This window comes from Coregonus clupeaformis, chromosome 27 (assembly GCF_020615455.1).
Source record: "Coregonus clupeaformis isolate EN_2021a chromosome 27, ASM2061545v1, whole genome shotgun sequence".
Classification (NCBI taxonomy): Eukaryota; Metazoa; Chordata; class Actinopteri; order Salmoniformes; family Salmonidae; genus Coregonus; species Coregonus clupeaformis.
The window spans coordinates 1,302,094-1,445,783 of record NC_059218.1 but is presented as its reverse complement, the minus strand read 5'-3'; the positions used below and the strand labels follow the sequence as shown (position 1 = coordinate 1,445,783).

At 44.5% G+C, this 143,690-nt stretch overlaps 5 protein-coding genes and 1 long non-coding RNA gene across 8 annotated transcripts; 3 read left to right on the top strand and 3 right to left on the bottom strand.

Annotated features, from left to right (window-relative positions):
- Nucleotides 1-33,913: 33,913 nt before the first annotated feature.
- LOC121541518 lies at nt 33,914-66,023 on the bottom strand. 2 transcript variants are annotated; one of them, XR_005995761.2, is made up of 4 exons: nt 65,938-66,023; nt 47,566-47,675; nt 36,101-36,188; nt 33,914-34,263 (listed from the first exon to the last, which is right to left on the bottom strand). It is a non-coding gene; the product is annotated as an uncharacterized LOC121541518 (long non-coding RNA). The 2 variants fall into 2 exon arrangements; XR_005995762.1 differs by lacking the exon at nt 47,566-47,675 and having other exon boundaries at nt 33,916-34,263.
- A 48-nt stretch (nt 66,024-66,071) lies between these two features.
- LOC121541516 (pentraxin fusion protein) lies at nt 66,072-68,375 on the top strand. Its single transcript, XM_041850585.2, has 3 exons — nt 66,072-66,457; nt 66,623-67,263; nt 67,518-68,375. Exons 1-3 carry the CDS (start codon nt 66,370-66,372, stop codon nt 67,848-67,850), a joined length of 1,062 nt encoding a protein of 353 aa, XP_041706519.2. The 5' UTR covers nt 66,072-66,369; the 3' UTR covers nt 67,851-68,375.
- A 9,233-nt stretch (nt 68,376-77,608) lies between these two features.
- Nucleotides 77,609-81,622, bottom strand: LOC121541515 (short-chain specific acyl-CoA dehydrogenase, mitochondrial). The gene is made up of 10 exons (XM_041850584.1): nt 81,548-81,622; nt 80,883-81,043; nt 80,097-80,246; nt 79,885-79,996; nt 79,538-79,689; nt 79,160-79,330; nt 78,901-79,038; nt 78,714-78,809; nt 78,564-78,620; nt 77,609-78,418 (listed from the first exon to the last, which is right to left on the bottom strand). The coding sequence occupies exons 1-10, from the start codon at nt 81,573-81,575 to the stop codon at nt 78,266-78,268; spliced, it is 1,218 nt and encodes a 405-aa protein (XP_041706518.1). The 5' UTR covers nt 81,576-81,622; the 3' UTR covers nt 77,609-78,265.
- A 1,662-nt stretch (nt 81,623-83,284) lies between these two features.
- LOC121541514 (beta-crystallin B1-like) lies at nt 83,285-86,568 on the bottom strand. Its single transcript, XM_041850583.1, has 6 exons — nt 86,465-86,568; nt 85,657-85,799; nt 84,973-85,091; nt 84,556-84,688; nt 84,184-84,326; nt 83,285-83,690 (listed from the first exon to the last, which is right to left on the bottom strand). The coding sequence occupies exons 2-6, from the start codon at nt 85,777-85,779 to the stop codon at nt 83,513-83,515; spliced, it is 696 nt and encodes a 231-aa protein (XP_041706517.1). The 5' UTR covers nt 85,780-85,799; nt 86,465-86,568; the 3' UTR covers nt 83,285-83,512.
- A 5,215-nt stretch (nt 86,569-91,783) lies between these two features.
- On the top strand, nt 91,784-95,000 carry LOC121541124 (beta-crystallin A4-like). Its single transcript, XM_041850102.1, has 6 exons — nt 91,784-91,847; nt 92,914-92,960; nt 93,885-94,003; nt 94,165-94,306; nt 94,435-94,577; nt 94,781-95,000. The coding sequence occupies exons 2-6, from the start codon at nt 92,922-92,924 to the stop codon at nt 94,926-94,928; spliced, it is 591 nt and encodes a 196-aa protein (XP_041706036.1). The 5' UTR covers nt 91,784-91,847; nt 92,914-92,921; the 3' UTR covers nt 94,929-95,000.
- Nucleotides 95,001-95,811: 811 nt separating this feature from the next.
- LOC121541513 (beta-adrenergic receptor kinase 2) lies at nt 95,812-142,569 on the top strand. 2 transcript variants are annotated; one of them, XM_041850581.2, is made up of 22 exons: nt 95,812-96,101; nt 97,815-97,952; nt 112,448-112,524; nt 125,893-125,966; nt 127,389-127,490; nt 127,792-127,866; nt 128,557-128,618; nt 128,850-128,901; nt 129,076-129,167; nt 129,340-129,439; nt 133,074-133,152; nt 133,867-133,997; nt 134,811-134,905; nt 134,983-135,090; nt 136,123-136,189; nt 137,370-137,470; nt 137,905-137,971; nt 138,312-138,407; nt 139,066-139,228; nt 139,493-139,629; nt 140,159-140,272; nt 140,780-142,569. In XM_041850581.2, the coding sequence occupies exons 2-22, from the start codon at nt 97,840-97,842 to the stop codon at nt 140,939-140,941; spliced, it is 2,067 nt and encodes a 688-aa protein (XP_041706515.1). In that variant the 5' UTR covers nt 95,812-96,101; nt 97,815-97,839; the 3' UTR covers nt 140,942-142,569. The 2 variants fall into 2 exon arrangements, with proteins under 2 accessions (XP_041706515.1, XP_041706516.1); XM_041850582.1 differs by lacking the exons at nt 95,812-96,101; nt 97,815-97,952; nt 112,448-112,524 and adding an exon at nt 114,072-114,090.
- Nucleotides 142,570-143,690: the final 1,121 nt, after the last annotated feature.

The window sequence follows — 143,690 nt, the reverse complement described above, 5'->3', positions numbered from 1 at the left end:
GTTACTCTAAATTTCTTCCCTTCACTCCGTGATAACTCTATAAAATCAATTTCCAATTGCTGGAAAGGGTACTTAGCCGGAGGATACTCACCCTGAGGTGCCCTTTGTCTGCCCTGGTGATTATTTTGAGCACAGATAACACATCTTGAACATTTTTTATTTTATATATATTTTTTTTATAATGAGTAATCCCATATGCCACAAAGTGTTGTCTAATTTTTTTATAATGAGTAATCCCATATGCCACAAAGTGTTGTCTAATCTGTTCTACCATCCATCCCTCCTTTTGACACATGTCACTGCCCATGTGTCAATATTATCACCTACCTAACAATCACTTAGGTAATATTGGTAATTTATCATCCAATTGCCATCCCTTATTTTTATTTATTGGTACAATAAACTATCTTAAAGTCCTCCTCTCATGCCTTTAGAATTTACCAGTGTGGATGATTAATAGGCCCTTTTCACGTGACGTCAGACAACTTCCGTTCTGCCGCGATGCAGGTTATGTTTACATCCGGTGTCGCTTAGGAACGCTTAGCTAGTAGCACATCATTATGGAGTTCACCCAGTCCCTTTCACATCTGCCACCAATACGACTTAACGACGTAGAACGACTTGCTGACAAGTGGTCCCTTACTTCAAGATCGAAGCTTGATAAAGGCTACAAGTTCTTCGTTGAAGGTTACCTGTTTGATTATGAAGGTACGTGTTTATCTTTATTTAGCTTAAATTAGCCCTATGCTAGCGAAGGTTATGAGCTGACGAAGTTTCTGTTTTGCAGCCTCTTTTTAATATTACTGCTGTTTGTATCGACCGTAAAATAAGAGTCAGTAATGTATTAATGGCTAATGCTGCGCCTTTCTCCCAATCACTGTATTGAAACAGTCTCAAGTGTAGTTAACGGTGAGGTGACAGTGAGAGGGCGATGTTACAGGTCCATGAAGAAAATGAGGAGGCTCATCGGCTTCAGGTTTCTCAGATAAACAGTTCTCTAACATTATGATAAGATAGGTTAAGATAGATAAGTTTTCTTTTTGTTGTGTTTTGCTGCGGTTGCAGATTTAATAAGAATGATTCCACAAAGTTCCACTGTGGATCAGTTTGTTTCTCAGTCTGAGCTCTGATTTTGTATCATTAAACTTAATACACAACGAAATTCTTACAAACCGATGTGGGTTGTTGACGGCAATAAAGACTGGGAAAGATTCTGTGATAACTCAAAATGTTCAAATTTTCGATAAGTGTTGGCACTACTTGTCAAAGGTTTCAGAACAGCCAATTTTTCTTAATTAAAAAAAGAAATTGGGTTTTGAAAATTGTGTACAGTAGTTTATAATGAAACGCAGAAAAAATGTTTTGTAAGTACAGCACTAATTGTTATGTCTCTATGAACAGGTTACACTAGACTCTGCAGAGGTTCCTGTGGTACTCAATCACATGTCATGTTCCTGCTCTGCTGGGAAAGCACTATGTAATCACATAGTAGCACTTCTTTTTCAAAGTGCTCACTATGTTACCATGGGCTTTAAGACAGTGCCATTGCCTCTGTCATGCACCAGCGCACTGCAGACCTGGCACCGGCCTAGGACACAGGTCAGACATTATTTGTTACACTGATGCAGAACTTTGCAGTTTGTATTGACTTTTGACAATGTATTGTTCATCATTATTATATCACAGGGAATTGTACCAGAGGCCACCAATGATATGGCGGTGTGTAAACCAGCGGCTAAGAAAAAAACAAGTGTCAGAGCTGGTGTGAAGTGCACACTGTACCGAGCCTATGATGGTGAGTCTGAATGAGCCCCCGCCTGTACTAGAGCACAAAGACTTTAGTGCATTTCTAAAATAATACAAACATAAAAGTGATTATTATTTGTTACTTTTTATATAGACTTTCAGTGGATATTTTTTTATTTGTATTAGAAGCATGTACGAGACTGGATGAGTGTGGTTGTCTTTTTTTAGTGAAAAAGATAAGGTGGCATTTAATGAAATCTAAACTTGACATATCTCACTTTCATGCCAGGGCCTATTCCGGATCCTCACGTCATGGCCAGTGCTGAGAAACTGAAAGACATCCGTCCACAACCAGGGATTTGCAAATTGCTGCACGGGCTTGAGGGCCTTAATTTGGTGGACTCTAAATTTGGCCCTGTGCCATTTGGGTCTGTGCTTTCTTACCAGTGCCCTCTAGAATTAAGTAGAGATATTATTAAACACCCTGGTGCCAGTGAGTTTCCTCAGTTGCCTATTGAAGGTTACAACTTTAAATTTCCCATTGATTTTGAGCCCAACTACATACAACAATGTCATTTGGACAGCCTGATTGTGTCAGAGGAGATGTCTGCTGCTATTGAAGCAGAAACAAGAATGCAGTCAGAATGCCAGCTGTGGAGCCAGGTACGCAAACCCCGACTGACAGCCAGCAGATTCCGTGAAATATGCCATGTTCGTGGGGGAGTTGTCTGCCAAGGCTTTGGCAACCCGCATTCTGAGAGGAACTCCTCAGACAGCTGCTATGAGAAGAGGGTTGGATCTGGAACCTGAGATACTGAGGCAATATTCTGATTTTTGTGATGTCTCTCTGAAACAATGCGGGGTCATCATCCACCCTGATTCACTCACCTTGCAGCCAGCCCGGATGCTAAAGTCTTCTGCCCAACAGAAGCACCACCATTTGGTCTTGCTGAGGTTAAGAGTTGCGATGTTGAAAATGTTACCCAAGTTAAACACCTGATCACAGTTAAAGGCCAGGCCTGCCTTAAGAAGAGCCACAAATACTACTATCAGGTTCAAGGCCAACTCGCCTTAAGCGGACTTCAGTGGTGTGACTTCATTACAGATACCCGCACTGACTTCACAGTTGAGAGAATCTTTAGGGATGAGGAGATTATCCACTCAATGCGACAGAAGCTTGATCATTTCTATTATAACATCTACATGGATGTCTTCTTAAGTTATAAAACATAAGGCAGAATTTTATGTGTAAATAGTGTTAAGGTAAATGTGGAAGGTGAACCTTTGACATTTTTTTCTTTAACTGCAAATTAACTTGTCATATACTGTATATCTCCTATGTACTGAAACACACATTTTGAAAAGGATTGTGATGTAAATGTCGACATGTTTTTCTTTAACTGCAAATGAACTTCATTGTGTTATATACTGTATATCTATGTATTGAAATACAAATTTTGAAAAGGATTGCGATGTTGTAAATGCTCTTACCAAAATCAAAAAGGATTGGAAGCAGTTGCTTGCAAACATATATTTAATAGTTCCATCAGTGCCATGACACATAAGCACATAACATGGTTAATAGTTGGATATTTTTACAATATATCACATTAGGTTCATTAATAGCTATGAAAAAGTTATTACCCTTAACAAAAACATACAGTATAACATTAGATCAATTAAATTACCAACAAAGTTAATTCATATTTACATTTTTTTGTACATACAATACAGTAATATAAAAGTACTTCTATTTACAGCCCATCTAGCTTACTCAGGAAATATACAACTTCCAGTTGACAAAAACATCAGACTGGTTTGTCTCCTTTAATGTCAAGAGGTCCCTGATAGTTCGACATGAGGCAACAGATGGCCCACAGCTGATTCACTGAACCCACTGTGGAAAGAGGAACAAGCCCATCCCAGATATGGTACTCCTTCACCCTCCGTATGGCCCTCTCGACTAAAATCCTCAGCCGGGCGATGGCCTGGGTCTTAAGAGTGTCCTCCCTGCTGAGCTGAGGAGATTTTTTCAGTGGAGGGATGACGAGTGTTGCCCCCACTTCTGACAACATCCTCTCGATCAGGAAACCCTTGTCCGCCATTAATTCATCTCCGGGCTGAAGTAAATGCAAGATCTGACATTTCCGTGTTATTTCCATGTCGGAGATGGAGCCTGTGTAGAGCTTTGATACAAATGTGATAACACCACATGGAGCTACACCAATCAGCCCTTTAAAGGTGGTGTGATTTTTGTAGCTCGAAAAGGTTTCTGACTGTAGTGAGAGGGAGGATGGTGTTTCACAGCGGATCTCGGTGCAGTCTACTATAACTCTCACCTGAGGGCAGTAGAGCTTGAACTTATCAGGCATTGTGGCCTGCACCTGCTCTCTTGTCATCCACACCGGCAGTGAGCCAAGAACCTGGTAAAGGTAGCTAGTCCATGTTAAAATGATGCGGCTAACTGTGGACAGGCTGACCTCAAAGATGGTAGACAAGGTTTTCTCCTGAAGCCCAGCTGCAACACGACACAGAAACATAAATAGTTCATCAATAAGTGGAAGTTTTCGGTGAGGGCTAGGTGTCACATGTGCCGTTTGCTGTGCCTTAGACCAGTATACAAGCCGTGAAGCAGAGGGATAAACAGAATCCCAAAACACGGTGAAGACCTCCTTTGAGCTGAATCGTGTGTAGTAGCGATAGTCCTCATCTGTGACACAAAAAATTAAAAAGGAGTGGATGCTGCTTCTTAACTGTCAGGTGCTGGATCTCAATTTCTAGGGACAACACTTGCAGCTCCAACTCTCGAATTCTTTGAGTAGCACTGTCCAGTTTACCTTAAGGGGAAGAAAAAGCATACATGTTGGTAGGTTAGTTATTACTCATCTATCCCATCCCATTTTCAATAAATAAAACTGAAGAAGCTTCTAAGATGGATGAGGTTTAAAACGCCAAGTCTTTTCACAGAGAGACCAGTTACTCCAAATCGTAGTATAAAATAGTATTTTTACTTAACTGCCATATACTTTTACTTTTTTTGCCAAACAGATACATGGTTACTCTTATTTGTAATACTAACCAGGAGAAGGACGGCAGGCATAGTCGTGATCGTTTGTCACTGCAGGCAAAGCACCCTCTGTGCTGTCAGGCATCTCATGATCAGAATCATCCAGGACAGCAACACCAAGACGCTTTCTTGCTCGCTGGTAAACTGACTCCCGAGCTTGTGAGCCGCCTCCTATATGTGTGAAATTAACCATATGCTTGTCATGATACATTTTGGTAATCACTTTTCAGTCCCTAAAATGACAAAATGTAGCAGCTATATTGCATCAGGATTAAATTATTAAACATTTTGTACAAGTAATATATTATTGGATTACAGTAGTATTACGTTTAACGCTGTCTACCTATCCTTACCCCAATCATTCCAGTGGAATCTAGACGGCACTGATCCCTGTTTAATACGGATCCGTCCACTGGCCGATGTGTATCTATCCTCAGGGGGAAGTGCTGACTGCAAACAAAGGTGCTCCCACGAAGAATCTTAAAACTTGGTCCCTCATCTCTCCTGATCGCCCTCACCCAACGGGCACGTATTTCTCCATCAACAGGGAAATCGTGAAAACTCAGATACGGGAATTTCTGTTTGTTGTTTGAACAAAATGGTACACTGCAATAGCATCTTCTCGAAGATTGTGCCATGCTTCGGTGTTGGATGGGATACTGTTGCGATACAGACACCGAGAGAAAAGAAACAGCTAAATTAACATTCAGCTTTGACCAGGAATCAATATTTATCTAGCTATCATGCACAACAGTATTTGAATAGGTGAGTTACTATACATTCATGAATAAACTAACTGCCTAACAAAGGGTTAGATAGCTAGCTAAGTAAACTTGTTACATTACAGCCAGGCAGCAATGTAACGCTACCTTTTAACGTTATCGGTATCTGGTACTAAGTTGTTGTTAGCTAACGTTAGCCCACTTTTTAAGTAACTAAGGCAGTGAACAATTATGAATTAACAATAACGTTAGCAAGTTACAAACCATTGCATATACGTAAACATTATTACTCTTAACTTTACTAATTTAACTTAAACGTACCTTTTGGAATTTCTTCAAGTAGCTAGCTTGCTAGTTAGTGGTCAACAGTTGTATTTTCGTTGAGAAGTCTCAGGTTACGGGCGAACGGAAGTGAAGTTAACCTGCTACGCGGAAAGGCGGAAGTTAGATGACGTCATCGTGAAAAGGGCCTATTAACACCAGAAAGTTAAAACAGAGTTCAGAGGCAATTGAAATTCCATCCCATAGTATACCAAACATTACCATTATTCTAAATATTTAATAAATGTTACTTATCCCAAGTGTTCATTAATCCTCATGACATTCATTCTCATAAGAAATCATATATACCCCAAACTTAGCCAAAACCTAAAAAACTCCATAAAATTCACTGTGTGCTCCTCTAAGACCTATCACCCTTGACCTGCTGAAACCCCCCCAAAATTGAAACAACAAGGCTTTATAAACATCATACTAGGTGTGTTGTTTTTTATTTGAAAACCCCAATTAAAAAACAACAACCAAACAGCCAGGTCATGAGGACTCCTGATTTCTCTCTTCCCCTTCTGCCTACAGTTTCTTAACTGGTGCCCTTTCCTTGCACAGTAACTACACGGTTCCTCACATTCTCTAGCAAAATGTCCAGTTTTGTCACAATTGTAACACTTCCACTCACTCCTGTCTCCACTATTACTATTTCCTTCTTGTCTGTCTTTGCTACCGTAACCTCTCTTCTCTCCTAGGTATTGACTAATAGTCTCACTGTCTCTAATTCAACACAAAACCCCATCATCCAATGTACTCCCAGCAGAACTGAAAAAAACCCAAAACAGACTGTGATTTCCAGGACACTGCACCTTTGTTTCTGGCCTCACTATCTCCCCGGGAATTGGCCCTCCCTCAAGGTCCCTCCCAATCTGCTCTTGGTAAACTGCAAACCTTTTATTGCTTCTGGTTTCATAGGGTATTGCTTCTGATATGGCCTATGATTAGATTTGGGTATCACCTGTACTGGAATTACCCCTTTTATTAATCCTACGTCTGCTGGACCCCGGGACCTCAAATGCTCTGGAACTTCTTTTAAGTCTGACTCCTGTTGTTCTGTCAACAGGTATTCCTCTCCCTCAGCATCTGCTATTCTCATCTAAATGTACTATCTGTGGATGGGCTGTGTTGATCGCCACTCACAATATTGACCCAATCAGTGATCCTCTTACCCTTGGATATCCACTGGCCCATGTCTTTCCAGTCCTCTGCTGGCTCCTTTGCTAGGGACACGTGGGCTCCATATTTCCCTGAACAGTCTCTGACTTTGGGGCCCTAGTTCCACCTCCACTACTGCGTGGGTGTTGTCATAGTGAAACCATTTCAAGGCTATAGTCCTTTCTGTGGTTTTAAATAATGCTTTCTCATAGATTGCATCTGGACCTGGGTGTTTGTTATACCAGAGAGTACAGTGTAGGTCATCGGGGGACATTTTAGTGGGGCCTGGTACTACATCATCAGCAAGTTCCATCAAGGTTCGGGGAATATCAGTTATTCCCCCCCTAAACAAATCTTGCCTATACCAATAACATGGCTCCCCTTCCCCACAGACCACCATATTGTCTCTGACTATGTGTACTTTCATTCCCCTCTCAGCGGAAATGACAGCCACATTCAATTTAGTCATTACATCACGTCCTAGTAAATTTACCCGACACAGTTTAGATATCAGGATGGGTATGGTTGCCTCTCATCCTGATTGGTCATGTTTTAGGGTTATTGGGGCTGATAACCTTTCAATAAATTGATGACCAGAGGCAGATCGCACTACGATTTTCTCCCCATCAATCCTGACTCCATCTGGCTTGTCTGTTGCAGAGGTTGCTGTCCTGCAGGCTCCCGTATCACAAAGGAATTTAATTTTCATACCCATTACTGTCAATGTCAAATAAGGTTTCTGTTCCTGTTGAAGTGCTAAGTCAATAGTAGCCAATTCAAACACCTCACAATTTGGATCAAAGGGTTCCTTAGTCTTCCCCCCACTAGAGTCTACTATTTCTCCCTCAAGGACTAGTCACGCCTTATCTTCCTCTTCCTCACGCTCAAAGCTGGGAGATGGACTTCTCTCTCTCTCTCTTCTCTCTTTTCTCTCTTTTCTCTCCTGTCTGACTTTCTCTGCCCTTGTCCTGTACTCCTCTACCTCTGGCTCTTCCTCACCTTCATCTTCCCTTCCTCCTCCAGCCCCTTCTTCCTCATAGGGAGGTGGGGCCGGTGGGGGGCAACATTATTCCCCTGCACTCTCCTTCTCCTCCCTACGTATTCATCATCTGGATTTTCTCTCCATGCCTGGTCTGCCAAGTTTGGATATAACCTTTCTGCCCTCTGCTCTGGGGGAGGCACGGAGACCTCAACCTTCACTTCTCTTTCCCTCTCACTCACTTCTCTTTTCTTCCTGCCTTATCTCCTCTCTCTCCTAAGTTTCTAGTTCTACCCGCCATCTCTCCCAGAGTGGCAATTAGTTACTCTGCATCTTCCTCTTCTTTCTTGGCTCTGTCCTGTCTGTTATTCTGCTCATGATGGATTGCATGTCTCTCTGAGGCTATTACACAATTCAGTTATTTTCCCAACATACTCTCCGTAATCGGCCCATGGCAAAAGTGTCCTCTGGGCATCCCCTGAAACCCACTGCCCTCTAACGGCAGCCCAAACCTTACTATTCCTGTTTTGGGGTGGGTCATTCCTTCTACCGCTCTGGCCACGTCCTCTGTGTTCATGGCCTGTCTGCTAAATGGCAATATTATTATTATTACTGTATACATCTAAGGTTGCTGGGGCCCTTTCATTCCCCGCCAATAGATTAGGTAAGGCTATCAGTGGGTACTGGCCCCCCTCCTACTCTCTCTCACTGCTTATTTCTCCTTTACACACCTTATGTATCTGTTTAAGCATGGATTCGAGTTTATCTGCGTCTAGACGTCCCTCAAAACCATACCTCTCCCTCCACCTGGTTACATAATGGAGATTTATTCTATCCCTGGATTCTATTTTAATTACATCAAGCATTTCTCGTCCCCAGTAAATTCTGGGACCTCTTGTGAGGATTTCCCCCCCCCATGGTTGGTACTGTTAAAAATCCCTTAGCCACCTCTTCTATATAACAAGTCAATTTAACAAGTAATTCAAAATAGCTTCACACAACAACACCTTGAATCACCCCTTCCTGTATATGTAATCTTGACTAGTCCCCCAGAATTATCTCATACTTTTACAGAGGGATTGATCCCCACAATGTAATCTTGATAATTCCTGACAGTCTCATACAACAGGAATGGGTTCTCCCTCCTCTATACAACCACCTCTCCCTGTATATGTAGTCTTGACTAGTCCCCCAGAATTATCTCATACTTTTACAGAGGGATTGATCCCCACAATGTAATCTTGATAATTCCTGACAGTCTCATACAAAAGGAATTGGTTCTCCCTCCTCTATACAACCACCTGGAATTATTCATGTGACTTTTGAGCAAACATTAGGTCTCACACGCATACAACCTTACATGATTATTGGTGTTGTATCGGTAACCTGGAGTTTATAAGGCTCCAGAACGGATAGAGTTACAGCAAAATCTACAGTTGTTTGTGACTTTTGACTTTACTAATATTATATTTCTCACACATGCTACTTTAATTCCTTCTGGTGTACTTTTTGTATTTGTTTAACCCCGGATTATTTGTTGACTGTTCAATAATCTCTTACAGGTTACATCCCATAGGTGTACTTTTAATAGTTCCTTCTATTTCAACAGCGGGTAGTTTCTTTTGGTAATGGCCTATTACCGTGAATCATTACGGACCCACCACCAGGTTGACTAGTCCCCAGAATTATCTCCTACTCTACGGAGGAGTCTATCCTCACAATGTAATCTTGATAATTCCTGACAGTCAACCCCACATTTCACTTAAAATGGCTACGCATTGATCAATTTGCTACTTTTCAATATTTTAGCAAGTCCTCAAATCAATTTCACCAAGTTAATGAATAAAGACTACTGACCTGATCCTTGCAGCCGAGATTCAATCAAATCAAATCAAATCAAATTTTATTGGTCACATGCGCCGAATACAACAGGTGCAGACATTACAGTGAAATGCTTACTTACAGCCCTTAACCAACAGTGCATTTATTTTAAACAAAAAAAAGTAAGAATAAAACAACAACAAAAAAAGTGTTGAGAAAAAAAGAGCAGAAGTAAAATAAAGTGACAGTAGGGAGGCTATATATACAGGGGGGTACCGTTGCAGAGTCAATGTGCGGGGGCACCGGCTAGTTGAGGTAGTTGAGGTAATATGTACATGTGGGTAGAGTTAAAGTGACTATGCATAAATACTTAACAGAGTAGCAGCAGCGTAAAAAGGATGGGGTGGGGGGCAGTGCAAATAGTCCGGGTAGCCATGATTAGCTGTTCAGGAGTCTTATGGCTTGGGGGTAGAAGCTGTTGAGAAGTCTTTTGGACCTAGACTTGGCACTCGGGTACCGCTTGCCGTGCGGTAGCAGAGAGAACAGTCTATGACTAGGGTGGCTGGAGTCTTTGACAATTTTGAGGGCCTTCCTCTGACACCGCCTGGTATAGAGGTCCTGGATGGCAGGAAGCTTGGCCCCAGTGATGTACTGGGCCGTACGCACTACCCTCTGTAGTGCCTTGCGGTCAGAGGCCAAGCAGTTGCCATACCAGGCGGTGATGCAACCAGTCAGGATGCTCTCGATGGTGCAGCTGTAGAATTTTTTGAGGATCTGAGGACCCATGCCAAATCTTTTTAGTCTCCTGAGGGGGAATAGGCTTTGTCGTGCCCTCTTCACGACTGTCTTGGTGTGTTTGGACCATGATAGTTCGTTGGTGATGTGGACACCAAGGAACTTGAAGCTCTCAACCTGTTCCACTACAGCCCCGTCGATGAGAATGGGGGCGTGCTCAGTCCTCTTTTTTTTCCTGTAGTCCACAATCATCTCCTTTGTCTTGGTCACGTTGAGGGAGAGGTTGTTGTCCTGGCACCACACGGCCAGATCTCTGACCTCCTCCCTATAGGCTGTCTCATCGTTGTCGGTGATCAGGCCTACCACTGTTGTGTCGTCGGCAAACTTAATGATGGTGTTGGAGTCGTGCCTGGCCATGCAGTCATGGGTGAACAGAGAGTACAGGAGGGGACTGAGCACGCACCCCTGAGGGGCCCCCGTGTTGAGGATCAGTGTGGCAGATGTGTTGTTACCTACCCTTACCACCTGGGGGCGGCCCGTCAGGAAGTCCAGGATCCAGTTGCAGAGGGAGGTGTTTAGTCCCAGGATCCTTAGCTTAGTGATGAGCTTAGAGGGCACTATGGTGTTGAATGCTGAGCTGTAGTCAATGAATAGCATTCTCACGTAGGTGTTCCTCTTGTCCAGGTGGGAAAGGGCAGTGTGGAGTGCGATAGAGATTGCATCACCAGTGGATCTGTTGGGGCGGTATGCAAATTGGAGTGGGTCTAGGGTTTCTGGGATTATGCTGTTGATGTGAGCCATGACCAGTCTTTCAAAGCACTTCATGGCTACAGACGTCAGTGCTACGGGTCGGTAGTCATTTAGGCAGGTTATCTTAGAGTTCTTGGGCACGGGGACTATGGTGGTCTGCTTGAAACATGTTGGTATTACAGACTCAGTCAGGGACATGTTGAAAATGTCAGTGAAGACACTTTCCAGTTGGTCAGCACATGCTCGGAGTACACGTCCTGGTAATCCGTCTGGCCCTGCGGCCTTGTGAATGTTGACCTGCTTAAAAGTCTTACTCACATCGGCTACGGAGAGCGTGATCACATAGTCATCCGGAACAGCTGGTGCTCTCATGCATGCTTCAGTGTTGCTTGCCTCGAAGCGAGCATAGAAGTGGTTTAGCCTCGTCTGGTAGGCTTGTGTCACTGGGCAGCTCGCGGCTGTGCTTCCCTTTGTAGTCTGTAATAGTTTTCAAGCCCTGCCACATCCGACGAGCGTCAGAGCCAGTGTAGTATGATTCAATCTTAGACCTGTATTGACTCTTTGCCTGTTTGATGGTTCGTCGGAGGTCATAGCGGGATTTCTTATAAGCGTCCGGGTTAGAGTCCCGTTCCTTGAAAGCGGCAGCTCTACCCTTTAGCTCAGTGCGGATGTTTCCTGTAATCCATGGCTTCTGGTTGGGGTATGTACGTACGGTCACTGTGGGGGACGACATCATCGATGCACTTATTGATGAAGCCAGTGACTGATGTGGTGTACTCCTCAATGCTGTCTGAAGAATCCCGAACATGTTCCAGTCTGTGCTAGCAAAACAGTCCTGTAGCTTAGCATCTGCGTCATCTGACCACTTTTTTATTAACCGAATCACTGGTGCTTCCTGCTTCAGTTTTTGCTTATAAGCAGGAATCAGGAGGATAGAGTTATGGTCAGATTTGCCAAATGGAGGGCGAGGGAGAGCTTTGTATGCGTCTCCGTGTGTGGAGTAAAGGTGGTCTAGAGTTTTTTTCCCTCTGGTTGCACATTTAACATGCTGGTAGAAATTAGGTAGAACAGATTTAAGTTTCCCTGCATTAAAGTCCCGGCCACTAGGAGCGCTGCATCTGGATGAGCGTTTTCAATGTAGGTTTGGATTCCGTCACCGTCTCTGTCATTAATCAGGTGTCCTCTGGCCTGTTTTAACCCCTTAATGTCAAAGGGCAGGACTTTCTATTTACGAATGTATCATTCAGCCCGTCGACGGTTTTCAGAGTTACCTGGAATGACAGAAACAGGGTATTGGAGTCCGGCTCAGAAGGACCAAGCTGTTATGTGAATTATTTAACAAACTATTTCAGTTTCTCTGTGCGTCTCCCAAAAGGTTGTAAGTCTTTTGGGATTTAAGTAACGGCCAGAGTCCCGGTCTGCATAGTCAGAGATATTTATTCATTGAGAATTCTGCCATCACAATTTCAGAGTCCATCTTTTATACTCATACGTCATACAAAAAGAAATCCCTTCCCTCTGTAGGCGGGCTGTAGTTTTCCACTCTAAAACTGCTCTACTGACCTTCAGTTCACACACACACACACATATACACACATGCATACACACATACATACACATATCATACTCCCTGCTTTACTCAGTTATTGCCGTTCTCACAATATTCTGCACCATGTTTTCATAACAGTTTCTCCCCTCCCTAAATTGGGAGGCCTCTTTATCTTAGTTTCTCAGTTGTCTTTGTTGTCTGGCCTAACTCTTACTCACATTGCTAAATAGTGGCTCAATGCCATAGCCTTTACTGGTCCTACACTCACACATTTCTAACACATTATACACAGTTTCAGGGTGTAATAATTAGTCATTAATAATTAATCTATCAACAGATTAGTATGGTCCGTATTCTGGTGATCTGCCCACTAGTCATTGGTGTTGCCATTGGACTAGGTGGGGCGGGTTTTAACCGATGACGCAGTATATTGTGACACTTGTATTGTGATACAGTGGTTGCAGTACTGCGGGACTTGGTTGCAGCCATTGCTAGGCCTGACCTTTTCATTTTGATGGGAAGTGTTGGGCTCGGCAGGGAGTACTTTTTGGAGCTTTTCGCTCCGCCTTAAACCAATAGGAGCAGAGCTCCCCTATGAGGGCGGAGCTCCACGATATAGAACGATAGTTACCGGAGTGTAACTCCAGTTCTATGAGTGGAGCGGAGCCCCATAGGACTTACGGCCCTGCCGACCCTCTCTAGTCTCGCTGAAGATAAATATCTCGGGAGGCTGATTGAGGGGAAGCGTCCCCTCTTATAGGGACACCTGTACTCCTATTGGCTGCAGGTGTGTGCATAATTTTGTCTCAGGCTGATGCTGCCTTAGGGCAGTGGGTAAACCAATAGGAGCAGAGCTCCCCTATGGGGCTCCGCTCCATTCATAGAACTGGAGTTACACTCCGGTAACTATCGTTTCGCGCACTTGATCCTAGTCCAGTCTCCCCATTTCTTGATGGACATTTCTCCCTCTATCAAGCATAGGGAACCCAACCATCTCTGATAAAACAATTTCCAGCAGACTGTCTTAATGTACTGTGAGATGTGAACAGTGTTCTCCCACTTATCCAAAGATTGGATGTACAATTGTATTTTTATGAGACGCCATGTGGATGGATGATCCAAATCATTGCACAATTATAGGCATAAGCTTGAGGGTGTTTTCCACCATATTGAATAACTCGTTACAAATCCATGAAGGGAAAGAATAAATGCACACTTCAGGAGAAAGGACAGATTAATGGGACAAAGGCAGAGGCGTTTTGGAGACAACCGGGACTCATGACTATCAAATTTCATGAAGTATTTTTTTTATTTTTTATCCCAGGGTTAGAATGCTGTAGCTGGTGTATTTGTGATCTTGGATATGCTGCCACTAATTATTTCTCTCTCTCGTAACTATTACCTAAGGGACAGAGATGTGCTCGGGCCCACCTGGTGACAGGTGTAAGCAATTTGGTAATAATTCCAATTAGCCCTCTGGCTAGGTGGAAATGTCACCGTATTGTTTAGACCCATCAAATAATCTCAGATCTCCACAAGTGCATAGGGGTCCATTTGGGATTGGGCCTATGACAACAAAATTGTAACGATCCCGGCAGTCTGAGTCGGGTCCTGTCTGTGGACTAGTTTTTCTGCTCGGGATCTCCAGTTTCCCGTGGGTTCTGGAACGCTCCGGGGAGCTCTCTTGATTTCCGCACCTGCATCCCATCAGCAATCTGCACACCTGGTCCTGATCATCACCCTTCTTAGGCTCTGGCCTAACATCCATTCCCTGCCGGATCGTTAGCCATGAACAGTATGTTTGTCAGTGTATCAGCCTTGGAGTTTCTAGCGTTAGTTTTGTTGTTTTGCACCTTGTTGGCTTGCCGTGTACTTACCTCCGTTTTGTTTCTATCTGCAGTCAATCTCCCGGAACCTTCACCCAACCCCTGCCTGGTTGTCGGCGGCTGCCGAGCCATTCTTGGATCTACCACTGCACCTCCACCAACTCATCTCCGCCGTCCGCTCTGTCCCCTGGATTATTCTACATCGTTTTTGGAATCTGTTAAATAAATACTCACCTTCGTTTCAACTCACCTTGTCCTGGTCTGCTTCTGGGTTCTGGCTTAGTAAACCGTGACAGAACGATCCGGCCTGGATCTAAGAACGGCAAGGCGGACGCCTTGTCTCGGATGTTCTCCAAGACGGAGGAGAGTGGGTCCAAGACCGAGACAATTCTCCCCCGGAACTGCGTCGTGGGAGCTGTTAGGTGGAAGATTGAGGAGGAGGTGATGGCGGCTCTTCGGACGCAGCCCGGTCCCGGTAACGGTCCACCCGGTCGGTTGTTTGTGCCTGAGTCGGTTCGTCCTGCGGTCCTCAAATGGTCCCACGCCAGCAAGATGGCTTGTCACCCTGGCGTGGCTCGGACGATGGCGTTTCTTCGCAGACGCTTTTGGTGGCCTGCCATGGCCGAGGATACTCGGGGTTATGTTGCTGCCTGTCCAGTGTGTGCGCAGAATAAGAGTACCAATCGGCCCAGCTCTGGACTACTTCACCCCCTTCCTATTCCCCGGCGACCATGGTCGCATCTGGCCCTGGACTTTGTCACTGGGTTGCCCGCTTCTGAGGGGAACACGGTCGTTCTGACTATCGTGGACAGATTCAGCAAGTTCGCCCACTTTGTGCCAATTGCCAAGCTTCCCTCTGCCTCGGAGACGTCCGAGATCCTGGTTAGGGGAGGTTTTCAGGGTCCACGGGTTGCCCAGTGATATCGTTTCCGACCGTGGCCCTCAGTTTACCTCTGCTGTCTGGAAGTCCTTCTGTTTGGCCATTGGAGCTACAGTCAGTCTCACATCTGGTTTTCACCCCCAATCTAATGGTCAGGCGGAGAGAGCCAACCAGAAGATGGAATCCACGCTACGCTGCCTGGCCTCTTCCAACCCCACCTCCTGGGTCTCTCAGCTGCCTTGGGTTGAGTATGCCCACAATACTCTCCCCTACATCTGCCACTGGGATGTCTCCCTTCCAGTGCCTGTATGGCTACCAACCTCCCTTGTTCCCTTCTCAGGAGAAGGAGCTCTCAGTGCCTTCTGTTCAGGCCCATATTCGTCGTTGCCACCGGACCTGGCATCGGGCCAGAAAGGCACTCTTAGAGTTTCGGACCGGTATCAGCTCCAGGCGAATCGTCGCCGGATCCCCGCTCCCACCTACACCATCGGAGATAGGGTCTGGTTGGCCACACGGGATCTTCCTTTACGGACTGAGTCTAGGAAGTTGTTACCGAAGTTCATTGGTCCGTTTGTGGTGGAGAAGGTGATCAATCCGGTGGCAGTTCGACTCAAACTCCCGAGGACGCTCAGAGTCCATCCCACCTTTCATGTCTCCTGCCTCAAGCCTGTTTTCCTCAGTCCTCTGTTGCCTCCCTCCGCCTCCTCCTCCTCCTCCTCGGATGATCGGAGGTGGTCCTGCCTACACGGTGCGACGCATCATGGATTCCAGACGGCGGGGCCGGGGTTTCCAGTATCTCGTGGACTGGGAGGGGTATGGTCCTGAAGAGAGGAGTTGGATTCCGCGGCGACAGATCCTAGATGCTGACCTCATCCGTGACTTCTACCGCCTCCATCCTGGCGCTCCGGGGAGTCCGCCCGGTGGCGTTCGTCGGAGGGGGGTACTGTAACGATCCCGGCAGTCTGAGTCGGGTCCTGTCTGTGGACTAGTTTTTCTGCTCGGGATCTCCAGTTTCCCGTGGGTTCTGGAACGCTCCGGGAGCTCTCTTGATTTCCGCACCTGCATCCCATCAGCAATCTGCACACCTGGTCCTGATCATCACCCTTCTTAGGCTCTGGCCTAACATCCATTCCCTGCCGGATCGTTAGCCATGAACAGTATGTTTGTCAGTGTATCAGCCTTGGAGTTTCTAGCGTTAGTTTTGTTGTTTTGCACCTTGTTGGCTTGCCGTGTACTTACCTCCGTTTTGTTTCTATCTGCAGTCAATCTCCCGGAACCTTCACCCAACCCCTGCCTGGTTGTCGGCGGCTGCCGAGCCATTCTTGGATCTACCACTGCACCTCCACCAACTCATCTCCGCCGTCCGCTCTGTCCCCTGGATTATTCTACATCGTTTTTGGAATCTGTTAAATAAATACTCACCTTCGTTTCAACTCACCTTGTCCTGGTCTGCTTCTGGGTTCTGGCTTAGTAAACCGTGACAAAAATAAGGTCCATTGTTTCGATGTGAATGCTTCAATGCTGACAAGTTACTGTAAGCCATTTACCTTAGAGGTTGAGTATGTGTTCACAAGTGCTCCATCTGTAAAAAAGGAAAAACAGTAGCCAAGAGATTAGATAAGCGGACTAGTAGCTGTAGGAGCGATCCATTTTCGTCAACATTAAACGCATAAGACTAATAACTGACGGCCATAGAGACAAAAACATGTCAATGGAATACAGCCCCAACTGATTTGGCCTTGTTTTTTGTCTCACTCCTCAGGAAACATGACAGAAGCCAAACAAACCTGAGTTGGCTTGGGGGTGTGGTTTGATGTGGATGTTTCTTGGGTGTGTCCTTGCCACCACCAAGACACACCCATCTGTCAGAACCTTGCCCACAGCATTTTCCCCCCACTCACAATAAAAAAACCTCCTGCTGGTTGAGTTCAATAACAACCCTTTACATAATACCATAGAAAGAGTGTTCTGCTAAAATAACAATGTGCACCTTTCGTTGTCATTCCCAGCGGATCCTATGGAAAAGTATTAGGGCGAAGTGAAGAAAGAAAACACACTGCAATGGGTGTTGGTACTTGGATTATACATATGTTTTTGCACAATAGTACTTTTAAAAAAAGTAGCAATATTTTGAGAATAAAGTGGCAATATTTAGAGAATAAACTCTAAATTAATACACTTGTTCAAACAGGCGGCACACACACATACACACACACACGGTATCCCCAAAGCAATACCATTCTAACCAGCAGTGGAAAAAGTACCCAATTGTCATACTTGAGTAAAATTAAAGCTACACTACATGACCAAAAGTATGTGCACACCTGCTCAACAAACATCTCGTTCCAAAATCATGGGCATTAATATGGAGTTGGTCCCCCCTTTGCTGCTATAACAGCCTCCACTCTTCTGGGAAGGCTTTTCACTAGATGTTGGAACATTGCTGCGGGGACTTGATTCCATTCAGCCACAAGAGCATTAGTGAGGTCAGGCACTGATGTTGGGCGATTAGTCCTGGCTCGCAGTCAGCGTTCCAATAGTTTTGACAACTTTTACTTTGAATTCACTACATTCCTAAAGAAAATAATGTACTTTTTACTCCATACATTTTCCTTGACAGCCAAAAGTACTTGTTACATTTTGAATGCTTAGCAGGGCAGGAAAATGGTCCAATTCACACACTTATCAAGAGAACATCCCTGGTCATCCCCATTGCCTCTGATCTGGCGGACTCACTAAACACAAATGCTTTGTATGTAAATTATGTCTGAGTGTTGGAGTGTGCCCCTGGCTATCCGTATAAAAAAATATAAAAGAAAATGGTTCCGTCTGATTTGCATAATATAATATATTACTTTCGATACTTATGTATTTACAATTACAATTACATCTACTTTTGATACTTTAGTATATTTAAACCAAATACTTTGTCTTTTACTAGGCGACTTTTACTTGAGTAATTTTCTATTAAGGTATCTTTCCTTTTACTCAAGTATGAAAATTGGTTACTTTTTCCACCACTGCATATTGTACGTTTTGCTAATTTTTTTACATATAATACAAATTATAATTCATAACATATCATGGGTGACGGACATCACAAATTAATACATACCATACGAAACGTAACATATCATAATAAATGACTTTCTCGGATTTACATACAGAATAATACGAAATGCTCTGAGACCAGGTTGCAACTCCAGTTTTTTTTTGCATTCAGTGACAGTGCCAATAAAGTTTTTTGTTTTTGTTCATAACGCACCATGACTATTAGAAGAGCGTATGCCTATAGTCTGAAATTGCCAGGGGGAATCTTGGTGTGTGTGTGCGCGAGTTATTAGATCGTTAGATTGATAACCGTGAGTGCACAGTGACGCCTATTTGAATGAGTGTATTAGATCATTAGATTGATGGCCATTTGTTTGCCCCAACTTTTTTACCGCCCACACACACACACCTGCGTACACACACAACCCGCCCATCTCTACCTACAGTATGTTTGTAACCTGTCACGTCTACTCCCGCTCCCCCTCTCCGGCGCTCGAGGTCGCCAGATGACTGTTCATTACGCGCACCTGCGCGGTATTATGAGACTCACCTGGACTCAATCACCTTCCTGATTTCCTCCCCTTATATGTCACTCCCTTTGGTTCCTTCCCTAGGTGGTATTGATTCTGTTCCTGTGTTGCATGTCTGTACACTACTCTTGTTTTGTTTCATTTATTATTACATTCACTCCCAGGACTTGCTTCCCGACTCCCAGTGTACACGTTACATAACCACGATTCCTCCTTCTGAAAATAATCTGTGGCACAACCTCTTCCTGGTCCTAATACTTACAATAATATGGTTATTATGTGCTAAAACAGCAAGTATTTCCTTGTTACTAAAGACAATTCTAAAGTATAGTTTCACCAGGTCATCTAACAGGCATTTCAACACGGCAACAGGGAGCCAAGGAGACATGCAATTAACCAAATCCCTTATGTTATTAATCTTGAAATTTAACTGCGACTATTCTCAAAATTAAATTTTGAGTTTATTCTTGAAATTTGCCACTTAATTCTCAAAATATTGCCACTTTATTCTCGAAATATTGGCACTTTATTTTAAGTACTATCATGCAAAAAAAAGTAATGTCTAAGTACCACCACCCGTCGCGGTTTATTTATTTGTTCTATTCACTTGGTCCCAATACTCTTCCATACAATACAGATATTGTGCCTATCTGCATTTTGTCAGGTGGTAATGGGGTTACCTTGGCAAACATGTCCGAGTGGTCATACCTTCCTATGTGGTGTCCCGTATACAACAGGAGTTCCCTGATCCTGGTGCAGAATACACAGGGTTTCTCCCTCCCACATTGACTGATACCATTTAATTCAATAAAAATAAAAAAAGGCAATACAAGTTTAAAAGTTGTGTCTAGTAAAATGTTAATGCTGAGTATCAAGCCAGTCTGTCAGTCTGGAATTCATCACATCATCTGGCATGTGCTGGCTCCATACATCTTTCAGTGAACACATGTACACACAGTCATTGTTCTATTACCAATAGAAGTTAGGATAGGTAATAATATATGATGCACAAACAGGTACTATGTTGAAGTTTGAACAGGTCAGATAAAACCTACCCAATTATGGTCTCCCCATAAAACGACTGAGGCTGCCATCTGGCAAAAGCATCCCCAGTCCATCTGTAGTTGAGGCAGAGTTCGTCAGTGACACATGGAATGAAAAGGATGTTGATATAACTGGATATTTGTACTGTACTGTATTATTAGTAATCACATCATTGTGGATGGTCTCTCTGCAGCTCATACATCTGTGAACACATGCACACGGGCACTGTTCTATTACCAATGGCAGTTAGGGATAGGTGATATCTGACACACAAACGTATACTATGTTGAAGTTTGAACAAGTCAGACTAAACATGTCTAATTCTGTTCTCTCCATCGACGACCATTGGTGAGCAGGCAAGAGGTGAGGCTGGAGGTGAGGTCTTTGCCAAAGCCCCATTGATGGGCATAGCAGCGGAGATCAGCTCCTGGCCTCTCATCAAAGATGTTGTTCGGTCACACACAAAAACACACACACACACACAGAGCACTGATTAAATTATCAATGGTGGTTATGATTAACCTGATTGCTGCGTTCACCTTTCTATTTCACTTCAGATATCATAAAATGTGAAGTGAAATAGAATGGTGAACTACAGCGATTAGGCTAGTAGGGCCCTATAAAATCTGTTGTATATTTAGCCTGATTCTGTTTTTTTAGTTTTATTATTCTATTTTCTCCAGGTTTTTTTTCCAGGTTTCCATTTCCCCCTGTTTTTTCAGGTTTTCGCTTTCAAATCACACTTTTTAAATAGAAAAACAACTAAATTGGATGTTCTAATTCCACAACAATGCTTGAAATATATCAGGAGGCCACTTTTGAGGTCTGGGAAAATATTTGGGAATTTAGATTTTTGGGTATAGTTACCCTTTAATTCCATTTGGCACCTAGCAAGAGACTGTTATTTAGCAATGTTTTTGTAGCGCACTTGATGGTAGCGTTTGCAAAACAAATACCCATTGGATTGATGGAAATAATCATGATATCATTCTGCCTGGTAAGCATAGGCTCCTTTGTAGTTACATTTTAATTGAGAAGGTTTTTAGGAAAGCCTTTCCATCTACCAGAAGATTTTTCATTAGCATCATCGCTAACGGCTACACAAAGTGGTAGCTGCGCGCACCGCACATCACAGACAGAGGCAATTCTCGTTGCCTCTACAGAAACTTGCAGGAAATACAAATCACTGATGCATTCTGTTCATGTCTTATGATAAACTTGGGCAATTAATTCATTTTCAATACATTTAGCTGATTCCCTACTAAGTTTAATACATTTATGAATATTGTTGAATTCTGTTTTATTGTCTGGATTCCGTGATTCCGTCCACGTTCTCCATACCGCAGATTTTAGAGGGCCCTAGGCTAGGTTATCCCTTAGACATTACAGTGAGGAAAACAAGTATTTAGTCAGCCACCAATTGTGCATGTTCTCCCACTTAAAAAGATGAGAGAGGCCTGTAATTTTCATCATAGGTACACGTCAACTATGACAGACAAAATGAGAAAAAAAAATCCAGAAAATCACATTGTAGGATTTTTTATGAATTTATTTGCAAATTATGGTGGAAAATAACTATTTGGTCAATAACAAAAGTTTCTCAATACTTTGTTATATACCCTTTGTTGGCAATGACACAGGTCAAACATTTTCTGTAAGTCTTCACAAGGTTTTCACACACTGTTGCTGGTATTTTGGCCCATTCCTCTATGCAGATCTAGAGCAGTGATGTTTTGGGGCTGTCGCTGGGCAACACGGACTTTCAACTCCCTCCAAAGATTTTCTATGGGGTTGAGATCGGGAGACTGGCTAGGCCACTCCAGGACCTTGAAATGCTTCTTACGAAGCCACTCCTTCGTTGCCCGGGCGGTGTGTTTGGGATCATTGTCATGCTGAAAGACCCAGCCACGTTTCATCTTCAATGCCCTTGCTGATGGAAGGAGGTTTTCACTCAAACTCTCACGATACATGGCCCCATTCATTCTTTCCTTTACACGGATCAGTCGTCCTGGTCCCTTTGCAGAAAAACAGCCCCAAAGCATGATGTTTCCACCCCCATGCTTCACAGTAGGTATGGTGTTCTTTGGATGCAAATCAGCATTCTTTGTCCTCCAAACACGACAAGTTGAGTTTTTACCAAAAAGTTATATTTTGGTTTCATCTGACCATATGACATTCTCCCAATCCTCTTCTGGATCATCCAAATGCACTCTAGCAAACTTCAGACGGGCCTGGTCATGTACTGGCTTAAGCAGGGGGGACACGTCTGGCACTGCAGGATTTGAGTCCCTGGCGGCGTAGTGTGTTACTGATGGTAGGCTTTGTTACTTTGGTCCCAGCTCTCTGCAGGTCATTCACTAGGTCCCCCCGTGTGGTTCTGGGATTTTTGCTCACCGTTCTTGTGATCATTTTGACCCCACGGGGTGAGATCTTGCGTGGAGCCCCAGATCGAGGGGAGATTATCAGTGGTCTTGTATGTCTTCCATTTCCTAATAATTGCTCCCACAGTTGATTTCTTCAAACCAAGCTGCTTACCTATTGCAGATTCAGTCTTCCCAGCCTGGTGCAGGTCTACAATTCTGTTTCTGGTGTCCTTTGACAGTGTGGTGTATTAACATTATGACTGTTTTAGAGGAACAGAAGAGGGAATGTTTATGATCTTATTTCAAATGTAGCGTTTGGAGGGTGACGCTCCAGGGGAGACTGGTGATTGGCCAGAAGAGGGAGCCACCCATCTTTTTGCATTGTTTATAAATAGGGACTAGACAAAGAGAGGTCAGAGCAGCCATTAGAATTGGAGGTCACTGCTCTCCAGACCTCGCGAGTCTGTAAACTTATGCTGTAAGCTTGTGATAATGAATAAAGACTTCTAATCAAGGTACAGCTTAAGCGGACTCCTTTGTTTATCAGCAATAATTGCTGTTGACTAGGAGGCTGAAGTAAAATATTCTAAATTTGGTTGATGTGTAAACGGTAAAGTCTAGAACAAATGGATTGGTAGAGAATAAAGGCTGGAATACGTATGCATATTTAGGGCACCGTGAATCTGGTAAAGACCTCGAAGCAGGCGATTCTTTAGGAATGGGCCATAAAATCCTTGCAACGCGTTCGGTGGGGGTAAGGTTGATTCTGGGAATTATAAACTGGACGGATTATATGTATGTTATGCTCATCTTATAGTTGACGAAGTATATGTGTGGGATAACCTCTCTATGATTATCCAGAACTTACGGCAGCATAAACTTAGACGGGGATAATTGGACAATGATTTGGCCACGGTGAAGGTTACTTAGGGCGTGGTAGGCCGCAGTTAGCTAAAGGCTAAGGCTAATGTTAATGCTAAATGGGAGTGTGTTTCATGCTACATGGTACATGGCGGCTAATGCTAAATGCTAATTGTGTTGTGTGCTACATGCTAATGTATCCTTAGAGGTCCCATTGCGATGGACTAAGCCTCTTAAAATATGTATGTGTGTGTAGAATTTAAAGTTCTACGCAAATGTGAGCTCTGTTATGTGTAATTGTGTGAGTATAAGGTATAAAATAGTGAAGCTGTAGCGTAATGCTATCGTTCTATTGTCCGGGAATCGTATCATTGAATGCATTTGCGCATGCGTTTAATTTTATGACACTACACTACAAAACGTGGGATTTGGAGTTTATGGCACGAGATTAGGAGACGTTGGGTTCCGGTACTAAACCTACACCACGAGGGTATGCTAAAACTACAACAAAGGGGATTGTGGGTAACGTGTCATATTTCTGTGGGCCTGCGTGTCGCAGGGGGAGACAGAGAAATAGACAGACAGAGGAGAGATTTTAACACGAATCTTCTAGTTGTTACATCGGCGGATGGTTAAAGATGAAACTGTTTTTGTGACCTATTGAATTGATAAATGAGAGAGAGATATGTTGACGGATTATACTAAATAATTAAATGACGGATTAAAATAAAATAAATGTTTTTGAGCGATCTATTTAGTTCTGAATTTAGTCTTAGAGTGAATAATGTAGAACGAATGAATATTGAATGGTTGGAAATACTCAGTGATTGCATTAACTACTAAAATCTGTTTCTGTGTCTTTGTTCCCTTGTCATATGAGAGAGACAGGAGAGGAGAGAGAGGAGATACAGGAAATGCTGACGTGACATCACGTGACGCGGCAGAGGCAGAGGATCAGATATCAGGCTAGTTCACAAAATCATCCCTTACAAAATATTTGATGTTATGACCATTTCACATAGGCTTGGCAAATACTATTTCATTAAAATTGCATTTTGGAGGCTCTGTGCATCACTGGGGTTTGATTGGAATTGTGTTGGGAATCAAGGACTGACATTATTCTGCAATTAAGATACTTGGGTGCATATTAAACAATGGAATTTATAAAAATCAAAGGGTTGTAAGGTTAGAAGGCTTTGTTTTTGGGATTGCTTTGAAGTTGACTAACTTACATTTACTTTCCTGATGGGTTGTGGTAAGATAGCCACTAATTGATAAATTGGTGACATAGGGTATAGAAATAAAAATTGGTTTTAAATTATTCATAATTTTTAATTGATTTTTTAATTGATTTTTTATTTTAATTAGAAATGGTTTTTGAATAAAACATTTAATTGAATTTTTTAATATTCATATTTTAGTTGATTTGATTTTGGGAGAAAAAAAAAAAAACATTTTGGGGTTCTTTAGGTTTATATTAATAATTAGAGGGGGAAGCCATAGGCTATACAGTCTAAAATAAAATAGTTCACAATAAAGGAATATAAAAGGGTTGTTACAATGGGGAGAAAGGACAGCAAGGCTATATGAAGGTGATTACACCCGATTGATATAGGGAAAAAATAGTAATCCTTTAACTAAAGTAGTGTTAGAAAGTAGTGTTAGAAAAACTAATGGCAGAAGTTAGTACACCTTTCTCACGTACGGATTCAGCAAAATGACACCCACCTTATGAGAAGGGAAGGAGAGCTTAGGGATGTTTATCCTCAGCTTTCAGTGATCATCCAGGAGGGTGATTGTTGCATCAGAGATGGAGATGAACGAATAATAGATAGAGGACAAGCAGAAACGACGATAAAGATGAATCCAAAACTCCAGAAGGAACGAAATGAGATGTCTGGAAGAGAAGAGTGAGGTTAAAGAGGATGAGGATGATGAAGATGAGTGATTGAGAAGAGGTCATGGGTGGATATGACTCTGTGATCAGAAGGAAGTTGGCAAGAGAGGAAAGAAGAAGGATACTAGAGATTTGATCTCTGATGGAAGTTGAAGGAAGAAGGATACACGAGATTTGATCTCTGATGAAAGCAAAGATGAAGAAAGCGATGAAGATTTGGAGATTAAAGGTGCTTTATGTTCAAGAGGATTTTATCCTACAATGACTAGCAAAGAAGAAATAGAGATATAGACCGATGTTTATCATGCCTGGATAAAGCAAATAGTTTAGAAGAAGTAACACAGCTGAAGATACAGAAGAGGAGAAACTGCTGAGAAAAGGATCCCAAGAATTGGAGAAGAAGAAGGAGAAGAGAAGCTTTGGTTATGAAGAATCAGAGTGAACCAAATCAACAATCACTGTTACAGCTTCAACTGAACAATATCAAATGCAATTGTACCAGCCAAGGGGGGTACCAAATGTTCCATATCCACAGCCAGTTTCTGGACAGACACAGAATTGGAGAGGAAGAGGACGAGAAGAAATAGAAGGAGGAGGAAGATTTCAGCTACACTTCCAGCAACTTTCAGAAGACTGTTATAATTGTGGACAGATTGGGTACTTTACCTGTGAGTGCAACAAGTCAGGAGGAAAAACAGAGAACATTTTTAAGGAAGATACAGGGGCAATTCAAGATCACCTGTTCTCCAGGTGAACCCTAAAGATTCTAGAGTGCCTAGAAGATACGAGGGGGGTGTCAGCTGATAGCATCGATTAGAGAAGAAGAGAAAATAGCTAACAATTGAAGTAAAAACAACCGACCATTAGAAGTGATGGTGAATAGTGGAAAAACTTATGTGTTCAGCCTAAAGAGGTTAAACATCTCACTATGTAAAATTAACTAATTAGGATAGGGATTTGAGGTAATAAAACAGTTAATTACTCTTAGGGAACCAATGGAGCTCTGCTATAAAAATCTAAGAGAAATTAAAATAGACATACTAATATTAGGACATATACCTATTGCATTATTGGGAAGAGATGCATTGTGTAAATTGAACTGTACAATAGGATGTACACTAAACGGCTGTCTGGTAGAAGATGTTAAAAGAATAGGGTTTTTGGGAATCATATTGGCTTAAAAAGATAATATCATAGGAAGGATGATAATATATTAGACTGCCTATTAGACAATCTGTCTGAAAAGTTAAAAGGGGTGACTGTTATTCTGGGTTACATTCTTACACCAAGAGATTTCAGGCTAGGCTAAAAGGTGTTTAGTCGTTTGCCAAGTCTGTGTAAAGAAGTCAGAAACCGGTGGGGACTTTCCCTATCACATATTCAAAAAATTTGGTGGTAAAGGGATTTTGTGAATAAATCAGTGGAAAAGGTTTTTAAAGGTTAGGAGGAAAACATTAGATTAAAATAAGTTAGGAGAACTAGGTTGAAGGAACTCTAAGACAGTAAGCTAAGTTTCAAAGTTAGTAGTAAGAGAGAGAGAACAGTAGTGAAGGACATTTTAAAGTTTAGTGGGAAGATATGGTAGGAGTTTAGATCTGTTAGGAGCAGATGCATTGAGAAAGTATGTGTTGCTGAATGATAAGAGAAGATTGAGGGTGATTGAGTATCTATAGTTACAGTTCCCAGCAGGGAGATCAAGGTAATTATAGGTGTATTTTTTATAATCAAAAGTTTGAAAGTCAGGGATTAGAGATAGGACTGAGAGTTGGGAAAAAGTGACACTAGTGGTGATAGATGGAAGTACAAGCAAAGACAACTTTTCTTTGGAGAATGGATGAAGTAACTAAGGACATTAACACTTCAGTCTATTAAAACAACAGTGAGAAGCAATTTAACTCTTTCAACATTGATAGTTATTAAAGCCATAAATATATCGCATTTGATTATAAGGGAACCAATAGCTCCAGCACCCATTTTAGGGGAACGCTGTTTTTAGGGTTAGGATGGGGACGTTCCTCCCACATGGAGAGATAATTATGGAGAAGAAGTATACTTATCTAGTGCAAGCATTAGAATTTGTTCAGGTTAAGAATTATTGGTTAAAAGGCTATGTAATTCATAAAGTAACGCTTATAATGGAAGAGTTGAGGTCTGTTGTAGCCTCCACAGTCATTGAGGGAGTTCAGGAGGAGTAGATTACAGTAGTCACTCCAACAGTAGATAATACACAGAGGATATTGGTAACTGTGACACTAGAAATAATTAAGGTTAATACATACTTTAATGGTAACTTTGGAAGGGATTAATGATACGATGGCAATGGCAAATGTAGGAAGTATGACACCGACAACAACTTTTCTGAAATTAAAGGGGGTAGCAAGACGAATAGGGTTAAAATAGGAGAACAGATAGTAGTAGAGAGAATATAGATTCATCATGGAGGTACAGGATGAGGTCTTTGATTTTAATGACAGACAAGGAGAGGTATCTGCAGTACCGCTCGTTAGGGGAGAGAGAAACTAAAGGGAGTGGTTTGATTCTTCTGTTGTGAAAGTTAAAGATAAATGGGCAGGTAGGAATCTTTGGTTCCAGCGGTTAACTCATTCTGTAAGATCAGTGAGGAATCTTGAGGGTCCATGTCTGTTGAGAATTCCAGCACCAAACATGTTAGAGACGGTCGCTCGACCTCTATCAAGTATATGCTTTGTCATGACTGTGGTATCAGCAACAGTCAGTAACAGATAAAATAATGTCGTTGTCAAAACATTTGTTTAAGCCTAGGGTTAGGTGTTATTGGGTTAAGTGAATTAACTTGTGTGAATTTGTTGGATGGTAAAGAAAAATCAGGTAACAGCGTGACTGAAGTATTGGAGGTGAAACCATTGAGGGCTAAAAGTTGTTTTTGTTCTAATAAAACATATGAGGTAAGGGGTATGTTTATGGGAATATCAGATTGTGATGTTATATGATAACTTTGGGTATGCATGACCTTAAGGGTAGTAATGAGAAATATGTTACTTTTTATGTACCAGTTAGTAGGAACAGCAGGACTTTGATGGTTAAAAGATTAGCTTTTGCCTGACAATGTGACTATGGAGAATTTTAGAGATATTTGGAGGGTTTGTGGTGATAAAGTATATATTCTTACCCTATGGATAGACAGGATGTTGTTACATGTCAACGTTGAAGCTTCCATATGAGGTTTCTACCATTATAAGAGGGGTAGCACCGGACACAGAAATCTGAAGCTAGGTTTGAAATTGGATGAAAAGAGACATGGCTACATGTCATAGTCTTCAAGCCTATCATTGAAGGATAAATCTAAGGGAGAAGGGGGGACTTTTTCCATGGTATGGTATAACATTTGGGAAGATCATATTGATAATATTAGGTATACTTTGAGTTCAGATAGTTCAGATAGTTATATATGCATTGAAGAATATAAGGGATGCGTTTGGGAGATCTGAGAAGTCTTGGTTGCAAGATCAGGTAGGCCAGTAGGGGCAGTGATGGGTTACATTTAATGGCAGCTTTGATAGCACTGTGTGATGTTTGTAATTTGTTACTGACCTTTGAGAAAGCTATGATATTGAGATAGGTTGGAGAGTGATGCCTGGAGACAACACTCAGATGCCGGTGTTGACTGTTCCTGATCTGGATGAAGATGGACAAGTAGAACTGAATGGATAAATATCATTTTTGATGTTTTGATCATTTTCCACAATTTTTTCCAATATTGGTGTGATTTGTAGTATGATTTATTAATCAAAGGGGGGAATGGGTTTATGTGATTCATACATCATTTATATATCATTTTATATTCTTAGTTGATATTGATGGTCAATTTGAAAGTGTTGTTTTGCAAAAGATACTGTTTGGTCTTTCCTTTTCTTTCAGAAGCATTTGGGGGAACATATGGAGATTGAAATACTCAAACAACGACAATAGGAAGGGACAATATGACTGGAGGAGATGAAACAAGGAGGGTGTGGCCGATTCCATCATCAACAAATCCATTGGAAGTCGAGACTACGGGGAGATGAAGTGTAGTGGACTACATTCCAGTGTCTGCAATGAAATATAGACATGTGTAATACATAATTGTGTCATATTCTTAGGTATTAATTTTTGTAGAATGATGTTTGATGTTATTGAATACATGTGAGGATCTTAGATGTTTTTGTTTATTTCGTGAATGATTAGGGACAGGGAATTTAGGCAGGGAGAGGTTCACTGTAGGGTCCAATGGGTTGACCAGCCTTACAAGTGGATGTTTTTGGATAGGATTTTGTTTGCCGGGGCTTACATGTGTATTTAATTGCATCATAGTTTCAAATGCATTTACATGGTTTATGTGTTTATCTGGAGTACCGAAGGTGGTTGCCTGGGGCAGAGGGACCGTGAGAGAATTTTACTGTCTTGATTGGAAGGTTGCCGGACAGTTTTTCGCTCTTACACTCCATAAAGATTTGTTCATATTTCATAGTAATGTATTCACACTTCATAAAGATAGTAATGTATTCACACTTCATAAAGATTTGTTCATATTTCATAGAAAGGTATTTACACTCTAGAGGAGAATGTTTTTGGTTTAATGTTAAAGATACTCAATAAGATAAATTGTTACTAGTCATAATCCTATTCTGTTTGTTGTCGAGACTTTTAATTTGTCTCGAAGGGGGGAATATGTGGTGTATTAACATTATGACTGTTTTAGAGGAACAGAAGAGGGAATGTTTATGATCTTATTTCAAATGTAGCGTTTGGAGGGTGACGCTCCAGGGGAGACTGGTGATTGGCCAGAAGAGGGAGCCACCCATCTTTTTGCATTGTTTATAAATAGGGACTAGACAAAGAGAGGTCAGAGCAGCCATTAGAATTGGAGGACACTGCTCTCCAGACCTCGCGAGTCTGTAAACTTATGCTGTAAGCTTGTGATAATGAATAAAGACTTCTAATCAAGGTACAGCTTAAGCGGACTCCTTTGTTTATCAGCAATAATTACCACCACTCACTCGATACGACAACAGCTCTTTGGTCTTGGCCATAGTGGAGTTTGGAGTGTGACTGTTTGAGGTTGTGGACAGGTGTCTTTTATACTGATAACAAGTTCAAACAGGTGCCATTAATACAGGTAACGAGTGGAGGACAGAGGTGCCTCTTAAAGAAGAAGTTACAGGTCTGTGAGAGCCAGAAATCTTGCTTGTTTGTAGGTGACCAAATACTTATTTTCCACCATAATTTGTAAATAAATTCATAAAAAATCCTACAATGTGATTTTCTGGAGAAAAAAAATCTCAATTTGTCTGTCATAGTTGACGTGTACCTATGATGAAAATGACAGGCCTCTCTCATCTTTTTAAGTGGGAGAACTTGCACAATTGGTGGCTGACTAAATACTTTTTCCCCCACTGTATATGCATATATGAAGTAGAAAATAAGCAACAAATAATGTCAATTTACATAAATTATGGTTCACAATTGGGTTATCAAATGTATCTAAGTAATGAAGTGGGTTACCTTCTGTATTTGTACAAATGATGAGCCTGTGAAAGCTGTTGCCAGTGACAGGTCAAGGTTGCTGGCCGGATACTTGCCAACATGTGGCTCACTGTTCCAATCATAGGAATGCTCACAAGGAGGGCGTGTCTGCATGATGCTGATGAGGGCCGCCTTGCTGGTCTTCTCTATGCTGCATTTTTGGTTGCAAACTGGACATTTACATTTTACATTTTTAGTCATTTAGCAGACGCTCTTATCCAGAGCGACTTACAGTTAGTGAATACATATATTTTTATACTGGCCCCCCGTGGGAATCGAACCCACAACCCTGGCGTTGCAAACGCCATGCTCTATCAACTGAGCTACATCCCTGCCGGCCATTCCCTCCCCTACCCTGGACGACGCTGGGCCAATTGTGCGCCGCCCATGAGTCTCCCGGTCGCGGCCGGCTGCGACAGAGCCTGGATTCGAACCAGGATCTCTAGTGGCACAGTTAGCACTGCGATGCAGTGCCTTAGACCACTGCACATCTGTCGAACACCTGCAGCAGGCAATCTTATGAGGTGGTGTTGACTGGGAGGGCCTGTGACAGGGTGATACAGGCTGGATATAGACAGCCGAGTCGTAAATTGCATTTTCTTCTAAAGAAAGGACAAAGCCTTTTGCAAGCTTTACAGATGTAGACTGACTGGCTCCAGATTGGATTAGATTCAGGCCGGTGACCCTGTTGCACTATGCAACTATGACATGTTTTGCTATGGCCCTGGGTTGGTTTGAGTTTGTTGCTGCTAGTTAGTACACTGTTGTAGTCAGACATGAGTTAGCTAGTACCACCATAGCTGGATCCAATATCTATTTGTGCCCTATACATGGGTTGCACCTCGGAGGCTAATGTGGGAGATGCAGTAGACTATACTGAGTAGAGGAATGCAGTGCTGAGGCAGAGGGCTTATAATGAGGAGGACTGGCTACTACTCTGAACGGTTTGTGGTGAGCTTTCTGGCGTCCAGAGCTGCTGAGGCATCACCCAAGTGGGTGCCATACATTGTGAAGGAGAAGTCCAGTGGCTACATGACTCAGGCTGGTTTCCAGAGTAGCTAGCCTTCTACAAGATCGTTACCAGAACAACTTCATCAACCATCTCCCTGACCAAGCCATGAACTGTCCCGCTCCATTTCTGGCCTCTATTGGTTGACCTAGCCAACAATAGCTAGGCTACTCATAATGATGTATTGCTTGTTTTTTGCTTTTGATGCACTTTGAGATTGTTATGAAAAGCGCTATAGAAATTAATTCAAGGATTATTATACCAAAGATGGTTTATTTATACTGAACAAAAATATAAATGCAACATGTAAAGTGTTGATTCCATGTTTCATGAGCTGAACTAAAAGATCTCAGAAATGTTCCATACGCACAAAAAGTGCATTTCTCTAAAATATTGTGCACAAATTTGTTTATATCCCTGTTAGTGAACATCTCTCCTTTGCCAAGATAATCCACCCACCTGACAGGTGTGGCATATCAAAAAGCTGATTAAACAGCATGATCATTACACAGGTCCACCTTGTGCTGGAGACAATAAAAGGCCACTCTAAAATGTGCAGTTTTGTCACACAACACAATTCCACAGATGTCTCAAGTTTTGAGGGAGCGTGCAATTGGCATGCTGACTGCAGGAATGTCCACCAGAGCTGTTGCCAATGAATTTAATGTTCATTTCTCTACCATAAGCCGCCGCCAACATCATTTTAGAGAATTTGGCAGTACGTCCAACTGCCCTCACAACCGCAGACCACGTGTGACCACGCCAGCCCAGGACCTCCACATCCGGCTTCTTCACCTGCATGATTGTCTGAGACCAGCCACCTGGAGAGCTGATGAAACTGTGGGTTTGCACAACCAAAACATTTCTGCACAAACTATCAGAAACCGTCTCAGGGAAGATCATCTGCATGCTCGTCGTCCTCACCAGGGTTTTGACATGACTGCAGTTCGGCGTCGAAACCGACTTTAGTGGGCAAATGCTCACCTTTGATGGCCACTGGCACGCTGGAGAAGTGTGCTCTTCACGGATTAATCTGTGAATTCAACAGTACCAGGGAGATGGCATCGTGTGGGCGAGCGGTTTGCTGATGTCAACGTTGTGAACAGAGTGCCCCATGGTGGCGGTGGGGTTATCGTATGGGCAGGCATAACCTATGGACAACGAACACAATTGCATTTTATTGATGGCAATTTGAATGCACAGAGATACCGTGACGAGATCCTGAGGCCCATTGTCGTGCCATTCATCCGCCGCCATCACCTCATGTTTCAGCATAATGGAAGCTGAAAATGTCCCAGTTCTTCCATGGCCTGCATACTCACCAGATGTGTCACCCATTCAGCATGTTTGGGATGCTGTGGATAGACGTGCGTGTTCCAGTTCCCGCCAATATCCAGCAACTTCGCACAGCCATTAAAGAGGAGTGGGACAACATTCCACAGGCCACAATCAACAGCCTGATCAACTCTATGCGAATGAGATGTGTCGCACTACATGAGGCAAATGGTGGTCACACCAGATGCTGACTGGTTTTCTGATCCACGCCCCTACTTAAAAAAAAAAAAGTATCTGTGAGCAACAGATGCATATCTATATTCACAGTCATGTGAAATCCATAGATTAGGGCCTTATGAATTTATTTCAATTGACAGATTTTCTTGTATGAACTGTAACTCTGTAAACTCTTTGTGGTCCTCTGTAGCTCAGCTGGTAGAGCACGGCGCTTGTAACGCCAAGGTAGTGGGTTCGATCCCCGGGACCACCCATACACAAAAAAAAAATAATATGCACGCATGACTGTAAGTCGCTTTGGATAAAAGCGTCTGCTAAATGGCATATTATAAATTGTTACATGTTGCCGACACATAAGCTTTAATGAAAAAACTAGGGTAGTGTGCGTTTTTTTTCTTCAACTTATCTAATTGTTACCATGCACCTACAACATGATAGCTCAGATGTGCAAATGTTTCAAATAAAACACACCAAACAGTAGATGTACCCATATCAAATATTTGTTTATATTACAAGCAAGAAACACTTTTCAATGAGAACAGAAATCCACTTTGGGTTTAAAAAAAGGACTTCACCAAAAACATAAAATGAGTCAATTAAAAGCTATAAATAAAATACATACAAAATACATAAAACTACTTCCTAATCATGGCCTCTAAACTGGCCATAAGGCGTGCCTCCCTGGCAGTCACCACCTTCTCCCGCTCCTTCTCCAGCATCCACATCTGGATCCTTCTGGGAAGGACAGGAGCCCACAGCTGCACCTATGGAGGATGACTGGTGTGGTGATGGATAGCAGCCCCCCCAGCACTTCATCCATCACCACATACCACTTCCAGGATGCGGCTGTGGCCTCCCCTCCCTCCGTGCTGACTCCGGTGGGTGGAGCTTTCAACTCCTGAAAAAAATGGAAAAGGATAGCTTTCAGCACCAAACATGCTACATGTAAAGCCCTGTAAAATATATTATGCCAATTACATTACTCTGGAATACTTGCACCTTTCTAACATGTACAGTGGGGGAAAAAGTATTTAGTCAGCCACCAATTGTGCATGTTCTCCCACTTAAAAAAGATGAGAGAGGCCTGTAATTTTCATCATAGGTACACGTCAACTATGACAGACAAAATGAGGAAAAAAATCCAGAAAATCACATTGTAGGATTTTTTATGAATTTATTTGCAAATTATGGTGGAAAATAAGTATTTGGTCAATAACAAAAGTTTCTCAATACTTTTTTATATACCCTTTGTTGGCAATGACACAGGTCAAACGTTTTCTGTAAGTCTTCACAAGGTTTTCACACACTGTTGCTGGTATTTTGGCCCATTCCTCTATGCAGATCTCCTCTAGAGCAGTGATGTTTTGGGGCTGTCGCTGGGCAACACAGACTTTCAACTCCCTTCAAAGATTTTCTATGGGGTTGAGATCTGGAGACTGGCTAGGCCACTCCAGGACCATGAAATGCTTCTTATGAAGCCACTCCTTCGTTGCCCGGGCGGTGTGTTTGGGATCATTGTCATGCTGAAAGACCCAGCCACGTTTCATCTTCAATGCCCTTGCTGATGGAAGGAGGTTTTCACTCAAACTCTCACGATACATGGCCCCATTCATTCTTTCCTTTACACGGATCAGTCGTCCTGGTCCCTTTGCAGAAAAACAGCCCCAAAGCATGATGTTTCCACCCCCATGCTTCACAGTAGGTATGGTGTTCTTTGGATGCAACTCAGCATTCTTTGTCCTCCAAACACGACAAGTTGAGTTTTTACCAAAAAGTTCTATTTTGGTTTCATCTGACCATGTGACATTCTCCCAATCCTCTTCTGGATCATCCAAATGCACTCTAGCAAACTTCAGACGGGCCTGGTCATGTACTGGCTTAAGCAGGGGGACACGTCTGGCACTGCAGGATTTGAGTCCCTGGCGGCGTAGTGTGTTACTGATGGTAGGCTTTGTTACTTTGGTCCCAGCTCTCTGCAGGTCATTCACTAGGTCCCCCCGTGTGGTTCTGGGATTTTTGCTCACCGTTCTTGTGATCATTTTGACCCCACGGGGTGAGATCTTGCGTGGAGCCCCAGATCGAGGGAGATTATCAGTGGTCTTGTATGTCTTCCATTTCCTAATAATTGCTCCCACAGTTGATTTCTTCAAACCAAGCTGCTTACCTATTGCAGATTCAGTCTTCCCAGCCTGGTGCAGGTCTACAATTTTGTTTCTGGTGTCCTTTGACAGCTCTTTGGTCTTGGCCATAGTGGAGTTTGGAGTGTGACTGGAGTGTGAGGTTGTGGACAGGTGTCTTTTATACTGATAACAAGTTCAAACAGGTGCCATTAATACAGGTAACGAGTGGAGGACAGAGGAGCCTCTTAAAGAAGAAGTTACAGGTCTGTGAGAGCCAGAAATCTTGCTTGTTTGTAGGTGACCAAATACTTATTTTCCACCATAATTTGCAAATAAATTCATTAAAAATCCTACAATGTGATTTTCTGGAAAACATTTTCTCAATTTGAAAATTGAAAATTACAGGCCTCTCTCATCTTTTTAAGTGGGAGAACTTGCACAATTGGTGGCTGACTAAATACTTTTTTTCCCCACTGTATATCTTCACACTTACATGAATGTGCCGGTGAAGCATAGGAAATAGATGGAAAGGGTTGTTGCTTACAGAGAACAGGGGTACTTTATTAGCCAAGTACAGCACAGCAATAAATGTCAAGACAACATACAGTAGTGTACCATGTATTTTTGCTTATGGTTCTCCCACTTATGTTTCACCCACACAGGTGACAGCTGCCCCTCCAGCTCACACTCCTTCACGTAGATCCTGAAAAGACATAAGATGTAACATCAACCAAAACATGAGCAAAGTAAAGTTGCGTGAACTTAATGTAGACAGCGAAAGTGCCAACGTGAAACACTAATGGGTGCAGCTTACTATAAAACATTCTATTTTCGCATACTGAGAATGCCTCATGCGCGATTGCGTCGTTTCCTGCTATTCGTTGATTTTTGGTAGCACATCCCCATATCTAATTGATCAGCTGTTTTCAAAGCCGAAATGAGTATGATATCAGGGCATGTAAAGTATACTTTTTTTTTTGAATACTCAAAGGGCCTACTATTTAGGACGCAAGAATGGGTATTCAGAACCGGCCAATAACTTTTGATAAATAGACCAATGTCAAAACACCGTTTTGAAGTGTCCAAATCAATAATTAATATGCAGAAACAGTTTGCAATATATTGAAAACCTAAACATAAAATGTACTACCTACACATACCTGTACATGTGCCACAATAGTAATCATATTACTTGTATTTCTTTTAACAAGCACCTTATAAACTGCATATGCACCAAAAAACCCTGTGGCAATAAATCACTCATATCGATTAGGGGGGAAATCAGGTTCTATGCACTGTTGAAGCTAACACAACCAAAAAAACACACGGAAACTGGTAATATTGTTGACATCACTGGTTAGAGGACAACCTGCTGAAGACAGTCAGCTACATTTTGGAGTGATGCTTTTGATTTGGGGGTCACCAAAAAGGAAAGAGAAACGCAACAGTTATTTGGCAATCACTCATATCGATATCACGGTCAGGTTGCACGTCCTGTTCAAAGTTACACTCTTGAAAAACCACACAGAATCTGGGAATAATATGTACAGCATATCACTATATAATATAACAATATATTCCTATCTGTGTGCTCCAGTGACCCAGTCACATGGATTGGGAGGGCATTATGGCGGCTGTTCTCCTGAAGTAGTCCTGATACAGTCGTAACAGGACAGGACAGGTGTAACACAGTTTCTCTGGACCCCCCGCAAGGACGGAGACTACCGATCGCTGACCATGGTGCTTAAATTGCGACATGTCTATGCTGCTGAATGCCTATCGAATCGATGATAGGCTTTCTGTGGTGCCAGGGCCTAGCTTTGCTTTAGCTTATGGATACATTTTTATTGGTAGGCCTATTTGGTCTATTTGGTCATGTTAAGCCTAACATTTCACGAAGCTATACACAGTGTCGCAATGCTGCCATTGTTCAGTAATTAAAGTTGGACCTTTAAACATTACAGATTGTAAAATAAATGTTTGATGCAACAGCATACTAATCAGCTACCAATTGATTGATTTTTGAATATACAATTGTCCTGTTTAGGCTATCTGAACCTGCATGACATGAGCCGTCCTCGCGCTCTCTCCTTGCTTGGATAGAAAGTTGTGCGTAAAACCAGTCTATTAATGACAAATAATACAATCATGTCCACCCTCAAAACACTAGCTTACTAGGGATTGTTTCACTATGCAGAGTGTACTATATATAGCTACAGTGCATTCGGAAAGTATTCAGACCCTTTGACTTTTTCAAAATTTTGTTACGTTACAACCTTATTCTAAAATGGATTAAATTGTTTTTTTTCCCTCATCAATCTACACACAATATCCCATAATGACAAAGCAAAAACAGTTTTTAGACATTTTTGCAAATGTATTACAAATAAAAAAAATGAAATCACATTTACAAAAGTATTCAGACCCTTTACTCAGTACTTTGTTGAAGCACCTTTGGCAGCGATTACAGCCTCGAGTCTTCTTGGGTATGACGCACACCTGTATTTGGGGAGTTTCTCCCATTAATCTCTGCAGATGTTCTCAAGCTCTGTCAGGTTGGATGGGGAGCATGGCTGCACAGCTATTTTCAGGTTTCTCCAGAGATGTTCGATCGGGTTCAAGTCCGGGCTCTGGCTGGGCCACTCAAGGACATTCAAAAACTTGTCCCGAAGCCACTCCTGCGTTGTCTTGCCTGTGTGCTTAGGGTCGTTGTCCTGTTGGAAGGTGAACCGTCGCCCCAGTCTGAGGTCCTGAGCACTCTGGAGCAGGTTTTCATCAAGGATCACTCTGTACTTTGCTCTGTTCATCTTTCCCTCGATCCTGACTAGTCTCCCAGTCCCTGCCGCTGAAAAACATCCCCACAGCATGATGCTGCCACCACCATGCTTCACCGTAGGGATGGTGCCAGGTTTCCTCCAGACATGACGCTTGGCATTCAGGCCAAAGAGTTCAATCTTGGTTTCATCAGACCAGATAATCTTGTTTCTCATGGTCTGAGAGTCCTCTAGGTGCCTTTTGGCAAACTCCAAGCGGGCTGTCATGTGCCTTTTACTGAGGAGTGGCTTCTGTCTGGCCACTCTACCATAAAGGCCTGATTGGTGGAGTGCTACAGAGATGGTTGTCCTTCTGGAAGGTTATCCCATCTCCACAGAGGAACTCTGGAGCTCTGTCAAAGTGACCATCAGGTTCTTGGTCACCTCCCTGACCTATGCCCTTCTTCCCCCGATTGCTCAGTTTCGCCGGGCGGCCAGCTCTTAGGAAGAGTCTTGGTGGTTCCAAACTTCTTCCATTTAAGAAGGATGGAGGCCACTGTGTTCTTGGGGACATTCAATGCGGCAGACATTTTTAGTACCCTTCCCTAGATCTGTGCCTCGACCACAATCCTGTGTCGGAGCTCTACGGACATTTCCTTCGACCTCATGGCTTGGTATTTGCTCTGACATGCACTGTCAACTGTGGGACCTTATATAGACAGGTGTGTGCCTTTCCAAATCATGTCCAATCAATTGAATTTACCACAGGTGGACTCCAATGAAGTTGTAGAAACATCTCAAGGACGATCAATGGAAACAGGATGCAACTGAGCTCAATTTCGAGTCTCATAGCAAAGGGTCTGAATACTTATGTAAATGAAGGTATTTTATTATTTTTATTTTTGCTAACATTCTAAAAATCTGCTTTCGCTTTGTCATCATGGGGTATTGTGTGTAGATTGATGAGGATTTTTTTTATTTAATCCATTATAGAATAGGGCTGTAACGTAACAAAATGTGGAAACTGTCAAGGGGTCTGAATACTTTCCGAATGGACTGTATATACCATATTTAGCTGCTATTTATAAACTTTTTATCAAAATTACACATCAAATAGCCCAACAATGAGGAAAAATTTAGTTGGCTTGAGGATAAATTCAGCCACTATTTATTTTACAACTCAGCAGGTTGTCTGGCTAATAGCCTACACAAATGTGCTGAAATATTCAAGGTAAATTAAATCAAATTAAATCCAACTTGAGAGACTCCGCTGGTGTCGTGAAGTCCTCCTTTTTTTGTGTACAAATGTTTTCACCACGGCCTGTAGGTCCAGGTTGCGGGTCCAACTGTTTTCTATACTGAGTATTGCCAACCCAGACAGTCTTTCCTGAGACCTGTCCATTGCGCTGCACACAATTAACACTTAGTCTTGAATGATGCATGCCAAAATATACCAGAGATAAGGAACTGTTGATATTGCAACCACACAACTGAAATGCCGGTTCACCAGTATGAAAGAAATCGCAAACAGCTTTTTTTGTTCAAGTCCTCAAGAACTGTTGTCTACTAAAGATGATAATCTGTTTGCATCTGCCAATTTATTGGGTGTCCAGTTTCAGATTACCTGTCCCCTGCGCTTCCTATACAGTTAATCTCTTTCCGTAATGTGTTGAGGCCGGCAATTAATGAGAATGAGAGTCTCAGAAGTGCTTGTGGAGCCCTTCTTTTATTATGTTACTTATAATATTGTTTTATCGCTATCCTGATATTTTATTCTAATTACTAATAATTCCTCTTCATTCTGTACTTTCAGAAACCACACACACACACAATATTGAACATAACTTGCCAACATCATACCTGGAACTGGACATGTTTTGTGCCAAAGATTGAGGACAGCTTTTGTGTGCTAGCAACATACTGTTTGGAGAGGGAGTAGGGAGGATGAGGGAGAGGAGAGGAGGATGAGAAAGTGGGGAGGTGGGTGAGATATTGTCAATATAATTTCATAACGGAACTGTATTTAATTTGTATGTGAACTGTATGTCCAATTACAAAAAACATTGTTCAGGAATCAGCTCACTTGTTAGCTGGCAGTGAACTATGTGGCCATTGAGGACAGCAGTGTCGATCAGATGGAAAAATATCTTCTTATACCACTTGGTGGTTTTCCGAGCGCATTCCACAAAACTGTTTATCATGTCCGCCTTATCCACTGCCCCCATTTTGCGATTATAGTCAAGCACACTGTCTGGTTTGATCTTTCTCTCTCCCGTCAGGTGGTCCACCTTCCCTGTGGCTCTCTCTTCTCCTGTAGCTCTAAGGCTTAGCGATTGGTCTCCTCCACTATGTCTCCCACCAGCTCCTCTGTCAGAAACAGCTTGAAGCACTCTGAATCAGAGGGAGATGGCAAGGGGCTTTGCACTCCAGACTGGGACTCATCAAAGCCAACAGCAGGGCCAGGAGGGGTGAAATGGCTGGAGGCCTTCCAGCTACCGCAGACCTCCTGTACTTCATCCCACTGTTGGTGTGCCTCCATCACCACCAGCATCTTCAGAGGGACCTAGGACTTGGTCGGTGGGCAAGGGGTCCTCAGCTTCAGGGTTCTCAATGGCCATAAGGTTGGGGGGCAGCTCCTCACTGTCACTGTCAGAATCGGATTCCTCATTGTCATACTAGAATCATTGTCAGAATGTACAAAAATCTCCAGAATTTCCGCATTTGTGAGTTGTCTCCTTTTGAAAGACATTGCTAATGCTACAGCTTAGCCCACTAGCTAAGCTACATACATAAACAACAACACTGAATGGCTCCAAGTGATTGTCAGGGGTGACATGATTGGCTGCCGGTGTGGTGATACTGATGATTTGTCTCCACAGATGGATTGTTTACATGGCAGGTTAGGATAATTAACGTGGCAGGTTAGGAGAACTAACACAGCAGGTTAGGTGAATTAAAGTAGGCGGTTAAGAGAATAAGGTTAAGGTTAGGAAAAGGGTTAGGGTTAGGCTTTGATACAATGCTACAGTTGTCAACAACTGTTATCCCCGAATCGACCACTAGATAGAACTGTTGTAGGCCTAGCTACTCCATCTAGCCACAACAGTAAAAACTTAAACAAACCATCTGTGGCGACAATTGATCTGTCACGAGTTACAAAGCCAGAACCCAGAAGCAGACCAGGACAAGGTAAGTTGAAACGAAGGTGAGTGTTTATTTACAAATTCAAGAGTGATGCTGAATAATCCAGGGAACAGAGCGGGCGGCGTTGATTAGTTGTTGGGGGTGCAGGGGTTGATCCCATCATGGCTCGGCAGCCGCCGACCACCAGGCAGAGGTTGGATGAAGGTTCCGGACGAGTGACTGCAGATGGAACAAAACGGAGGTAAGTAAACAACAAACCAACAAGGTGCAAAAACAACAAAACTAACGCTAGGAGCTCTAAGACTGATACTCTGGTAACCTACTGTTCATGGCTAACGATCCGGCAGGGAATGGATGTTAGGCCAGAGCCTAAGAAGGGTGATGATCAGGACCAGGTGTGCAGATTGCTGATGGGATGCAGGTGCGGAAATCAAGAGAGCTCCCCGGAGCGTTCCAGAACCCTCGGGAAACTGGAGATCCCGAGCAGAAAAACTAGTCCACAGACAGGACCCGACTCAGACTGCCGGGATCGTTACAGTACCCCCCTCCGACGAACGCCACCGGGCGGACTCCCCGGAGCGCCAGGATGGAGGCGGTAGAAGTCACGGATGAGGTCAGCATCTAGGATCTGTCGCCGCGGAATCCAACTCCTCTCTTCAGGACCATACCCCTCCCAGTCCACGAGATACTGGAAACCCCGGCCCCGCCGTCTGGAATCCATGATGCGTCGCACCGTGTAGGCAGGACCACCTCCGATCATCCGAGGAGGAGGAGGAGGAGGCGGAGGAGGCAACAGAGGACTGAGGAAAACAGGCTTGAGGCAGGAGACATGAAAGGTGGGATGGACTCTGAGCGTCCTCGGGAGTTTGAGTCGAACTGCCACCGGATTGATCACCTTCTCCACCACAAACGGACCAATGAACTTCGGTAACAACTTCCTAGACTCAGTCCGTAAAGGAAGATCCCGTGTGGCCAACCAGACCCTATCTCCGATGGTGTAGGTGGGAAGCGGGGATCCGGCGACGATTCGCCTGGAGCTGATACCTGTCCGAAACTCTAAGGAGTGCCTTTCTGGCCCGATGCCAGGTCCGGTGGCAACGCAATATGGGCCTGAACAGAAGGCACTGAGAGCTCCTTCTCCTGAGAAGGGAACAAGGGAGGTTGGTAGCCATACAGGCACTGGAAGGGAGACATCCCAGTGGCAGATGTAGGGAGAGTATTGTGGGCATACTCAACCCAAGGCAACTGAGAGACCCAGGAGGTGGGGTTGGAAGAGGCCAGGCAGCGTAGCGTGGATTCCATCTTCTGGTTGGCTCTCTCCGCCTGACCATTAGATTGGGGGTGAAAACCAGATGTGAGACTGACTGTAGCTCCAATGGCCAAACAGAAGGACTTCCAGACAGCAGAGGTAAACTGAGGACCACGGTCGGAAACGATATCACTGGGCAACCCGTGGACCCTGAAAACCTCCTAACCAGGATCTCGGACGTCTCCGAGGCAGAGGGAAGCTTGGCAATAGGCACAAAGTGGGCGAACTTGCTGAATCTGTCCACGATAGTCAGAACGACCGTGTTCCCCTCAGAAGCGGGCAACCCAGTGACAAAGTCCAGGGCCAGATGCAACCATGGTCGCCGGGGAATAGGAAGGGGGTGAAGTAGTCCAGAGCTGGGCCGATTGGTACCCTTATTCTGCGCACACACTGGACAGGCAGCAACATAACCCCGAGTATCCTCGGCCATGGCAGGCCACCAAAAACGTCTGCGAAGAAACGCCATCGTCCGAGCCACGCCAGGGTGACAAGCCATCTTGCTGGCGTGGGACCATTTGAGGACCGCAGGGACGAACCGACTCAGGCACAAACAACCGACCGGGTGGACCGTTACCGGGACCGGGCTGCGTCCGAAGAGCCGCCATCACCTCCTCCTCAATCTTCCACCTAACAGCTCCCACGACGCAGTTCCGGGGAGAATTGTCTCGGTCTTGGACCCACTCTCCTCCGTCTTGGAGAACATCCGAGACAAGGCGTCCGCCTTGCCGTTCTTAGATCCAGGTCGGAACGTCAGGGAAAAAATTGAATCGTCCGAAAAACAACGACCACCTGGCCTGACGGGAGTTGAGACGTCTAGCTCGATTGCACGTAAGCAAGATTCTTGTGGTCAGTCCAGACAATAAACGGTTGCTCCGCCCCCTCCAACCAGTGGCGCCACTCCTCCAAGGCAAGTTTCACCGCGAGAAGCTCCCGGTTACCCACATCGTAATTCCTCTCCGCAGGCGAAAGGCGACGAGTAGTAGGCGCAGGGATGGAGTTTACTGTCCGTGGAGCATCGCTGCGACAGGATGGCGCCAACTCCCACATCAGAGCGCGTCCACTTCAACGGCAGAACTGACGGGCCGTGTCCGGTTGAGAGAGAATCGGTGCGTTGGTGAATCGCCTCTTCAAATCCAGAAACGCTCGATCCGCCTCCGGATTCCACTTGAAGCTCCTGATACTGGAAGTCAAGGCAGTTAACGGAGCGGCCACACGGCTGTAATCCCGGATGAATCTGCGGTAGAAATTCGCAAACCCCAAAAAATCTCTGGAGCTGCAATCTCGTACCGGGCTGGGCCCATTCCAGAACCGCTCTAACCTTCTCCTGGTCCATCCTAATCTCTCCCCTGGAGATGATGTACCCGAGAAAGGATGTCGTGTGGGCGTGAAACTCGCACTTCTCGGCCTTCACGAACAGGCGATTCTCCAACAATCGCTGCAGAACCTGCCGGACATGCTGGACGTGGTCGGAAGGTTCCTTCGAGAAGATCAGAATGTCATCCAGGTAAACAAACACAAAGAGACCGATCATATCTCTCAGGACGTCGTTCACCATACTCTGGAATACCGCTGGAGCATTGGTCAGTCCAAACGGCATCACCTGATACTCGAAGTGACCCATCGGTGTATTGAAACCCCGTCAACCACTCGTCTCCTCTCTGATCCGGACCATGTGATACGCATTGCGTAGGTCTAACTTGGTGAACACCGTAGCACCCTGTAAGGAGTCGAAGGCAGAACTCATCAAGGGCAGGGGATACTTGTTCTTGACCGTGATGTCATTCAACCCCCGATAATCAATACACGGTCGAAGAGAGCCATCCTTCTTTCCCACAAAGAAGAATCCTGCCCCCAGGGTGATGACGAGGGACGAACGACCAGCAGCTAGGGACTCCTTGATGTAGGTCTCCAAAGCCTCACGTTCAGGGCGGGAGATACTGTATAACCTTCCCTTGGGGTAGACAGCTCCAGGGAACAGGTTGATGGCACAATCATATGGTCGGTGGGGAGGGGAGTGACAGAGCCTTCTGCTTACTGAACACTTCCCCAAATCGTGATATGTCTCGGGAACCAGGGACAAATCTGGGGGTTTAGCCTCAATCACCTGACTGGGAACCGAATGGGGACAGGCAGTCTTGAGACAGTTAGCATGACAATCAAGGCTCCAACTCGTTACCTTGCCCGTCACCCAATCGAACGTGGGATTGTGTTCCTTCAGCCAGGGGTATCCAAGGACCAGAGGAACATGGGAAGACGGCAGAATGAAGAATGAAATCATCTCCGAATGATTCCCCGACAACAGCATCTTAACCGGTTCAGTCCTCATCGTGATACGTGCCAGACTACTGCCGTTCAGAGTGGTCGCTTCAATGGCTTCCGGCAATTGCTCCTTGGAAAGCCCCAGCTGTTCCACCAACTCGGCATCAAGAAAGCTTCCATCGGCACCTGAATCGATAAAAGCGTTAATCGCTAAGCTCTGATTCCTGTTCACAAGGGTAGCCGGAAACGGGGTCTGACAGAGGTACTGAGAGGTTGAAACTGGCTCGCTAAAAGTCCTCCCAACTTTAGCGAGCCGGGCAGTTTGACGACCGCCGGGAACAAGTGGAGATGTAATGTCCCGAGCTACCACAGTAGAGGCAGCAGTTGGTCTTACGTCTATGTTGACGCTCCTCCTTGGTTAACCCGTGCCGCCCCACTTGCATGGGTTCAGAATCGGGAGAGAGGACCTCTCCACTAATCCTTTGTGGTGGAGAATGATCGACGTGTTCTGGTCCACCACCCGACCCGACTGGGAACTGAGAAGCTGATCGATTGGGACGGACCCCATTGCTTCTCCCTCCTTCGCTCTCGGACTCGATTATCCACCCGAATAGACAAGGCTACCAAGCTGTCCAGGTCACTAGGCTCGGATAGGAGATCAACTCATCCTTGAGCTGCTCCGACAGACCCTGGTAAAGGCCGCTTGCAGAGACTCCTCATTCCACCCACTCTCCACAGCCAACGTCTTGAACTCGATCACGAAGTCGGCCACGCTACGAGTTCCTTGGTGAAGCGAAAACAGGCGCCTAGCTGCGTCCCTCCCTCGGACGGAATGGTCGAAGAGCTTCCTCATCTCGGCCGTGAACCCCTGGTATGAAGCCATGCAGGGGTCTTGTCGTTCCCAAACGGCTGAAGCCCACTCCAGCGCTCAGACCACGCAGCAACTCAATCACAAAGGCTATCCTAGCCTTGTCTGTGGCATAAGAGTAGGGGCTGTAGATCGAACACTAATCCACACTGCATAAGGAAGGAACGGCATCTTCCCAGCTCCCCCTCATATTTATCCAGCGTCGGAACCTTGGGCTCACGGAAGGACACAGCTCCAGAAGCGGCAGGCGGGATGGGTGAAACCGGTAGTGGATCCTCCACCGGAAACTTGCGTTGGTTCTGGACCTCCGTCAGACCGGTAGAAAGGTTCCGAACTGACAACGCGATCTCCTGTAGTACCGTGCTATGATGGCCCAACATCTTCTCCTGATGGGTAATGGCATGGCGAACAGAGTCCAGGTCCGCTGGGTTCATTACTGGCCGGATCGTTCTGTCACGAGTTACAAAGCCAGAACCCAGAAGCAGACCAGGACAAGGTAAGTTGAAACGAAGGTGAGTGTTTATTTACAAATTCAAGAGTGATGCTGAATAATCCAGGGAACAGAGCGGGCGGCGTTGATTAGTTGTTGGGGGTGCAGGGGTTGATCCCATCATGGCTCGGCAGCCGCCGACCACCCAGGCAGAGGTTGGATGAAGGTTCCGGACGAGTGACTGCAGATGGAACAAAACGGAGGTAAGTAAACAACAAACCAACAAGGTGCAAAAACAACAAAACTAACGCTAGGAGCTCTAAGACTGATACTCTGGTAACCTACTGTTCATGGCTAACGATCCGGCAGGAATGGATGTTAGGCCAGAGCCTAAGAAGGGTGATGATCAGGACCAGGTGTGCAGATTGCTGATGGGATGCAGGTGCGGAAATCAAGAGAGCTCCCGGAGCGTTCCAGAACCCTCGGGAAACTGGAGATCCCGAGCAGAAAAACTAGTCCACAGACAGGACCCGACTCAGACTGCCGGGATCGTTACATGATCAGTATCAATGATCAGTATCATAACACCGGCACGGGCTACTTGTATCAATAAATCACTATCAGAGAATGGTTTATATGGTAATAATTTATTTATTTACTGTTAATTTTTAATGTTTTCAAGTACTGGTAACAAATCATCCATTCCGATTCTTGCATATATTGTAATGGACACAAATTATGTGTGTAAAATACTTTTTTGAAGGTTGTACTGATTATGATGAGCTAATGCTAAGCTATTTGCCGGTTATGCGTGGAGCCATGTTTGTTGACATCATTCAATGCATTCTGGGTTTCAGGTAAACGTCTGTCAGACCAAATATGTCAAAGCAAAACGAGGTGAAGGGATGGTTCACTCGTCTTTCGAGTAAACTTCCGGAAGTGAATGATAGGAAGTGAATGATGGTAGACGACACACCCCCCTCGCCTACATTTTCCGGTTTGGATGGGAATTGTGTTATGCTGTTGCTACTTCTGTGAATGTCTGAACATTGCATCCAAAAATAAACTGTTCACATTGAGGACATAAAGTTGTAATGACTGTGTTTGTGCAAAACGTTTCTGTGAAAAAACTGTGTGGCCAGCTCAAACACTGACTGTTGTGTCAATCGTAACTAGGACTTCTAAAGAAATGTTCAAATCACACCCTTTTGAGCATTCACTGCAGGGACCACTGTAGAATGATCACACCCGTGTGCTCGTACGTGTCAAAGGGTTAACAGAAAAAAAAAGTTGCACACCCTCAATACCCCTGCCTACCCTGTTTGTTATTATGGACGATGTGATGGGTGCAGATGGTCGTCAGCGGTGGTCCCTCGCAGTCCAAACCCAACGTGGTGGTAGAGTGTTGGTCTGTGATTCACTGCAAACTGTCAATGCATAAATCATTAATCAAAATTGAGTCGATATTGCAAGAAAATATGATAATTTCACATTACGCCTAAACGTTTTAAAACCTTAGCTGTCACCTTGAGGTTTTAAAACGTTAGCTAGGCTACAAGTTAGCTTTTACCCCCTATCAAGCCTAGCTAGGTAGCTAGCCCTACTGGCTACAGGCCAAATTAGCTAAAGTTCTTGATTTTAGTTACTAAGACAAATACAACATATCTGAAATTAGCTACTCACTTTAGCATTAACCTCTGAAGTATTTTCTGAACAGCTTCTCACTTCTTTATTTCAACAGTTGTCAGCTTGACCACACCATTTACACATTTTGTGGCGACTCCGCAGCAGAAAATACGTTATTCTTGTTGCTAGGCAACACAACAGCTTGTGTTTTGCGTGCGCTTTTATCCAGAGAGAATACAAACATAGTGTCTGAAAAAATTATATGGATTTAATTAACCCTAGAGCACCTGTGCATCAATCTAATTAACATAATACAAAAATCCCCATTGACCTCCTGAGTGGCGCAGCAGTCAAAGGCACTGCATTGCAGTGCTAGAGGCATCACTACAGACCCGGGTTCAATCCCGGGCTGTATCACAACCGGACGTGATCGGGAGTCCCATAGGGCGGCGCACAATTGGCTCATCGTGCTCTAGCGACTCCTTGTGGTGGGCCGGGCACCTGCAGGCTGACCTCGGTCATCAGGTGAAGGGTGTTTCCTCCGACACATTGGTGTGGCTGGCTTCTGGGTTAAGCGGGCGGGTGTTAAGAAGCGCGGTTTGGCGGTTCATGTTTCGGAGGACGCATGACTCGACCTTCGCCTCCCGAGTCCATTGGGGAGTTGCAGCGATGAGACAAGATCGAAAAAGGGGGTAAAAACAACAACAACAAAAAAAAAACATCAAAATCAGTCTGTTGAAGATAGAGGTACAGTATCAATTTTTTTGTATGGGCTGCGTCTCAATCTACCGCATCCGCCTATGTTGGCTTTCTGCATCTGCGGTGGAAAGTGGCAAGGAAAATTGGTCTTCTCATGAAAACGTCTGTACTGTCCGAACTAATATGACAACTCTATGGAAATATGAGACTCTCGGTTTTGTTCTTCAACCCTCACAAGTGTCATGGGACTCGTCTGGTACCACCGATGTGTCAACTTCCATCTGTAGCGTCCGAACCGTTTAGGCTACAAACTAATATGACCCCATTATGGAAAGGGGAGACTTTCACGAACACGATGGTGTTCTCCGTTTTGAAACCAAGTACTGGTTTAAAAAATGAATGGAAGTATGGAAGTAGTTTGTGCCCCCCAATAAAGGGGTTAAATATGTGCCCCAAAAATTATAAAAATTCCTGAACTTTCTTATATCTCCTAGATATAGGACAGACCTCAAAACTTTATTCTTTATTCTTTATTTTTGGACTGTCTCTTTTGAAATGTATGAATGTGTTATTCAATGCGTTTCTATGGGCTATAGCAGTAAAGGCCTAATTAAATATTTTATCAAATAAAGGATTAGACTTTTAGAGGTTAATATTTGTGAAATTATTGTGCATGTGCTGAATTGTCCTTATTTTCAGCATATTAAAAAGCATATCAATATCCGCATATGGACCTCAGCCAAGAGATACATATCTGGACTCAATATAACTTCCTATCTTGAATGTGCTGAGAAAACACAGATTTGGTATGTATACAGTCAGTATTTGTCAACATGAAGAGAGAAAATAGGATGTCACATATCTCAGGATATCGTTTGAGTTCATATCCGGCCATAGGAAATGTCCATGTGTGATATTCGGAGTAATCCCAATATCATATATGTCTAAATGACACATCTGGATTCAGAATTTGTTAGTATATGGTGCATATCCACAAAACTCCAAATATGCAAGGATATCCCCTGAAATGGACCCTTTTCACCCAGCGATCACATAAAAAGCATTTCCAAGACAGAATACTTCCACCTAATTAACGTTTCTAGATCAAACACTGTATTTCACAACAGGATGCTGAAAAACTGGTCCATGCATTTGTCTCAACACGGTTTGACTACTGTAATGCCCTCCTGTTTAGTTGCTCTAGTTCTTAATATAAAACCCTGCAACTTGTACAGAACACTGCTGCCCACATTTTAACCCACACTAGAAAGTATGAGCACATCACTCCAGTTTTATCATCACTGCACTGGCTGCCCCGTAAAGTATCAGTCCGATTTTAAGATTTTACTTTTAACTTTTAAACACTGCACGGCCTTGCTCCCTCTTATCTGACAGACATGCTCATTCCATACCACCTGGGGAGAGTGCTCCGCTCCCAATGTACTGGCCTATTAACAATACCTAGGTGTAGAACCAAGGCTGGGAGCGGAGCATTCTCTATCAGAGCCACACAGCTGTGGAATGACTTGCCCTGTCATGTAAGAAGGGCAGACCAGGCACATGCACAGACAGGAGTCAAACTGTGCCCTGCACATGCCCCTTCGCCCTCCCACTCGCCAAGTGCCCTATTGGGTGGTGGTATAATTATTTATTTTTGTGTAGAAAGTTTAGTCATTGTTGTTCTGAACCAGTGATTTATTATTGTTCTGAACCCATTATCCGCGAAGTCGTCGTGACGTCGTCAAGTCGTCATGACGTCGTCAAGTTCGCCACCCCCCAACTCCATATCTTCTTCAGTCGGCAGCAGCCACACAGACCACTGCGCACACCACGTCATTTCAACATGAAAATTGGGTAATATTTGGTAGATACGTTGATCAATGAGATTCCAACCTATTTTCACCCACTCAAAAAGACAAAATTCCCAATATGTTATCATTATGCTTTCAACCATCTAAAAGCACAACCATGGTGCCCTCAAAGCACCATAGTGCCCTCAAAGATCATCACTAAGCTAAGGATCCTGGGACTAAACACCTCCCTCTGCAACTGGATCCTGGACTTCCTGACGGGCCGCCCCCAGGTGGTAAGGGTAGGTAACAACACATCTGCCACACTGATCCTCAACACGGGGGCCCCTCAGGGGTGCGTGCTCAGTCCCCTCCTGTACTCCCTGTTCACCCATGACTGCATGGCCAGGCACGACTCCAACACCATCATTAAGTTTGCCGACGACACAACAGTGGTAGGCCTGATCACCGACAACGATGAGACAGCCTATAGGGAGGAGGTCAGAGACCTGGCCGTGTGGTGCCAGGACAACAACCTCTCCCTCAACGTGACCAAGACAAAGGAGATGATTGTGGACTACAGGAAAAAGAAGAGGACCGAGCACGCCCCCATTCTCATCGACGGGGCTGTAGTGGAACAGGTTGAGAGCTTCATGTTCCTTGGTGTCCACATCACCAACGAACTATCATGGTCCAAACACACCAAGACAGTCGTGAAGAGGGCACGACAAAGCCTATTCCCCCTCAGGAGACTGAAAAGATTTGGCATGGGTCCTCAGATCCTCAAAAAATTCTACAGCTGCACCATCGAGAGCATCCTGACTGGTTGCATCACCGCCTGGTATGGCAACTGCTTGGCCTCCGACCGCAAGGCACTACAGAGGGTAGTGCGTACAGGCCCAGGACATCACTGGGGCCAAGCTTCCTGCCATCCAGGACCTCTATACCAGGCGGTGTCAGAGGAAGGCCCTCAAAATTGTCAAAGACTCCAGCCACCCTAGTCATAGACTGTTCTCTCTGCTACCGCACGGCAAGCGGTACCGGAGTGCCAAGTCTAGGTCCAAAAGACTTCTCAACAGCTTCTACCCCCAAGCCATAAGACTCCTGAACAGCTAATCATGGCTACCTGGACTATTTGCACTGTCCCCCCACCCCATCCTTTTACGCTGCTGCTACTCTGTTAATTATTTATGCATAGTCACTTTAACTCTACCCACATGTACATATTACTTCCACTACCTCAACTAGCCGGGCCCCCGCACATTGACTCTGCACCGGTACCCCCCTGTATATATAGCCTCCCTACTGTTATTTTATTTTACTTCTGCTCTTTTTTTCTCAACACTTTTTTTGTTGTTGTTTTATTTTTACTTTTTTGTAAAAAATAAATGCACTGTTGGTTAAGGGCTGTAAGTAAGCATTTCACTGTAATGTCTGCACCTGTTGTATTCGGCGCATGTGGCCAATAACATTTGATTTGATTTGATTTGATTTGGTGCTTGCCTACAGAGCTGTGAGAGGAACGGCACCTCCTTACCTTCAGGCTCTGATCAGACCCTACACCCAAACGAGGGCGCTACGTTCATCCACCTCTGGCCTGCTAGCCCCCCTACCTCTACGGAAGCACAGTTCCCGCTCAGCCCAGTCAAAGCTATTCGCTGCTCTGGCACCCCAATGGTGGAACAAGCTCCCCCACGATGCCAGGACAGCGGAGTCACTGACCACCTTCCGGAGACACTTGAAACCCTACCTCTTTAAGGAATAAAAAAAAAAATTGGGGGTGGTTGTCCCACTGGCTATCCTAAGTTGAATGCACCAATTTGTAAGTCGCTCTGGATAAGAGTGTCTGCTAAATGACTTAAATAACCAAATTCCAATCGAAAATCAATTGATTTCTGATTTTTGGTTTAGTTGTGTTATCACTGCGCTAAATGTGTTATCACTGCGCTTTCAACCATTTAAAAGCACACTAAAGTTCAAATGGGAATACAATGTCATATATTTTGTTTATTTATACAACAACTTAATGTGTTATCACTGTGCTTGATCTAATAACACAACCAAATGACCTGGATTGCAGTTGGTTGAGATTACATTCAAGTACATGGTGCAAGTGACCAATGCCGTTTGAGATTCTGTGCAGATTATTCTAGCAATTGTGAAGATTTCCACAGACATACGACCCTAAACATGCACGGTTTCTCTGATTACATAAGAAGACATTTAGTGTTACAGTAACTTCAAAATGTGGCCATGGATGTGTTACTCATTTTAAGGTTGAATAAATACTGTTACATTAGTTTGTAAGATAGTCTTAACATTAGGCTATTTACTGTTTTACAAAAGTAATATTGAATTGTGTTTGTTGACAATGCAACCAAATATCACATTTAAAAGGAGATGTATCGACTGCTTGGATAGTTCAGTCTAAGCCACTGGCTTAATCCTATTCTTTAACTTTTATTTTTGGTTGAGATGGAGACGTGAATCCAACATATCATTTGTTAACTTGTTGACAAGTTAATGGGCTATTTAGTAAGTCATATTGAATTGTGTTTAGTTGTCAACACAACCAAATATCAACTTTTGAAGGAGTTGTATCTTCTGCTTGGATAGCTCCATCTGTGCCACTGAGTCTTGCAAATTAATAATTGATATGTTGGATTCACCTCTCCATTTCAACCAAAAATCAGAGTTAAAGAATAGGACTAAATCAAATCAAATTTAAATGCACTTTAAATACAGTTTGATTTGATTTAATCCTATTCTTTAACTTTTATTTTTGGTTGAGATGGAGATCCCAACATATTTATTATTAACTTGTAGATTCCATTTTAAAATCAACCAAAGCATGAAACCCTAAGCCTAGATGTAGTCTATTTTTAGTTGAATCCTGGGCTGAATTTAAACAATGCACTCTTACAAAAAAAGGTGCTATCTAGAACCTAAAAGGGTTCTTCGGCTGTCCCCATAGGAGACCCATGGGGCGGCACACAATCGGCCCAGCGTCGTCCAGGGTAGGGGAGGGAATGGCCAGCAGGGATGTAGCTCAGCTGGTAGAGCATGGCGTTTGCAACGCCAGGGTTGTAGGTTCGATTCCCATGGGGGGCCAGTATGAAAAATAAAAAAATAATGTATGTACTCACTAACTGTAAGTCGTTCTGGATAAGAGCGTCTGCTAAATGACGTAAATGTAAAATGAGAACCCTTTGAATAACCCTTTTAGTTCTGGGTAGAACCCTTTTAGTTCCAGGTTTGGAACCCAAATTAGTTCTACCTGGAACCAAAAAGGGTTCTCCTATGGGGACAGCCGAAGAACCCTTTTGGAACAATTTTTTCTAAGAGTGTAGCTGTTGATTACTTCTCAAATGCTATATAGGCCTAAATAGCATCATTGATGATATATGATTGATAAAGTATGGCTACATTTAATTAGCTCTGTTGAACCTACACTTTTGAATGACTTTGACAGCAACAGTGAATCTATTAAGTGGAGATTTCTCAACAATCATTCTCACGATAGCACATTGGTAATAGTCAGTGACAAATATCAAAGCTAAGCAGGGCTTGGTTAAAACCCTGGATGGGTGAGCGAAGGGATAGCTGTAGAGCAAAGGTGCTGCCTAGTCTATTGTATTCTTAGATATTATGTTGAAGATCTGACGTTGTTTCAAAGATACAATTTCAACATATTTTATACAAGATTTGCCTATATTAAAAATGTGTTACCTTGACAAGGTTTCCGTCCAACATTTTGATGCGAGTAAAGTACGTCGGATAAAAAATATAATGACAGGCCTGAAGGAAATCAAACATTTTTCTGTAAACATTCTTAATTTACATTTTAGTCATTTAGCGGACGCTCTTATCCAGAGCGATGTACAGTTAGTGAGTGCATACATTTTTCATACTGGCCCCCGTGGGAATCGAACCCACAACCCTGGCATTGCAAGCACCATGCTCTACCAACTGAGCTACAGGAGGCCCTGTTGACAAAATGAAATACGCCAGACAAGGGATCTTAAAAGATAAATCACAATCAATCCCACAAAATTTGAGCTAGCTAACTAGCAGATTTACATCAATCATCAACATTAATCACATTTTATTTGTCACATGCGCCGAATACAACAGGTGTAGACCTTACAGTGAAATGCTTACTTACAAGCCCTTAACCAACAATGCAGTTTTAGGAAAGAATACCCCCCCCAAAAAATTTTAAAAATATATACTATATAAAATAATAGTCTGCTAAATGGCATATTATTATTATTATTATTATTATAAAACAAAATAAAAGTAACAAATAATTAAAGAGCAGCAGTAAAAATAATATTTTCAGTCTCCTTAGGGGGAATAGGTTTTGTCATGCCCTCTTCATGACTGTCTTGGTGTGCTTGGACCATGTTAGTTTGTTGGGGATGTGGACACTAAGGAACTTGAAGCTCTCAACCTGCTCCACTACAGCCCCGTCAATGAGAATGGGGGCGTGCTCGGTCCTCTTCTTTTTCCTGTAGTCCACAATCATCTCCTTTGTCTTGATCACGTTGAGGGAGAGGTTGTTGTCCTGGCACCACACGGCCAAGTCTCTGACCTCCTCCCTATATGCTGTCTCGTCGTTGTCGGTGATCAGGCCTACCACTGTTGTATCATCGGCAAACTTAATGATGGTGTTGGAGTCGTCCCTGGCCATGCAGTCATGAGTGAACAGGGAGGAGAGGAGGGGACTGAGCACGCACCCCTGAGGGGCCCCGTGATGAGGATCAGCGTGGCGGATGTGTTGTCACCTACTCTTACCACCTGGGAGCAGCCCATCAGGAAGTCCACGATCCAGTTGCAGAGGGTTGTGTTTAGTCCCAGGGTCCTTAGTTTAGTGATGAGCTTTGAGGGCACTATGGTGTTGAACGCTGAGCTGTAGTCATTAATAGCATTCTAACATAGGTGTTCCTTTTGTCCAGGTGTGAAAGGGCAGTGTGGAGCGCAATAGAGATTGCATCATCTGTGGATCTGTTGGGGTGGTATGCAAATTGGAGTGGGTCTAGGGTTTCTGGGAGAATGGTGTTGATGTGAGCCATGACCAGCCTTTCAAAGCACTTCATGACTACAGACGGGAGTGCTACGGGTCGGTAGAAATTTAGGCAGGTTACCTTAGTGTTATTGTGCACAGGGACTATGGTGGTCTGCTTGAAACATGTTGGTATTACAGATTCAGACAGGGAGAGGTTGAAAATGTCAGTGAAGACACTTGCCAGTTGGTCAGCGCATGCTCGGAGTACTCATCCTGGTAATCCGTCTGGCCCTGCGGCCTTGTGAATGTTGACCTGTTTAAAGGTCTTACTCACATCGGCTACGGCGAGCGTGATCACACAGTCATCAGGAACAGCTGATGCTCTCATGCATGTTTCAGTGTTACTTGCCTCGAAGCGAGCATAGAAGTAATTTAGCTTGTCTGGTAGGCTCGTGTCACTGGGCAGCTCGCGGCTGTGCTTCCCTTTGTAGTCTGTAATAATTTGCAAGCCCTGCCACATCCGACGAGCGTTGGAGCCAGTGTAGTAAGATTCGATCTTAGTCTTGTATTGACTCTTTGCCTGTTTGATGGTTCGTCGGAGGGCATAGCGGGATTCCTTATAAGCTTCCGGGTTAGAGTCCCGCTCCTTGAAAGCGGCAGCTCTACCCTTTAGCTCAGTGCGGATGTTGCCTGTAATCCATGGCTTCTGGTTGGGGTATGTACGTACAGTCACTGTGGGGACAACATCATCGATGCACTTATTGATGAAGCCAGTGACTGATGTGGTGTACTCCTCAATGCCATCGGAAGAATCCCAGAACATATTCCAGTCTGTGCTAGCAAAACAGTCCTGTAGTTTAGCATCTGCTTCATCTGACCACTTTTTTATTGACCGAGTCACTGGTGCTTCCTGCTTTAGTTTTTGATTGTAGCAGGAATCAGGAGGAAATACAGTGGGGGAAAAAAGTATTTAGTCAGCCACCAATTGTGCAAGTTCTCCCACTTAAAAAGATGAGAGAGGCCTGTAATTTTCATCATAGGTACATGTCAACTATGACAGACAAAATGAGAAAAAAAATCCAGAAAATCACATTGTAGGATTTTTAATGAATTTATTTGCAAATTATGGTGGAAAATAAGTATTTGGTCAATAACAAAAGTTTCTCAATACTTTGTTATATACCCTTTGTTGGCAATGACACAGGTCGAATGTTTTCTGTAAGTCTTCACAAGGTTTTCACACACTGTTGCTGGTATTTTGGCCCATTCCTCCATGCAGATCTCCTCTAGAGCAGTGATGTTTTGGGGCTGTCGCTGGGCAACACGGACATTCAACTCCCTCCAAAGATTTTCTATGGGGTTGAGATCTGGAGACTGGATAGGCCACTCCAGGACCTTGAAATGCTTCTTACGAAGCCACTCCTTCGTTGCCCGGGTGTTGTGTTTGGGATCATTGTCATGCTGAAAGACCCAGCCACGTTTCATCTTCAATGCCCTTGCTGATGGAAGGAGGTTTTCACTCAAAATCTTACGATACATGGCCCCATTCATTCTTTCCTTTACACGGATCAGTCGTCCTGGTCCCTTTGCAGAAAAACAGCCCCAAAGCATGATGTTTCCACCCCCATGCTTCACAGTAGGTATGGTGTTCTTTGGATGCAACTCAGCATTCTTTGTCCTCCAAACACGACGAGGTTGAGTTTTTACCAAAAAGTTATATTTTGGTTTCATCTGACCATATGACATTCTCCCAATCCTCTTCTGGATCATCCAAATGCACTCTAGCAAACTTCAGACGGGCCTGGACATGTACTGGCTTAAGCAGGGGGGACACGTCTTGCACTGCAGGATTTGAGTCCCTGGCGGCGTAGTGTGTTACTGATGGTAGGCTTTGTTACTTTGGTCCCAGCTCTCTGCAGGTCATTCACTAGGTCTCCCCGTGTGGTTCTGGGATTTTTGCTCACCGTTCTTGTGATCTTTTTGACCCCACGGGGTGAGATCTTGCGTGGAGCCCCAGATCGAGGGAGATTATCAGTGGTCTTGTATGTCTTCCATTTCCTAATAATTGATCCCACAGTTGATTTCTTCAAACCAAGCTGCTTACCTATTGCAGATTCAGTCTTCCCAGCCTGGTGCAGGTCTACAATTTTGTTTCTGGTGTCCTTTGACAGCTCTTTGGTCTTGGCCATAGTGGAGTTTGGAGTGTGACTGTTTGAGGTTGTGGACAGGTGTCTTTTAAACTGATAACAAGTTCAAACAGGTGCCATTAATACAGGTAACGAGTGGAGGACTGAGGAGCCTCTTAAAGAAGAAGTTACATGTCTGTGAGAGCCAGAAATCTTGCTTGTTTGTAGGTGACCAAATACTTATTTTCCACCATAATTTGCAAATAAATTCATTAAAAATCCTACAATGTGATTTTCTGGATTTTTGAAAAAATCTCAATTTGTCTGTCATAGTTGACGTGTACCTATGATGAAAATTACAGGCCTCTCTCATATTTTTAAGTGGGAGAACTTGCACAATTGGTGGCTGACTAAATACTTTTTTTCCCCACTGTAATTATGGTCAGATTTGCCAAATGGAGGGCGAGAGAGAGCTTTGTGTGCGTCTCTGTGTGTAGAGTAAAGGTGGTCTAGTTTTTTTCCCCTCTGGTTGCACATTTAACATGCTGGTAGAAATGACGGATTTAAATTTCCCATCAGCTGAAAGGTTTGTGCACGGCATGAAAACTCACGTTTTCAGGTGGGCCTGTAATCAATGATTTTACTATTATTTTAGACACTTTAATTTTTTTATTTATTTTATGTTCCTTTATTTATTTTCCTTAATTATTTTTGCTTGTTTTCTTTTATCTCAATTATTTTATATTTTACTGTGAAGTGCGATTTTCAATTTGATTTCATGTTTATCAGTTGAATGTGCCCTCAAAATGCTTCAAACAGAGGATAGCCCTATTTGGTAAAAGACCAAGTCCATAATATGGCAAGAACAGTTCAAATAAGCAAAGAGAAAAAACAGTCCATCATTACTTTAAGACATGAAGGTCAGTCAATACGGAACATTTCAAGAACTTTGAAAGTTTCTTAAAATGCAGTCGCAAAAACCATCAAGCGCTATGATGAAACTGGCTCTCATGAGGACCGCCACAGGAATGGAAGACCGAGAGTTAGCTCTGCTGCAGAGGATAAGTTCATTAGAGGTACCAGCCTCAGAAATTGCAGCCCAAATAAATGCTTCACAGAGTTCAAGTAACAGACACATCTCAACATCAACTGTTCAGAGGAGACTGTGTGAGTCAGGCCTTCATGGTCGAATTGCTGCAACGAAACCACTACTAAAGGACACCAATAATAAGAAGAGACTTGCTTGGGCCAAGAAACACAAGCAATGGACATTAGACCGGTGGAAATGTGTCCTTTGGTCTGGAGTCCAAATTGGAGATTTTTGGTTCCAACCGCTGTGTCTTTGTGAGACGCGTTGTGGGTGAACGGATGATATCCTCATGTGTATTTCCCATCATAAAGCATGGAGGAGGAGGTGTTATGGTGTGGGGGGTGCTTTGCTGGTGACATTGTCTGTGATTTATTTAGAATTCAAGGCACACTTAACCAGCATCGCTACCAAAGCATTCTGTAGCGATACGCCATCCCATCTGGTTTGGGCTTAGTGGGACTATCACTTGTTTTTCAACAGGACAATGACACAACACACCTCCAGGCTGTGTAAGGGCTATTTTACCATGAAGGAGAGTGTTGGAGTGCTGCATCAGATGACCTGGCCTCCACAATCCCCCGACCTCCACCCAATTAAGATGGTTTGGGATGAGTCGGACCGCAGAGTGAAGGAAAAGCAGCCAACAAGTGCTCAGCATATATGGGAACTCCTTCAAGACTGTTGGAAAAGCATTCCAGGTGAAGCTGGTTGAGAGAATGCCAAGAGTGGTTACTTTTGTCACGCTCTGGCTCCGGTATGTTGAGCCAGGGTGTGTTCGTTCTGTGTGGGTTGTTTCTATGTTGGTATTTCTGTTGGGTTCATTTCTATGTTTGAATGAATGACTCCCAATCAGAGGCAACGAGTGTCAGCTGTGTGCTGGTTGTCTCTGATTGGGAGCCATATTTAACTGTCTGTGTTTCACTTTGTGTTTGTGGGTTTTTGTTCCTTTACGGTCAGTGTTACTGTGGACTTCACGAGTCGTCTATTGTTTTGGTTTTTGTGCGTTATTATAATAAAGTCGATCATGTTCGCTCAACACGCTGCGTATTGGTCTACTCCTTTTCAAGACGATCGTGACAGAAAAACCCACCATACAACGACCAAGCAGCGTGTCCAGGAGCAGGCAGACTGGACATGGGAGGAAGCGCCGGGAAAGGAGATGGAGAGGCTGGCGATGGCCCAGGTGGGCAAAGTGTGGTCCTGGGAGGACATGCTCGGGGGCAAGGGACCTTGGGGTAGGATCAAGGCCCTGGCGAGAGAGGAGCAGCGGCGTCAGCAGTGCCATCGTCGGACGGACGAGAGGCACCCCCAATAATTTTTTTAGGGGGGCACAGGGCATGGACGACGGGGCTGACGGAGGCAGAGAAGGGGCGTATTCAAAAGGCCACCAGGTTACGGGGGCCACTGGTCAAAGTAGGGAGAGGAGGTTTAGAGGCACGGCGAGAGGTACTGGGGTGTGTTACCAGTCCGGTCCGGCCCGTTCCAGTTCCCGGAGTAGAGCCAGTGGTGTGTGTCCCCAGTACGGTCCGGCCTGTTACGGCCCCTCGCACCAAATGGACGGTGCGCGTCTCCAGCCCGGTCCGGCCTGTTCCTGCCTCTCGCACCAAGCCTACGGTGTGCGTCGCCAGTCCTGCCCGGCCTGTTCCTGCTCCACGCACCAAGTCTACGGTGTGCGTCGACAGCCCTGCCCGGCCTGTCCCTGCTCCACGCACCAGGCCTACGGTGTGCGTCGCCAGCCCTGTCCGGCCTGTTCCTGCTCCACGCACCAAGCCTACGGTGTGCGTCGACAGCCCTGCCCGGCCTGTTCCTGCTCCACGCACCAAGCCTACGGTGTGCGTCGCCCGGCCTGTCCCTGCTCCACGCACCAGGCCTACGGTGTGCGTCGTCAGCCCAGCCCGGCCTGTCCCTGCTCCACGCACCAAGCCTACGGTGTGCGTCGTCAGCCTGGTCCAGCCCATTCCTGCCACTCGCACCAAGCCAGGGGTGCGAGTCGTCAGCCTGGTCCAGCCCGTTCCTGCCACTCGCACCAAGCCAGGGGTGCGAGTCGTCAGCCTGGTTCAGCCCGTTCCTGCTACTCGCACCAAGCCCGGGGTGCGAGTCGTCAGCCTGGTAAGACCGGTCAGCTGCTCCACAACGGAGCGTAAGCAATCCGCTCCGTCAATGTCCAGTCCAGATCCAGCCAGCGGGGTCAGACCGGACCAGGGGCACTATGGGGGGTTGATAGGAGGGTGGTGGGCAAGGCCGGAGCCAGAACCACCGCCGAGGAGGTATGCCCACCCAGCCCTCCCTTGTTTAGCTCTTATTGAGGCGCGGTCGCAGTCCGCGCCTTTAGGGGGGGGTACTGTCACGCTCTGGCTCCGGGACTCGGTATGTTGAGCCAGGGTGTGTTCGTTCTGTGTGGGTTGTTTCTATGTTGGTATTTCTGTTGGGTTCATTTCTATGTTTGAATGAATGACTCCCAATCAGAGGCAACGAGTGTCAGCTGTGTGCTGGTTGTCTCTGATTGGGAGCCATATTTAACTGTCTGTGTTTCACTTTGTGTTTGTGGGTTTTTGTTCCTTTACGGTCAGTGTTACTGTGGACTTCACGAGTCGTCTATTGTTTTGGTTTTTGTGCGTTATTATAATAAAGTCGATCATGTTCGCTCAACACGCTGCGTATTGGTCTACTCCTTTTCAAGACGATCGTGACAACTTTGAAGAATCTCAAATATAAAATATATTTTGATTTGTTTAACGCTTTTTTGCTTACTACATGATTCCATATGTGTTATTTCATAGTTTTGATGTCTTCACTATTATTCTACAATGTAGAAAATAGTACAAATAAAGAATAACCCTTGAATGAGTAGGTGTGTCCTAACTTTTGACTGGTACTGTAGCTGTTTCCTTACAACACCTGATAGTCTGTTTGCTAGCTGTTTGCTAGCTTAGCAGGCACAGCCGAATTTCACTTTGCTATTTAGCTAGCAGTGTGATACAACTGTAGTACAGTAGGGTGTTAGGTGACGCGACAAACAATGGACGCTATGCGACAATTCTACAAAAAACATGGTAAACAAATCTGCATTCACTAAATGTCAATAATGGGGTCATCAACATACATAATAAATCATTTGAAAACAATGTGACAGTTGTTACCCAGTTGTTACCCATGATATTTATGCGAAATGAGCCCAAATGTAAAGCAAGTGCCGTGCTAAGAACATTTAAATCTGCGGGACAGCCCTTTTTGTGAAACCCGCAAAATCGGTGTGTTCATATTTGCTCTTTGCGATGGGTATTCCTCAACCGATCAGAGTAAGATCGATGTGACATTGTATTGCCAAGAAGTATGGGAAAGTTCTGAAGGTGTTTCACGGTCATCAGGCATCTTTTGACTGAAATAAAAGGTAAACCATTTTTCCTTCGCTTCTGTCATTCAGAAATGAAAAAAACAGCAGGTTACAAAGTAGAGCTTCCCAGTTACGTTTTGATGTATGGGTTGTCAGGGATTGGTCCAAATTCATGTGACGTCACCCCCATTTTCATGAGAAGTGCTAGCTTGATAGCTGTGTGAGAGTGCCATTTGCAGAGGCAACGAGCCGGGCGAGAGGCAGCGCTGCGTGGCATTAGCTGTATTGTGCCAGCTGCGAATTCTGTGATTGATGGTTTTATTCTTTCAAGTAAAAACTACCAGAATTCTGTGGCTACAGACCTACAATCGATACAAACATACATAAATATAATCTATGTTTCTGTGCAGCTGGCTAAAAGGCAAATTACTTGCTGGAAATGATGCAGTTTATCCTCCCATAACCAGAGTAACTCATCAACACCAAAAATAACATTACAATTTAACCCATCTCAGGTGTAGGCCTACCTTAGAAGTAAGCTACGTTATTAAACTAGTAGCCTTCTGTGTTACAGCTCAGACTTAGTGAGAAGTGTGTGTCTGTGTTAGGCTGTGTGTGATGTGATGTGTGTGTTTTGGTGAGGGTGTGTTGGTGAGGGTGCTGTGTGAGTGTGTGGGGATGCTGAGGTGTGTGTGTGTGTGTGTGTGGGGATGCTGAGGTGTGTGTGTGTGTGTGTGTGTGTGTGTGTGTGTGTGTGTGTGTGTGTGTGTGTGTGTGTGTGTGTGTTGTGTGAGGATGCTGTGCGTGTGGGCTGTGTGGTGTCTGTGTGTATGCAGGCAGCACAGTCACAGGGATGGGTGTATTATTTGGCACTCTAGGCCTGATCAGTTGGGCTACCAAATACAACATGACTGTAATATATACTAGTGGTGTGCCGATATGGGCATACACGTATTCGTAATCGTATCCGTAAATTGACAGTTGATAGTCGGATCGGATGATACTCGTGATCAGAAAAAACGGAAGTGTTTTAATATGGCTAAATAGATGTTGGTAAAATACCTCCCTGCACATTCTCACTGCATAAAAGCTGCAAATTAGGAGCAGCGCGCAGAGGGGTGTGTGTGTCTGTGCGTCCTCAACTTGCAGCGGGCAGCCAAGTTTGCTGTCACTCAGTCAGAATGCATATCAGCGTTTCATCCTTTTTCCCTACCCTTGCCCCGCTTGTTAGATATTATGCACATTGATAGTTTGATAGCAAACATCCTCTCCATGTGATGTATCATAGTAGCAGGCAGCAGCAATCTAAATAATCAGACCGATAACATGTGAGGAAAAGTGATTGGGTGAAATTATGAAGCAAGTGGAGAAATATTTTTTTTACATTTTAGTCATTTAGCAGACGCTCTTATCCAGAGCGACTTACAGTTAGTGAGTGCATACATTATTATTTTCCATACTGCCCCCCCGTGGGAAACGAACCCACAACCCTGGCGTTGCAAACGCCATGCTCTACCAACTGAGCTACACTCTATCCAATCAGAACAGCAGGATCAATGTACTGCCCGCCCTTTTCTTTACAGACAGGAAACTAGCCAGTTTAGTTATTTAGACCACGTAGAACCTTCCACATGATTGACTCAAAGACAGTACAGTATGGTTTAGAAACTCTGTGACTGACTGACCTGAGAAAGATGCATGCTGGCACCCGAAAATAAAATAAAATCAGATCACGGTTAATTACAAAAAATACTTGGATCATAATCATATCCAGAAAATTGCCCATATCCGTTACGATACAATTTTTTTCCAACTACTCGGCACACCCCTAATATATACAGCCTAACAGTTACTAATCGATAAATAGTAACTCTGCTTTTTGTTCATTATTATGTCATCCCAATTATATGTGCTCTGTTACCACCCCTGGTGTGTGTGTGTGTGTGTGTGTGTGTGTGTGTGTGTGTGTGTGTGTGTGTGTGTGTGTGTGTGCATGTGTGGCATGGGCGGAACCTTACTCATCAATATATGTTAACAATATGACCACCTTACTTTAAATGAATGGGCTTAACATGCTGTATCAATCAGGCCTTTATGGTAGAGTGGCCAGATGGAAGCCACTCCTCAGTAAAAGGCACATGACAGCCCACTTGGAGTTTGCCAAAAGGCACCTAAAGGACTCTCAGACCATGAGAAACAAAATTATCTGGTCTGTTGAAACCAAGATTGAACTCTTTGGCCTGAATGCCAAGCGTCACATCTGGAGGAAACCTGGCACCATCCTTACGGTGAAGCATGGTGGTGGCAGCATCATGCTGTGGGGATGTTTTTCAGCGGTAGGGACTGGGAGACTAGTCAGGATCAAGGGAAAGATGAACGGAGCGAAGTACAGAGAGATCCTTGATGAAAACCTGCTCCAGAGTGCTCAGGACCTCAGACTGAGGTGAAGGTTCACCTTCCAACAGGACAACGACCCTAAGCACACAGCCAAGACAACACAGAAGTGGCATCGGGACAAGTCTCTGAATGTCCTTGTGGCCCAGGCAGAGCCCGGACTTGAAGCCGATCAAACATCTCTGGAGAGAGCTGAAAATGGTTGTTCAGCGACGCTCCCCATCCAATCTGACAGAGCTTGAGAGGATCTGCAGAGAAGAATGGGAGACTCCCCAAATACAGGTGTGCCAAGCTTGTAGCGTCATACCCAAGAAGACTCAAGGCTGTAATCGCTGCCAAAGGTGCTTCAACCAAATGTGATGGAAAATGTTATTGTGTGAAGAGACAGCATTGAAAATGTTCATCTTGTCTTTCGTGTCATAAATAATCCTTGGTTCCTGCCTGTGCTTGGTAAAGACATGACCCCCTCCTTAGGACCACCTGGCAGAATGCCCAGAATATGTTCTATAAGTTAAGATAGGAGACGGTGCCAGACACATGCAGGAACTAACCCTATGAACCATGCAAATATAACTTGTCTGTGTAAGCAGTATATAAGAGAACTAATGGGACTGCCCCAGCAGAGCTCCTGACTGACATGTGTACATGGTGCATTGAGTTGGTTGGAACCTCTCCAGCGTGCTGATAATAAAGGATGATTCATTTAATATTGACTTCAGGTGTCCCTGGTGGTAATTTCCACGACATGGTGTTGAATGTCCATGACACAAGTACTGAGTAAGGGGTCTGAATACTTATGTAAATGTGATATTTCCGGGGGGGTTTTATATAAATGTGCAAAAAACTCTAAAAAACTGTTTTTGCTTTGTCATTATGGGTATTGTGTGTAGATTGATGAGGGGAAAAAACAATTTAATCAATTTTAGAATAAGGCTGTAACGTAACAAAATGTGGAAAAAGTCAAGGGGTCTGAATACTTTACTAATTCACTGTACATATAACTAGAAATAAGGTGACTAGTCTGGATAAGAGCGTCTGCTAAATGACTCAAATGTAAATGTAAATGTAGTCAACAGGACAGAAAATAAACAGTAGCAGCAGCGTATGTGATGAGTCAAAAAAGGTTAGTGCAAAAAGGGTCATTGCAGATAGTCCGTGTAGCTATTTGGTTAATTTACTTAAATTATGTATTCCGTACTCCTAAATTTGCATATTAAGTGCCTAGTTTGCATAATATAGCATTTTAGTTTCATACATTTGACTTTAATTTGAATAATCTCTGTGTTCTACATCAGCCCTGGAAATGTCATAACAATATTACCACCCTATCTTGAGATATTGGACAAATCGTATTGAATTTAAGAATCCAGACAGAAAATTTGGTGCCATTATTGACTAAGGATTAACATTGACCTGTCCGCAACCTTTTTGACATTTTACGATAACTTGAAAATAAGATATCTCAGCAATGGTAAGTCCCTGTCCTGATGAAATAAAGTGTTCTGGGTTCCTGAGAAGCTTCTCTATAACATGGAATACAAAGTATAACACTAGAACCAAAGTTTAATTTTGTCCCCTAACACCCTGAGTACGACATAAAATATAAAATGTATACAACTTACCTTTTGTTCTCCAAGGGCTAAGTTTGAAGCATTTTGAGGGCACATTCAACTAATAAACATTAAGCTTTGACTGACAGCAGCCTGTGAAAAACACCCTCCTCACCACGCCCAATGGGTGGAGCTTATGGGTTCTGAGGTCTGTTTACTTCCAATTAAACCAACATTTAAAAAACAACATTGTAAAACACATTTTTGGTCATATATTTGGTTTCTCATCATTCCATTTCTGGTTTTGTTACAAAAAACGAAAAGACGAGTCAGTTTGGGTTCCTCTACAATTGCGTGACATTACAGAAACGAAAGTCTTCGGTAAGCCTTACTGGGAAACGAAACCTACACGGATCAGAGAGTTTTTTTGCACATTCTGTTGAGAACGGGTCTCCAGATCTTACTCCTCTAAATCTTCTCACCCTGCCGAAGCGTCTCAAGAAGATGAAGATGATTTATGTGCTTCTTAACGCTCTTGTGCTGCTGTCGGTGTTGGGCCGAACTGGGGCCAGATATCGAACAACTCCTTCAGGTACTGCATTCAAATACACACGAGCGCGCGCACACACACAGAGAGAGATACTATGTTAGGTGTGGGTTCTTTGAAGTGATCAGTGACAAATAACGTTTTAAAGAAGTGCTACACAGATAGTATTGGATTGATTGATGGATTCGTTGATTGATTGATTCTCTGCAGGACTCTCCACCTTAAACCTGCGTGGTCAGATGTTTACAGTGACATATGGCGGGGAACTCACCATGTACACAGATGCGATCTCTCCCTCACCCTCTTCCTACCCATCTCCCTCTTCCTCCCCATCTCCCTCCTCCTCCCCATCTCCCTCTTCCTCCCCATCTCCCTCTTCCTCCCCATCTCCCTCTTCCTCCCCATCTCCCTCCTCCTCCCCATCTCCCTCCTCTTCCTCCTCCTTCTCATCTCCCTCCTCCTCATCTCCCTCCTCCTCCTCATCTCCCTACTCATCCTCCTCCTCCTCCTCTCCCTACACCAGCTCGTATCCCTACACTACCTCCTCTCCCTCTCCCTCTCTCTCTGCTCTGACTGTGTGTCTGCGTTACATGGCTGAGGAGAGGAAAGACTTGACTCTCTTCAGCCTCACTCAGGGAAACTACTGGAACCTTTTACTGAGAAGTGGCTATGGGAAGGACCACCTCTCCATCTATTCCTCCTCCCAGGACTTCTGCTCCTATAGGCTGCTCAGCTCCATCAGCGAGCCACGCCCCTGGACAAGCCTGTGCGTTACCTGGGAGAAAAAGATGGGCGTGGCCCAGGTGTGGAGAGGCGGGACTGTCAGCGTCAGGAAGAGGGTGTTTGGCCAGGTAAGAGGAGAGAAAGTGGGAGAGGTGATAGAGAGGGAGATATAAGTGCACCGCCACTGACCCTGTGCCTCTCAACATGTGTCTGAGGTAGTTTCAGTATCTCACAAAAATTGGCAATAAACAATTTATTAAACTCCTGAGTTTAATGAAGTAATTCAGCATAATGTAAATGAGCGTTTTCCTTTAGTAGATATGATGTATTCTAATTATATGCAGTATTTTTTCTTTGTATTTCTTTATGTGTGTGTGTGTAGTTGACCAATGGGCCTCCTGTCTTGAACGTGTATAAGTTTGAGGGGCAGGTAACTGACGTGGAAGTGTGGGACAGAGTCCTCTCCCCAAGCTGGATAATGGCCTTCATGTCTGGGTGGCAGTCCTACTACACCCCTGGTAACCTGCTGACCTGGTCCAAGGCCATCTACTCCACCAATGGAGACGTCCTCCTGGAGGGAAACACCTACAACTCTGACCATCAGCCTATCAGAGGCCAGCACCAGCACCCAGGACCAATGAGAAGGAAGAGAAAGAGAACGTTTAAATTGAGGAAGAGTGAGAAGGCAGAGCAGAGACAGAGGGCATGGCTGTAGGGGAGAGTAGTGATTGCCACTAACTCTTACTTTAGATTAGAAGATGTGCTGTATGTCCTATCGATGCTCCTTGGTTGATACTTGTGAATCACTCTGGGCCTGGTTTCCCAAAAGCTTCTTAAGGCTACGTTCATAGTTAGAACCTTTGTAGGAGCATCGTTAAATCTCTGAGCTGTTTCCCAAAACCATCATTATTAACGTTACACTTAAAAGCTTGTTATTCATCGACTGCCTCAGACCACCTATAGAACAGCTAAGTGCGTTGTTAGATGTGTTTTTTCCTTACCGCATCACTTTATACACAGAAGATATACGCTAAACATAGAATCAAGATGTTTCGCTGTCTCTTGGTGACAGCAGATAGCTTTACAACTAAGTTGACTACAAATAAAGTTGCCAATGTCTTTGCAATTGTTACAAACACGCAAAGGATAAAAATATGTTTAAAATGAAAACCGAGATGACTGCATTAAAAGATAATTAGCCTACAGTATAGGCTATATAGGCCTATATAATTCAATAATATTGAAGTCCATTTCATGTTCATTCAAATGAGTTCTACTTTGCTAATTGTATGCTACTGTCAGTAATTTTGCCTAAATATTTTTCATGATGTGTATCAACATGTGCACAAATAGGGTAGATCAGCTTTAATATTGCAGATAGATTGTAACTTCCATCAATGTAATTGTCTGCATCACTTCCAATCACCCATATGTTTTTTTTCCTCAATGTAATTGTCTGCATCACTTCCAATCACCCATATGGTTTTTTTCCTCAATGTAATTGTCTGCATCACTTCCAATCACCCATATGGTTTTTTTCTCGTAAATATATATATATATATATATATATATATATATATATATATATATATATATATATATATATATATATATACACATACATACATACATACATACATACATACATACATACTGTGATGTCACGAGAGGCTGTGTCCTGGAGGGACGTTACATCCCCTGAGGTGGCTGCAAACCCAGACAGCTATGGCTCCATCTGCTGGTATGGTCGGGAACTCCAACCCTCTATGGCCAATCTTCCCACGCAGCTGAAACCAATCAGGAGCTGATGAGCTGAAGGTTTGTTGAAGGGAAGAGACACACTGGGGGGTGAGTGTGTGGGGGTGAAGAGACACAGTCTCCAAGCTGGGCTCTCTGGAGGACAAGAGTGCTGCACGTCCACTTCCATGAGGAATATAAGGATTTGGAGATACTTACCTTTGGGAAATACTCACCTTTGGATATATGCACCTGTGGAAATACGTGTGGGACATTTGGAAGGACGTTTTGCTGGGTTGGCCACTAGCTGCAACGTGGAATACAGTAAGACTGGGGAAAAGTTATTTGAGCGAGGGAGAGTTATGATTTTGGATGTGGAAGAGACATCCCTGAACTGTTAACCCTTAAAGAGCCACCAGAGAACAGAATTGTGTTATACTTTCGTTAGTTGCCCAAGACCTTTAATAAAATCCTTGTTTTGGTTGAACCTGGTCTCCTTGCACTACTTGAGCAATCCCGCTGAAAGCTGTGTAGCCTCTCGTGACGTCACAGATGGTGGAGAATACGGGCACGCTCAAGCGTTAATAGTGCATGTCAGAGGAGGATACCGAAGGTTTGATCACCCAGTTTTCCAAGTTGGCCGTAGGCTCCCCGCCGACTGAAATGGAGGACATATTGAAAGCCCTTGTTGCTGGCCAGCAAGCCCAGATGCAAGCAAACATGGCTCTCTTGGAGGAGCAAAAGAAAGCCAACCTTCTGAAGGCAGAGGAATTGCAGTTGCAGAGACAGAGGGTGGTCCAAAATACCCGCCCAATAAAGGCAAGTGACTTTATATCTAAGATGGGCGCTACCGATGACATTGAGGCATACCTGCATGCATTTGAGGCCACGGCCACTAGGGAAGCCTGGCCCAAGCAACAGTGGGTTGGTCTGTTAGCCCCCTTTCTAACCGGGGAATCGCTGAATGCTGTCCGGGACCTGGGCCCTGACCAGGTTCCTGACTATGATGCCCTGAAGTCTGAGATCCTCAGCAGATATGGACTCACAAAGTTTGGTATGGCCCAGCGCTTTCACAGCTGGACCTTCCAACCAGACCAACCTCCTCGGGCGCAGATGCATGAACTTGTCCGAATCGCAAGGAAATGGCTGGATCCGCAGAGGAATACAGCAGCGGCGGTGGTGGAGGCCGTTGTGGTGGATCGTTACCTACGCGCCCTGCCTTATGAGGCAAAACGGGTCATCAGTCAACAGGCCTTGACCACGGCTGATCTGACCGTGGAAGCTGTGGAAAAGTACCAGGCCACAGCGGAGATGCTGAATGCTTCCCGAAAAGACCCCAGGAGTGCGGCCCCACCACAAATGGGAAGAACCCGTCCAAAGGACCCCAAGGTCTCGAACCCAGCCACGTCAGGACTTATCCCGGCTCCAGGGGGAGCCAGAAACCAGGCGGGTCCAAGAAGAGTACACCAGGAGGGGGAAACTCGACAGTGTTACCGGTGTGGGGAGATGGGACATATCTCCTGGCAGTGTGGGAAACCAGCCGATGAACCTATGCCCACTGCGGAGTCCTCCAGCTCAGCACCCACACACCGCTTTTGCCTCGCTCTTGGGAGTCGTAGATGGCGGCCCAGATCGACCCCCCACCTGCCCGGTAACTGTGAATCACCATGATGTGGAGGCCTTACTGGATTCTGGTAGCCGGGCCACCCTGGTGCGTAAGGGATTTGGTGGGCCCAATGTGTCTGACCCCGGGGAAAGTCCTCCCAGTTTCCTGTGTCCATGGGGACACCAGAGAATACCCCATTACTGAACTTACAATGACCAGCACACGGGGAACCATACACACGACGGCGGGGTGGTTGATTCCCTCCCCGTCCCTGTCCTAATTGGGACGAGACTGCCCAGCCTTTTACCCACTCTGGAGAGAGTCTCAGGAGAGGATAACCCGAGTACCTCGGAAACGGAGAGGCAAAACTCATCCTGGGAAGGCTCCGGTGCAATCCTCCGAATTACTCACTCCCGCCCGGGCTCTGATAGGGATGGCAGGTGCCCAGACCGACACAGAGACGGAGCTACAGAATCTGGACAAAGAACTGTCTGGTCTGAAGGGGACCGCTGAGAGGTATCGTTTGTTAAAGCAACAGTTAGACATGAAGACAGAAGAGTTAGATATCCTCCAGGCTAAACTCCAACAGAGCTCCTTCCATAAGCAACAGGAGGAGCTGGAGAGGCTGCGCAGGACCATCGAGGAGTGTGAGGAGACCCTGCGCAGTAGTAAGGAGGTCCAGAAGAAGGCAGAGGAGAAGTACAAGGTGTTGGAGAACAAGATGAAGAATGCGGAGGCAGAGAGAGAGAAGGAACTGAAAGCTGCTCAACAGAAGCTAAACTCTGCTAAAACCAAGGCTGATGCGTTCAGTAAGAAACTCAAGGAGAGACAACAGGAGGCTGAGTCCCTGGTCCTAGAGTTGGAGGAGTTGAAGAGAGAGCAGTCTGGCAAGCACCACGGCAATGCGGACGCCCTCTCCCGGCGTGATGCCTTCTTCGCTGCCTTTACCCCGACGAGGACGTCGGTCCCGAGGAGGGGGATGTGTGATGTCACGAGAGGCTGTGTCCTGGAGGGACGTTACATCCCCCTGAGGTGGCTGCAAACCCAGACAGCTATGGCTCCATCTGCTGGTATGGTCGGGAACTCCAACCATCTATGGCCAATCTTCCCACGCAGCTGAAACCAATCAGGAGCTGATGAGCTGAAGGTTTGTTGAAGGGAAGAGACACACTGGGGGTGAGTGTGTGGGGGTGAAGAGACACAGTCTCCAAGCTGGGCTCTCTGGAGGACAAGAGTGCTGCACGTCCACTTCCATGAGGAATATAAGGATTTGGAGATACTTACCTTTGGGAAATACTCACCTTTGGATATATGCACCTGTGGAAATACGTGTGGGACATTTGGAAGGACGTTTTGCTGGGTTGGCCACTAGCTGCAACGTGGAATACAGTAAGACTGGGGAAAAGTTATTTGAGCGAGGGAGAGTTATGATTTTGGATGTGGAAGAGACATCCCTGAACTGTTAACCCTTAAAGAGCCACCAGAGAACAGAATTGTGTTATACTTTCGTTAGTTGCCCAAGACCTTTAATAAAATCCTTGTTTTGGTTGAACCTGGTCTCCTTGCACTACTTGAGCAATCCCGCTGAAAGCTGTGTAGCCTCTCGTGACGTCACAATACATATACATAAATACATATATACATATAAATACATACATACATATAAATACACATACATATCCTTAAAAAATATATATTTCCCTTTATTACTTTCCAACCCCACTACCCCTTCCCTAATTGGAGTAAACTAGTGAACAACAATGCTTAGGCCTCTACTTCCAGCTTTTACATACTATATACATTTTATGGACACAGTCAATTTTACAATACTTCTATTTTGTTTGTTTTTACTCCTGAACTCCCTTTACCCTCAACCTCTCCGATCAATTTCATGATGTCCATCCGGTTTGCTTCTATATGCCATATCTTATTTTTTATTTTTTTTATTAATATTTTTTTTTTCTTTCTTCTAGGGGGAATGGATCAGCTTAATATTGCAGATAGATTGTATCTTCTATCAATGTAATTGTCTGCATCACTTCCAATCCCCCATGTTTTATATATATATACAGGTAAAAGTCAGTAAATTAGAATATTTTGAAAAACTTGATTTATTTCAGTAATTGCATTCAAAAGGTGTAACTTGTACATTATATTTATTCATTGCACACAGACTGATGCATTCAAATGTTTATTTCATTTAATTTTGATGATTTGAAGTGGCAACAAATGAAAATCCAAAATTCCGTGTGTCACAAAATTAGAATATTGTGTAAGGGTTACATTTTGAAGACACCTGGTGCCACAAACTAATCAGCTGATTAACTCAAAACACCTGCAAAGGGCTTTAAATGGTCTCTCAGTCCAGTTCTGAAGCCTACACAAACATGGGGAAGACTTCAGATTTGACAGCTGTCCAAAAGGCGACCATCGACACATTGCACAAGGAGGGAAAGACACAAAAGGTTATTGCAGAAGAGGCTGGCTGTTCTCAGAGCTCTGTGTCCAAACACATTAATAGAGAGGCAAAGGGAAGGAAAAACTGTGGTCAGAAAAAAGTGTACAAGCGATAGGGATCACCGCGCCCTAGTCAAGATTGTGAAAAAAACCCATTCAAAAATGTGGGGGAGATTCACAAGGAGTGGACAGCTGCTGGAGTCAGGGCTTCAAGATCCACCACCAAGAGACGCTTGAAAGACATGGGTTTCAACTGCCGCATACCTCGTGTCAAGCCACTGTTGACCAAGAAACAGCGCGAAAAGCGTCTCACCTGGGCTAAGGAAAAAAAGAGCTGGACTGCTGCTGAGTGGTCTAAAGTCATGTTTTCTGACGAAAGCAAATTTTGCATTTCCTTTGGAAATCGAGGTCCCAGAGTCTGGAGGAAGACAGGAGAGGCACAGGATCCACGTTGCCTGAAGTCTAGTGTAAAGTTTCCACCATCAGTGATGGTTTGGGGTGCCATGTCATCTGCTGGTGTCGGTCCACTCTGTTTCCTGAGATCCAGGGTCAACGCAGCCGTCTACCAGCAAGTTTTAGAGCACTTCATGCTTCCTGCTGCTGACCTGCTCTATGGAGATGGAGATTTCAGGTTCCAACAGGACTTGGCGCCTGCACACAGCGCAAAATCTACCCGTGCCTGGTTTACGGACCATGGTATTTCTGTTCTAAATTGGCCAGCCAACTCCCTGACCTTAGCCCCATAGAAAATCTGTGGGGTATTGTGAAAAAGGAAGATGCAGAATGCCAGACCCAACAACGCAGAAGAGTTGAAGGCCACTATCAGAGCAACCTGGGCTCTCATAACACCTGAGCAGTGCCAGAAACTCATCGACTCCATGCCACGCCGCATTAATGCAGTAATTGAGGCAAAAGGAGCTCCAACCAAGTATTGAGTATTGTACATGCTCATATTTTTCATTTTCATACTTTTCAGTTGGCCAACATTTCTAAAAAATCCCTTTTTTGTATTAGCCTTAAGTAATATTCTAATTTTGTGACACACGGAATTTTGGATTTTCATTTGTTGCCACTTCAAATCATCAAAATTAAATGAAATAAACATTTGAATGCATCAGTCTGTGTGCAATGAATAAATATAATGTACAAGTTACACCTTTTGAATGCAATTACTGAAATAAATCAAGTTTTTCAAAATATTCTAATTTACTGACTTTTACCTGTATATACTCCCCTTTATTACTTTTCAACCCCACCATCCTTTCCCTACTTGGAGTAAATTAGTGAACAACAATGCCCAGGCCTCTACTTCCGGTCTATACTTACTATCTACACCTTATGGACAGAGTTAATTTTACAATAATTATATTATATATATATATATATATTTTTATTTTTATTTTTTTAATTATTTTTTTGCTCCTGAACTTCTTCTACTCTCAACCTCTCCGATCATTTTCATGGTGTCCATCCGGTTTGCTTCTATATGCCATATCTTTCTAACTGTGCTCCTTCCCAAAAGCTCCCAACATACAACCTATATACTTATTATGGACACAGTATGCTTACATTATTAGCTATCTTTGTTATTATTTGTTGTTATTTGTTATTAGTCCCATCCTTCAACTCAATTCAATACCTCCCATCTATCTCTTAACACCATCCATATAGGATTTCTATTTGCCATATATATTTTGACCGTACTGTGATGTTTTACAAAAATTCTGAACCTTTCTATTCTCATTGCTTCTACAGATTGTGAATTAAAAATAAACATTTTTGCTAAAAGTATTATTATATTATTGATTGATTGACTATGACTTTTCAGATCACCCAGTAATGCTATCTGCAAGGTTAGCTCCAGGTAAATATTGCAATCCTTTAGCCATTCCTGGACCTGTGTCCAAAAACAAGCTACAAATGGACAGAACCAAAACAAATGATCTAATGATTCTGTATCTTCACAGCAAAACCTGCAGAGCTGGGAAGATTGTATCCCCCATATAAATAACATTCTATTGGTAGCAAGAATTTAATATAATAATTTAAATTGAAAGATTCTAATTTTTGAATCCGGTGTCGTTTTGGGTGTCAGTTCATAAACACTATGCCATGGGATCGGTACGTCAAAGATCTCTTCCCAACTATTTTGCAATCTATATGGGACAGCTGTCAATCCTTTGGTCCTTAAGTGAAACTGATATACTTTTTTATTTATCACAGTTTTCCTTAACCAATTATGTTCTTTAATGCAAGGCCGACAGACAAGTTCCTTACTTTCTCCCCCTTCCACTTTCCTCTTCCACTTTTGCGGTAAGGCTGCAATTATTTGGTTGTAATTTTGGGTAGAGCAGACATTTCCATATGTTTTTGTTAGCTGCATGTGCGACATAACTCCACCAGTCCTACCGATGATATCATTTACAAAGATTATACCTTTTTTAAACATTCTGTCAAAAAATAAAGGTTTTTTGTCAATTAGTATATTTGAATTTAACCACAATATTTGTTGCATTATTTGTTCTGTCGTTTCTGGAGGATTAAATTGAAATTGCAACCAACTTTCTATGGCTTGTTTTAGAAATAGTGACATTTGGGAGATTATTTCCTTTTCAAATAACTGAAAGTGAGAGGTTGTAATCTGAATAAAGGGAAAAATGCCTTTCTTGAACATTGGGTGAGACAATCTTACTAATTTGCTTGAGAACCAGTTCGGATTTAAGTATACCTTTTGTATGACTGAAGCTTTTAGTGATAGGTCTAATGCTTTAATATTTAATAATTTCTGTCCTCCGAATTCATATTCATTATATAAATATGCTCTTTTAATTTTGTCTGGCTTGCCGTTCCAAATAAAATTGAATATTTTTTTCTCATATAATTTAAAAAACTGTTCGCTAGGCGTAGGCAAGACCATAAGCAAATAGGTAAACTGGGATAATACTAAAGAGTTAATCAGGGTGATTTTGCGCAAATCTTGATTTAGTGCATTATTATAGGGTAAGCATTAGAATAACCCGCCTCAATAGTTGCTGCCATAGGTGATGATATATTTTTAGTAGCTGATCCGTCATCAGTGTTGTGGAATAATTCTAATGTTAAGGTAAGATTTCAATGGAGAAAGCTGATCCGAGAGCAGCGCTGTCTTTCTTTCGATCCTATCAGTATCGGCACATGCCTCAATGACACACTTAGCAAACGTTCTCTTTGCGCGATGTTTTGGGAATCGCACGTTACATCTTCGGCTGATGTAGAAGAAATGCATTGTTAAAACACTCGTAAACCTAAATTCCATCCTATCTTGAAACTGGCCCCTGGATCTGTTAGGTTACAAAATTCTGATTCTAATTGATTTCCCATGTCTGTCCTGATGGAGTCAAATTAACTCCTACTCTGGCTGATGATTTAAATGATTGTTAAGAGTTAAATGACAGCTACATGATTTAAAATGATTGTACAAATTAAGTGCATGGCAAATTAAAAGCAATTGATGAGAAACGTGTGTGATTGCGTTAGACTATGCTTAACCTGGGTCTGTGAAACCGGCCCTTTGGCACGAGGCTGCTGATGGGAGGACGGCTCATAATAATGGCTGGAATGGCGTGAATGGAATGGTATCAACCACATGAAAACCATGTGTTCGATACCATTTTATTCATTCATTCAGTCCCAGCCCGTCCTCCCCAATTAAGGTGCCACTGGCCGCCTGTTAATAATGAAATGTTGCCATGTCACAAAACAGCCTCAGAGCATCACTATTTAACATGAAAAGATGTAAGGGAGTAATCTTGTGATCTTGTTTTTGATTTCATTATGTACCATCAATTATAATAAAATATGTACAACAGCTGTTTATGTTGAGGCACAAACTTGGGCTGTGTAGGGCATGGTAAAAAAAATATCAATTTGCTACACAACCCAACATTTGATCATTTAGATCTCTGAAACTCTGACAGACATAGGTTCTCTATAGTGGTGACATTCAGTTCTGAACAGAGCACTCTTTATATCAAAACTGAGATTGATTCATTAACATTCAATGCAATAACCCTAATAACTGATGGCCATAGAGACAAAAACATGTTAAACCATTAAACCACTTCCCAGTTGTACGCTTATGTACAGCCTGGAGAGCAGCATCAGACCAGGCACAGACAGGAACAGAGGCGTGTAACCCTGTTTAATTACTTCAAAATGTATCTCTCCCCCCTGCTTGAAGTAATTATTGATCCTATTTCAACATGGTGATGGCTAACTACTAGTCTCATCCACCAACCTAGCCTGGGTACGACGTTAGCCAACTACATTTACATTTTAGTCATTTGGCAGACGCTCTTTTCCAGAGCGACTTACAGTTAGTGAGTGCATACATTTTTTCATACTGGCCCCCCGTGGGAAACGAACCCACAACCCTGGCGTTGCAAGCGCCATGCTCTACCAACTGAGCTACACGGGGCCACTACAGTATGCCGTGGAATTCTTGTTTATGACTACACAACTCTTTTAGATCAGTGAATATTTACAAGGCAGAGAATAAGGAGGGATGCATGTTACATGTGTTCAAACGTTGTGATCCCCCTTGTTGTTTGAAGTGAAGGCAGGACAGGGCAGTCCAAACACTGCTACCCTCCTGTGGCTTTAGTAGGCACTGCAACTCACACAGATGGTCACAATGAGAATGCGAGTCTGCTAGCTTATATTATATTACCAGATACCATCAGTTTAAAGCAGATAATATTAAGAAGTTCTAAGGCAGAAAGGATGATATATATCGCCATGTTGATATCAACAGTTACAAATGGCTTCAAACCAGAAACAGTCTTGGATTGTTTTGCAATCGTTACAAAGTTGAAGTAATACAGGATTCAATGGAGGTGGGATGCATGTTGCAGTGTTTCACAACATTGCTGAACACTGCAGTCCTGAACGCAGGCCTGGTCTTCTCCCTTTGGAGTGGTAGGTACAAGGTGCCTCTATCCACTGGTCCAGGGACAAATATTCTCTCCATAACAATTGAGGTTAGGATTTGGGCATTAGTTTGGCAATCTGATCCTAGATCTGTGGTCAAGGGTAACTTCTACCCAGAGCTGTGCGAGTCTGTCTCCATGTTTGACATTCCTTCAGTTCAGTAGCTGACTGCCGCTGATGACACTGTTCAACACTGTTGAACACTGCAGTCCTGAACGCAGTCCTGGGTGTAGAGGCTGTTATGGGCCAATCTGAAATTGCACCCTATTCCCTATATAGTGCACCACTTTTGGCCATTGGGGTCCAGAAATAGTGCACTATGTAGGGAATAGACTGCCATTTGGGGAGCAGTCCGCAAGTCTCTATGACACATACTCCTTCAGCAGCTGGCCGGCTATCACCAGTCTCTGGATCTCACTGGTGCCCTCGTAGATCTCAGTGATTCGCGCGTCGCGGTAGTGCCTCTCCGCTGGCATGTCTGTCACGTAACCCATTCCCCCAAGAACCTGGATCGACTTTTAGTTCCACAGAAGGTAAAGAACATTAGAATGGTTTAGAATCAGAGATTTCCGTGAATTCTGTAAAATACATTATTGATTCATTGATTGATTCAGGCACTATTTCTAGCAAACATGACATGACAGGCTCTATGATGCGTACCTGGTGGCCGCAGAAGGTAGCCGCCTCAGACGCTGATAGTTTGGCCATCGCTGCTTCCTGTGGGGACATGAAGGAGGAAGTCCAACGTTATGTAGTGTGACAGAGTGGATGGTGTGTGTGTGTGTGTGTGTTGTGGGGTGTGTGGTGTACCTTGGAGAAGGGTTTCTTGCCGTCTTTTAGCATTGCAGCCTTCCAAGTGAGGAGACGAGCGCTTTCAACAGCTACAGCCATGTCCGCCAGCTTGAACTGAAGCATTGAGATACACACACCTTTGATAACAGACACTTCCACACACACCTTAACATTAAAACACAAACTTCCACACACACACACACACCTGTACGGCCTGCAGCTTGCCAATGGGAGCTCCGAAGGCGGTGCGTTTGAGAGCGTAGTCCGCAGCACAGTCTAGAGCAGCCTGAGCAATACCCAGAGCCTGGGATGCTATCCCTATACGCCCACTGTCCAGGGTTTGCTATGGGAGAGAGGGGAGGGGGGGTCAGTACACACACACGCACAGACATGGACCACAAAACGTACACCCATCCCCTCACACACACACATAAGCAACACCCCACTCCACCCTACAAACCCACCATGGCTATCTTGAAGCCAGACCCTCGTGGCCCCAGCATGTTTCCCAGAGGTATCCTACAGTCCTCAAGGATGAGGTTGGCCGTGGAGGTTGCTCTGATGCCCAGTTTGTCCTCCTTCTTCCCCAGGGAAAGGCCAGGGTGAGGCATGGGCACCAGGAATGCACTGATACCCTACAGAGGGAGGGAGGGAATATTACACTGAGGGAGGGAAAGGAGAATGATTTGTATTGTCGGAACCACAAATAGCAGCAACAAGATGAATTGCATGTATGAGTTACATTGATAAAGTAATAAAATATTGAGAGAGAGATAGATAGAGGGGGGAGAAGGACTAGAGGGGTTTAACTATGGCTTGACTCCAACAATGGTGTATCTAACCTTGTGTTTGAGTGACTTGTCAGTGGTAGCGAATACGACAGTAGCTGAGGCATCCCAGCTGTTGGTGATCCAGGCTTTAGTCCCGTTCAGTACCCACTCCTCTCCCTCCTGTCTGGCTAACGTAGACGCTGCCCCTGCATCACTACCATTACCTACACAGAGAGAGAGAAGAGAGAAGAGAAGAGAGAGAGAGAAGAGAAGAGAGAGAAAGAAGAGAAGAGAGAGAGAGAAGGAGAGGAGAGGATAGAAGTGACATCAACAATGAACAACCACCCATTTCCCCAGGTTGGAATGTAGAAGTGAGGGAGGGTTCTGGGGCAAAGGTGTTAGTGTGTATGTGTGTGAACCTGGTTCACTCAGAGCGAAGCAGCCGACTTTCTCTCCGGTTGTGAAAGGAGTGATCCACTGGTCCTTCTGCTCCTGTGTTCCAAACTTCAATATCGGCCCTATGTACAAAGACTACACACACACACACACACACACAACTTTAGAATCAGTGCAAGATACAGTGGCAATATAAAACAGTCTCTTTCACACACACACACACACTCTTACGTACGTTGTTGACCGAGACCACACATCCAGTGCTGCCGCATCCCCTACTGATCTCCTCCACGGCCAGAGCGTAGGCCAGGTAGTCCATACCTGCTCCTCCCAGCTCCTCAGGAACCTCCACAGCCATCACCCCCATAGCACCCAGCTCTCGGACCTGTAGGGATACACAGGTGGATGCATTAGAGCAGTTGTATTCAACAATTATGAGTACAGATTATAGTATGGGACAATATACAAACATTTTTTAGAAAGATATTTTGACAAGTAAAATGTTATTGAGTAAATGTATGTATTAGTTTATTTTCATTTTGATAAGAGAGATGAAAATGTAATGAATTTTAGGGTATTTGTTGTGCCATTAGATTTGGAGTGGGGTCGCCAGAAATTCTGGCGAAATAAATGGGGTCCCCGCTGAAAAAGTTTGAATACCATTGCGTTGGAGGGTGTGTGTGTGAGTGTGTGTGTGTATATGTGTACCTCCTGTTTAGTGGTGTGTGTGTGTGAGTGTGTGTGTGTATATGTGTACCTCCTGTTTAGTGGTGTGAGTGTGTGTGTATATATGTGTACCTCCTGTTTAGTGGTGTGTGTGTGTGTGTGTGTGTGTGTATATGTGTACCTCCTGTTTAGTGGTGTGTGTGCATATGTGTACCTCCTGTTTAGTGGTGTGTGTGTGTGTGTGTGTATATGTGTACCTCCTGTTTAGTGGTGTGTGTGTGTACCTATTAGGTGGTTGTGTGTGTGTGTGTGTGTGTGTGTGAGCAAGCCAGTGTGTGTGTATGTGTGTGTGTACCTGTTGGGCAGGAAAGAGGTGTTCCTTGTCTAGTTTGCCAGCTATAGGAGCCAGCTCTCTGTCTGCATAGTCTCTACAGGTCTGTCTCATCATCTGATGCATCTCTGGTAGCTCAGCTAGCGAGGACAGAGATCTACAGCCACTGACATACAGGCCAAGGGCTGGGGGGGGTAAAGACAGAAAGCTATAAATGTGAATACATTTACTACGGTATAATGCCCATATGTGTATTTGCTACATAGATAACCACCCACGCAGCCAGTGAAAACAGGGTTTCTGTTAATGATAAACAATGTCAATGATGCTTACGTTATGGCTGCAGTCCTTAACCCCATTGAAGTTGCCTTGGAAGTTATTATTGACCACCACTGTAAAGGCAGCATTCTAGCAATGCATAACTGGGTTTATTTTAGAGGTGGCTTAGAAGCTAACTAAACACTCAATATGCAGCTAGCTGTCGTTACTTCGCATTGGTGCTAGCGAGCTAAAGTAGCTACTAGGACAGATAGAACATTGAGCTTACAAATCTTAGCACCCCGGCACGACTGTCCCAAGTCTATTTTATTGTCGAAGGATCAACACACCAACAAAGCAAGTACAAAAACCCTTTGTAATTGAGAGACAAAAGAGCACGTCAATAGTTTGTGTATTGATTGTATACTGACCTTTTCTAGCTTTGAAAAGTGCTGCCATGTTGACTGCTCAGTTTGCTGCTTGTGCAACCATACAGAGACGGAAGAGGAAGCGAGACATCCCACTCCCTATTTTTTTCTGGTTCATATAGAGTCAATGAACTAAGCAGACCAGAGCCAGAGCCATAGCCATATAGAGTTCAGCCAAGTATAACATTTTGGTGATACAATACCAGAGCGCCTCCGAAAAATCCCTAGGAAATGACCCGCTGTGAACAAGAAAAACACAGCAGCAAATTTAATAGACGTTTTTATTGATTAGCATTCGGGATAATGTGTATCCAAGTCTGTACTGTTGTGGTGTCAACAAATTGCATATCTGCTTTCACTGACTGTACATCTTCATAGGTTTTGAAAACTATCAGAAATAAACAGCACAACGCGGAAGCGTCAATTATTACTTAGCAACGGCTATGGAGGAGAAAGTGGGCTCTCGGAACCTTCAGACAGAAACCACATTGGCCCTGACCAGACCCAGCTGCTAATGCATTAGTGCCTATGGGCTAGGTTGAAGATGACAAAGGTTTAGACAATGGGATTCTAATATCCCATAACTCTTTGCAAACATCAATTTGTTTATTTTCGAACGCATGGAATCATGCATGGGTCCTCTGTAGCTCAGCTGGTAGAGCACGGCGCTTGTAACGCCAAGGTAGTGGGTTCGATCCCCGGGACCACCCATACACAAAAATGTATGCACGCATGACTGTAAGGTGCTTTGGATAAAAGCGTCTGCTAAATGGCATATTATTATTATATTTATTATTATTACTTTGTCTTAACCCTGTACTTTTTCGACCTAGCCTATGGGAGAACCCAGTTTAGCAGACCGGAACTGACCATTTAATTTTCAATGGTAAAAGGCCTGAGTGGGACATCATAAAATAATCCATAATCTTTGCAACCATGGAACGAACCAGCAAGACAGCAGATGTAGCTAACAACCAACGTGTAGCTCAGTTGGTATAGCATGGCGCTTGCAACGCCAGGGTTGTGGGTTCGATTCCCACGTGGGACCAGTACGAAAAAAAAATATGTATGCACTCGCTAACTGTAAGTCGCTCTGGATAAGAGCGTCTGCTAAATGACTATAATGTAATGTATGGTGTTTAGTGTCTGATAGTTTAGCAATGCTTATGTAGCCTACAATGATCGAACTCATTTAGTTATTTGCCAATTTTCGTATGATGATTTACTTATTAACTAGGCCTACATCTTTTTCTTTGGTCGTAAACTGAACATCATTGAAGTAAGCTATATAACCCTTACCTTTCAGTGACCATAACATCTACTTTATTGCTCTAGATATGAAGCCACTTTCAAGGTCCCGTTGAATAACCTTATACAAGCTTTATCTACATGCATCCTCATTGTTAGGTAAAATCATTTCCACTGTGCTGTCTGTCAGTGGGCGAGAGGGGCTGTGTTCAACCTTTAACCCCTGATTAATCAGATGGTCCTTTCTCAGTCCAACAGGCCAGATGGAGGAGAGAAGAACAGAAGGAAGAGAGAAAGGCAGAGTGAAGGAGGGAGACAGCGAGAGAGAAAGACAAATAGGGAGAATGCATTCAGACAGACAATGGGGAAGAGAGAGAAAGAAACAGTGAATATCACACAGAGAGAAAAGGACAGTGAAGCACAAAATGCTGTGGTAATAATGTTGTCACAGCGGACACAAGGCTTTGAATAATGTAGTCCAGCCGAAAGGAATTCAGGTTTTTCAAAACGTTTATTATTTGGCATCATAAAAAGTCATTTAGGTTGTTCCGGTCGGTACGATGCTGTCGTTCTATCCCTTTAGGATAGAGGGATGAGGGTGGGTGAAGGGAAGGATAGGAGGGATAGGGTTGGAGAAATAAAAAGCGCCGGATGGGCGGGTTGAGTGAGGGAGGACTGGCTGGCTGGCTGCAGTTACAGCGTGCATCCACCAGAGGTCGCTCACTTGCTGGCGGAGGTGAGGTTGAAGCAACCGCGCTGGTGGAACTGCATATCCCTGACGCGACGCATGGACTGGATCTGGGGCTGGAAGGCACAGAACTCGTTGTAGTGTCTATAGTCACCACACTCAAATAGGTACTGGTAGCCTCTGTATCCGGGGTACTGGTAACCCACCCACCTGGAGAGAGGAGGAAAGGAGAGAGAGAGAGAGAGGGTCATTTTTGTTACATTTAGATTGATAGTTATTTTTAAGCTGTTATTAGAGACAACATAAGTCATATAGGAGGTCTGTGTTTCCACTTAAAGTGAGCAACAGTTATAAATGTACCCTTGACGTTCTATGACACACAAACAACTCAGTCCTCCTCCCTGTGCCTGCCTGAATACTTCACTTTATACAGTGACACTTCCCACAAGGCCTCATGTTGTCACTAGGCAGGAACCTGCAACTCTGCCTCAGGCTCTGGGCCATACATAGGTCACTATACTGCTAATATATTGCTACTCTATTTCTAGCTTCTACAGATATGGGTTTTATCTTAGATATAGATTATGATTTTTCAGTTCTTTTTTTCAGTCCTGGGATCCATAAAAATAGATTTTTGGTGTTTGTGCGTAAGGACGAGTGTGTGTGGGAGTGTGCGTGTGTGTGTGTGTGTGTGTGTACTCACACTCCGCCGGGCACCCTCACGCTGCCCACTCTGTCGGTGAAGCCATGCGCCCACAGGGTGGGCACGTCATCCTCCTGGATCTCCATCTTATTGCCCTTGAAGTCGGAGAGCTCAAACAGACAGATCTTGTGCTCCATGCTGTCCTGTGGAGGGAAGGAGGTAGGGAGGGAAAGAGGGGGGAAGGAAGGAGAGAGAGTGTCAGGGTAAAGGTTAGAGGGCATTTTCACTAGCTTCTGTATTAGCCCTAGTCACCAGATGTTTTCGCTTTAGCGAACTCATTTGTCACTGTCATCTTTGGAATGTGTGTGAGAGAGAGTATGTATGAAAATGTGATAGTGTGTGTGTGTGTTTTGGAATGTGTGTGTTCCTCACCATGCGGACGGGCCTGAGGGACATGAGGCAGTCACTACGGTAGGAGTTGCTCCAGGTGTCCCAGCGAGGATACTCTCCCTTCTCCAGGATGAACATCTCCCCACGGAAGTTAGTCTGCTCATAGGCAACAAAGCTGGAGAGGGGTGGCCGCCAGGGACAGGGGGAGACACAGGGGGGACACAGGGGGAGACACAGGGGGGACACAGGGGGAGACACAGCGGGGGGAGATTAGAAGACGGGTAAAAATGAAATGAACGTGAAGAGTTGTGAAAAATTACAGCATCAGTGTTTGGGCTCAAATGTTTGGACTCTGAGTCCAAGTCTGAGTTTGTCTTCCTGTGTTTTGGACTAGAATGGAGAGTTGATTGCTTTGTGTGTAATCTTGCCCTGTAGGTGCAGGTGTGTGTGTCCACTTACGGGCCGCACTCGACGATGATACTGCGCACTCTGTCCATGCCGCGTTCACACACGTTCATGCACTCGTTCTGGATCTCCATCATTCTGCCCTGGAAGTTCTCCTGGTCGAACAGCATGATCTACAGGGGGCAGTGGTCAGAGGTTAGATTACATTATCAATGGAAGAGGTCAAGGGTGAGATACTGTCCTTCTTCCACAAATATTGTATTCTATGTTGACCCTTTTACCATAGAATTAGAATGAATTTGGTGCCTTTTACTACTGAAGGTATGGAACTAGGTCTCAGAGCCCTTTACCGTTTGTGTCTGGTAACTACAGTCAATTCATCAATCAGTTAGAAAGCTCTGAAGTTCTTCATGGCTCTGACTACCTGTACAGAAGCTTCCTTCCACTAAACCCAAAGCCACATGTACTGCTGTGAAGGCTGTAAGATCTCTGGGGTCATCTTAAGACCCACTGACTTAGTTGCAACATTTACCAATCACAACAAACTTCCTGTATAATGTTCTATCCATAGTCAATTAACCCTGCTCAGATAAAAGTTAAAGGCAAATGGCTAACTTTAGACTGTTTGCTGCTCCCACACAATGGGTGGACAATTCTCTTTTTTTCTGCAGTTACAATTTGAATCCAGCTCCTGTGCCAAGTGGTTTGTGTATATATAATGGAGGTGTGTTGACTCACTCTGAAGTTTCCAATGCTGGGTTCTCCGGTCTTAGTGGCCTTGATGGTGGCAGCGGGGGCAGGGGCTCCCTTGTCCTTGACATCAGTGCCCTGGCTGGAGGCGGACTTGGCGGTCTGAGACATGGTGAGGGATCAGGAGAATTCTGACAGAGAGAGGGGGGGAGGGAGGGATGGATGGATGGAGGGAGAAGGAAAGGATGGAGGGATACGGGGTAGAGGGAGAGAGAAGTGGGGGAAGAGAGGGGACGAGGAGAGGATGGAGGGATGAGAGAGGAGAGGGAGAGGAGAGGAATGTCAGAGGAAAGAAGATAGAGCAGGCAGAGAGAGTAAAAGAGAGGAAGAAGGGAAAGAGAGAGCGAGAGGAGGAAAGGGAAAGGGAGAATGGAGTGGGAAGTAGAGAGATCGATTGAGAGAAAGAGGGACAGGGAGAAAAAAAGATCAAAACACAAGTCTGGTAAACGTGTGGCATCCATGTTCCCACTACAGAGTGAATGTGTGTTGTTTTTGTATGTGTTACTATTTTTTGTTTAGTTTTGTAACTAACTGAGGCAGGACACAGCGGCCACACACTTCCATAGGATGAATTAGAATCTCCAATGAGAAAATAACCATCCATTGTACCAATCCAGCCTGGGGTCTGAGTGCCTCATGTAGGCCCTGAGGCCTGGGCCTCTGTTAGGGGCTCTGCCCCGCCTAGGGGTGACACACCCAGGCATGGTAGGCTGAGAGGAGTGGGCCCCTGTGTGCTGTTTGCTGCTGTGGATCGACTTCTGTTTTCAGAGCGTGTGTGTGTGGGGTGTGTCCTTACCTGCGTGTACAGCTTGCTGTGCCGTGTGGGTTAGGCTGGATCGTGCTGGCCCCCTCAGCGCAGAGCCCTAGCTTTTATACCCTGGCAAAGGCCGAACGCAGTGGCTCGGTGGACAATAGAAACACCAGCGTCATCAGAGTTGGTCTGGACCAAAGCGCCCTGGGTCATCGCATCAACCAGAACCCCCCTCTGCCCCCCGCGCTGCCTGTAAGCACTTTACTGTCAATGGAAAGCCCTGACAATGGCACTTTCCCCCTCTGTTAGTGCGCTGGGCCTGTAAGCTATAGCAGCATATAGGGCACAGGAATGCATAGACCTGGAGGGCGCAAGTAGTTAATCCTCTAACACATACACAGGTGCTTGCATGCACACACACACGCACACACACACACACACACACACACACACACACACACACTGTCTCTCTCTGTATCTTTCTCTAACTCTAACAGGTAAAACTGTACCAGCACTTAGCTTAGTTTTGAAAAGAGATAGACTTATGCTTCAAATGACATAACATTTTAAAAGTTGATTAACAAAAGGTGGGATTGCAATTTATTTCCATTCAAGTACGATTAGTCAGGACTGATTTTGCCAGGACTGATTTTTTTGTGATCTTCTTCTTCTTCTTCTTCTTCTTCTTCTTCTTCTTCTTCTTCTTCTGGTTAGTTGAGTGCAATCAATAAAACAAGTTATGATCCCTATTCATCTTTTTCAAATGATAATGATCCTAATGTATTATTATTATCAAAGAAGATGAAAAGGACGTGTAACTAGGTGATAAAATCTCACACAGACTCTGTCTTTTTGTCTCCCACACACATGCACACTTGTTTTACATAGATATAATGCTAATATACAGACAGTATCACAGCATTATAAAGCACATAAAAGTGTGGTAAAGGAGGGTCATGACGAAAGGGAAGAGGCAGAATAATAGAGTATAAATAACCTGTAGGAGAATGTCATCCTTTATCCTTTTGTCTCTCTCTACTCTCCTTCCATCTCTCCCTACCCCCCATCTCCCCTTCTCTCTCAACCCCCCTCTCTACCCTCTCTCACCACAGGTCTTTATGACAAGTGTTCATTTTCTCCATCCATTGTCCAATCAAGTACAGGTCTCTCCACTGTATACTGTAGGTCAGGATCAATGATCATGTAGTCATGTTGCTAGATTACTTTTAAATATTGATGTGTGCATCATGATCCTTGATTGATTGTTCATTTGATTGATTGATTGATTCAGATTGATTGATAGATAGATAGATAGATAGATAGATAGATAGATAGATAGATAGATAGATAGATAGATAGATAGATAGATAGATAGATAGATAGATAGATAGATAGATAGATAGATAGATAGATAGATAGATAGATAGATAGATAGATAGATAGATAGATAGATAGATAGATACAAATAGATTGATTTCAGATGTTAGTAGTCTACGATGAGGTTAGTAAATCCTGGTCTCCCTCTCTACAGCCAGCCTTCCAGAGTTGTGCAGTCAGGGACAATTGTCCCCCTGAGATACAGAGTCCAAAACTAGCTGGTTGAGTCAAGGTTGGTTGAGGAAGGGTACAAAAAAGTGTATAAAATAATGGCAGATGATGATCTCAACAGATAAATTGCAAAAATACATAGACCAATTTTACATGGAAACCCTGTCACCTATCAATGTCTAGGAAATCCATCTATATAATTTATAATTCAGTCATTCTTCTGTTATGTTATCTTCATTCTATGCAGGCCAGTGTAGAATAGGTAACATAGGCTGTGTTTACAAAGGCAGTCCAATTCTGATCTTTTTCCCAATTGATCTGATTGGTCAAATGACCAATTAGAGAACAACATTTTTTGAATTGGTCTGGCTGTAAAGACAGCCATAGATACCAGCTTTCCACAGGCTCCAGTCAGAGAGAGGTAGGCTAGTGACAGTCCAGTCTCTGCTCCTTTCTCTGTTGACTAATGGTTGACTGGGAAGTCACTCTACTGTTAACACACACAGTCACTCTACTGTTAACACAAACAGTCACTCTACTGTTAACACACACAGTCACTCTACTGTTAACACACACAGACACTCTACTGTTAACACACACAGACACTCTACTGTTACAACAGCCAGCGCAGCGCTGTGCTCGCTCAACACACAGTGGTGTGAGCTAATGCTACAGCTATCTGGCTAACACCAAAACCATAGCTATGCTAAAGCTATGGCCAATACTACAGCTATGGCTAATGCTTTATAAACAGCTTACACATTATAACATAGTTTGTCAAAACATGTCAAAACAAAACAACAATAAATGATTGTAAGCAACCTTCTTTTAGTGCTGTGAAGTTTTTTTGAGTAATTGTTTTCTTCTTTTCTTTTTGTTTGTACTGACCTACAACACTATATCACAGTTTGTTAAACATCTAATTAAATAAATACATACAGTACCAGTCAAAAGTTTGGACACACCTACTCATTCAAGGTTTTTTTTTAATTTTTACTATTTTCTACATTGTAGAATAATAGTGAAGACATCAAAACTATGAAATAACACATATGGAATCATGTAGTAACCAAAAAAGTGTTAAACAAATCAAAATATATTTTAAATTTGAGATTCTTCAAAGTAGCCACCCTTTGCCTTGATGACAGCTTTGCACACTCTTTGCATTCTCTCAAAGCTTCATGAGGTAGTCACCTGGAATGCATTTCAATTAACAGGTGTGCCTTGTTAAAAGTTAATATGTGGAATTAATGTGTTTGAGCCAATCAGTTGTGTTGTGACAAGGTAGGGGTGGTATATAGAAGATAGCCATATTATGGCAAGAACCACTAAAATAAGCAAAGAGAAACGACAGTCCATCATTGCTTTAAGACATGACGGTCAGTCAATCCGGAAATTTCAAGAACTTTTAAAGTTTCTTCAAGTGCAGTCGCAAAAACTATCAAGTGCTATGATGAAACTGGCTCTCATGAGGACCGCCACAGGAAAGGAAGATCCAGAGTTACCTCTGCTGCAGAGGATAAGTTAATTAGAGTTTCCAGCCTCAGATTGCAGCCCAAATAAATGCTTCACAGAGTTCAAGTAACAGAAAAATCTCAACATCAACTGTTCAGAGGAGACTGCATGAATCAGGTCTTTATGGTTTGAATTTCTGCAAAGAAACCACTACTAAAGGACACCAATAAGAAGAAGAGACATTAGACCGGTGGAAATCTGTCCTTTTTTGGTCTGATGAGTCCAAATTTGAGATTATTGGTTCCAACCTTTGTGTCTTTGTGAGACGCAGAGTAGGTGAACGGATTATCTCTGCATGTATGGTTCCCACCATGAAGCATGTTGGAGGAGGTGTGATGGTGTGGGGGTGCTTTGCTGGTGACACTGTTGGTGATTTATTTAGAATTCAAGGCACACTTAACCAGCATGGTTACCACAGCATTCTGCAGTGATATGCCATCCCATCTGGTTTGCGCTTAGTGGGACTATCACTTGTTTTTCAACAGGACAATGACCCAACACACCTCCAGGCTGTGTAAGGGCTATTTTACCAAGAAGGAGAGTGATGGAGTGCTGCATCAGATGACCTGGCCTCCACAATCACCCGACCTCAACCCAATTGAGATGGTTTGGGATGAGTCGGACCGCAGAGTGAAGGAAAAGCAGCCAACAAGTGCTCAGCACATGTGGGAACTCCTTCAAGACTGTTGGAAAAACATTCCAGGTAAAGCTGGTTGAGAGAATGCTAAGAGTGTGCAAAGCTGTCATCAAGGGAAAGGGTGGCTACTTTGAATAATCTAAAATATAAAATACATTTTGATTTGTTTAACACTTTTTTGGTTACTACATGATACCATATGTGTTATTTCATAGTTTTGATGTCTTCACTATTATTCAACAATGTAGAAAATAGTAAAAATAAAGAAAAACCCTTGAATGAGTAGGTGTGTCCAAACTTTTGACTGTTGACTGGTACTATATGTAAAAGGTATGATTTATACTTTTCATGATTCAGTTGTGTAGGTTAACGTTTTTGATAAATATATTTAGGAAAGTTAATAAATACAAGAATATTCCCTTTGAAAAAGGACACACAGTTTAAGTAGAAATTACATAGCCATTTGGTTAGCCTAATAGTTAACCAACTATAATAGTTCATAACCACCTGTTTTTTTTATAAGCAGTTCGTTCCACTGTTGAAGTGTAACCCGTCTGAGTGTTTCATGTTAAAGCTTGTCTACTGCTGACACTCCTCCATCTCAGTCCTCTGTCACATTTCTTGGCTCGGCTTATTTCTCTCTCTCTCTCTCTCTCTCTCTCTCTCTCTCTCTCTCTCGCTCTCTCTCGCTCTCTCTCTCTCTCTCACTCACTGTTCCCCCCCCTCTCTCTCTCTCTCTCTCTCTCTCTCTCTCTCTCTCTCTCACTGTTCCCCCCCCTCTCTCTCTCTCTCTCTCTCTCTCTCTCTCTCTCTCTGCGTGTTATGAAACATGGGAGCATGCCCTGATCATACTGCAGATGAACTATGAATAATGATATGGATAAATAAGATACACACCACATGCTGTGTCACATTGTGGGACTAACAGAATAACAACAACTTAGTCATCAACAATCTAAAAGTCTTCCATGCACAAGTTTAACTTTTACGTCAGACAGACAGATAGATACAATACTTTATCAATCCTTTAGGGGAAATAGGGGACAGTGATTGTAGCAGAGCAGATGAGGTGAGGTGAACCAGGGTGTGACAGACAGGGAGACAGACAGGTGAGCAGACAGGGAGACAGACAGGTGAGCAGACAGGGAGACAGACAGGGAGACAGACAGGTGAGCAGACAGGGAGACAGACAGGTCTCCCCCTACAGGTGAGTAAAGGACATGACATACTTGTCAACAGAGAGGAGAGGGTCATCCATTAGCCTTTTGGGATATAGCTCGTTAATTTACATACCCATAAGAAAACATGAGATGTGATTGTGAACGATAGAAATAACAAAGAAGTGAAAGGGAGAGATAGTGAGGAAGAGGTAGAGAGAGAGCGAGAGAGAGAGAAATCAACAGTGTAGGCTACTGTACGTGGCTTTTTGAGGGCATCCCCTTCCTCCTCTCGTCGCCCCTTGACATTCTCTCTAAGTGCCCTGCACTTGTCTCTTCTCTCCTCCTCTTCTCCCTATCCCTGGTCCCTGCCCTGGGTGATAGTGTGGTGTCTGCACTTCTGTCCCTCTATAGATTAACCCTGCTTTTGTCAATGGGACAAAGAGAGGCCCCTCCCCGCTGCTGAGCTGGGGCTTTCAGCGTGGCCCTTTGCCAGGGGAGGCTTTAAAAGGGTGGGGGCGCGTGAGTCCTCTCACTCTCATTCCAGGACAGCCAAGGGCATCAAAGCAAGGTGAGTCTCTCTGTCCCACCCAGAGAACCATAGCACCAGCCTGATCATCCACCCAGCCAGCCAGGCAGGCAGGCAGACAGAGCAGGGCAGAGTACCTAGTGTAGGATAGCAGGCCCCATACTGACTCGGTCTGCCCCCCACCACTTCACACGGCAGCCAGGCAGGCCCAGGGGCATAACTCTGGGCCACAGGAACAGGGACCAGGGGCCGACAAGGGATGGAGAAAGAAAAGGAGATTGAGAGAGGAGGAAAAAGAGGAAGAAAAAAAGGGGATAATAGAGAGAAGGGGACAGAAAAAAATAGGGAAAAGGAGTCATAAAGACGAATATCCTAGATGTGGCCCCTGGCCTGTTGGACTTTCCTCATTCCAGTACCGGATCTGTAAATAGCTGCTGATGCTTTCAATCCTGCTATTCAGGCCAGTCGCTCATAAGCGCATGATTTTAGCCTCGCTGGGATACTATCCTCACAGGCGTTTCAGCCCTGAACAACACATAGCTAAACCAAGACTTTTAGCCCTGCATACAGAGCTAAACCAGCCTTTTCACATTCTGGAGCATTCGAGCTGTACAGGCCTTTTCAGTACATAAAAGCATGCCATGTAGCGTAGAATAGCAATGCTGCGGTGGTACAATATGGATAGTTTATTACACAGGGAGGGAGTCCTGCTATACCAACCTGCCACTGGAATCTATTCTGGGGTTTGAAGCACAATGCTGCTCCATTTTCTCCCTCCACCAGCTACTTTGCATACCTCTGTTTTATATATGTATTTTTTTTATTTTTTATTTACATGTATATTTGTTTGATGCTCAGTATTTTTGATGTGGGCAAACTTTGTTGCCGAACTTTGTTACATGTCTGGGGCAGTGTGTGTGCTTATATGAGAAGAAAGAGTGTGTGTGTATGGTCAGTGTGTGTCTGTGTGAGTATGAATGTGTGGGAAAGACACTTTCAGCAGTCTAACTAGCATCACGAGTTGCACATTGCCCAAATGTAACATTCTACTCTTTGTAAAAGTAGTATTGTTTATAACAGTCCTGCTATCTGTCCTCTCTCATTCCAGACAATAAGATGACTCATCATTGCACCAAGTTCTCTGGCCACTGGAAGGTATGTAAGACTGGCTTACTGTGTGTATTTATATATGTATATATATATATATATATATATATATATATATATATATATATATATATATATATATATATATAAACATGGGGGATTGGAAGTGATGCAGACAATTACATTGATGGAAGTTACAATCTATCTGCAATATTAAGCTGATCTACCCGCTAAAAAAATTACATAAATAAAAAAGACTGGCTTACTGAGTGTGCGGATGACAGCACAGCTCCATGCATCATATAAAGGACTGCTGTGGACCTGTTTCAATACTTTAAAAAATAAATGTGTCCATGATCTAAAAGCAATGTAGTGAAATTCTTACTTCCACCTATCCAACCATGGCAGATCAGTAATTACCTCAAGGAAGCAAGAGGGGAAGGAAGGATGAATTTGTTAAGTATTTGAGCTTAGTCTGTGGGTCCAGGAAAACTCTTTAACCAGAGAGTTGTGTGAGAAACAGGCCTCTAGGATCAATGTGACAACCTGAGCTCAGGACACACCGTTTATCACAGGAGCCTGTTCTGTCAACAGCAGGGTTGGGTCTAGACACACTCTTTCTGTTCCAGCTGAACAGATTACACCCTGCACAAATTTAGACAAATCACAGACCATATTAGCTCTAAAGAGGGAGTTGTAGAGACACTTCTGACTGCACACTACAGGGGGTGGTGGCACCTTTAATTGGAGAGGACGGGCTCATAGTAATGTCTGAAACGGAGTTGATGGAACGTATCGAACACATCAAACACATGACATTTATTCCATTCCAGACGTTATTATGAACCCTCCTCCCCTCAGCAGCCTCCAGTGCTGCACACAAACCTCAGCTTTAACCTGTCCAGGTAAATAGATAGATACAGTATGTAACTCATGTGTGTCTCTCTCTCTCTCTCTCTGTGTCCCTCTCAGATCATTGTCTTCGACGAGGAGTGCTTCCAGGGCCGTCGCCATGAGTTTACCTCAGAGTGCTGCAATGTGATGGAGTTCGGTTTCGAGACTGTGCGCTCCCTCAGGGTGGAAAGTGGAGCGTGAGTACTTACACACAAATCCCCACTTCAAATCCACACCTGCAGAAACGCTCACACAGACCTTGCACTCTATGGTTTCAGACTTTAGAACTATTGCTCAGAGAAGCTAAGGGAAAAGGGCGATCTCTTACTTCTTCCCTTTCTCCCTCTCGCTCCTATAGTTGGGTTGGCTATGAGCATGCTTCCTACCAGGGCCAGCAGTTTGTGCTGGAGAGAGGAGAGTACCCCCAGTGCGACGCCTTCGGAGGTAGCAACGCCTATCACATTGAGAGGATGACCTCCTTCAGGCCCATTGCCTGCGCTGTGAGTAACCAAGCTACCACTCTCTTCCTCTTTCTATCTATTCCTATCTGTCTCTACCACTATCTATTCCACACTCTTCCTCTTGACTGACTAACTGACATCCTCTCCCCCCGTCTTCTCCCCTCCAGAACCACAGGGAGTGCCGAATGACCATTTATGAGCGCGAGAACTTCCTGGGTCGTAAGGGCGAGCTGAGCGACGACTACCCCTCCCTCCAGGCCATGGGCTGGTGCAACAACGAGGTCGGCTCCCTCAAGATCCAGTCCGGAGCGTGAGTAGCCAGCCCTTACCACAGTCAACCGACCTCTCTCTCTCCCTCCCTCTACTTCACTCACTCCTTGAGCTCTCACTCCAATCTGCCTCGCTCTCTCTTTCATCCTCTCTCCAATCTAATGTTTTACCACTCCCTTAGCCTCATAGTAGCCATTACCGCCAACTGACTCTGAAATCTCTCTCTGTCTCTCTACCTAACAGTTTTGTGTGCTACCAGTACCCCGGATACCGTGGCTACCAGTACATCATGGAGTGTGACCGTCACATGGGCGAGTACAAGCACTTCAAGGAGTTCGGCTCCCACTCCCAGACCCCTCAGATCCAGTCCATCCGCCGCATTCAGCAGTAACCTTGCACCCGTTATCCCAAGCTTACCCCCACTGCTACCCAATGCTGAATAAACTGTATTTCTAAAACCTCACTGACCTCCCGTCCATGCTTGTGCCTCTCTGAATGTATCTTAACTGTAGGTGAAATTGTACTACTAGAAACATAGCTAAAGACAAACAAATAAACAAACGCAGGTCTATTGAGACATTTTAGACTGGAGCGCTTCTGAAAACATTACATTCACTGGCCGGAAGGTGGCGCTACGTCTCCATGCCAGTAATCACAACAACAAAAAAAGGAAGATCAATCTATTGACAAAATATAATAATAAAATATTGCTTAGTTAAATCAAATATAATGGTGTGATGACGTACATTGCGAGGTAGAATCACACACCTCATACTGATGATATTATGAGACAAAGTGGCCTTCGGGCGACAGGCTATGATAAGAGTCAGGTGGAAGCTCGGCTGACCATTTGGGATGGGCATTGGAGGCGAATTTTGCAGCGCTATCATCAAATGTATTTGCTTCCCATTTGTAAAATGCTTCTCCAAAAATAAATCACCGTTGTATAGGTTGTAAAGCCCAACAAAATTCGTCAGCAATTATTATTTTATTAATAGTGTGTCACATAATTGAAGGCCTACTGGTCAATTCATATGCATACTGAATATTAGGAATATTGCCTACCGCCCTCATTTGAACAGTGTTACAAATATAATTTTTTTGTTAAACAGAATAGTGCTCATTTTATATAATGGTTTTTATTTTATTAAAATCAATAGGGCATTTATAATAATGTAGTTCCGCGTCCATGAGTGGTCTGGTTCCATTACATGTTTTCCAGGCTTCTCAGTCGCAGTGTGAGGAAGTGGGGCTTTCACAGAAGCTAGCTTGTTTCTGAGAATACGCAATCCACTGGGGGACACAAACCCACTACACAGCTGCACACAGGAGACTCAGCCAACGAAATGGAGTAAAGTATACTGTCCCTACTCGGACTCAAAAGGGATAACAAGAAGAAATCTGTGCCTCTTTGAGGAACGTAAACAAACAGGATATCAAACATTCTTCCGCGTCGTCAGATTCTGTCGAATGCACAGGTCTCAGCGGCTCGTGCGGATTCCTTCGGGCTACTGTAGCAAGAGCAAAGTGTCTTGAGGAGCGCGCAACAAGGAGGAAAAGAAACGTATGGTCACAACACTTTACCGAGGAAGACACTGACAGGCAGCTGATATTAGAAGACGAAATTATATGCACTTAGGTTGTTAGTTTAGCTTCCATTGTATGTTGGTTGGTTGGCTAGCTAGCAAGTTGTTGGTCGCCCAGAAAACACTCAACTTCCAGTTGAAGACAGTCGTGAGAGACCGTGGACGTTTATCAAGCTAACGTTAGCTAGCCAATTTCCTCCTTCCAACGCCCCCTCCCCCATCATAACAGTTAGCTAGCCACTGGTGTATCCATGCCAGAGTCCACAACACTGGGGTGAATTATTATGGCTAATTCTGTGCGGTTTCGTCGGTCTCTTTTGAAATGACGTGGATTTGCCTGAAGATCAAGATTCGTTAGTTGAGATAGCTAAACTGGTGGAGTGGGTTTCGTGTCAGTGCGATAAAGCGGTTGTTAGCTAGCGCTAACTAGCTAAGTAGGTTAGCTAACGTTAGCTAGTTAGTTGAAATTCAACTGGCTACTGGTTTAGCTACTTGCAAGCTACTGTAACTAACTCGCTACCAAGTAGCAATGTTTTGCACAGCAGTTGGTCGTAGCTAACAATTCTCCCTAGTCAAATGGAGAATCTAGCTGGCTGATGTCGTGGCTTAATTTATGTTTAAATATTGCGTCTAGTTAACGTTACTGTAGTGCCAATAACATATTGTTGTTTTCTTGTTAGCTAGATTGATTTTCGTCGGATATCTAGCTAATTGTTACAGCATTGTTTTTTGCATGCTGGCCTGGATATTCAGCCAGCAACCTGCATCTATGTGGCGACGTTCTACGATTGATGTCCTAAAAAATTGTAGCCAGACAGGAAGCCAACAACTGACGATATAAAAGCAACGCTGACAATGCGAGACAATTGTTTTGATTCTTCATTTTGGTGAATACGTGTGAACCTACCTTATTCGGTATCTGGACTATTCATTCGTGGTCCAATTTTTTGGGATACAGGCACTTGTTATTTTAGCTTTCTACCCTTGTCATCGTTTTTACAGGATGTCTTCATCGGATGCCATTTCGATAGATTTGATGCAACCCATCTTTGTTGACGCATAAAGTTGTTTTATTTTAAAGCATAGGCGACAAGACGCAGTTAGGAAGCTTGAAACATAGGTCTTGGTGGAGTCAGACGTACCGCAATATTTACATTTTTTAGCTTGACAAGAAGATGAAACAAATCACCCAGGATCAGTGGGGTTTGACAGTTATTAGCTAACTAGCTGGCTTACTAGTTAGCCAAATCTAGCAGGTGGTCCATCTAAATAAGTGAAGTGCTTATGGGGGTGGGGGTGGGGGGGGGGACAGGAACGAAAATATCGAATCAATCTTGTCTGGCCATAAATGCCATTATTTCTAACTGCTTATATTCGGAGTCCATGAAACCACCAAACATTTGCACATCACGGAACCTTATTGATGGAAGAATAAAAAAATACCCAGATGAGTGAGCTATCAATAAACTAGTCATCTAGTGAGCTATCAATCTCCTCTCCGATTTACATTTTTTTCTGTCACAATGGTTGTTTTGAGAGACCGTGTGTGCCAAACCTAGAGGAAGAAAACGGCACGCTCCATTCGATGGTCGCCCCTGTCATCCGCATAGCTGTCTTGGTCGCCCTGGTTGGATCTAGCTAGATTCAGTGGACATTCGCTTTGTCTTTCCTAAAAAACGTTCCCACGGCAGGTGTTGTATCGACCCAGGGTTGAAGATGGCGGACCTCGAAGCAGTTCTCGCCGATGTCAGCTATTTGATGGCGATGGAGAAGAGCAAATCTACTCCAGCGGCCCGGGCGAGCAAGAAAATCATACTGGCTGAACCCAGGTACATAACTGCTCATCCACCATAAATTGTGCCTCGGTCAGTCAATGTTTGTCAGTCAAATTGGTGTTCGTATGTATGTGTAGGGAGATGAAAACCCTGTCTAATTCAAATCTGTCAGTCAGTTGCAGTAGTTCGCTAATAGGAATCAATTTGTCAGCTGTCTCAGGCTTCAGGGTCCCAACTGTCTGAGGCCCCATTCCTCAAATCCACTTTAGTTCAATTTGCATCTGACATAATGGCATCTAGAATTATATCATTTTAATGATGCTTATTAACGATGGGTTCTGAAGACCAGACCAAGAGTCATTCCAGCTATTACCAAAACAACCCATCCACCACCCAGGGTGGGAAGTTAACACCAGCCACCAGTCACATTTTGCCATTGTCTGGTAGAATGTCTATTCTTACCAGCCACATCGCGTTTTGTGAGCAGTTTATTTTATCCAAAGCCGACATGTAAATTAAAAATATGTGTATGTCAGCTCTGGAAGAGAGAATCTCAAGGCTACAGTGGTGAAAGCGGGGTGGGGTGTACCGTGTTTTCTGTGATTTATGTTAATTCTAATTATATTTCAAACATTTGAGTGGCTGGTAAAATTACGGCATCAAAAAGTTAATTTCCCACCTGCTACCATCTGTTAGCAGAATCTTATTTTTTCTATATATTTTTTGGCTTCTTTAAATAATATGCAATTTTTTTCGTCTGATACATTAATCTGTTAGGCCTATCTGTTTATGATGGAATGATGAGGTGAAATATTAGAAGAGATCAATCGATGGAGGGAGCAGGAGGGGTCTTCTGCATCCATCCTAGTCTGATTAGTCGGGCTGTAATCAGGGATAGGCAAAAATGACAAAATACCATAAAGATCAGTGTATCAAAATAAGCAACAAAATACTTTTATTTTGTAATGTATTTAATTAAAATACATGTATTTTGTATTTTAATATACATTTGCAAGTAGCCGGGCCTAACAGCAACAACATTCTTAGTAAAGTTTACAGAAAGGTTTTACTTGATATGACTGATATGTTGTTGTTTATCTACCTTAGTTGAGCAAGTCACTGGATAATAGTGTCTGCAAAAAAAGAAATAAAAATGTATGGGAAAATTAACATACCAAGATGAACAGCAAATCACCCTGTTTCAAGTTTATTTGTCATACATACAGGATTCTAAATACACTGTCCAATGAAATGCGTACTTGCAGGTTCATTCTCGACAATGCAACAACAATAAGAAATAATTAAAGATTTAGAATACGAAAAAGGTAAATTGCTCACTGGGTATTATTATTGGCTTTGTTTCGGGGCAGAGCTCATTAGCCCTGGGTTTGGCCGGGGTAGGCCGTCATTGTAAATAAGAATTTGAACTAACAGGTCTGTGAGAGCCGGAATTCTTACTGGTTGGTAGGTGATCAAATACTTATGTCATGCAATAAAATGCAAATTAATTACTTAAAAATCATACAATGTGATTTTCTGGATTTTTGTTTTAGATTCCGTCTCTCACAGTTGAAGTGTACCTATGATAAAAATTACAGACCTCTACATGCTTTGTAAGTGTATCAAAAACGTGTTCTCCCCACTGTATATGGTTCTGTTCGGCACCAAGGTAAAGTTAGTTTTATATTGGATATATTTGGTTTTCTCTCAATAGCTATTGAACCAAGGATGACAATTAAAATGGTATATTCCGAATCAGGGCAGGATGGAGAACAATCCACAGCTATGCTTATTTTACTTTGGATATAAAAGGAAATCCAGAGAAGAAGAAAACAAGTCACACACTATAAATATGTCAGTTGTTCCTCATTTCCCCCTGATTCAGAATATACCATTTTCATTGTCATTGCATGCTTGATTCAATAGCTATTGACGAGATAAAAAATGAAATCCAACATAAAACTAACTTTACCTTGGTGGTGAACAGAACCATATACCTACCAGCTCTCTAAAAAGTCAGGTAAACAATACTTTCCTGTTGATATTTTATCTCGAGAACAGCTGAAGGACAAACCGCACAGACAACAGGTAGAGTAAGCTTTTTAAAGCTGCAATATGTAACTTTTTGGGCCGACCCAACCAAATTCACATAGAAATGTGAATTATAGATATGTCACTCATTGAAAGCAAGTCTAAGAAGCGGTAGATCTGTACTATGTGCACTATTTTTATGCTTCCTGTTCTTAAGTTTCATTTTTGGCTCTTTTACTTTCGGTTTCGTACACCAGCTACAAACATCTTAAAATACAATAGTTATGGAAAATATATTTCACAGCGGTTTAGATGGTACAATGATTCTCTACACTATACTTGCATGTTTTGTCACATAAAGTGAAAATAGGTAAACTATTAGAATTTTAGCAACCAGGGAATGGCAAAGCAATTTCTGCATAGTGCATCTTTTAAATGTATTTTATTCAACATTCTGGCATGTAAGCAACATTTACACTATTTTGCAGGGATTAGTTTCAGGCTGTATATAACAATTAATGGTGTATTACAGCCTGATTTAATCCGACTACATCCATCCAGCTCCATCTGTGTATCTCTCCCCTTCAATTGCCTGAATCTACCCAGTCAATCACTGGTCTTTATGACAACAATTTATTAACAGGTTTTGAATAACAAATACAGGCCTACCGGCAGGCAGCTACCATTGGGATGTTGTAGGCAAATGTGAGGTGATGGAAATGGTGCGTTTTGGAGTGTGGTGTTTGCAAGGCAAGACCTTTTGATGCCGCCATAGCAACACATTCTGTCAGTTAGTATTGTTGGAGCTAACTGCTGTGCAGCCCAGACAAAGATATTATCTCCCGTTAGGTGTATAGTAGTGTGGAAAGGCCCTGTTGTCTGTGACCTTTAGATACTATTCATGCTAAACTGTTTGCTATAAGCACTTTGGGTATGGGTATGGGCTCCCGAGTGGCGCAGCGGTCTAAGGCACTGCATCTCAGTGCTTGAGGCGTCACTACAGACCCCCTGGTTCGATTCCAGGCTGTATCACAACCGGCCGTGATTGGGAGTCCCATAGGGCGGCGCACAATTGGCCCAGCGTCGTCCGGGTTTGGCCGGTGTACGCCGTCATTGTAAATAAGAATTTGTTCTTAACTGACTTGCCTAGTTAAATAAAGGTAAAATAAATAAAAAAATAAAAAATGACCCTGGCCGTGACCCACTCTCCGAGGGAGTATTGGGATATTAAAAAAACACATTTCCAAATCACACATGCTTATTAATACACACTTGTGAAACAGGACAAATATGAGCACCCACCAAGTTATTATATTTGAGAAAAAAACCTACTATACAAATAAAATGCCTTACTATAACTGAAAACCAATTTGACCTTTTCAGATTGGGCTACAGCTTCCTCTGACAAACCTGCACACACCAGTTTCGCTTATTAGCTGTACATTTAATTTCTTGTCAGTTAAGGTCAGGGTTTGAGTGTCTAGTCTGTTACAGTAGGAGGTCAGACTATAAGGGATGTCTCGTTTTGTTGATGAAGAGTGGACATCGGTGGCATTCTCACCATCTATTTCTCAGGGTGTTTATGTAAATGTGAATTGAACAGCTAAAAGAGGATGGACATGATGAACGTGTGATAATGTTAACAAGTGTCTGACTTGTAGTCTAGGCTGGAACATCTAGGTTTAAATCCCTTAGTCCTCAAAGCTTCAGAAGCACAGTATGTTATGCTATCTCTTCATCTATTGCTTGCTTTATGGACTTTTCTCTGCTGTAATATGTAGCGTCATGGTGAGCAAGGAACATAGATCCAATCTCTTCCTCAAAGTTGTTTCTGATAATGTTATAAATTTGCTTTAATCCGAGTGATCCTTAATGATGTGCTGAAAGTTTTATAAAATGGCAGGTAGCCTATTGTTAATCAAATAGCTTAGAGACGTTAAGTATAGAGCTGACATGATTCACTATTCTACCCAACAGATCATTTCTAATCTACAAAATACAGTGTCTATATAAACTCAGCAAAAAAAGAAACGTCTTCTCACTGTCAACTGCGTTTATTTTCAGCAAACTTAGCATGTGTAAATATTTGTATGAACATAACAAGATTCAACAACTGAGACATAAACTGAACAAGTTCCACAGACATGTGACTAACATAAATTGAATAATGTGTCCCTGAACAAAGGGGTGGTCAAAATCAAAAGTAACAGTCAGTATCTGGTGTGGCCACCAGCTGCATTAAGTACTGCAGTGCATCTCCTCCTCATGGACTGCACCAGATTTGTCAGTTCTTGCTGTGAGATGTTACCCCACTCTTCCACCAAGGCACCTGCAAGTTCCCGGACATTTCTGGGGGGAATGGCCCTAGCCCTTACCCTCCGAACCAACAGGTCCCAGGTGTGCTCAATGGGATTGAGATCCGGGCTCTTCGCTGGCCATGGCAGAACACTGACATTCCTGTCTTGTAGGAAATCACGCACAGAACGAGCAGATTGGCTGGTGGCATTGTCATGCTGGAGGGTCATGACAGGATGAGCCTGCAGGAAGGGTACCACATGAGGGAGGAGGATGTCTTCCCTGTAACGCACAGCGTTGAGATTGGCTGCAATGACAACAAGCTCAGTCCGATGGTGCTGTGACACACCGCCCCAGACCATGATGGACCCTCCACCTCCAAATCGATCCCGCTCCAGAGTACAGGCCTCGGTGTAACGTTCATTCATTCGACAATAAACGCGAATCCGACCATCACCCCTGGTGAGACAAAACCGTGAGTCGTCAGTGAAGAGCACTTTTTGCCAGTCCTGTCTGGTCCAGCGACGGTGGGTTTGTGCCCATAGGCGACGTTGTTGCCGGTGATGTCTGGTGAGGACCTGCCTTACAACAGGCCTACAAGCCCTCAGTCCAGCTTCTCTCTGCCTATTGCGGACAGTCTGAGCACTGATGGTGGGATTGTGCGTTCCTGGTGTAACTCAGGCAGTTGTTGTTGCAATCCTGTACCTGTCCCACAGGTGTGATGTTCGGATGTACCGATCCTGTGCAGGTGTTGTTACACGTGGTCTGCTACTGCGAGGACGATCAGCTGTCCGTCCTGTCTCCCTGTAGCGCTGTCTTAGGCGTTTCACAGTACGGACATTGCAATTTATTGCCCTGGCCACATCTGCAGTCCTCATGCCTCCTTGCAGTATGCCTAAGGCATGTTCACGCAGATGAGCAGGGACCCTGGGAATCTTTCTTTTGGTGTTTTTCAGAGTCAGTAGAAAGGCCTCTTTAGTGCCCTACGTTTTCATAACTGTGACCTTAATTGCCTACCGTCTGTAAGCTGTTAGTGTCTTAACAACCGTTCCACAGGTGCATGTTCATTAATTGTTTATGGTTCATTGAACAAGCATGGGAAACAGTGTTTAAACCCTTTACAATGAAGATCTGTGAAGTTATTTAGATTTTTACAAATTATCTTTGAAAGACAGGGTCCTGAAAAAGGGACGTGTTTATGAACGTTGCAGATAGAACTATCATGAAAAGAGCTTTAGGCCTATTCGTTATTCTACAAGTTGGAGATGGGCTTGACGTCTGTCCATAATATATTTATATCTGAACGTTTTGCACCCTGGGGTGTATTCATTAGTCGGATTCCGTTGCAAAATGTTTTGTATTTTGTGGAACGTCTTGCAACGGACACCATTTACTCTAGGAACCAATAAGAAGCAAATGGAACGAAACGGGTTGTGACCTACCGGAATTTGTCAAATAGAAACATAGAAATGTTTTGCAAAAGTCTGCCACGAATGAATACATGTATTCATTACGCTGCTTCTGTTGCAGAACGTTTTGTCTGTTGCAAAATGGAAAATGTTTTCCAACGAAAACAACCGTTTCTATTGGACAAATGCAGGTAGGTCCCTCCCCGTTTCGTTCCGTTTGCTCTGTTTACTTCTGTTTTGGTTCTTAAACAGTAAACGGTTTCCGTTGCAAGACTTAATGAATACACCCCTGGTGTTTGTGCAGCAGCACCCCACTGCCTAATGGGAGCTGTAGTGCAGACAGACTTCCTCACCACTGGCTGACCACCTCAAGAGATCAGATCAGCAACACATTGGGACCGGTTTCCCGACCTCAGAATAAGCGTAGTCTTGGTCTTAGCACTTCCAACAGAGGTTCTCCATTGATCACTCTTTTGCAGGGCTCTACAGTGCAAACATTTTATTTCGCATTTGCGACTACAAATAGATGCGCGCGAACTGCAAAAGTCAAGTATGAGTACATATGCGAGTAAAATGTATAGCAAAATAAATTGCTGTAGCTATTTCTGCAGTTTTGTTTCATACTCTGGTATATCGCACAAAGAAATACGAATCCCATATCCCACCTTGTGCAGCAACAGTGCCTGGGGAGCTGTGCGCTGTGTAAGTGACGTGCTGAAATATTCATTTTTAGAAGCCCACGGCACAGGCATTTACCCAAAAGTCTACTAAAGTGTGACTTTTCCCCTCATGTTTCTTTGCTATTATGTTGTTTTGTTCACAGGCTAGGTTGTTTTCAATGTTAGTTTAAGTGTGCTGCAAGTGCTAGCAAAGAGACGTGGCACTCACAGGCATGCGAGTTTCACCGGTACCACGGAAATCTCCCGCCTGGAAAGGATGACTCAAATATTTGAGGGGTACATTGTACTTGATTGAGCATGGAACTCCCCAAAAACCTATTATTCATGAACTTTTGGTCATTTATTATCATTAAAACACTAGGGCTGGGAATTGCCAGGGACTTCACAAAACAATATTATCATGATACATAGGTGCCGATACGATATGTATAGCGATTTTCACAATTCTATATGTATTGCGATTCGATACTGTGATTTTATTGCAATTCGATGTTCCAAACATGTTTTTCACCGTATGTCTGCTGCAGAGGGACGAGAGAGCCATGACAAAACAACACGTTTTGATCAGTCAAGGACATACAGTGAGGGAAAAAAGTATTTGATCCCCTGCTGATTTTGTACGTTTGCCCACTGACAAAGACATGATCAGTCTATAATTTTAATGGTAGGTTTATTTGAACAGTGAGAGACAGAATAACAACAAAAAAATCCAGAAAAACGCATGTCAAAAATGTTATAAATTGATTTGTATTTTAATGAGGGAAATAAGTATTTGACCCCTCTGCAAAACCCTTGTTGGCAATCACAGAGGTCAGACGTTTCTTGTAGTTGGCCACCAGGTTTGCACACATCTCAGGAGGGGTTTTGTCCCACTCCTCTTTGCAGATCTTCTCCAAGTCATTAAGGTTTCGAGCCTGACATTTGGCAACTCGGACAATCAGCTCCCTCCACAGATTTTCTATGGGATTAAGGTCTGGAGACTGGCTAGGCCACTCCAGGACCTTAATGTGCTTCTTCTTGAGCCTCTCCTTTGTTGCCTTGGCCGTGTGTCTTGGGTCATTGTCATGCTGGAATACCCATCCATGACCCATTTTCAATGCCCTGGCTGAGGGAAGGAGGTTCTCACCCAAGATTTGACGGTACATGGCCCCATCCATCGTCCCTTTGATGTGGTGAAGTTGTCCTGTCCCCTTAGCAGAAAAACACCCCCAAAGCATAATGTTTCCACCTCCATGTTTGACGGTGGGGATGATGTTCTTGGGGTCATAGGCTGCATTCCTCCTCCTCCAAACACGGGGAGTTGAGTTGATGCTAAAGAGTTTGATTTTGGTCTCATCTAACCACAACACTTTCACCCAGTTCTCCTGGGCATTGTATATGTGCTTTCTTAAGCAGGGGGACCTTGCGGGCACTGCAAGATTTCAGTCCTTCACGGCGTAGTGTGTTAACAATGGTTTTCTTGGTGACTATAGTCCCAGCTGCCTTGAGATCATTGACAAGATCCTTCCGTGTAGTTCTGGGCTGATTCTTCACCGTTCTCATGATCATTGCAACTCCACGAGGTGAGATCTTGCATGGAGCCCCAGGCCGAGGTAGATTGACAGTTATTTTGTGTTTCTTCCATTTACGAATAATCGCACCAACTGTTGTCACCTTCTCACCAAGCTGCTTGGCGATGGTCTTGTAGCCCATTCCAGCCTTGTGTAGGTCTACAATCTTGTCCCTGACATCCTTGGAGAGCTCTTTGGTCTTGGCCATGGTGGAGAGTTTGGAATCTGATTGATTGATTTGCTTCTGTGGACAGGTGTTTTTTATACAGGTAACAAGCTGAGATTAGGAGCACTCCCTTTAATAGACACCTGGGAGCCAGAAATCTTTCTGATTGAGAGGGGGTCATACTTATTTCCCTCATTAAAATGCAAATCAATTTATAACATTTTTGACATGCGTTTTTCTGGATTTTTTTGTTGTTATTCTGTCTCTCACTGTTCAATTAAACCTACCATTAAAATTATATACTGATCATTTCTTTGTCAGCGGGCAAACGTACAAAATCAGCAGGGGATCAAATACTTTTTTCCCTCACTGTAAGTGCTGAAAACAAATTGGCTCCCTATTTAAAAAGATGGAGAACAAGCTATGAAGGACAAATACTGGAGTTTTGGTGCAGGTACAGCAAACGAGTGCAAAAATACTTTTGCAATATTGTCTCCCGAGTGGCGCAGTGGTCTAAGGCACTGCATCACAGTGCTAGCTGTGCCACTAGAGATCCTGGTTCGAATCCAGGCTCTGTCGTAGCCGGCCGCGACCAGGAGACCCATGGGGCGGTGCACAATTGGCCCAGCGTCGTCCAGGGTAGGGGAGGGAATGGCCGGCAGGGATGTAGCTCAGTTGGTAGAGCATGGCGTTTGCAACGCCAGGGTTGTGGGTTCGATTCCCACGGGGGGCCAGTATGAAAAATAAAAAAATTATGTATGCACTCTGGATAAGAGCGTCTGCTAAATGACTAAAATGTAAATGTAATTGTCAAAACGATACGATATAGCGTCAAATAATATCCTCAAATACTTTCATTGTGAGCCTCAATTTATTTAGGTGCTCCTACATTTTTTAAATTAGGAGCACATGTGCTCCTTGGGAAAAAATGTCAGCGTAGAGCCCTTTTTTGAGTCTACAAGTAGGCTTAATCTAGGTGCAGAAAACTGGTCCTAAACATAAAATCCCTTTTTTAGTGAAATTCAATATGTGATGTGTTTAGTCACATCTATTGATGAAATCAAATCCCGAACTCGGCCGAAGTTGGCCTACTAAGGGATGACATTGTTTGCAGACCCCACTGTGTTTGTTCAGGGCAGGCTGAACCATACATGGCCTTTGGCAAAGCCACTTGTTGATTTGTTGTTTGCTTTCGATGTTGTCAATGAACCGGTCCAAACTGCAGCCTAGACCAAATGTAGTCTGTTCTTAACTTTTCTACACTGATCTCCTATTGAGGCCAGAGTCTTTTCCACAATGGTTGGTGTGGGTGGTGCAGGATTTTGCTCCAGCAGAGCAGTAACGCACCTGATTCATGTTATAAACGAATCATCGTAGTCTTCAACCAAGGCTTTGATTAGGAGAATCAGGTGTGTTACTGCTCGGCAGGAACACTTAGCTGTTCAGAAAAAGATGTGCTAGTTCTGGCTGAGAAACGATTAGCTGGCTAATTCTGTTAGTGTCTGCGTTTACAATTTAGCGAGGCTACTTCTCTGAAAGTGTCTGTGTTCTATCCAGTCATAGTCAGGCTTCTGTGACTTCCTCATCCTCTCACAGTCCCGGCTCTATCAGGCTCTGAGCTAGTTAGCTAGCTATGTTGTAAAAGTGAAACAGAGTCGGTGTAGGCCTGCATTTGGTTTCCCCCTGTAGAGAGCAAGTTTACTGCCCCAACATTAAAGGGACTGCCCCTACTCCGAAAGCATCGTTATTCAGATGGCTTGATTCCTCATTTGTCAGCTGGGTCTATGGTGTGGATCCCACTACACACATTAGGAGAAGTGTGCAGGCGTCAATCTCAAATGGAAAAGATCGCCTCATCTAATCTCCCGAGTGGCGCAGTGGTCTAAGGCACTGCATCGCAGTGCTAGCTGTGCCACTAGAGATCCTGGTTCGAATCCAGGCTCTGTCGTAGCCGGCCGCGACCGGGAGACCCATGGGGCGGTGCACAATTGGCCCAGCGTCGTCCAGGGTAGGGGAGGGAATGGCCGGCAGGGAGGTAGCTCAGTTGGTAGAGCATGGTGTTTGCAACGCCAGGGTTGTGGGTTCGATTCCCACGGGGGGCCAGTATGAAAAAATTAAATAATGTATGAACTAACTGTAAGTCGCTCTGGATAAGAGTGTCTGCTAAATGACGTAAATGTAAATATAAATCTAATAAGCTTTGGAAGAGGTTGCTCTTCAAAGGCCAATCTCTGTGTACTTCGCCTATTGCTTCCTAGGCAGGTGTGTGATGGTGTGTGCATTGAGCTTAGGTGTAGATGGGAATTTGATTGCTAATCGTCCATTAGGTATTTGTTTACAGGGCAGAAGAGATAAGATGCTATTCTTCTGTAATAAAAGAGCATGTAATGGGGGTGATAGTGGGGTTTACTTTAACAACGGCTGAAGTAGTAAGCTATACATGGCCTGCTCTTTATGATTAGGCTGCTTTAGTCTCTCTCTCGCGCTGTCTCTCTCTCTGTCTCGGTGTGTGTACTAAAGCCAGGATTACCATACAGCACAGCAGGAATTAATACAGCAGATTGAGAGAAAGCATTAATACCATCAGGCCAGGGTCAGCAACATCACTACTGTGGTGGGCTGTGACATAGGCTAGTTCTTCCAAACATAAGCGGCTAAAGTGGACACTGACTGTTTTAGCCTACTCTGCCAACCCACCGTCCCAGAAACACTTATTAGATCTGACCTGTCTGTTCCCTGTCCGGGTTGAGATGGCTTTATGGAAATTATTTGTTTTTAATTTGATAAGGATTTAAAAGATTATCACTGGGATAATGTGTGTGCTCTCCTGAAATTGGCTATGATGATAATCCGACAAGAGGGAGAGACCGAGAGACGGAGAGGGGGAAAGAGGAAGAGTGCTGAGAGCCAGCGTTGATGTGAGCTTTTTAAATGTCTTAAATAATAATAAATAATATGCCATTTAGCAGACGCTTTTATCCAAAGCGACTTAGTCATGTGTGCATACATTTTTACGTATGGGTGGTCCCAGGGATCGAACACACTACCCTGGCGTTACAAGCGCCATGCTCTACCAATTGAGCTACAGAGGACCACAGACAGACCCTGTCTTGGAAAGGCAGTTTAAAACAGTGAGGTAAATAAATAAAGCCTGTTTGTACTTTGAGCTCGCTGTGTGTGTGTGTGTGTGTGTGTGTGATATTTGGATTTGTGTGTGTATTTCAGCTTTGTATGTGTGTGTGTACTTGGGGCTGTGCTTATATGTAGTCTTAAGTTGTTTGTGTGTGTATTTGGGGTAGTGTGTATTTGGGGTAGTGTGTGTGCCGTTGTGGAGATAGCGCAGTGCTGCTACATTCTCCAGGCTTTGCCTGCTGGGCAGCACTGGAACCGATAGAGAGGATAAAGGGATGGGGGGAGGGGTAGTGGGACGGGCGCTGTATTGTTTGAGCGAGATCAGGGAGAGACAAGAGATTATGTGTGTTGTGCAGTAGGAGGCGGTGGGAAGAGAGGGAATCACCTAGAAGGATAACTGAGAGGGAGGAGGAATGTGGGGTAGTTGCAGGAGGCAGATTCCGATTCGGGTGGGGAGTGTGAAGCTTCCTCTCCTCTCCAACTCAATAATCAAAGGTATACAAGTCCTATCCGTTTCAATCCTTGAAGGGAATTATTGAACTATTAGTAAGTGCACACCAGTGTAGCAGAGTCGGTGGATTGTTATTGGCTCTTGTAGCAGAGAGTGGATTGGGATTGACCAGTGCAGCTGAGTGGATTCTGATGGGCCAGTGTGTTGTCTTCTCTATGGCTCTGTCCAGAAACAGCCCCTACTCCCTATGGCCAAGGTACTTCATCATTGGATTGTTACGATATCATAGTAACCCCACCTTTTCCCCTGATTGCCTACTCAGAGGAATTTGCTACAAATTGCTTATTTATCCAATCAGATGTATACAAGTCATGTCCACCAGGGACTAGGGGTTAACTGGACTAGTTGTTTCTGCAGCAGGCAGGCAGGCCTATGACTCACCCCTGGCCTCCAGTGAATGAGGAAGAGTCTACTTCCTGTATCCTGGTTCCTGTGGCTCAGTTAGACAGAGCAGAGGAGAGCTATTACTGGCACTGGACTGGGTACAATTTGGCCCTCCTAAGGCACAGATCCAGGACCAGCTCTGTTACTACAGCTACTATTTGTTCAATTCCTCCACTGGTTTTACTGCAGGTGCATTGGTGCTGTACTAGCATCAGTCACTGTGTTATAAATTGGTAGTTAGCTTAGCGTCTTCGTGAGCATCAGACACTGTTTTACTACAGGTTAGTTAGCATTGGTGCTAGCATCAACTAATATGTTATAAACTAGCAGTTAGCATTTTCACTAGCTAAGCATCAGCCACTATTTTACTAAATGTTTAGTTAGCATTGGCGGTAGCATCTGCCGCTGTGCTAACTAAACCTATAGTAAAATAGTTAGCGTCTCCGCTATATTCAACCACTGTTAAACTTGGAGCTAGCAACTTGTTATGACGCGCTAGTTAGCATATTCTAGAGTTATCCTTTTCTGTTGTTATTCAGTGCTATCCGAACCTGCCAGGTCTGGGTCAGCCAGCCCAATACAGCAGAACCATTCAAACCACACTAATGATATCAGGGGAACAATGATCCACGAGGGAATCGCGAATAAACTGGGCTGTGTGTGTGTGCCTGGCCTCCTGCCCGCCCAACTCTAGTGGGTCTGCCGTTGAAGTGCTTTGCTGAGAGAACATAATTAATCAACAATACAATGAACAACAGAAGCTGGTTATCACTAAACGGTTTGTCAATAGATTGAGATTAAACAAGATAAAAAACAAAAACATTTGTTGTGGTTCTGGATCATATCAGCCGTATCAGTGTGTGATTGTCTCTCTCGCCCGCCCTCTCTCTCTCGCCCGCCCTCTCGCTCTCTCTCTCGCCCGCCCTCTCTCTCTCGCCCGCCCTCTCTCTCTCGCCCGCCCTCTCTCTCTCGCCCGCCCTCTCTCTCTCTCTCTCTCTCTCTCGCCCGCCCTCTCTCTCTCTCTCTCGCCCGCCCTCCCTCTCTCTCGCCTGCCCTCTCTCTCTCTCGCCTGCCCTCTCTCTCTCGCCCACCCTCTCTCTCTCGCCCGCCCTCTCTCTCTCGCCCGCCCTCTCTCTCTCTCTCGCCCGCCCTCTCTCTCTCTCGCCTGCCTTCTCTCTCTCTCGCGCCTGCCTTCTCTCTCTCTCTCGCCCGCCCTCTCTCACTCTCTCGCCCGCCCTCTCTCTCTCTCGCCCGCCCCCTCTCTCTCTCTCTCGCCCGCCCCCTCTCTCTTGCCCGCCCTCTCTCTCTTGCCCTCTCTCTCTCTCGCCCCCTCTCTCTCTCTCGCCCGCCCTCTCTCTCTCTCTCTCTCTCGCCCGCCCTCTCTCTCTCTCTCTCGCCCGCCCTCCCTCTCTCTCGCCTGCCCTCTCTCTCTCTCGCCCGCCCTCTCTCTCTCTCGCCCGCCCTCTCTCTCTCGCCCACCCTCTCTCTCTCGCCCGCCCTCTCTCTCTCGCCCGCCCTCTCTCTCTCTCGCCCGCCCTCTCTCTCTCGCGCCTGCCTTTCTCTCTCTCTCGCCCGCCCTCTCTCACTCTCTCGCCCGCCCTCTCTCTCTCTCGCCCGCCCCCTCTCTCTCTCTCTCGCCCGCCCCCTCTCTCTTGCCCGCCCTCTCTCTCTTGCCCTCTCTCTCTCTTGCCCTCTCTCTCTCTCGCCCCCTCTCTCTCTCTCGCCCGCCCTCTCTCTCTCTTGCCCGTGCCACTGGCAGTAATAGACCCATCTAAGATCTCTCCCTCTCTCGCCTGTCTTAGGTAAGGTGTCTGTCTGGCCAATGTGCTGCCATGTGGAAAGTGTTATACTCTCCTGCAGCTGTGTGTGTGGTAACTTTCCCCTCCTCTCTCCTCTGTGTACGCTAATGGGCCCGTGGAGGGGGCGCTAATTGATTAATTCTCCCCTGCCCTCCTCTCATTAACACCCTCTCCGAGGGCAAGCTGCTCCTGTCCTCCCACCGCCGCCTCCTCGTTCGGCTGCTCCCCACCATCCTGTCAGGGGACAGGTAGGCAGGCAGACAGGGACAGGTGGCAGGGAGAGGCCCATACCAGGGCAGGGATGGTGGAGGGGAGCAGGGAAGCGAGATGAAAGGATGAGAGGACAGGAGAGATGAAGGTGGAGAGAGGAGAAGAGAGGGCCGGGAGGAATAGAAAGATGTTGTGGAGTGGGGAGTCCATACTATGTGATTGTATCAATGCCCTATCTATGTGCGTGTCCCTTTTTTAAATATGCTATAGTTTTCGAACATTGTGGAGCTCATTTGAGCCTTGTGTCCCATAGGGGATGAAGAGGAGTAAGTAAGTACGTTTCTAACATCCTATTCTCCTTTCTCACCCCTCTCTTGAGCAGTATTCGCAGTGTGATGCAGAAGTACCTGGAGGAGAGAGATGAGCTAACGTTCGACAAAATCTTCAACCAGAAGATTGGTGAGTAGTCTGTGTGATAATGGACATTATTGTCCTTTCACTAAGCAAACAACCACGAGAATCATAGCACCATGTCGCAGACACACACACACACACACACAAAAGGAATGTATGCTGGGAGCTGTTGACTTGGGATAGGTTTGTGCTTTGTCAGTGTGGTGATTGAGTTAGTGTGTGTGGTTGTTTGTGGTGTGTGTGTGGGCGAAAGGATGACACCGGTCCTGTCTTGCCTGACAACACTCTACTTCCCTATTCGAGCTGACCTCTGCCGTCTGTATGAGGCTGCTGATTGGCTAACCCTGTTCCTGCTCTACAAATGCTTACAGATACTACTGGTGATCAGTGGGAACTAAACTGTTCTTCCCTGTGGCCTACCTAAAGCACTGGGACACAAGCTTTTGGAACTTTTCCTGTGACCCAAAACCCACTTTGTAAACTGAATCCGTGCTTGTAGCCAGGACCAAGTTTCAGCCACCTGTCAGCTAGCCTTTGCTTGGTCTCCACTAGTATCACTGTGAGCCAGTAGCAGCTGTCTGTACCAGGGGACCAGAGCCCTGCAGGCTTTCACTAGCTTTACTTACTGCTGCTCTGCTCTGTCTCACCTCCCCTCAGAGACTGCTGCGCTAATTCTCACTCACTCTCTCTGTCTCTCTCTGTCTCTCTGTCTCTCTGTCTCTCTGTCTCTCTGTCTCTCTGTCTCACTGTCTCTCTGTCTCTCTGTCTCTCTCTGTCTCTCACTGTCTCTCTGTCTCTCACTGTCTCTCTGTCTCTCTCTGTCTCTCACTGTCTCTCTCTCTCACTGTCTCTCTGTCTCTCTCTCTCACTGTCTCTCTGTGTCTCTCTGTCTCACTGTCTCTCTGTCTTTCTCTGTCTCACTGTCTCTCTCTCTGTCTCACTGTCTCTCTCTGTCTCACTGTCTCTCGCTACCTGTATCGTAGTTCTTCAATGTGTTTCGACGTGTTGCCTTGTGTATCGTCACATGCTTGTAGCCGACAGTTCTAATGATCTTTATGTAACCTCTGCGTTGGCCACCTTTTGCTTTGAATTTGAATGTCAAATGTGTGGTGTGTGTGGTGGTCATGGGCTGTAGCGCCTACTGCCACTGTTATCCTGTTGCTCTCTGACACGGAGGTATTCTGTCTGCTCGACCACCACCACATCAACCTGAACCTTAACCTAATCACAACACACACCACCAACTTGCCTAACAACAACATTGACACTGGATTGCTGCCATCTGTTTATGGCGATTTAGTTTTTGTATTTTGTGAGGCTGCTGATACAAGTTGGGCTGTGGTTGGACATTGTGGGAAACAGCTGATAAGTGTAGATTGTACCCAGCCATGTTGACAGGCATTTGGTTACTGATATAGATTCTACACAGCCGTGTGTGTGTGTGTGTATGCATGCTCTTGTCATGGTGAGCAAGGTGCACTCTCATCGTATTGGTTTTACAGAGAAGAGGGGTGGGTGGCGGGATAATATTGCTCTCTCTCTCCCTCTCTCCTTTTTAGCTGTGTTTCTCTGGGCTGTGTACGGGCTGAAGACACACATCAACGCGCTCACGTATGTGTCCATCTGTGTGTCCCTAAGGCCTAGGTTGTGTGTGTTAGACCATGACTACACATGTCAGTACCAGAGCATGTGGGAAGGTTAGGAGGCACCGTCACAGACGTCCAGCCCCTTCTCGCTCTCTCTCTCTCTCTCTCTCTCGCAGTCTCTAGGCTCTGCTGTCTCCCTCTGCTGTGGCTGCTCTATTTTTCTCTCTCTCTCTCGTCTCTGCTCACCCCACTGTCTGACTCTCACTGGGTCGGCCTACTGTGATGTCTTGATGCTGCACTGCACTGCCGTACAGAGATCTCTCCCTCCTTCCACCTCTCCCTCCATCTTTTTCTTCCATCCTCCCCTCTCTGTCCTCCAGTCTACTCCCTCCCCCCTTTCCTCCTAGCAGGTGACACCAGAGTGTGTGTACGGAGTGCCTGTGAGGGGCTGAGAGGTGAGAGAGGCTCTTTCCTTCTCAGATGCGCTCACACACACGTTAGCTGTCATATGGGTGTGTAAGACTTTGTTTACATCGGTACAGGCTGGGGGCACAGAGCTGATGTACAGTGTCTATTGTCCAAGATGGCCAAATGTGATTGGCTCTCTGGCGACTGGAACACTGAGCTCTGGTTGGTTATCTGGGTGGAAGGCTGGCTCCTTATTTGTGTTCTAGAGACCCCCATAGCTCTCTCTTTCACTCCATCACCTCCTCTCTTTCTCCTTCTGTCTGAATATTTAATTTCCCCCTCTGTTTCTTTCACTCTCGCGCTCTTGTCCCCCCTCTCTCTCTCTCTCTCTCTCTCTCTCTCTCTCTCTCTCTCTCTCTCTCTCTCTCTCTCTCTCTCTCTCTCTCTCTCTCTCTCTCTCTCTCCGTCTGTCAGAGTTCTGGAATGGATGATGTGAGAGTTGTGTGTTGCCTAGCAACTGCCGGTTGCCATGGGAACTCGGCGGAACTCCAGTGTTTGCTCAACAATCGGGAGAAATGAAATTGATTAAAGGGGGAATAAAAAAAGCCGATGAGGAGGAGAGGAAATGGAGAAGGGGACCTTAGACGAGAGCGCTGAAGGCCAGACGCTAGACGGTTCCCCAACCCAGAATGCACTGGGGCTGCCCGAGGCCATCGTGGGGTGTGTCGGGTGGGGCAGTGTCAATAGTCTACAGTGGCCTTCTCATCTCTTCTCCTGCCCATGTCTCAGACCTTCCTATCCAGATCTCCTCGCGTTGTCTCTCCTTATCTCACCTCTTGTCTCCCCTACACTTGTGTCATGAATTCCTCACAATGGCTCATACCCTGGGAGATTCTTATTTGGGCAAAAGACCGTCCTCTCCTCGACGACTCTGTTCTCTCTCCTCCGTGACCCAGAAACCGAAAAGTGGTCGAGTGATCGAGGAGAGTGTCAGTTCGTTATTAGGTGAACGGAGGAGTCTGCCTCTGTCCTCGATTGCGTTCTCCCGCAGAGGAAGCACAAGTGCATCCTCTGAGTCTCCTCTGCTGAAATCCTTCACACCCCCTTGAATCAGCTGTTGTTTTCTCTGAGGAGAAAAGCATGCACACATTTAAAAACGATACGCTACTTATCCTTTAATGTAATATTTCTCATTTCATAGAAGTACCTTTGTTTCCTCTCCTCCACCCTCTCTTCACCTTTTTGACCTTTTTCAAAATGAGGCGAGGAGAGGACGGAGGAGTTGGCAAAACCATTTGAGAATCTCCCCCCTTCCTCGCCGTATCTCCTCACAATGTCTCCTCGCCCCCTTCTCGCTTGAGTAGGAGAGTACCCTCCATCTCTCTTTACTACTGTCATGTGTATGTATGCGTGTGGTGATGGCCAGTGTAGAGCCAGCCAGGGCAGAGCCTTCAGAGTGACCTGCATGCTCGCTGGTATGATAATAACAATGACGATCACTGTTGTTTATCTTGTTAGTGTGTCAGCTCATGTGTATGCTGATGTCTGTGTAGGGATGGCAGGGGGCGACACAGTGGTGTGTGTATCAACGAGTTGGCAGTTGTGTGTGTGTGGCTTATTGATTGGTGCTCCAGCAGACGGGTCTAATTGCTGAGGAACTGGGTGCATTAATTGGCTGGTCGATCTCACACACAACAACCTTTTGGGCCATCAGAGCAAGGGGGCAGTGACTGGTACCAGAGTATGTGAGTTTGACAGAGCAGTGTTTGCTCTGTCTTACTGCTACTCTCCCTAAACGACAACATCCAGCCTCTGTTCTCTCCTCCCCCGGTTTCTCTTCTCTCCATATACCCCCACTCCCCTCTCTCTTTCTCTCTCTCTCTTTCTTCCCCACCCCCAGCTTCTAGGCACGTGTGTGTTTATAAACTCTGGACTAGTTGTGCAATGTGTTTCCCAGACTGACTTGGAGCCTGTGTGTGTGTGTGTGTGTAGCCTGCTGTCACTGTAAGCCTAATCTGTTTGATGTTTTACGGCTGTTAATGTTTTTGGTCAATCTAATTGTGTGTCTGCATTTGATTGTGACCGATGGTGTGTCGGTAGGGCTGTGTTTGTTCGTGTGCGTGCGTGCATAATGTGTGTCTCTGAGAGTGAGAGTGTGAGTGATTTGGAGCAGTGTGAGGATTTTGGCAGTGTGTGAGTTTTCACGTCGAGCTAATCTCATGACCTTGTGTAGGACACATCTGCAAGCCCTGGCCAGCCCTGCCTCTCTATATCAGGAGATGGAGGGTGTAGAAACGGGCAGAGAGAGCTGTAGAAAAAAGGAAAGTGGGTCAGATCAGTGGAAAGGCTGAAAAGTGTAGTGTGAGAAAGGTTATTGTAGACATCAGTGTCCTTTATACTTTCAGGTAGTGTGAGTGTGCACATGTTCGTTCGTTCGTTCCTGATTGATGGCCAATGTGTGGTATAAGACAAACCAGTGTGTGTGATGCATTATTCATAGACTGACCTTTACTGTGAAGAAGAGCATAGATAAAGAGAGTGTGTTTGAGCTTTAGCTACAGCCCTGCAAGCACTCCGCAAACACACTCAGTATTCTGGTCTCTCTTTTCTTTTTAAGTTTTTCAATACGTTTTAATAGTTGTAGCAATTTCAGTAAATACCTGCAGTCAATTTGTGCAATGCGTTCGGAGATGAAGCAGATTGCATTCTTCATTTAACCTGTCACGTTTTACATTATGTTACTTAGTTCCCTAGAAAAGTTGGGCCAGTCATGTGTTTGTAAACTGCACAACGGGAGAAGGCGGGAGCTGGTGAGTCCAGCTGTGTATTGACAGATGTTTTAAGTCGTGTTTTATTCCTTCAGTAGAGTGATCAGGGACATGCGACTATAGTTTTTCTTCGTAGAATATGCATTACTGCAACACATTTGGCACAAAATGCCTTCATTTTCATCAGATGAAAACAGAAGTGCCATGCTATTTGGCTGGCAGCCACACAAGTAAATGAGCTTACAATAAAAAAGCAAGGTCTTTTTTTGCGAAAAGGATGCACGGCCATCATATTTCCAATGTTTAGGCCTATCATAGAAAGAATGTAGCCAGACACATTTCCTAATGTTTTGCTTAAAGTTAATCTTGCATTTTTCCAGAGAAAAATAGACTGGCTACACCAAGGAAATAAGCTAGACATCAGTCAGAGTGTTGTCTGCTGATAGAATGCCCGTTAGTGAATTCTCATCCCATTTTAGAAGTGCAACTGTAGCACAAAATTAGTCTGATGCCGAGCAGAAATTACAATAAGAAGCATTTTAGATGTGTTTACAGAACGCAGCAAGATATTTCTTATGCATTTTATCTTTTTTTCCTGCGTGAAATACGCAGAATTCTGCATTAACACGCGCCCTAAGTTTAACTTGCTATCTAAGTAAGTGGCTCAATTAATAAGGTGACAGGGCATCATTTTGTGTTAGCTTTCTGCCATGTTTAATTAGTCAAAGCCCTTCAGATGAGTTATTTGTACAGCTGCCACTCCTCTCTTCTCTGAGTAGAACAGGCAGAACTTTTGCCCTAGCGACTCCAGACTCCTCACAGACACAGCTTGTAGACATGTTGCTGGAGAGCCAGTACTGTTAAACTTTGCGTCAAACGTTGTTCATTTGCACATTGTCTCTCGTTCACATACGCTTGTAAATGTCCAAACTCACCAAAAATGACATTCGGTAGATCCTACCTATATATGCATAGCCAAGTAGTTCGGTGCTGCGATAATTTTTTTTTTTTATTATTGCAGACCGGGGGTGGGATGCAGATTTTGTTGTTGTTGTTGTCCACACTGAAGACATCTATAATGGTCTGCTAATACAGAACTAGTAAAGGCCCAGGGCACTACTTTTGTCAAATTTAAACGTAATGTATTTGAGTCTTTACCAGCATTTGTAACGAGTCTGATAGTTATCTGTACTAAACAGTTAATCTGATAATACTTGGCATATAAAAATACTTGCTTGATATGTTTTCCAGTTTCTTGAAATACTTTGCAAATGCAACTTATTTCTATGTGAAATCTGAAATTTTCTATTCATTCCTTTTCCAGTTTAGTAGACACATACAGTGCTATCGGAAAGTATTCAGACCCCTTTACGTTTTCCACATTTTGTTACGTTACAGCCTTATTCTAAAATGGATTAAATTAGAAAATGTCCTCAGCAATCTACACACAATACCCCATAATGTCAAAGCGTAAACAGGTTGTAAGATTACAAAAAATAAATACCTTATTTACATAAGTATTCAGACCCTTTGCTATGAGACTCGAAATTGAGCTCAAGTGCATTCTGTTTCCATTGATCGTCCTTGATGTTAAAATCAATTGGCACACGCCTGTCTATATAAGGTCCCACTGTTGACAGTGCATGTCAGAGCAAAAAACCAAGCCATGAGGTCAAAGGAATTGTCTGTAGAGCTCCGAGACAGGATTGTGTCGAGGCACAGATCTGGGGAAGGGTACCAAAACATTTCTGCAGCATTGAAGGTCCCCAAGAACAGTTGCCTCCATCATTCTTAAATGGAAGAAGTTTGGAACCACCAAGACTCATCCTACATCTGGACGGCCCCCGGCCAAACTGAGAAATCGGGGGAGAAGGGCCTTGACCAAGAGGTGACCAAGAACCCGATGGTCACTCTGACAGAGCTCCTCTGTGGAGATGGGAGAACCGTCCAGCTGTCATAAAGGCAAATGGTGGCAATTTTAAGAATCTCAAATATAAAATATAGTTTGATTTGTTTAACACTTTTTTGGTTACTACATGATTCCATATGTGTTATTTCATAGTTTTGATGTCTTCACTATTATTCTACAATGTAGAAAATAGTAAAAAAGAAAGAAAGAAAAACCCTTGAATGAGTAGGTGTGTCCAAACTTTTGACTGGTTTTGTATATAAATTATTTGTTTCAGGGGGTGCTTCAGCACCCCTACTTCCCGCGGCTATGTATATATGTATAACTTTATGAGCTGGATTGCCTGTCTTTGCAATTCGTTTAAATTTCGTTTGTCCTCGTTAGCGTATTTAGCTAGCAGCCTCCATGGAAATTCTCTATTACTTGTGCTAATTTGTTAGTATTCTGGTAATAAACGCCCAATGAGCTTTTTTTGCGTTATTTGGTTCCCCCCTTGTGTACTAAGCCGGTAATACCATAAATCCCGGGGTGTTAGGTCAATATGATAATCTGGATACCGCCCAACCCTACTTCACAGGCTCATAATGAAACTGCAGGAGGGACGTTTGACTGCATCTGATATTTAAGAGTGTGTGTGCCTGTGAGAGGAAGCGAAAGTGGGGAGGGGGAGGGAGAAAGAGTGTGGGCCAGAGTGATGACAATTAGATCTAAAATAAACTGACGTGTGTTTGTGTGCAGACTGAAGTAGCTCGTGTTGACAGGAAGTTGGTCGAGTTGAAATATCGATAGTACTTAAGTGCTGCTAACACCTCATAATGTGTTTGTCTGCTCTAAAGTAGCAGGGTTGGAAATTAACACCTGCCAAATGCGGGTAGATTTTGTCATTGGCAGGTAAGAATGTATTTTTCACCAGCCGGTCACACACAGCGTTGTAGTCCTTGTAAAAAAAAAATTCCGCGTAGAGCCCTGAACTATAATAATAAATACGCTGTATCACTTAGCATTTTGTGGCAGGGTAGGCACTTTGTTGATTCTTGATGTTGTAGAACTGTTTTATCTGTTTTTACTATTGTATCAAAATTATTTATTTTAACATACATTGGTTAAAAGACACAGGTCATAAAAATGTAATTAAATGTAGCAATATATCCCATTATCAAATCAAATCAAATCAAATTTTATTGGTCACATGCGCCGAATACAACAAGTGCAGACATTACAGTGAAATGCTTACTTACAGCCCTTAACCAACAGTGCGTTTATTTTAAACAAAAAAAGTAAGAATAAAACAACAACAAAAAAAAAAAAGTGTTGAGAAAAACAAAGAGCAGAAGTAAAATAAAGTGACAGTAGGGAGGCTATATATACAGGGGGGTAACGGTGCAGAGTCAATGTGCGGGGGCACCGGCTAGTTGAGGTAGTTGAGGTAATATGTACATGTGGGTAGAGTTAAAGTGACTATGCATAAATACTTAACAGAGTAGCAGCAGCGTAAAAAGGATGGGGTGGGGGGGCAGTGCAAATAGTCCGGGTAGCCATGATTAGCTGTTCAGGAGTCTTATGGCTTGTGGGTAGAAGCTGTTGAGAAGCCTTTTGGACCTAGACTTGGCACTCCGGTACCGCTTGCCGTGCGGTAGCAGAGAGAACAGTCTATGACTAGGGTGGCTGGAGTCTTTGACAATTTTGAGGGCCTTCCTCTGACACCGCCTGGTATAGAGGTCTTGGATGGCAGGGAGCTTTGCCCCAGTGATGTACTGGGCCGTACGCACTACCCTCTGTAGTGCCTTGCGGTCAGAGGCCAAGCAGTTGCCATACCAGGCGGTGATGCAACCAGTCAGGATGCTCTCGATGGTGCAGCTGTAGAATTTTTGAGGATCTGAGGACCCATGCCAAATCTTTTTAGTCTCCTGAGGGGGAATAGGCTTTGTCGTGCCCTCTTCACGACTGTCTTGGTGTGCTTGGACCATGATAGTTCGTTGGTGATGTGGACACCAAGGAACTTGAAGCTCTCAACCTGTTCCACTACAGCCCCGTCGATGAGAATGGGGGGCGTGCTCAGTCCTCTTTTTTTTTCCTGTAGTCCACAATCATCTCCTTTGTCTTGGTCACGTTGAGGGAGAGGTTGTTGTCCTGGCACCACACGGCCAGATCTCTGACCTCCTCCCTATAGGCTGTCTCATCGTTGTCGGTGATCAGGCCTACCACTGTTGTGTCGTCGGCAAACTTAATGATGGTGTTGGAGTCGTGCCTGGCCATGCAGTCATGGGTGAACAGAGAGTACAGGAGGGGACTGAGCACGCACCCCTGAGGGGGCCCCCGTGTTGAGGATCAGTGTGGCAGATGTGTTGTTACCTACCCTTACCACCTGGGGGCGGCCCGTCAGGAAGTCCAGGATCCAGTTGCAGAGGGAGGTGTTTAGTCCCAGGATCCTTAGCTTAGTGATGAGCTTAGAGGGCACTATGGTGTTGAATGCTGAGCTGTAGTCAATGAATAGCATTCTCACGTAGGTGTTCCTCTTGTCCAGGTGGGAAAGGGCAGTGTGGAGTGCGATAGAGATTGCATCATCTGTGGATCTGTTGGGGCGGTATGCAAATTGGAGTGGGTCTAGGGTTTCTGGGATTATGCTGTTGATGTGAGCCATGACCAGTCTTTCAAAGCACTTCATGGCTACAGACGTCAGTGCCACGGGTCGGTAGTCATTTAGGCAGGTTATCTTAGAGTTCTTGGGCACGGGGACTATGGTGGTCTGCTTGAAACATGTTGGTATTACAGACTCGGTCAGGGACATGTTGAAAATGTCAGTGATGTCAGTGAAGACACTTGCCAGTTGGTCAGCACATGCTCGGAGTACACGTTACTTCTTACTAGTGAGACATTTCTTGTTTTAGAAAAACAAAGCATGCTCATCCTTTTTTTGTGTGTAATTATGGCGGGGGAAAACAATTTGGCTGGTAAAAAAATTAGGCTGGTTAATGTTATTATAATTTTTATCTGCCTGCCAGGCTGGTGGACCAAAAAGGTAATTTCCCACCTTGCTGCAGACTAACCTTTTCCCCTGGTGCCCACTAATCTTTTCCGTTGGTGGCATCAGCCCATGATTTGGTAGCACCATTTATTTTGCAGCCTCATGGAATAGGAAAAAATAAGTAATCATCTTATAAAGTCATTGAAAGTACTTTATTAAGAGGTGTAATCGACTACTGAGATGGTATTCAAGAAATGCGTTGTTTTATCGAACATGTCCATGCAGGAATGCATTATTCAATAGTTTTTATGTGCAACCTAATCAAGTGATTGTCATGAATTTTGCTATTGTTATATTTGACTGTTAAAATAGGGCTCCAGAATGCTAAAAGAAAATGGTATTTTGTTCTATAGAGATGAATTTGCCTACATCTTTATGTGCACTAATATCATTGGCTTATTTATTTGGGGCTAATTCACCACCTGAGTAAGTGGAAACTCAACACATTAGCTAGACCGAGGTTGGAATGGCTCGCTCATCACAGAACCAGGCCCCAGCAAAACAGACGACACAGTGCAGGGCAGACACTTTCATTACAGGAATCATAAGGATAATGCACATTACTGTTTGACCAAGTCATGGTTTTAGCCTCCTAAAAAAAAGAGGCCTTTTGGAGTGTGGTGACCATGTAGAATGTGCAGCTCGCACTGATGCAACCAATACATTTTGGAGCAAGTCAAAGGGTCACAATGTGTCTAAATGGTGGCAGTCTGGAGCCCTGAGCAGGTTTGTTTCTCTTGAGCGTAAATGTGGACAAGTGTTTTTCCTGCTTAAATACGTGTGTGTGTGTGTGTGTGTGTGTGTGGGGGCGGTTTATTATTTTTGTTATGATTGAACACTTCCTGAATAGTGATAAGAGAGATGGAAGGACAGAACAGAGCGAGAGGATGGGGGGGTTGTCTACATGGATATATTGAAGGAAAGACATTGTGAGCCGGAAGAGCAAGAGAGCCAGGGGGAGAGAGACAGGAGAAAGACAGGAGTGAGAAAGAAAGATAAATTAAGCCTCCTACATCAAAGGACTGGGGTGAACGAGTGGAGATGGATGGAGGAGAGGTGTGTCTGTGCGTTAGGAAGACTTAATCAGCAGGTTATATTTAGCCAGTTCAGGTGATTCCAGTAATGACACAAAGCACAGAGAAGCATATGTTTCATCCTAGGAGTGTGTGTGCGGGTGTTTGATGTGTGCGTGTTTGGTGTGTGTTCTCTGTGAGGCCATTTGTTGAATTAGCTAGTGAGTGCTGAAGGGATTTAAAGTTAATCCCTGACTCCAGTGACAGAAAATCTCTCTTCCACCCTTATTCCACTGAAGAACACCCACCACGCCCGTGTGTGTGTGAGCGCGTGCGTTGCATGCACAAACGCCCTCTCTGCAAACAAGGATCCTCTCTGCACACACTAATCCTGATGTGAGTTTGTGCGAGTGTGTAAGTGTTTGTGCGAGTGTGTGTAGAGGTCGCAGTAAGGCAAAATTCTTGTTCCCTGGTGTGTGTCTGTCTGTCTGTCTGTCTGTCTGTCTGTGTGCCACTCTGACAGGAACAGAGGAGGACGGGGAGGGGGGGGGCTTGGCCTGGAGAGGAAATGATGCGTAGGGTCTGGAGAACAGATAAAGGAGAGGGGGAAGGGGAGAGAAGAAATTAGTTTGTTTTTCTCTCTCTCTCTCTCTCTGTGTGTGTCTGTGTGTGTGTGTGTAAGTAGCGCTGGTCAGATAGAGATGCCATTGCAGAAAGAAGACCCACACTCACAAACACACAAGGAAGTATGTAGTGGTGGGGAGGGTTTTAGCTCTGTGTCAAGGCCTTATGTACATGTACTTCAGAGGGAAATCTGATGATTCACTCATCACAATGTACATCAATCCAGTCACCTCTCTGCCTGGACAATCTCACTGTCTTATGCTGCTATAGCTCAGCATCAAATGGCATCTGCCACAACACCTCCTTTTTAAATGGGTTTGTGTGTCTAATAACATGAGCCTGTGTAGCTAGCTAATCAAATGGTGTCTCTTCAGACAGTGCCTTTTAACTGAAACAATGAGACAAATGAAAAGAGATGAGGTGCAGTTCTCTCCGTTCTGAGGTAGTAAACAGTGCATCATTCTCCACTCCCCCCTTTTTCTCTCTTGCCCTCTTTCTCTCTGAGAGGTTGTGAAGAGACACTGCTCATGACAGCTCGGTTAACATATGTGACGTAATGCGCTATTTTCGGGGACCACTTTTGGCTCGTGAACACTACTTTCAGAACTACTGGCTAAAAAAGTATACAAAAGTACCCAAGAATCTCTTTAACCGCAGCACACTCGGTCTTCTGTGTGTGTTAGCCGAAGTGTATTTGTGTGCCTGCATAGTGTGTATGTGTGTGAGTGTACTCTGTGTGTGTGGTGTTAATGTGAGATGACCCCATGCTTTAAATAACCTTGTCTTCCTGTGTTAGGCAGGCCAGCGTTGACTGTTGTGTTGTTGCTGTGTAGAGTGATAGTCCCACAATCGTAGGGAAGAGAAGAATGCCAATGAGAATGCCAATTAACAATCTAACATCCTCTCTTTTCCCTGCTCCCTTCTCTTCTCTCATCTACCAGCCTCCTTCCTAACGTCCTCCTCTACCTTTCCTTCTCCTCTCCCCTAACCGCTAGTAGCCAAGGTTTCTGCCTAGGCAGGGTTTTCCACCTGGTCATTGTCACCTGTGCTTCCTGGTGGATGATAAGGCCTAGTCAATCAATTTATCAGATTTCATCTTATAGTGCGTCATTGACTTGATCTGTATTGCTCTGCTCCCTGTGTTTTTAGGGAAACTTGTTATTACCGTCTGTAAACCCATACTACTAGTTCTACCACTGGGGGGTGCTTGTTGTTTTCTTCTCAGAGGGGTGTGCCCGACCGCATATGTGTTGTTTTGTCTCTGCAAGGTTGTTCCTGTGTCATCTCGTTAGCTGTCTATTTTAGCAGCAGTAATGCTAATTGGCTAATGCCACAGGGAGAGACGGAGACACGTACTGTGAAGGCAACGAGTTGGTTACCATGGCAACCCCAGGGCTAGTTTCTGCGAGCTGTTCAGATTGGTTCCAGATGGTGTGTGTGTGTGTGTGTGTTTTTTAGTGTCAGTGATATGTAGATAATATGCAGACAGTAGATGTGTGAGATGAGACGGCTCTGTCGTAGCCGGCCGCGACCGGGAGACCCATGGGGCGGCGCACAATTGGCCCAGCATTGTCCAGGGTAGGGGAGGGAATGTAGCTCAGTTGGTAGAGCATGGCGTTTGCAACGCCAGGGTTGTGAGTTCGATTCCCACGGGGGGCCAGTATGAAAAATAAAAAAATTATGTATGCGCTAACTGTAAGTCGCTCTGGATAAGAGCGTCTGCTAAATGACTAAAATGTAGATGATGACACTGTCACTCCCTGTCATTGTGGTCCATTTGAGGCACATTACAGACTCTGTGATAGGGAATTGGCTCAATGAGATGAGTAGAGCCATGTTCTCTTATTAAGGCGAATCCACTACAGGCCTAAGTCTCGAAGGAAAAGGGTGTGTGCGTGCATGCGGAGGTCAACTCCTACAGTTAGTTCAAAGCACATGAACACACACACACACACACACACACACACACATACACACACTAAAAATCCAGAATTGTATAATTGATATCCTATTGTCAAAGAAACAACCCAGTGTAGGTGTGTGTGTATTCTCGCTGACGGTGTGTGTTTCTCTGTTTCAGGTTTTCTGCTGTTCAAGGATTTCTGTTTGACTGAAATCGACGAGGCCGTACCACAGCTCAAGTTCTACGAAGAGGTAAGAAACATACTCTACATGACCAAAAGTATGTGGACACCTGCTCGTCGAACATCTCATTCCAATATCATGGGCATTAATATGGAGTTGGTCCTCCCTTTGCGGCTTTATCAGCCTCCACTCTTCTGGGAAGGCTTTCCACTAGATGTTGGAACATTGCTGCGGGACTTGCTTCCATTCAGCCACGAGCATTAGTGAGGTCGGGCACTGATTTGGGCGATTAGGCCTGGCTCGCAGTCAGCGTTCCAATTCATCCCAAAGGTGTTCGATGGGGTTGAGGTCAGAGCACTGTGCAGGCCAGTTGCGTTCTTCCACACCGATCTCGACAAAAAATGTTGTATGGACCTCGCTTTGTGCACGGGGACATTGTCATGCTGAAACAGGAACGGGCCTTCCCCAAACTGCTGCCACAAAGTTGAAAGCACAGAATTGTCTAGAATCTCATTGTATGCTGTAGCGTTAAGATTTCCCTTCACTGGAACTAAGGGGCCTTGCCCGAACCATGAAAAACAGCCCCAGACCAATATTCCTCCTCCACCAAACGTTACAGTTGGCACTATGCATTTGGGCAGGTAGCGTTCCCCTGGCATCCGCCAAACCCAGATTTGTCTGCTGGACTGCCATATGGTGAAGCGTGATTCACCACTCCAGAGAACGCATTTCCACTGCTCGAGAGTCCAATGGCGGCTAGCTATACACCACTCCAGCCGACGCTTGGCATTGCGCATGGTGGTCTTACGCTTGTGTGCGGCTGCTCTGCCATGGAAACCCATTTCATGAAGCTCCCGATGAACAGATATTGTGCTGACGTTGCTTGCAGAGGGAGTTTGGAACTCGGTAGTGAGTGTTGCAACAGAGGAGTGACGATTTTTACGCACTTAAGCACTCTGCGGTCCTGTTCTGTGAGCTTGTGTGGCCTACCACTTCGTGGCTGAGCCGTTAATGCTCTTTTGATGTTTCCACTTCACAGTAACAGCACTTACAGTTGACCGGGGCAGCTCTAGCAGGGCAGAAATTTGACGCACTGACTTGTTGGGAAGGTGGCATCCTATGACGGTGCCACGTTGAAAGTCACTGAGCTCTTCAGTAAGGCCATTCTACTGCCAATGTTTGTCTATGGAGATTGCATGGCTGTGTGCTCGATTTTATACACCTGTCAGCAACGGGTGTGGCTGAAATAGCCGAATCCACTAATTTGTGTCCACATACTTTTGTACATAGTGTCTATCGTTCAATCTGTCTGCCTCTACTCTCGCTCCTCGCTCTCTCTCACACACTCACTCACTCACGCTGGTCAGAGAGCAGGAGTCTAGTGTGTGTCCGTTGGATTTGTGGGCGTGTGAGACATTTGAGATTAGGCTAATTCCATGGTGTGTTTCAGAGGAAGTGTGTGTGTGTGTGTTAACCCCCTGTGTGTGTCAGATTAAGGACTATGAGAAGTTGGACTCTGAAGAGGAAAGGTTGTGCCGTAGCAGACAGATCTATGACGGATACATCATGAAGGAACTCCTCTCCTGCTCACATGTAAGGACACGTTGTCAACATGGGACATACACCAACACAGTGTAACGAACTCGCCTAACACTGTCAAACCCACGTCACCCTGAAATGTGTTATGTTCCTCTCAGGGAGGAAGTTTACATGAATACACACAATGGAAAACCCCAACTGAACTAAAACAGTTTACATGCCAAACTGCACTGGGAATTAGTCATTTATTGTCACACCGCTATATTTGTTTCATGACCCTCCTCTTTCTCTCCCTCTCCTCCACCCCCCATACTCTTGTTGATTCTCCCTTTCCCTCTGTTTTTCTCTCTCTCAGCCCTTCTCTAAGAAAGCAGTGGATCACGTTCAGACTCACCTGGCCAAGAAGCAGGTGCCTCCCTCTCTCTTCCAGGTGAGGAACACACTAACTAACTCCCGTTTGTGTGTCTGTGCAGCCCCATATCAGGGATGCAAACTTTTCAGCAATATTTGCCGTTTTGGTTACAAAATAGGCCATCCACGTGAAACGTGTAGATCTGAAGAAAAAAAGTTAGGATGGGATGTCATATCAGAGTGAGTGCTTCGTGGGCAGGCTCTGTCATCTCTCCACGGTACAAACTGGGGGGCTGTGCGCAATGTGAGAAGTGCTGAAACTGAAAGATTCACTTTTTAGAAGCGCACATGCATAGAAATTGGTGGAATTTACCCGAAAGTCTGCTAAAGTGTGACTTTGTCCTCGTTTCTTGGCTGTTTACATAGTTTTGTTCACACTAGGTTATTTTTCAATGTTAGTTTACGTTTGATGCAACTGCTAGCCAAGAGACCTCGGAGATTCTCCGCCGTTACCACGGCAATCTCCCGCTCTTAAAGGGGCAGCTGAATTTCTATTTTCAAGTGTGTATAATGTACTTGTTATTCTCTGAAAATAAGCAAATGTTCTTGCACTTCACATGGATTTTTCTCGCGTTTCCATGTGTAAAGATGTTTTTGGGGCCCTCACCAGTTTGCATCCCTGCTACAATACCGGGTGTCGCACACACACACACTCTCTCTCTCACACACACACACACACACTCACTCACTAACTCCTGTTTGTGTTCAGCCGTACATAGTGGAGATCTGTGACAGCCTGCGAGGGATGATCTTCCAGAGGTTCATAGAGAGGTGAGGCGGGGGGGGGGAAGGGAAGGTGGTGGATAATGCCCAGAATAATTCGTTTCTTCATTAGCTCCAGATTTAGGAGAAAAGTACTTTAGTATCCATTTGTGTCGAAACGGAAATGAGTTTCTCCACACTCCCACGGTCTATAGGCCAGTTACTCGTCTACCTCTCCCACCTCTAGGCTAACCACTCTCTCTTTCTCTTAATCTCTCCTCTTTTTCTCTCTCTCATCAGTGACAAGTTCACTCGTTTCTGCCAGTGGAAGAATGTGGAGCTGAACATCCATGTGAGTAACATTGCTGTGTATTATTCAGTGTGTGTGTGTGTGTGTTACTCCTGTAAGCGTCCTGATGAAAAACCTTTCCATGAACCTTCATGATAAGCTACAGTCTGAAGTGTAACCTCACCCCCCCTCGCTCTCTCTCTCTCTCCCTCTTCATCTCTCTCGCTCTCTCTCCAGTTGACAATGAATGACTTCAGTGTCCATCGTATCATCGGTCGGGGGGGTTTCGGGGAGGTGTACGGCTGCAGGAAGGCTGACACCGGCAAGATGTGAGTAACGCAGCAACATAAATGCGTACAAGGAAAGATGGATGTAAAAGTGGAGAAAATGAACATCCACCGGACAATACATGAGGAGAGGAAAAAAGTACAAGAAGAGATCAAATATCCAACAGGAAGGTCAAAAAACATGTTCATGATTGTGTGTGTGCGTTTGTATCAGGTATGCCATGAAGTGTTTGGATAAGAAGAGGATCAAGATGAAGCAGGGAGAAACTCTGGCTCTGAACGAGAGAATTATGCTGTCACTTGTCAGCACAGGGGTACGTTCCGCACACACAAACCTTTCCGTCAAGGCTCTGTGTATACATATACAGTATAGGTATATTCAAATACACAGCGCAAAGGAGTATCATTTTCAGATTGACCTATGTCTGACACTATCTAAGCACACACACAAACACGTTTCAGTCCAGAAGCTGTCTGTATATACAGTATACATGTATGTTCACATACACGGTACAGGGGAGTATCATTTTCAGATCTACCGGTCTGACTCTATCTTAGCACAGACGCACTCACACAAAGCTTTATGTTGAAACTCTGTCTATATATTAACAGTACCAGTCAAAGGTTTGGACACACCTACTCATTCAAGGATCTTTCCTTATTTTTTACATTGTAGAATAATAGTGAAGACATCAAAACTATGAAATAACACACATGGAATCATGTAGAACCAAAAAAGTGTTAAACAAATCAAAATATATTTTATATTTGAGATTCTTCAAATAGCCACCCTTTGCCTTGATGACAGCTTTGTACACGCTTGGCATTCTCTCAACTAGCTTCATGAGGTAGTCACCTGGAATGCATTTCAATTAACAGGTGTGCCTTGTTAAAAGTTAATTTGTGGAATTTCTTTCCTTCTTAATGTGTTTGAGCCAATCAGTTGTGTTGTGACAAGGTGGGGGGGGTATACAGAAGATAGCCCTATTTGGTAAAAGACCAAGTCCATATTATGGCAAGAGCAGCTCAAATAAGCAAAGAGAAACGACAGTCCATCATTACTTTAAGACATGAAGGTCCGTCAATATGGAACATTTCAAGAACTTTGAAAGTTTCTTCAAGTGCAGCCGCAAAAACCATCAAGCGCTATGATGAAACTGGCTGTCATGAGGACCACCACAGGAATGGAAGACCCAGAGTTACCTCTGCTACAGAGGATAAATTAATTAGTGTTCACCAGCCTCAGAAATTGCAGCCCAAATAAATGCTTCACACAGTTCAAGTCACAGACACATCTCAACATCAACTGTTCAGAGGAGACTGTGTGAATCAGGCCTTCATGGTCGAATTTCTACAAAGAAATCACTACTAAAGGACACCAATAAGAAGAAGAGACCTGCTTGGGCCAAGAAACATGAGCAATGGACATTAGACCGGTGGAAATGTGTCCTTTGGTCTGGAGTCCAAATTGGAATATTTTGGTTCCATCCACCGTGTCTTTGTGAGACGCGGTGTGGGTGAACAGATGATCTCCGCATGTGTAGTTCCCACCTTAAAGCATGGAGGAGGAGGTGTTATAGTGTGGGGGTGCTTTGCTGGTGACACTGTCTGTGATTTATTTAGAATTCAAGGCACACTTAACCAGAATGGCTACCGCAGCGATGTGCCATCCCATCTGGTTTGGGCTTAGTGGGACTATCATTTGTTTTTCAACAGGACAATGACCCAACACACCTCCAGGCTGTGTAAGGGCTATTTTACCAAGAAGGAGAGTGATGGAGTGCTGCATCAGATGACCTTGCCTCCACAATCCCTCGACCTCAACCCAATTGAGATGTTTTGGGATAAGTCGGACCGCAGAGTGAAGGAAAAGCAGCCAACAAGTGCTAAGCATATGTGGGAACTCCTTCAAGGCTGTTGGAAAAGCATTCCAGGTGAAGCTGGTTGAGAGAATGCCAAGAGTGCGCAAAGCTGTCATCAAGGCAAAGGGTGGCTATTTCTCAAATCTCAAATATTTTGATTTGTATAACACTTTTTTGGTTGCTACATGATTCCATAGTTTTGATGTCTTCACTATTATTCTACAATGTAGAAAATAGTAAAAATAAAGAAAAACCCTTGAATGAGTAGGTGTGTCCAAACTTTTGACTGGTACTGTATGTATGTATGTATGTATGTATGTATGTATGTATGTATGTATGAGGGGGGAAAAAGTATTTGATCCCCTGCTGATTTTGTACGTTTGCCCACTAAAAAAGAAATTATCAGTCTATAATTTTAATGGTAGGTTTATTTGAACAGTGAGAGACAGAATAACAACAAAAAAATCCAGAAAAACGCATGTCTAAAATGTTATAAATTGATTTGCATTTTAATTAGGGAAATAAGTATTTTACCCCCTCTCAATCAGAAAGATTTCTGGCTCCCAGGTGTCTTTTATACAGGTAACGAGCTGAGATTAGGAGCACACTCTTAAAGGGAGTGCTCCTAATCTCAGCTTGTTACCTGTATAAAAGACACCTGTCCACAGAAGCAATCAATCAATCAGATTCCAAACTCTCCACCATGGCCAAGACCAAAGAGCTCTCCAAGGATGTCAGGGACAAGATTGTAGACCTACACAAGGCTGGAATGGGCTACAAGACCATCGCCAAGCAGCTTGGTGAGAAGGTGACAACAGTTGGTGCGATTATTTGCAAATGGAAGAAACACAAAAGAACTGTCAATCTCCCTCGGCCTGGGGCTCCATGCAAGATCTCACCTCGTGGAGTTGCAATGATCATGAGAACGGTGAAGAATCAGCCCAGAACTACACGGGAGGATCTTGTCAATGATCTCAAGGCAGCTGGGACCATAGTCACCAAGAAAACTATTGGTAACACACTACACCGTGAAGGACTGAAATCCTGCAGCGCCCGCAAGGTCCCCCTGCTCAAGAAAGCACATATACATGCCCGTCTGAAGTTTGCCAATGAACATCTGAATGATTCAGAGGAGAACTGGGTGAAAGTGTTGTGGTCAGATGAGACCAAAATGGAGCTCTTTGGCATCAACTCAACTCGCTGTGTTTGGAGGAGGAGGAATGCTGCCTATGACCCCAAGAACACCATCCCCACCGTCAAACATAGAGGTGGAAACATTATGCTTTGGGGGTGTTTTTCTGCTAAGGGGACAGGACAACTTCACCGCATCAAAGGGACGATGGACGGGGCCATGTACCGTCAAATCTTGGGTGAGAACCTCCTTCCCTCAGCCAGGGCATTGAAAATGGGTCGTGGATGGGTATTCCAGCATGACAATGACCCAAAACACACGGCCAAGGCAACAAAGGAGTGGCTCAAGAAGAAGCACATTAAGGTCCTGGAGTGGCCTAGCCAGTCTCCAGACCTTAATCCCATAGAAAATCTGTGGAGGGAGCTTAAGGTTCGAGTTGCCAAACGTCAGCCTCGAAACCTTAATGACTTGGAGAAGATCTGCAAAGAGGAGTGGGACAAAATCTCTCCTGAGATGTGTGCAAACCTGGTGGCAAACTACAAGAAACGTCTGACCTCTGTGATTGCCAACAAGGGTTTTGCCACCAAGTACTAAGTAATGTTTTGCCGAGGGGTCAAATACTTATTTCCCTCATTAAAATGCAAATCAATTTATAACATTTTTGACATGCGTTTTTCTGAATTTTTTTGTTGTTATTCTGTCTCTCACTGTTCAAATAAACCTACCATTAAAATTATAGACTGATCATTTCTTTGTCAGTGGGCAAATGTACAAAATCAGCAGGGGATCAAATAAATTTTTCCCTCACTGTATGTATGCATATATATGTATATTCACATGCACAGCGCAAACATTTTCAAATTGACTTATGTCTGACATTTTCTAAGCACATAAAAAAAAAACATCTATCTATTCCCTCTTTCTCTCCCTCCACCCCTCCCTCTCTCTCTCTAGGACTGTCCGTTCATAGTGTGCATGACGTATGCTTTCCACACACCAGACAAACTCTGCTTCATTCTGGACCTGATGAACGGTAAGGTTCTTGACCACTTGCCTGCCGGGTTCTGGAAGGTGAAAGGTCACAACTGGTTCTACCAGTCAGCATGAAGAGTGTCATTGTAGAGGTCTGTCCCACTGAGCACTCCTCCACTTTGAAATGAGGAGCCTGTGAAGTACACTCTCACACAGAATGGGACAGGGCATCACTGATGGCTCTCTGCGCTCTCTGGCTTGTCCTATGGTTAAGTAGGCTACATCTGCAGCTCCAGGCAGTCTCCAATGGATTCAGAGTCTGCAAGTGGTAGCACACTGGTCTGGGTTAACAGTCTGTTTTATCATTCTACTCCTTGCAACTCCTTGTCATGCTAAACATAGCATATGACACGAAGTATCAGGAGTGGGATGTTAGCTAAACAGACTGGTACCCAGACCCAGTAACACACACACACACTGACAATGGGTCATATTTAGACAGCAGTTAACACTCTCACACTTTTCTACTTGGCCCATCCCAATTAGAATACAGCTCCAAACGTTCAGTAGGAGATCAGTGTGTGTGTGTGTGTGTGTGTCTCTGGGGTAATCTTCCATGGATCCTCGTTCGCCCTCCGGAGTAGATCACCAGGAGTTCATTTTATAGATCGTATTGATCAAGTCATAACTCTTTATTGGGTCATGCCGACTGTCACACGCTGAAAGATGTGTTGGAGGACTGGTATTAACTGTGTGTGTGTGTGTGTGTGTGTAGGAGGGGACCTGCACTACCACCTGTCTCAGCATGGTGTGTTCAGTGAGAAGGAGATGCGTTTCTACGCAGCAGAGATCATCCTGGGACTAGAACACATGCACAACCGCTTCGTAGTCTACAGAGACCTCAAGGTAGGACACCATACTCCATACCTCCCCTTTATCACCTCCCCCCGCTCTCCATCTCTCTTGCTCTTCCTCTCTCGCTCTTCCTCTCTCTCGCTCTCTCTTCCTCGCTCTTTCTCACGCTCTTCCTCTCTCTCTCTCTCTCTCTCTCTTATGTGCTCTCTTAATGTGTTCCTCTCTGGTGTTGTTGAGTTCTCCTATTGATTCCCATGGATTGAGTATTCAGGAGTCACGAGCGGACATTGACGACACACCCAATCAATGAGCACATTCTAAGAACTGTTAACGGATACAAATCAATATTTCACATTTCTAGTTTGGCCTGGTCACCGTTAGTAACAGTGTTGAGGTATGGCGTGTGTACATAATCAGATAGCAGCTTTGCAACTAGAGATAAACACATCTATCACACGCACTCTTCTTAGGAAAAATATAGCTTATACAAGCACAGTTTGTTGGTGTGCGCGCGAGTGTGTATGGGCGCGCGTGTGTTTGTGCTTCTAGATTTAGTAGCTAGTGTCTGGGCCAAATGGCTGAAGATAAGCAGGATACTTCCTATAAAGGAAGAGAAAGAGAGATGCAGCGACACTTCCAATTTAAGTCTTTTCACCATGTCAGTTGATCACGTTTCAAACAGAAGTGCTGCTACTCTACTCTAGATCTGATGATATTGGACTTGTTGGCGTCTCTGAGCTAACTCTCCCTGGCGTTATTTCAAGGCCTTGTTTTTATACAAATATTTTCTACTTTGTTGTTAGATGTTAATAACCTCGCTTTCCCGCTCTCTTCTCTCACTCCCCCTTTCTCTCGCCCCCCCAGCCTGCTAACATCCTATTGGATGAGCATGGTCACGTGCGTATCTCAGACCTGGGTCTGGCCTGTGACTTCTCCAAGAAGAAACCTCACGCCAGCGTGTAAGTACCGTACCCTGTGTGTTTGTGTGGCATTACTGCAGTGTGTGTTACTAACAAAGTGTTCTGGTATATTGCAGTGGTACCCATGGGTACATGGCCCCGGAGGTGCTTCAGAAGGGTACGGCGTACGACAGTAGCGCTGACTGGTTCTCACTGGGCTGCATGCTCTTCAAACTGCTCCGAGGGTAAGAACACACACACTTTTCTTTTCATCCCCACCTCTATTCCTTCATCAATCGTTTGATCCTTTCATTACTACTGCATCCCCTCTATCATTCTTTCTATCCTTGGCGCTCACCATCCACTACAACAGGTTACTCACTCACAGTACCTGTAGACTTCCAGTCTTTGCGCTAGTTAACATTGGCTCGCAAAACTACCGCTAACTTCCTTCATGCTGCACGCAGAGACACAGTAATGGTATCCACGAGTTCATCTGACTCTGGGTAAGTAGAACAATAAATGCCAGAATCGTCTAGTATCCCTTTAATTCCTCCATCTCTCTCACCAGGGTTCAGACTACTGCTTCCCCTCATCTCTCAAACTCTCTCTCTCCATTGATCGCTCTTCCCCTTTGATCCCTCCTTTTTCCAGCCTCGATTGTCTCTCTCTCTATTCTCTCACTCTATTCTCTCTCTGTCTGTCACTGTCTCTCTCTATTTTCTCTTCTCTCCCCCACTCTCTGTTACCCCTTTTGCCTTTTCTGTCTGTCCCTCTCACCCACTCCCTATCAATTTTTCTCTGTCGTGTGTGTGTTTGATGTGGTGTGTGTGTGTGTGACAGTGTGTTTCATGTGTAGTGTGTAAATGCCAGAGGTCTGGGCCCAGTACATCTGAGGGGTGTGGGGGGTGGTAACGGTTGCTAGGTGGGGTGTGAAGTGCATGGGAGGGAGGCTGAACTGTCGTTCCATTGATGTGTGTGTCTGTGTTTGAACACTTCAAAGTCGACAGAGAGGTGGGGGGGGTCAGAGAGGGAAAGAGGAAGGGTCAAAGAGAGGAGGAGACCGAGGGGCAGAGAGAGAGAGAATGATGCAAGTGTGATCTGCTTTTTCAACGTTGCAGGTGGATCTGCTGAGGACTAGGTTGCCACAGTGTGACATCACTCATATTACATCTATCTCTCTTTCACTGTATTCCTCACTCCTTCCCTCCTTTCAGCTCCGTCCTCTCTACAGTAACACTAACAGCTTCTCTTTCTCTCTCCATCTCTCTCTCTAGGCACAGTCCCTTCAGACAGCACAAGACCAAAGACAAACACGAGATTGACCGCATGACGCTCACTATGGTAAGGCCACCTTATACACACACACACTATAAGATATATTTTTGTACACTACAGTGCACACACATTGAGAAGTTTTAATGTACACTAAAACACACTGACATGTCTTATGTGCACACGACATGTGGTTAGTCCATGTTGACACAACACATATATACACACATAATAAGGTTTTATCCTTAAATACACTGAAACACTAGCGTGTGCGCACACAACATTATTACATATCCTGGGGAGATCATCTTCACAGATGTTGCCCAAAACTCCTGCCAACTCTTTGTCTGATAATGCTCAGTGAATGAGTGAGAGGCAAGGGAGAGAGAGAGTGGGGGGGGCAGAAAAGAGAGCGAAGAGGTTCTGGCAGGAAAGCAAGGGTATTTGCATCCTAACTTTGCATCCCTCGCCCTGCCTGCTGCCAATAGCATCAGATTACACCACAGAGGGAGAGAGAGAGCGAGAGAGAGAGAGTGGGTCTCCTAGCATAGACTACGAGGGGAGGTCCAGACCAGGGCTGCCCAACCCTCTTGGGAAGCTACGCTCCTGCAGGGTTTTGTTGCAGCTGCTCTTCAGGACCATGATTAGCTGAATCGGGTGTTAGAGCAGGGCTGGCGCAAAAACCTGCACATTCAGTAACTCTCCTGGAGGAGGGTTGGTCACCCTTGGTCGTGACCAGAATATGCCTACTATTAGACCACAATATTATGTGGTGTCAGAGCAGAGGAAACACACACACACAACCCCTCTGTAAGGAGCGAGCTAAACAAGGAAAGTATCTTCAATTGTGATCACATTCGGATTAGGATTTAATCCAACCACTTGATCGGAGTAAACCATGTAATCCCTGTCTCTCCCCCTCTCTCTCTGTCCTCAATAAGTCAGTCAGTTATGTTAATGAAATCTGATGAATGGTTTTATTAGATAAGAATGAGGGGGAGAATTATGGCAGAGGAGAGAGAGGGGGAAGGGGGTGGAGGAAGGAGGGGATATGCTATGGAACAAACACAGAATTATAGATCACACAATTAAAGATCACCTCTATATTTTCAATGCATATTAGATGCACTTTATTGGCATGATAAATCAAGTTAGTGTCTTGTGTTGTTATAGAGGAAATGGTACTACTCTCTCCCTGGCTTTCCTCCATCTCCATCACCCCCTCACTCTCCTCTCTCTCTCGTTCTAGAATGTGGAGTTGCCAGACTCGTTCTCTGTGGAGTTGAAGGGTCTATTGGAGGGTCTGCTGCAGAGAGACGTGGCCAAGAGACTGGGCTGCTTGGGACGAGGGTACACACTCACATCTGCTACTCCTTCCATTGTTTTTCACTCATTGATGTTAATGTTAGGTCTTAGCTGAGTAAAGACATTTTAACCTTGGACTTCAGACTCATTGACAGTATTTATGTGCTGGGAGAGCCATTGTTTTCCAATGCAACATTATAGTTAAAACATGAGTTACTTGATTCAATCTTTCCATCACTTCTCTGTGGCGGGTATAACACCTAGTGTGAATACTATGAAAGGATTTTGTAAGGGTCCATAAACTAGTTTGTAGAGCTCAGTTCCATTAGGAGTTTGGTTCGCTGTGGTAAATACTGCCACCTGCTGTTTAGATGAGGAACTGTTCCAACATGAGAATGACCTGGCTTTTTCTCTCTCTCCCCCCTCTCTCTCTCCATCTTCACACACACACACACACACACACACACACACACACACAGCGCCCCAGAGGTGAAGGAGCATCTGTTCTTCAAAGGCATCGACTGGCAGCAAGTGTATCTTCAGAAGGTAAGCCTTAGAGTTTGTGTGATGAATCAGGAGAACAGGTTTGTTATAAAGCCTGCCAGTCTGGACATTCGTCCCCTGCTCGCTCTCTCTCTCTCTCTCTCTCTCTCTCTCTCTCTCTCTCTCTCTCTCTCTCTCTGTCTCTCTGTCTCTCTCTCTCTCTCTGTCTCTCTCTCTCTCTGTCTCTCTCTCTCTCTGTCTCTCTCATGCTCGATATGTTGCCATGGTTACTCTGCTGAAGGAATCTTGTTGTTTTGTTTACTTACCCTCTTCTTTTCTCTTCCTTTTATACTTCTCCTTCCTGTCCTCTCTCTCGCTCTCTCCTCCTCTCTCTCTCCTCCAGTATTCTCCCCCTCTCATCCCTCCAAGGGGAGAGGTAAATGCAGCAGATGCATTTGACATTGGCTCCTTTGACGAAGAGGACACCAAGGGTATCAAGGTAACACACACACACAGCCCTTATCTCATGAAACCACCAAGGGTATCAACAGAAAATACATAGCGTTATATAAAAGCTAAACCTATAATCCGGATTTACACACTCCTACATCCTATTGCTGATGTACACACACACCGAACACACACACACAGGAGGCTGAGGTGTAACGTGGCTCCATCAGTGTTCAGTATTGACACTGTCAGTATGCAGAGCGGCCCACAGAGAAAGTCCTTCCAACAGAGTTTTAACATTACACAACAGTACCGGGGACTTTGGGCGCGTTCCAGGTTGCCTTAATTACAGTCATGCTGCCCAGCTTAGCAGATCTCACAGCGACTGGTGACGTGGTTAACATCTGAGGAATCACTTTACTTAACCTTACACATCATACCTGCGTCACTGACTTTTGTTTTGTTTCTCTCTCTCTGCCCCTTTCTCCTTCTCTCTCTCCCTCTCTCTCTCCCCCTCCTTCTCTCCCTCTCCCCCTTCCCCCTTTTCTCTCTCTTTATCCTCTCTCTCTCTCTCTCTCTCTCTCTCTCTCTCTCTCTCTCTCTCTCTCTCTCTCTCTCTCTCTCTCTCTCTCTCTCTCTCTCTCTCTCTCTCTCTCTCTCTGTCTCTCTCTGTCTCTCTCTGTCTCTCTCTCTCTCTGTCCCTCTAGTTGTTGGACAGTGACCAGGAATTGTACAAGAACTTCCCCCTGGTCATCTCAGAGCGCTGGCAGCAGGAGGTGGCTGAGACTGTGTACGAGGCCGTCAACTCTGACACAGACAAGAACGAGGCCCGCAAGAGGGCCAAGAACAAACAGCTGGGCCATGAAGAGGGTAAGGCTGAGGGAGATGCATACACATAATCACATGCATAACACACATCACACTAGGGCTGCACGATATGGACAAATATCCTAATGCAATATTTTTACTGAATAACTAAACACTTATTAATACGATATATATTATTTTTTTTATAGTGCAGCTCTACTTCACAATTATTATTTTTTTATTGTACTTGCTGAAGCTGGCTTTGATTCCATGTTTATTTTGTGGTAACAGTGTTATTGTAGTATTTTTATTGTGTGTGTTTTTTAGACTACGCCCTGGGGAAGGACTGTATAATGCACGGCTACATGTTGAAGCTGGGCAACCCGTTCCTGACGCAGTGGCAGCGTAGATACTTCTACCTGTTCCCCAACCGAGTGGAGTGGAGGGGAGAGGGAGAGTCACGGGTGAGCCACACACCTCTACCTCACACCGTCCTCTAGAAGTGGGTGTCGGTCCGAGTTTACGTGCGTGTATTTCAGTTTGTGTGCTTCTGTTCTTCACGGATGTGGTTCTCTGGGTGTGTTTTTCTTCCTGTGCGTTTCCACTTACAAGCGTGTGTGTGTCCATGGATGTGTGTGTGAGACCGTGTGTGTTCTTCGTCATTGCCCATCTGTCTAGTGCATGAAGGTTGTCCGTCTGTCCTCGCTCCGTTCTGTAGGCCTGGATGAAAACATTAAAACATACAGTAAAAAACCCAAAGGTACGCCTGACAGCTGCTGGCCCACCACCTTCTCCTCTCCTGCAGTGGCACAGTAGATGGATTGGAACGTGTCCTCCGTTCTAAAGCTTTGCTTCCAGACAGCCTTAGTTTAGAGAAGCATCCTCGCTCTCTAGCGCCGTTTTGATTGGTCCGTCTCATTCTCCGCTTGTGATTGGTTCCCCACCTCCCGGACGTGTTTCTGATTGGTTTGTGTGTGTGTGTGTGTTCCGCAGCAAAACCTGCTGACGATGGAGCAGATCGTGACGGTGGAGGAGACACAGATAAAAGATAAGAAGTGCATCCTGCTGCGCATCAAAGGAGGGAAACAGTTTGTCCTGCAGTGTGAGGTACGTATGACAACCTCGATAACTCTCTAGCGTTCTCTCTTCATCCCCTCCCTTCCCTTCTCGTGCTTTCTGTTTGTGGCTCTCTCTCGCTCTGTCTCTTAGGGTTGCAAAATTCTGTTAACTTTCCCAAAATTCCCAAGTGTTCCAGAAATCCTGGATGGAGAATTCCAGATTTCCTGCTCATTGCCTCCCAATACCAGGGATTTTCCAACCAGGATTTCAGAAAAACCTGGGAATTTTGGGAAAGCAATCGTAATTTTGCAACCCTTTTTTTAAACGTATTATAAATTATTCTATTGTAAGTTAGTAAATGGAAGGTGTGTATGTGTAATAATGTTAGGCCCCATGTAGCTCAGTTGGTAGAGCATGGCGTTTGCAACGCTAGGGTTGTGGGTTCGATTCCCACGGGGGGCCAGTATGAAAAATTATTGCACTCACTAACTGTAAGTCGCTCTGGATAAGAGCGTCAGCTAAATGACTAAAATGTAAAAAATTATCTCTCTGCAGAGTGACCCAGAGTTTGTCCAGTGGAAGAAAGAGCTGACCGAGGCGTTTACTGAGGCCCAGAAGCTGCTGCGTCGCGCCCCTAAGGTCATCGGGAAGGGTCGGGCTGGGGTGGTGGAGTTCTCCAAACCTCCTCTCACACACCGCAACAGCAACGGCCTGTAGGCCGCACACACCCACACACACACCGCCTCTTACAACCACATCCCCTATGACCCCACCCACCACAGTCCCCCAGCCCTAGACACACACACTCACACACACATTCAATAAAGCCCCACACTCTCACCCTGGAGTGTGTATGGACCAAGCCTGCCAGCTTCTCTCCTCTGTTGTCACACACACACACACACACACCGAAAGTCACAACGTATCATCGGACCATGCATTGAAGAAGAAAATAGGAAAGTGGGAACCAGTGCATGTATCTAAAGAAGACCAGAGCGTTTTCTCCCCTCCCTCTCCGGCTAGACCCTTCAGAATGATGCCACGCACCCCTCTTCCTCTCGCCCCAATGGACTATCATTCCACACAGCTAACCTCACACACACACACACACACACCAACTGAACCTGGCAGAGCAGCAAAAACCAGTCCCGAGTAGGGGAGTGAAGACTAGGGCACCTGCCCCCGCCTCTCCTCCTCTTCTCTTCTCTCCACCCATCCCTCCCTCCATCCCTCATTCCCCCAGCCTCGTCTTGAGACTGGACCTGAGCCACACATAACTGCCGGCCACTCTCCACAGGATTGGCTGACTGTAGTGGAGGGGCGGGACTTAAAGCAGGTGATGAGTATCTGGATCAATGGCACCGCTTGGAGAGAGGGGCTGGACCAATAACATTCCTCTCCTGTGAGCTCATACAGAGGGGAAAGGAGGAGGAAAGGAGAGACTAAGCGGAGGAGAGAAAAACAGAAAGATGATGGGAGGAGGACAGAAGCAGAGACCTGCTGGGACATACCAAGAGAATGGCAATGAACTGCGTGTGTGTATGTGTGTGTACGCTATTGTCGCTGTGTGTTCGCTGTGAGTGTCCAGACATAGGGTCATAGAGGTTGACAGCAGGCTGCATTCCTTCAACAGAGAATAAAAAAAAGGAGCGAAAGATAGTTGCTTTGACTTTTGAAGAGACGTTTACCCTCTTCTTCTCCCCCTCCCTCCATCTTCCCATCCCTCTGTCACTGAAGTGCATAAAGTGCCAATGTCAATATTTACTTGAGTCACTTGAGCGCCCAGGAGGACCTGTTTTGAAAGCAGGCGTCGCCCCCGGATACAGAACTCTCTGGCACGGAACTCTTGTCACCATGGACCAACTTCTCCGATTGGCTCCTGCACAGCTGCTGGTAACCATATACACTGGGGACCATATTGCACCCATAACTATGGGAACCGGGGATGGTGTATATGAAGGACACACCGTCAAACAGAGAGAGATGAAGGGGGGGGGATGTACTGACTGACTAGTGGTCTTTATGGGTCCACAGTAAGTGTGTATATAGCCCAAGCCTTTCTCTGTGCATCTCCTGAATACTACTCCAGTCCTTTACTCCAGTACTGCTCTACAACATGTTTGCTTTAATGGACACTTCTGCGAATCTGTCCTCTGACAGCTTTCATTCACCTGGCAGTGTGCATACCTCAGAGCGGGACTGTGTGTGACTTTTGAACCCCAGAGGGCCAAATACTTTGCTGTGTGAGAAATTGTGATTGTGTCAGGACAGTCCTAATATGTACGCCATAGTCTTGCAGCCATCCAGACGTAGATTACACACACACACACACACACACACACACAAATGGCTGTATAGGTAGGTCAGTGCAGAGAGAGAGGTGGTAGGTGACGCGGGGTGTGTTAGTATTTGGAGTGGACAACAACCGCAACTTAAATCTGTTAGTCCACTTCAGTCTGGTTTGAACCTATAGATTGTTTCTGAATGTGACCCAGAATGAAGACTGATATTTCTCTAGGCTTTATATATTAGGAGAACCAGCTGTGCTGCTGTGACTACAGTCGTGACGTCTGAAGGACATGAATGCACAGCTTGGTTGTAGAAAAGAGAGGGAAGTGGAGAAACGATTTGTTCACTCAATTTTAATTTCAGGTTTTTTTTTTTTTTTCATGCAGTAGAACGTTCCACGTCTGTGATATCCATGCATTTCCACAGCTGTGACCTGCATGTGGGGCTGGGGAGTTAGAGGAGGGTTTTTGTGTTAGGGGGTGTTGATATTATTAGAAGCCTACACAGGTCATTCAGGGGGAAGTGATGTCGTTTTAGAGAGAGACCTTTCAGGGTGTCTTTTATTTTTTTAAACCAAATGAATGGGTTTTTGTTTTTGTTGCAACTACTTTGTCGCACCTTTTTAACATAATGTGTTACTAGATGTTCAATGTGCCAAATACCTGTCGCTGATTGGCTGACTGTTCTGGACCAATGAGAATCCTCCTATCTTAACTTGGACACCTGCGGGATGAACCCCTCACAGCACCAGCCTCTGGCCACACACACACTCTCTCAACCCTTGAATCTGAGGAATGTGTATTTCTAAAGGGTACAAAACTGTGACCAAACTGGTGATGTGGAACAGAAGAGTGTGAGGAGAGGTGTTTGTGTTTGTCCCAGCATGGAGTGAATCTGGCATTCAGCACCTCCACTAGTCACACACACAGGGCTTGGTTGTAATGGGTTTATTCAGTGTGTGTGCGTACATGCATGAGTGTGTGTGTGTGTTGCATTCAATCGCTTGTCAGTATGTTTATTTAGTGGAGATGTTTTTGTCGACACATCTTCTACGCGCACACACAAGCTCAACGACAAAACAAGACAATGAAAAAGGGTGGCATATCGGAAAACTAACAAAAAATGTAAGTGTGTATGTATATATATACACACACACACACACACACACACACACACA

Bases quoted from the DNA above. Each gene is read 5' to 3' on its own strand.
- LOC121541514 (XM_041850583.1), bottom strand. From the start codon at position 85,779: ATGTCTCAGACCGCCAAGTCCGCCTCCAGCCAGGGCACTGATGTCAAG. The intron at 85,092-85,656 runs GTGAGTCAACAC...TGCCCCCTGTAG, and splicing joins CCAGCATTGGAAACTTCAGA to ATCATGCTGTTCGACCAGGA. The intron at 84,689-84,972 runs GTAAGTGGACAC...ACCCCTCTCCAG, and splicing joins ATCATCGTCGAGTGCGGCCC to CTTTGTTGCCTATGAGCAGA.
- LOC121541515 (XM_041850584.1), bottom strand. From the start codon at position 81,575: ATGGCAGCACTTTTCAAAGCTAGAAAAG. The intron at 79,690-79,884 runs GTTCACACACAT...CTCTCTGTGTAG, and splicing joins CTTCGCTCTGAGTGAACCAG to GTAATGGTAGTGATGCAGGG. The intron at 78,810-78,900 runs GTGTGTGTGTGT...TCAATGCTTCAG, and splicing joins GCAAGCTGCAGGCCGTACAG to TTCAAGCTGGCGGACATGGC.
- LOC121541124 (XM_041850102.1), top strand. From the start codon at position 92,922: ATGACTCATCATTGCACCAAGTTCTCTGGCCACTGGAAG. The intron at 92,961-93,884 runs GTATGTAAGACT...TGTCCCTCTCAG, and splicing joins AGTTCTCTGGCCACTGGAAG to ATCATTGTCTTCGACGAGGA. The intron at 94,307-94,434 runs GTGAGTAACCAA...TCTCCCCTCCAG, and splicing joins TCAGGCCCATTGCCTGCGCT to AACCACAGGGAGTGCCGAAT.
- LOC121541516 (XM_041850585.2), top strand. From the start codon at position 66,370: ATGAAGATGATTTATGTGCTTCTTAACGCTCTTGTGCTGCTGTCGGTG. The intron at 66,458-66,622 runs GTACTGCATTCA...GATTCTCTGCAG, and splicing joins ATATCGAACAACTCCTTCAG to GACTCTCCACCTTAAACCTG. The intron at 67,264-67,517 runs GTAAGAGGAGAG...GTGTGTGTGTAG, and splicing joins GGAAGAGGGTGTTTGGCCAG to TTGACCAATGGGCCTCCTGT.
- LOC121541513 (XM_041850581.2), top strand. From the start codon at position 97,840: ATGGCGGACCTCGAAGCAGTTCTCGCCGATGTCAGCTATTTGATGGCG. The intron at 127,867-128,556 runs GTGAGGAACACA...GTTTGTGTTCAG, and splicing joins TGCCTCCCTCTCTCTTCCAG to CCGTACATAGTGGAGATCTG. The intron at 128,619-128,849 runs GTGAGGCGGGGG...CTCTCTCATCAG, and splicing joins TTCCAGAGGTTCATAGAGAG to TGACAAGTTCACTCGTTTCT.